Here is a 144,179-nt window from a genome sequence, read left to right as displayed (position 1 = left end):
AATTATCCTTGCCAATATGCTAACTACTGTCTCTGCTGGTCTAGTAGCAGAAGCCATCCAGAGTGATCAGGCAGCAGATGCAGCTTTAATCTCCACACAATTCCTAATCTGGTTATTCACTGTTCTGAACATATTTAAATATAGTAATCAAATTTGTTTTAAATTCCCTGTCTGATAACTTAAATACCTGTGGATTAGTTTCATTTATACGGTTTTCTCTTGGTTTTTAGTCTTTCAGTCCATCTCATATTAATATTGGAAATGTTTTATTGTATATGACACTCTGTATATGAAAAATTTAAATAACTCTAGATGGTTTTATTGTCCTTTATGGAAGAATTAACTTCCTCCTTGCCAAAAGTTAGAGTAAGGGTATATTACAATGTCTCAAAAACAACTTAGATATTTTGAAGTTAATCTTTATCTGTTTCACATTTTTTTTTTAATGATTATTTTTTATTGAAGGGTAGTTGATGCACAGTATTACATTACATTAGTTTCAAGTGTACAACACAGTGGTAGAACATTTATATACATAATTCTAGGTTCCAGCTATCACCCTACCAAGCTGTTACAATATCTTGACTATATTCCTTATGCTATACATTACATCCCGGTTACTTATTTATTTTACCATTGGAAGCCTGTCCTTTTTTTTTTTTTTTTTTGTGAGGGCATCTCTCATATTTATTGATCAAATGGTTGTTAACGACAATAAAATTCTGTATAGGGGAGTCAATGCTCAATGCACAATCATTAATCCACCCCAAGCCTAATTTTCGTCAGTCTCCAATTTTCTGAGGCATAACAAACAAGTTCTTACATGGAGAACAAATTCTTACATAATGAATAAGTTACATGGTGAACAGTACAAGGGCAGTAATCACAGAAACTTTTGGTTTTGCTCATGCATTATGAACTCTAAACAGTCAGTTCAAATATGAATACTCATTTGGTTTTTATACTTGATTTATATGTGGATACCACATTTCTCTCTTTATTATTATTATTTTTAATAAAATGCTGAAGTGGTAGGTAGATACAAGATAAAGGTAGAAAACATAATTTAGTGTTGTAAGAGAGCAAATGTAGATGATCAGGTGTGTGCCTGTAGACTATGTGTTAATCCAAGCTAGACCAGGGCAATAAAACATCCACGTATGCAGAAGATTTCTCTCAGAACAGGGTGGGTGAGGTTCTAAGCCTCACCTCTGTTGATCCCCAATTTCTCACCTGATGGCCCCTATGCGACTGTGCCTGTCTTAGGTTGTTCCTCCCTTGAGGAATCTTACCCGTCTCTGGCTAACCAGTCACATTCCGGGGACATACAGGAAAATGTAAAGTTGGTAACTGAGAGAGAAGACTTATTGTTTGAAAAGGTTAGCTTTTTACTTCTTTGCATATTTATGCCCTGTGGCTTCTATGCCCAGCATTTGTCTTGAGGTATCTTTACCACTTGGAGGAGTTATGATACTCGGTAAATTTGATATGAGGCACGAATTCTATTTAAGGGTTGTAATTAGGAAGGAAGAGGAAAAGCTATAGAAGTAGCAGGCGGAAGAAAACATGGGAAGATTGATTATTTCTTTGACATAAATTCTTGTTGAGTAACTTCAGCGTATATAGTTTTAAAGCTACTACTTAAATTGCGCACACACATTAACATAATAGGAGTATAGTTACATAACCAAATCATATCTGTAATTACCAGCCATCTCCAGTGAAAACAAGAAAACCATTAGGGCACCTTAGGCATTTGTGAAAACTTATCTATGATATGGTGGATATTGTCCAACTGAACTTGAACAGTCTGAGAGAAATCAGACAAATTAAAACAACAAATTCCTGGGGAATGTTCACATGCCATATGTTCTTTTAACAGTAAATAGTCTGTAGTTGTAAGAGTTTGGAGCGCTACAATTTGCACTTCTCCAAATTCTTGGTTGAGTTCCAACAGTATAGATCCAGTCAAATTTGTTGTTTCACTGTATGCACAGGCCAGCTTAGATATCTCCTTCCTCATTCCCATGGCAAGTCCAGGAACTGGTGGGATGAGTGCATCTACTGCTGTAGCAGTGCGTGGATCTTTGTTGGGGATTTTTGATCATCTTCTGGCATGAGTCTTCCAGAGAGTGCAGATGTTGGAAGTTCTTTTTCATATCGTATCTTAGTTCATTTTCGGGGTAGCCCAATTAGGCTTTGATCCTCTGTATAAACACAAACAGACCCTTTGCCTACACTTTTATATGCCCTTTATACCCTTGTGTAGAACTCGTTGGAGGATACCACACAGGAACTGCCCTTTTTTTTTTTTTTGCTTTGTTTTTGGTATCACTAATCTACACTTACATGACGAATATTATGTTTACTAGGCTCTCCCCTATACAAGGTCTCCCCTATAAAACCCTTTACAGTCACTGTCCATCAGCATAGCAAAATGTTGTAGAATCACTACTTGCCTTCTCTGTGTTGTACAGCCCTCCCTTTTCTCCTAACCCCCCATGCATGTTAATCTTAATACCCCCCTGCTTCTCCCCCCCCTTATCCCTCCCTACCCACCCATCCTCCCCAGTCCCTTTCCCTTTGGTACCTGTTAGTCCATTCTTGAGTTCTGTGATTTTGCTGCTGTTTTGTTCCTTCAGTTTTTCCTTTGTTCTTATATTCCACAGATAAGTGAAATCATTTGGTATTTCTCTTTCTCCGCTTGGCTTGTTTCACTGAGCATAATACCCTCCAGCTCCATCCATGTTGCTGCAAATGATTGGATTTGCCCTTTTCTTATGGCTGAGTAGTATTCCATTGTGTATATGTACCACATCTTCTTTATCCATTCATCTATTGATGGACATTTAGGTTGCTTCCAATTCTTGGCTATTGTAAATAGTGCTGCAATAAACATAGGGGTGCATTTGTCTTTCTCAAACTTGATTGCTGCGTTCTTAGGGTAAATTCCTAGGAGTGCAATTCCTGGGTCAAATGGTAAGTCTGTTTTGAGCATTTTGATATACATCCATACTGCTTTCCACAATGGTTGAACTAACTTATATTCCCACCAGCAGTGTAGGAGGGTTCCCCTTTCTCCACAGCCTCGCCAACATTTGTTGTTGTTTGTCTTTTGGATGGCAGCCATCCTTACTGGTGTGAGGTGATACCTCATTGTAGTTTTAATTTGCATTTCTCTGATAATTAGCGATGTGGAGCATCTTTTCATGTGTCTGTTGGCCATCTGTATTTCTTTTTTGGAGAACTGTCTGTTCAGTTCCTCTGCCCATTTTTTAATTGGGTAATTTGTTTTTTGTTTGTTGAGGCGTGTGAGCTCTTTATACATTCTGGACGTCAAGCCTTTATCGGATGTGTCATTTTCAAATATATTCTCCCATACTGTAGGGATCCTTCTTGTTCTATTGATGGTGTCTTTTGCTGTACAGAAGCTTTTCAGCTTTATATAGTCCCACTTTCTCATTTTTGCTGTTGTTTTCCTTGCCCGGGGAGATATGTTCAAGAAGAGGTCACTCATGTTTATGTCTAAGAGGTTTTCGCCTATGTTTTCTTCCAAGAGTTTAATGGTTTCATGGCTTACATTCAGGTCTTTGATCCATTTTGAGTTTACTTTTGTATATGGGGTTAGACAATGGTCCAGTTTCATTCTCCTACATGTAGCTGTCCAGTTTTGCCAGCACCACCTGCTGAAGAGACTGTCATTTTGCCATTGTATGTCCATGGCTCCTTTATCAAATATTAATTCACCATATATGTCTGGGTTAATGTCTGGATTCTCTAGTCTGTTCCATTGTTCTGTGGCTCTGCTCTTGTGCCAGTACCAAATTGTCTTGATTACTATGGCTTTATAGTAGAGCTTGAAGTTGGGGAGTGAGATCCCCCCTACTTTATTCTTCTTTCTCAGGATTGCTTTGGCTATTCGGGGTCTTTGGTGTTTCCATATGAATTCTTGTATTATATGTTCCAGTTCATTGAAGAATGTTGCTGGTAGTTTCATAGGGATTGCATCAAATCTGTATATTGCTTTGGGCAGGATGGCCATTTTAACGATATTAATTCTTCCTAGCCACGAGCATGGGATGAGTTTCCATCTGATAGTGTCCCCTTTAATTTCTCTTAAGAGTGACTTGTAGTTTTCAGAGTATAAGTCCTTCACTTCTTTGGTTTGGTTTATTCCTAGGTATTTTATTTTTTTGGATGCAATTGTGAATGGAGTTGTTTTCCTGATTTCTCTTTCTGTTGGATCGTTGTTAGTATATAGGAAAGCCACAGATTTCTGTGTGTTAATTTTGTATCCTGCAACTTTGCTGTATTCCGATATCAGTTCTAGTAGTTTTGGGGTGGAGTCTTTAGGGTTTTTTATGTACAGTATCATGTCATCTGCAAATAGTGACAGTTTAACTTCTTCTTTACCAATCTGGATTCCTTGTATTCCTTTATTTTGTCTGATTGCCGTGGCTAGGACCTCCAGTACAATGTTAAATAACAGTGGAGAGATTGGGCATCCCTTTCTAGTTCCCGATCTCAGCGGAAATGCTTTCAGCTTCTCGCTGTTCAATATAATGTTGGCTGTGGGTTTATCATAGATGGCCTTTATTATGTTGAGGTACTTGCCCTCTATTCCCATTTTGCTGAGAGTTTTTAACATGAATGGATGTTGAACTTTGTCAAATGCTTTTTCAGCATCTATGGAGATGATCATGTGGTTTTTGTCTTTCTTTTTGTTGATGTGGTGGATGATGTTGATGGACTTTCGAATGTTGTACCATCCTTGCATCCCTGGGATGAATCCCACTTGGTCATGGTGTATGATCCTTTTCATGTATTTTTGAATTTGGTTTGCTAATATTTAGTTGAGTATTTTTGCATCTACGTTCATCAGGGATATTGGTCTGTAGTTTTCTTTTTTGGTGGGGTCTTTGCCTGGTTTAGGTATTAGGGTGATATTAGCTTCATAGAATGAGTTTGGGAGTATCCCCCCCTCCTCTATTTTTTGGAAAACTTTAAGGAGAATGGGTATTATGTCTTCCCTGTATGTCTGATAAAATTCTGAGGTAAATCCATCTGGCCGGGGGTTTTGTTCTTTGGTAGTTTTTTGATTACCGCTTCAATTTTGTTGCTGGTAATTGGTCTGTTTAGATTTTCTGTTTCTTCCTGGGTCAATCTTGGAAGATTATATTTTTCTAGGAAGCTGTCCATTTCTCCTAGGTTTCCCAGCTTGTTAGCATATAGGTTTTCATAGTATTCTCCAATAATTCTTTGCATTTCCGTGGGGTCTGTCGTGATTTTTCCTTTTTCTTTTCTGATACTGTTGATTTGTGTTGACTCTCTTTTCTTCTTAATAAGTCTGGCTAGAGGCTTATCGATTTTGTTTATTTTCTCGAAGAACCAGCTCTTGGTTTCATTGATTTTTGCTATTGTTTTATTCTTCTCAATTTTATTTATTTCTTCTCTGATCTTTATTATGTCCCTCCTTCTGCTAACCTTAGGCCTCATCTGTTCTTCTTTTTCCAACTTCGATAATTGTGATATTAGACCATTCATTTGGGATTGTTCTTCCTTTTTTAAATATGGTTGGATTGCTTTATACTTTCCTCGTAAGACTGCTTTTGCTGTGTCCCCAGAAGTTGGGGCTTAGTGTTGTTGTTGTCATTTGTTCCATATATTGCTGGATCTCCATTTTGATTTGGTCATTGATCCATTGATTATTTAGGAGCGTGTTGTTAAGCCTCCATGTGTTTGTGATCCTCTTTGCTTTCTTTGTACAGTTCATTTCTAGTTTTATGCCTTTGTGGTCTGAAAAGTTTTTTGGTAGGATTTCAATCATTTGGAATTTTCTGAGGTTCTTTTTGTGGCCTAGTATGTGGTCTATTCTGGAGAATGTTCCATGTGCACTTGAGAAGAATGCTTTTGGATGTAGAGTTCTATAAATGTCTATTAGGTCCATCTGCTCTACTGTGTTTTTCAGTGCTTCCGTGTCCTTACTTATTTTCTGCCGAGTGGATCTATCCTTTGGGCTGAGTGGTGTGTTGAAGTCTCCTAGAATGAATGCATTGTAGTCTATATCTCCCTTTAGTTCTGTTAGTATTTGTTTCACATATGCAGGTGCTCCTGTGTTGGGTGCATATATATTTAGAATGGTTATATGCTCTTGTTTGACTGAGCCCTTTATCATTATGTAGTGTCTTTCTTTATCTCTTGTTACTTTCTTTGTTTTGAAGTCTATTTTGTCTGATATTAGTACTGCAACCCCTGCTTTTTTCTCACTGTTGTTTGCTTGAAATATGTTTTTCCATCCCTTGACTTTTAGTCTGTACATGTCTTTGGGTTTGAGGTGAGTTTCTTGTAAGCAGCATATAGATGGGTCTTGCTTTTTTATCCATTCTGTTACTCTGTGTCTTTTGATTGGTGCATTCAACCCATTAACATTTAGGGTGACTATTGAAAGATATGTACTTATTGCCATTGCAGGCTTTAAATTCGTGGTTACCAAAGTTCAAGGTTAGCCTCTTTAGTATCTTACTGCCTAACTTAGCTCGCTTATTGAGCTGTTATATACACTATTTGGAGATTCTTTTCTTCTCTCCCTTCTTGTTCCTCCTCCTCGATTCTTCATATGTTGGGTGTTTTGTTCTGTGCTCTTTCTAGGAGTGCTCCCACCTAGAGCAGTCCCTGTAAGATGTTCTGTAGAGGTGGTTTGTGGAAAGCAAATTCCCTCAGCTTTTGTTTGTCTGGGAATTGTTTAATCCCACCATCATATTTGAATGATAGTCGTGCTGGATACAGTATCCTTGGTTCAAGGCCCTTCTGTTTCATTGTATTAAATATATCATGCCATTCTCTTCTGGCCTGTAGGGTTTCTGTTGAGAAATCCTACGTTAGCCTGATGGGTTTCCCTTTATAGGTGACCTTTTTCTCTCTAGCTGCCTTTAACACTCTTTCCTTGTCCTTGATCTTTGCCATTTTAATTATTATGTGTCTTGGTGTTGCCCTTCTTGGATCCTTTCTGTTGGGGGTTCTGTGTATTTCCGTGGTCTGTTCGATTACTTCCTCCCCCAGTGTGGGGAAGCTTTCAGCAATTATTTCTTCTAAGATACTTTCCATCTCTTTTCCTCTCTCTTCTTCTTCTGGGTCCCCTATAATACTGATATTGTTCCTTTTTGATTGGTCACTCAGTTCTCTTAATATTGTTTCATTCCTGGAGATCCTTTTGTCTCTCTCTATGTCAGCTTCTATGCGTTCCTGTTCTCTGATTTCAATTCCATCAATGGCCTCTTGCATTCTATCCATTCTGCTTATAAACCCTTCCAGAGTTTGTTTCATTTCTGTGATCTCCTTTTTTGCATCTGTGATCTCCTTTCGGACTTCATCCCATTTCTCTAGCGTATTTCTCTGCATCTCTGTCAGCATGTTTATGATTCTTATTTTGAATTCTTTTTCAGGGAGACTGGTTAGGTCTGTGTCCTTCTCTGGTGTTGTCTCTGTGATCTTTGTCTGCCTGTAGCTTTGCCTTTTCATGGTGATAGGAATAGTCTGCAGAACTGGGACGAGTGACGGCTGGAAGGACTTCCTTTCTTGTTAGTTTGTGGCCCTCCTCTCCTGGGAGAACAGCGGCCTCTAGTGGCTTGTGCTGCGCAGCTGCCTGCACACAGGGTTCCTGCTTCCTGCCCGGCTGCTATGGAGTTAATCTCCGCTGTTGCTGTGGGCGTGGCCTGGCTCGGGCAGCTACTCCAAAATGGTGGAGTCGCGTTGGAGCAGGAGCTGCTGGGAGGCTATTTATCTCCGTAAGGGGCCTCCCTGCTCCCTGCAGCCCAGGGGTTAGGGTGCCCAGAGATCCCAGATTCCCTATCTCTGGATTAAGTGACCCGCCCTGCCCCTTTAAGACTTCCAAAAAGCACCTGCCAAAACAAAACAACGCCCACCAAAAAAAAAGAAAAAAAAAATTTTTTTTTATTAAAAAAAAAAAAAAAGGTGGTCGTTCGTTTTTCTTTATTCTCTGGTGCCAGCCTCAGGCCTCTGCTCACCGGTCTTTCTGCCCTGTTTCCCTAGTATTGGGGTCCCTATCCCTTTAAAACTCCCAAAAAGCGCTCGCCAAAAACAAAACAGCAAAAAAGCAAAAAAAAAAAAGGTCGTGCGCTTTTCTTATGCCCTCAGTCGCCCAGCCTCCAGTGCCTGCTCACTGTTCTTGCTGCCCTGTTTTCCTAGTATCGAGCACCCTGCACTCTGGCCTGAATGGCGGGGGCTGGGTGCTCGGCAGCCCTGTGCTCCGTCTCCCTCCCGCTCTGCCTGCTCTTCTCCCGCCGGGAGCTGGGGGGAGGGGCGCTTGGCTCCCTCAGGGCCGGTGCTTGTATCTTACCCCCTTCGCGAGGCACTGGGTTCTCTCAGGTGCGGATGTGGTCTGGATATTTTCCTGTGTCCTCTGGTCTTTATTCTAGGAAGGGTTGTCTTTGTTATATTTTCATAGATATATGTTGTTTTGGGAGGAGATTTCCGTTACTCTACTCACGCCGCCATCTTCTGCCCCTCCTCCTGTTTCACATTTTATTTTAGGGCTTAGCTCTTTAGAAATCTCTCCTGAATGCATGGGGTGTTTATTGCTGTCTTCTTTCTCACCCATCCAGGCATCCAATTTTGTGTCACTTGCAACATAAGACTACTAAGAGGTCTTCGCGTTTTAGTCACTTAGCAATTTCTTTCTGATTGGTTTCTTGGCCTCTTGTCCTTATGCTTTTAGGATTTACCAATGACCAACAGTACTAAAGCACTCAGAATTCTGAGATCACTTCCCTGGGTCATTTTTCTCTAGGATTTCTGTTTCTCACATCCTGGATGCTTTATTACTTCTGAAAACAAATTGTGTCCTACCCCATAACAGTATTTTAAACTCAAAGTTTCTGCTTTCTGCTATGCCTTTAGCCATATCCTGAGATTGAAGGAAAAAATCCCCAACATAAAAGATTATAGGGAATTAGAATGCTTTCCTTTAATCATCATTTTGACACTGCATATCTGTTTCAAGTATATAACTACATAACTGGAGGTTTCATTTAAACAACAAATTCTAGGTCATTAAAATTATTATTATTATTTTTGGAAACAGGAAATAACCATAAGTAAAATCTTTGCAATAGATAACTGTTATATGTAGAATTGTAGTTCCCCCTCAAAAGAAATTGAAGTCCTAACCTTCATTATCTATAAATGTGATCTTATTTGGAAATAAGGTCTTTGAAAATGATCAAATTAAGATCATTTTAGGCCCTAGCCCAATTTGGTATCCTTATGAAAAGGAAATGTAGAGGCAGAGACAGACACAGATAGAGGGAAGATGATACAAAGACACAGGGTGAATGTTATCTACAAACCAGGGAATGCCTTAAACTACCAGAAGTTAAGATAGAAGTGTGGAATAGAGTCTCCCTCACAGCCCTCAGAAGGAGTCAACCCTAGCAAGATCTTGATGTCAGTCTTCTAGACTCCAGAAATGGGTTGTATAATCCACCAAGTTTGAGGTACTTTGTTAAATCAGCCCCAGTAAGCTAATGCAATAAATAGATCAACCACCTGGAAGTTACTATCTCTAACCCTAGAATCCAGGCAGACAACACATCAAGATCTTCCTGGACCCCTTCACTCCAGGATTCAAAGAGAAATTGTTATTTGGTCTTTGCACCAGCCTCTAAGGACAATATTATACTTTGTGATAAAATATGGAAGTTTCAAATATATTTCTAAAAAGTGGAACTAAATACAGGAAGTATTAATGAAGTATAGTCAAGAATGTTTAAATGTTAACAGGATTTGAAGCAGCTGAAATAAACAGAAATAATCAGATTAAATATATAAACATATTTAATTACAGTTACAAGTATTTCAAGTAGACCATCTTTCTTCCCCACCCCCACCTACCCACACACACATAAAAGTAGATAATCTGTATTAGTTTAACTTGTTTCAATGTAAGGGACCTATATTCTGCTATAGGTATGGATAACAGCTCACTGACATTAAGTAAATTTCAAAGTTCATGTAGATTATGTGGGAGATACTAGACTAAAATGCAGTAGTGGATGGCTCAAATAATAATTTCTTTTTAGTTTTCCAGGAAAGTCAGGCTGACCATACTATTTTGTAAGCCATCATATTATCAATTCTGATTGAATTACACTCCCAGTTATGCATATGCAGTTGCTGTGGTCCTTGACATTAATAGTTGAACTCTAAATGCTATAAATATATAATGTGAAACAAATGCCTTTCATTATGTAATTATATTTGAGTATATAATGAATATTTCGTTACCAGGGATTTTAATAACTAATTAAATATATTTCTCCATTAGGAGAAGCTACTATAACCATTCATTAAGGTTGAACATTTGAACAGTTCTAGATGATCAAGAAGATTAAGCCACAGGGAAAAGGAATTAAAGAATTTTCTAGCAAATGAATCAGCAATGTTATGCCCCTGAATTTGGAAAAAGATGAACATTTAAGAAGAATTTAGGGCAGGAAAAATGGCTGATTTGGGAGTGAGATAGAGGATCATACAGCATGAAGCTTAAAGAATTGTGGAGGCCATTACATGTAGATCCATCTAGGCCATGTCTAGTGCTGACTAGATCGACAGATGCATGATGACTCTACATTATGGATAAAAAGGATAGTTCATAATTTACTTAACTAAAGCATATTACTAGATCATTATAAGGTCTTTAACTTTCAATTATTAAGAGGGGCTTATTTTTTATAATTTCGTTCAATTTGTTGGAAGTCAATACAGTGAAAATTTTACTCTGCAGAAATGATATTCTAATTTCGTATTAAATTACATCCCCAGTTTGCATGAGAAATTTTAGATCCTTAGCATTATAAACTCTTTGCGTGTGCATATCTATAATTACTTGATAGTCTCTAAAGTGTGTGTGTATATATGTGTGTGTGTGTGTGTGTCGGTTTCTAGAAGGCAGATTTCCACATCAAATGACACATACAGTTACATTTTTTTAGAAAATTCTTTCAGTTTACATTTCCATTAGAATTTTATAAGTAACCTTGTTCCTAAAACCTCTTTACAATTTGATTTTTAAAGTGTCGACTATGTTTTTTTTTTCTTTCTTGAGACTTTTATCATTCCATTGTTATATTGGGTAATTTTTTGTTTTAACTTTCCCTAAGTGGTTAATTTTTTAGTGTATTTTTAGGTTTACAATAAAATTGAGAGGAAGGTAATGAGATTTCCCATATATCCTCTCAGTCTAACATTTATAACTTCCCCCTTTATCAAGATCCCCTACCACAGTGGTTCATTTGTTACAACTGATGAACCCACATTGGCATGTAATCACCCAGAGTCCATAGTTCACTAGGTCATTACTCTCTAAGACACTGGATTTTTTCCCAGTTTGGTATATTCCACCTTTCCTATCAGCTATATATTCACCTGCAAATAATAGACAATTGATAATTATTAGCTTATTTAAATTGGATCTGAGAAAATTATATTCTAAAAATTTGCTGTTCAGATATGCCTTGCAAATATTACCAACCCAAATTAATTAACTAGACATATTTACAATTACAAAGTAATTCATATCCACATTTATCAGCTGAAATTGAGGAACACTGATATTTCAACAATTCCAATTGGTGTCTTACCTTTTAGAACACAGATCAAACCAAGTTCCATATTTCTAAATGATTAGGTTTTACCCAATTAGTTAGCACTAAAATTACTCTTGGTAAACTACTTCATAATCAATGTAAATATACACATTTAAGCTCATAGAGAATAATTATTTTTTCTACTCTGATCAAATCACTGCTTTCTCAGAAATACTAGATAAATCTTTTTTTATCCTGTACTACATATTTTTTCCTATATTAAATTGATTGAGATAACAGTATCAACAGAATGAGAAATAAAAGATACACATGGAATAGAAAAAGAGTTCTGTAATACATTAATTTATGCCTGTATCATTTTGTATATTTATTGACAGTCCCTTCTCAAATATATACTTCTTGAGTTCCAGGACTGTATATTTTAATCTTTAACTTTGAGCACCTAGGATAATGTTTGGTACATAATAGAAACCTAATAAATATTCATTGAATAAAATAATAAAATAAAAATTAAATGAATGAATGAATGAATATTACATATGACAGAGAAGAAACAAGAGATTATAAGGGGGGCAAGTATATCATGTTATTCTTACAGTATAAATATTAGTTATTGAGTACCTTTTAAGTGCCAAGACCTATAGTTTGCATTTTAATGACTGAGTTTCTTCAAAGTGCTATACTTGTGCTTTGCATTTTAAATAATACATGCATATAATACATGCTTACTTTATATGCATATCACAATGCTATTTAAAATAATTTCCCCATTGCATAGTTGCTAAAATTATCATGTGGATAAGTATTGTTTTTTGTATCTTGTTCAAGGTTAAATAATTACTAAATAATAGAACTATGATACTATGTTCATATTCTAGTCCTGTACAGCCAATTTTCTCTGATTCTCCCAAATGTAATTTAAATTGTTATGCAAGTCCCAACTTTTCCCATTAAGTCTACTTCTTATGGGTCATGGAACAAGATAAGTTATATTGACATTCATGACTCCCAAATCAACCCAGACATAATATGTGATGAATTATTATTTGTGAGTGGATTATGAAGTCAAGTTGGCTTGTTTTAAATGTTTGTTTTTTCCTACCATCTTGTAGGTTAATTCAGGTATTGTGTTTGCTTTCTATTGCTGCTATGGCAAATTGCCACAAACTCAGTGATTTAACACAATAAAAAATATTATCTATCAGTTTTGTTTGGAAGTATGACCTGGGTCTCACAGGGCTGACTCTGAGGCATTGGTAGGGCTACATTGTTTTCTGGAGCCTGTAGGGGAGAATGTGTGTCCTTGTATTTTCCAGCTTTTTAAAGGAACTTTCTTTCTTTGGTTGATACCACCAATCCTTCTTCTTTAAACCCAGTAATGGACAATGAGAGTCTTTTTCACTCCACTGCTTCTCTAGTTTTTAGCAGTTAGAAAAGATACTCATAAGTCTCAGCTGAACATAACTTTCTTTATCTGCCCAGTGACAAAAATTAACATCTTGTGGGCATATTTGGCAGTCTGGAGAAAAGGCACATGACAAGTCTTTATTCTTGGACATGAAGGAGTCAAGTTCATTGCTGGGATTTTGAGGGATTTAAGTTAGTGTTTCCACCTGGTAGGAATATGTTTTAGCATGGGTATGAGATGGGTTTTCTTAGGTTAGAACTTACCATAAAAGGAGAACTAGCCAATCATGGTCAGGTGAACCTAGGAAAAAATCTTACTTAGTGGTGTCCACTGTGAGGAATAATAAGCAATGACTGGCCAGTTCTCTGAAGTAGAGAGGTAGGAAACCATGTCTAACATGGCTGCAGTATCCACTCTCAGCATATTTGTTTACTGCAGCAGAATGGGAAAGCACATATTCCTACATGCATGTGTAATATTCTTTTGGGGCACCTTGAAATATTTGCCTGAAGTTGGGAGGATACTTTTATATGGACTGGAGTTCCTTCTTGGGAAGATGGGGCCTATCCAGGTAATTTAAATTCTGATTTATCATGAAAAGGTTAGGTGCTGAAAAATGTACTTTTTGCCCATAATGCTCAAGGACAAGTTTGGGAGAAATATTCCGTAGGTAGGAAAATAGTGCCATAGAGACCAGGGCCATTGTTGAGTAAGTAGAGAGGGGGAGGTTGGTCCGAAAATTTATTTTCACCTTGTAAATCATGAAATTCACTTGACGCTGCCATGGAGAAAAGGGCACACAGTAACTTATCTGAGTTATAGTAATGACATAACACAGCATCCCTTAGGTACCGCATGCAAGAACAGTGACAAAACTGGCAAAAGTACGCTGACACAGCTGATGATGTCAGCAGAGGTCCATGAACTATATAAACTACAGACAGGGACAAAATACTTATAAATACTTATATGATAAAGCACTAGTATTAAAAAATGCAAAGAGCTCTTAAATACAACATTAAGAAAAAGCTCAAGTAAAAATTGAGCATTTGACATATTTCATTCATTAATATTTAGAACTCAGTATAGATATTTCTTTTCATCATAACACATACCAGGGTCATGTTTAAATCCTCTATAACATTTATCAGTGTTTAATCCATAGTAGATATGGACCAGGGAATTTTAAATCTAAAATATTTGTTGGATTCTTCTTTGAAATGAAAAAAAAAAGTGCCATATTTAGTATGCCTTAGGAATATAGACTCTTGCATTTCTATACCAAGAACTTTGAATTTTCCAACTTCTGAGATGATTACTGCATTTCTTCAAATTTTAGAAAGGGCATTGAAGAATATTTACATGTTGGTAATTATGGTACTGTGAAACAAAGACACACAGATGGGGAAAGATATATTAAATTAGTCTACCCTGTGAAGGAGAAATGAGAAACTCAGTATTTCATGTATTCCTGGCTTTTATTCAATAATAAACATAGTTCCTTTTCAATTTCCTTGAAATATAGTTTTTAAAAACTATGTTATCTATTAAAACTTTTTAAGTTGAAGGATAGTTGACACACAATAATATATTGGTTTCAAGTATACAACACAGTGGTTCAACAGTTACCCATATTATTAAATCCTCATCCCAACTAGTGCAGTTACTATCTGTTAACATAGAAAGGTGTTAGATAACAATTAGCTATACTCTCCATGTTGTACTTATGTGACCAACTTATGTTGTGATTGAGATATTTTTGCCCCTTTATCCCGTCCCTCTCTTCACCCAACTCTCCCTGTCTTCCATGGTAAACACCAGTCAGTTCTCAGTATCTATGAGTCTACTGCTGTTTTGTTCCTTCTGTTTTGCTTTGTTGTTATATTTCACAAGCAAGTGAAATCATGTCTTATTTGTCTTTCTCCAATTGGCTTATTTCACTTTACATGATACCCTCTAGGTCCATCAATGTCACAAATGGCAGGATTTCTTTTAAATAGCTGAATGATATTCCATTGTTTATATGTACCACATCTTTATTTATTCAGCTATTGATGGACACTTTGGTTGCTTCCATATCTTGGCTATACTAAACAATATAGCAGTAAACATAGGGGCGCATATATATTTTCAAATCAGAGATTTTGTTTTCCTTGGGTAAATTCCTGGAAGTGAAGTTACTGGGTCATATGGTATTTCTATTTTAAGTTTTATGAGAAACCTCCATATTGCTTTCCTTAGTGGCTGCACCAATTATTATAATTTTTATTTAATCTACATAATGTTTATGTTAGAAAATGAGATTGATTGATGTGTTAAACACAATTGATTAAGCATACTCATCATAATATAAAATGTATACGTGGTTTTTGTTACAAAAATATCAGTCTATGTCTCTTTCCTTATTTTATTTTCAATAAAATAAGTGAACAGGAGGAGCCAAGATGGCAGCGTGAGTAGGGCAGCAGAAATCTCCTCCCAAAACCATATATATTTTCAAAAATTCAACAAATACAACTATTCCTAAAAGAGAGATCAGAAGATACAGTACAACAGCCAGGCTACATCTACATATGTGAGAACTCAGCACCTCACAAAGAGGGTAAGATACAAGCCACGGCATGGTGGGACCCGAGTGCTCCCCCCACCCCAGCACACAGGTGGGAGGAAAGCAGCCAGAGGGGGGGGAGTGGAAGCACAGGACTGCTAAGTAATCAGCCCTTGTCAACCCCACTGGGAGTGCAGACACACATTGCATGGTGTGCTGGATATTAGGGAAACAGAAAGGTAAAATCTGCAAGCTGTTCCCTGCAGCCAGCTCCCCTGGGACAAAATAAATAAATAAATAAACGATTACTATTTGAAAGTCTTAAAGTGACAGGAGCCACACAGCTGGAAGGAATCATCCTGGCACAATCAGCCCAGCAGGCTGGGAATCCTGAGGAGCTTTCGGCGCACCAGCCCCCTGGGTGGCAATGGAATCCTGAAGCCCCTCATGGCGATAAGCAGCCTGCCATTCATTCCTTAGGCTGGTGCAACCTCGCCACAGCAACGGAACAGCCAGAGAGTGGCCACACCCACAGGAACTTCCCAGAGTCTCCTCCCAGCACACACCACCCAGGCCAGACCCAGAGGCTGCTGCTGGTGAGCGGCTGCCCTGTGCAGGCAGAGGAAACAGGGGAAGGGCAGGAAGGGTCACCATTCTCACAGGAGAGCACACCCGGCATGCCTGCCACTCACCACAGGGCTCTGGCCTACCCCGTGGGCTTCTCCTGGTGTGCAGGAAACTTGACACAGGCAGCGGAGAATGGCAAGGCAACTAGCAAGCAGGAAGGGAATTTGTTCTCCCCACTGATACATGCACAATCTGCTGCAACTACCTCTATTGCCATTAAAAGGCAGAAGAATTTGGTCCAGTCCAGAATTACCCAAACAACCCTTGAGAGAGGGCCTGGGGAGATAGATATAACCAATCATCCTGAAAAATAATTCAAAATAAAGGTCTTAACCATGCTTATGGACCTGCAGAGAAATATGCAAGAGATAAGGGATCAAGTCAGGAGGGAGAATACAGAAATAAAACAATCTCTGAAAGGATTTAAGAGCAGGATGGGTGAGGTGCAGGAGGCCATTAATGGGATAGAAATCAGAGAATAGGAACACAGAGAAGCTGATGCAGAGAGAGATAAAAGGATCTCCAGGAATGAAAGAATATTAAGAGAACTGTGTGATCAATCCAAAAGGAACAATATTCACATTATAGTGGTACCAGAAGAAGAGAGAGAAAAAGGGATAGAAAGTGTCTTTGAAGAAATAATTGCTTAAAACTTCTCCAAACTGGGAGAGGAAATAGTCTCTCAGACCACGGAAGCCCGCACAGATCTCCTAAAACAAGGGACCCAAAGAGGACAACACCAAGACATATAATAATTAAAATGGCAAAGATCAAAGACAGGGGCAGAGTATTAAAGGCAACCAGACAGAGAAAAGAGGTCACTTACAAAGGAAAACCCATCAGGCTATCATCAGACTTCTCAACAGAAAGCTTACAGGCCAGAAGAGAATGGCATGATATAGTTAATTCAATGAAACAGAAGGGCCTTGAACCAAGAATACTGTATCCAGCATGATTATCATTTAAATATGAAGGAGGGATTAAACAACTCCCAGACAAGCAAAAGATGAGGGAATTTGCACCACACAAACCACCTCTACACAATACTATAAAGGGACTGCTCTAGATGGAAGCACACTTAAGGCTAAACAGATGTCACCAAAGAAAATAAAATCACACTAAAGAAGGCAGATCAACCAAATACTAACTAAAGGCAAAAAATAAAATCAACTATTCACTAAAGCAGTCAAAGGAAACACGAAAGAGTACAGAAAAAAACACCTAATATATAATGAATGGAGGAGGAGGAATAAGAAGGGACAGAAATAAAGAATCATCAGACTGTGTTTATAATAGCTCAATAAGTGAGTTAAGTTAGACAGATAGTGAAGAAGCCACCCTTGAAACTTTGGTAACCACAAATCTAAAGCCTGCAATGGCAATAAGTACATATCTTTCAATAATCACCCTAAATGTAAATGGACTGAATGCACCAATCAAAAGACAGAGTAATAGAATGGATAAAAAAGCAAGACCCATCTATATGTGCTCACAAGAGACTCACCTCAAACCCAAAGACATACACAGACTGAAAGTCAAGGGATGTAAAAGATAAAGCTCAGTGAAATAAGCCAGGTGGAGAAGGACAAGTATCAAATGACTTCACTCATCTGTGGAGTATAAGAACAAAGAAAATACTGAAGGTGCAAAACAGCAGCAGAGTCACAGAACCCAAGAATGGACTAACAGTTACCAAAGGGAAAGGGACTGGGAAGGATGGGTGGAAAGGGAGGGATAAGGGGGAGAAAAAAGAAAGGGGGCATTATTTATAATGTGTGAGGGGGCACAGGAGGGCTGTACAACACAGAGAAGACAAGTAGTGATTCTACAGCATCTTATTACGCTGATGGACAGTGACTGTAATGGGCTATGTGGGGGGGACTTGATGATGGGGAGAGTCTAGTAGACATAATGTTCCTCATGTAATTGTAGATTAATGATACCAAAAAGTAAAAAATAAAAAATAACATAAGTAAACATATAGTAACTTCACCATTTTAATTTCAAATTAAGGACAAATTGTGGTATCTTTAATATGGATAGTTAGTTACAATTATTAAATGAGTAAATCAATGAATCATGGACATCAGTAAGCTGGTGTCATTTTTAGGATCTTTTTGGAATTTGATTACAGTCCTAACTAATATAATTTCAGAAATAAGGACATAGTGCCTCTATAGGTCTCAGCTCTGATGAGTGTATTTTTGTAATGAAGAGAATGTGGCATTCAAATAAATAGTAGTTTCCTTCTATTCTTTAATTGCTGGTTCCACTTTCTTGGTTTATAGCACTTTAGTTTATGTTAGGAGAGTCCTCAATTGTATGACCTATTACTGCTTTATTTGTAGCGCCTGAAAACAATTTCCTATTTATAATAAAAAACTATTTACACACTAGAGAGTACTAACTCTCAGGGAAATAAGCCACAGCTAAGGCAATTACCATTTTAAGTAACAAAATGCCTTTTGAGCAATTCCAATTATATTTGGAAGGTAAAATGTCACAGGATTTTAAAAAATTATGTACAACATTACCATTTATACAGTCTCAAAAAACCAATTTCTTAATAAGTTAGTTAATTATTCACATAGATATGATAGTGCTTCCTTTTGCTATTAGGAAACCACGACTTTTTTCCCCTTTAAAAAAATTGAAGTAGAATTGACATACAATATTATATTAATTGCAGGTGTACAGTGTAATGATTCAACATGTATGTATATTACAAACTGGGCACCATTAAGTCTAATTACCTGTCTCCTTAAAGTTATTGCAAATTTTAAATTATATTCCATATGCTGTACATTACATTTCTTGCCTCATTTATTTTATAATTGGAAATTTGTATCTCCTAATTCACACATCTTCACCTATTTCACACATCTCTTCTCCTCTCTCCTTAGGCAACTGCCAGTTTGTGTTTTTTATTTATGAATATGTTTCTGCTTTGTTTTGTTTATGTTTATTTATTTGTTTTTAGATTCCACATATAAGTGATATTACTTATTTGACTTTGTCTTATTTCACTTAGCAAATTACCCTCTAGATCTGTCCATGTTGTCACAAAAGACAAGATTTCATCATTTTATAAGGTGGAGTAATAGTCCATTATGTGTAACGTCTTTGTTTTTAGTATAAAGGTACACACACACACACACACACACACACATTACATATACAGTACATCTTCTTTACCCAATACATCTATCTAGAGACACTTAGGCTGCTTCCATATCTTGGCTGTTGCAAATAATACTGCAATGAACATAGAGGTACATACATTTTTTGAATTAGTATTTTTGTTTTCTTGAAATATACACAGAAGTGAAATTGTTGGATATAAATGTGGTAATTCTGTTCTTTACACTTTTTGAGGAACCTCCATACTTTTTTCCTCCATACTGTTGTCTTAATATATTCGGTAGTTCCTTATTAACTATATAGAAGTACAACAGATTTCTGTATGCTAATTTTAATCCTGCAGCTTTACTGAATTCATTTATTAGTTCTAATAGATTTTTGTGTATTCTTTAGGATTTTCTATATATAGTAACATGTCATCTGCAAATAGTGACAGTTTTAATTTCTCCTTATCAATTTGGATGCATTTTATTTATTTTTCTTATCTAATTGCTGTGCATAGACCTTCTGGTGCTATGTTGAATAAAAGTGGTGAGAGTGGGCACCCTTGTGATGCTCCTGATCTTCTAGAAAAAACTTTCATATTTTTACCATTGAATATGATGTTAGCTGTGGGTTTGGCATATGTATGGAGTTTATTATGTTGAGGTATATTTCCTGCACAACCACTTTGCTGGGAGTTTTAATCATAAATGGATGTTAAATTTTGTCAAATGCTTTTTCTGCATCTATGACATCTATGAGATCACATGATTTTATCCTTCATTCTGTTAATATGGTGTATCACATTGATTGACTTTCAGATAGTGAGGTGTCCTCAGATCCCTGGAATAAATTCCAATTGATAATTTTGTATGATCCTTTTAATGTACAGTTGAATTCAGTTAACTAATTCTGTTAAGGTTTTTTGCACCTTTGTTTATCAGAGATATTGCTCTGTAATTTTTTCTGTAACATCTTTGCTTTTAGTATCATAGTACTGGACTCTTACAATGAATTTGGAAATATTCTTTCCTCTTCACTTTTTGGATTGATTTGAGAAGGATAGGTATTAACTCCTCCTTAAATATTTAGTGGAATTCTCTTGGGAAACCATCTGGTTCTGCTGGACTTCTGTTTGTTGGGAAGTTTTTGATTATTGATTCAATTTCATTACTTGTAACCATTCTGTTCAGATTTTTATTTCTCCCAGCTTCTTCCTTGGAAGACTGTATATTTCTAAGAATTTATCCATTTCACCTTAATGGTCCAATTTGTTGACATATAATTGTTTCTGGTAGTCTCTTACAATCCTTTGTATTTCTGTGTTATCAGTTGTAATTTTACTCTTCCACTGTTAATTTTATTTATTTTGTTAGGGTATTTGCCCTCTATACCCATTTTGTTGAGAATTTTTATCATGAATGGATATTGAATTTTCTTGAATGCTTTTTCAACATCTATGAAAATGATCATGTGGGTTTTTTTTCTTCTTTTTGTTGATGTGGTGGATGATGTTGATGGATTTTTGAATGTTGCCCCATCCTTGCATCCCTGGGATGAATCCCAGTTGATCATGTTGTATGAACCACTTGATGTAATTTGAATTGTTTGCTAATATTTTGTTGAGTATTTTTGCATCTATGTTCATCAGGAATATTGGTGTGTACTTTTCTTTTTTTGTGGTGTCTGCCTGGTTGGGTATTAGAGTGATGCTGGCTTCATAGAATGAGTTTGGAAGTATTTCCTCCTCTTCTATTTTTTGAAAAACCTTAAGGAGAATGGGTATTATGTCTTCTCTATATGTCTAATAAAATTCAGAGGTGAATCCATCTGGCCTGGGGGTTTTGTTCTTGGGTAGTTTTTTAATTACCGCTTCAATTTCATTGCTGGTAATTGGTCTGTTTAGATTTTCTGTTTCTTTCTGGGTCAGTCTTGGAAGGTTGTATTTTTCTAGGAAGCTGTCAATTTCTTCCAGGTTTTCCAGCTTGTTAGCAGATTCTCATAGTATTCTCTAATAATTCTTCATATTTCTGTTGGGTATGTCTTGATTTTTCCTTTCTCATTTCTGATTCTTTTTATGTGTGAAGATTATCTTTTTTTCTTAATAAGTCTATGTAGTGATTCATCTATTTTGTTTATTTCTCAAAGTATCAGCTCTTGACTTCATTAATTTTTTCTATGGTTTAATTCTTCTCAATTTATTTATTTCTTCTCTGATCTTCATGATATCCCTCCTTCTGCTGTCTTTGGGCTTAATTTATTCTGCTTTTTCCAGTTTAAACAATTGAGAATTTAGGCTATTCATTTGGGATTGTTCTTTCCTTTTTAAATAGGCCTGGATTGCTATATACTCTCTTCTTAGAACTGCCTTCTTTGCATCTCAAAAATGTTGGGGCATTGTGCTATTGTTTTTATTTGTCTCCATATATTGCTTGATCTCTGTTTTAATTTGGTCATTGATCCATTGATTATTTAGGGGCATGTTGTAAAGCCTCCATGTGTTTGTGAACTTTTTGTTTTCTTTGTACAATTTATTTCTACTTTTATCCCCTTGTGATCTGAGAAGTTGGTTGGTACAATTTCCATGTTTTGAATTTACTGAGGCTCTTTTTGTAGCCTAGTATGTGGTCTATTTTAAAAAATGTTCTGTGTGCACTTGAAAAGAATGTTTATCCTGCTGCTTTCGGGTGGAGGGTTCTGTAGATATATTAGGTCCATCTGTTCTGATGTGTTGTTCAATGCCTCTGTCTCCTTACTTATTTTCTGTCTGGTTGATCTGTCCTTTAGAGTGAGTGGAGTGTTGCAGTCTCCTAGAATGAATGCATGACATGCTATTTCTCCTTTTAATTCTGTTTGTATTTGTTTCCATATGCAGGTGCTCCTGTATTGGGTACATAGATATTTACAATGGTTATATCTTCTTATTGAATTGCCACCTTTATCATTATGTAATGTTCTTTTTTGTCTGCTGTGACTTTCTTTGTTTTGAAGTCTATTTTTTCTGATACAAGTGCTGCAACCTCATTAGTTGCATGAAATAGCTTTTATCATACCTCCACTTCTAGTCTTTGTATGCCTTTGGGTTTGAAGTGAGTATCTTGTAGGCAGCATATAGTTGGGTCTTTTTTTTATCCATTCAGTGACTCTATGTCTTTTCATTGGTGCATTCAGACCATTTACATTTAGGGTGATTATTGACAAGTATGTACATTTTGCCATTGCAGGCTTTAGATTCGTGGTTACCAAAGGTTCAGGGGTAACTTCTTTACTATCTCAGAGTCTAACTTATCTCACTTCATATGCTATTACAAACAAAATATAAAGGTTCTTTTATTTTTTTCCTCCTTTTCTTCCTACCTCCATTTTTTTAAATATTAGGTATCCTATTCTGTCTATCTCTTTGCTTATCCTTTTATTACCTATGGGGATAGCTTTTAACCTTAGGAGCACTTCCATCTATAGCAGTCCCTCCAAAATATTAGGTATCATGTTCTATCTATCCTTTTGTCTATCCCTTTTTATTACTTCTGGTGATAGCTATTTTACCTTAGGAACATTTCCTTCTATAGCTGTATGTCCAAAATACACTGTAGAGATGGTTTGTGGGAGCTAAATTCTCTCAGCTTTTGCTTATCTGGAAATTAATCCTTCCTTCAAATTTAAATGATAATTTTGCCAGATAAAGTATTCTTTGTAAGAGGCCCTACTGCTTCATTGCATTAAATATATCATGCTACTCCCCTCTGGCCTATAAGGTTTCTGCTGAGAAGTCTTATGCTAGCCTTATGGGCTTTCCTTTGTATGTGATCTTATTTCTCTCTCTGGCTGCTTTTAATAGTCTTTCCTTATCCTTGATCTTTGTCATTTTAATTATTATATGTCTTGGTGTTGTCCTCCTTGGGTCCCTTGTGTTGGGAGATCTGTGCACCTCCATGGCCTGAGAGACTATCTCCTTCCCCACATTGGGGAAGATCTCAGCAATTACTTTCTCAAAGACACTTTCTATCTCTTTTTCTTTCTCTTCTTCTTATAGTACTTCTATAATACAAATATTGTTCTGTTTGAATTCATCACACATTTCTCTCCATGCTCTTTCATGTTTAGAGATCATTTATTTCTCTGGGTATCTCAGATTCTTTGTATTCCTCTTTCCTAATTTCTATTTCATTTATCATCTCCTCTGCAGTATCTAATATGCTTTTACTACCCACCATTGTGTTCTTCAACAATTGGATCTCCATCCTAATTTGTTCCTGATTTCTTAAATAGTTTTCTGTACCTCCATGAGCATGTTAATGATTTTCATTTTGAAATCTCTTTCAGGAAGATTCATGAGGTTGATTTCATTTGAATTTTTCTCCTGTGTATTCATAATTTTGCTTTGAAGCAGGTTTCTTTGACATTTCATAATTTGTGTTTGGTGCCCTCTAGTGCCCAGAAGTTCTACTCTCTGGAGCTGCTCAGCCACTGGAGCAATGTTGGAGGTCGCAGGGGGATCGGTGTTGGTGCTTGGGGGTGGAAAGAGCTGTTTCCTGCTTCCCAGCTGCTATGCCTGTTTTCACAGCCAGAATCAGTGGCCGAACACACAGGTGTAAACCTCTTTGCTTTTTGTTTGTAGCTGCCATAAGTGGGGCTTCCTTCTCTCTGGCCTGATGCCAGGAATGGGTTTCTGGTTTGCGAGCCTGAGACAGGTGCAGGCTAGCCAAGAGGAAGACACAGCAGGTTGCGTATCATGGTGGGGGACCTTGGAGCTTCATAGACAGCTAGGAGGTAGAGCTCCTGAAGATCATTTAAGCACCCAACCTACAGAGCAGAGTGCCCCCAGACAATTTTGTCTACCTGTCCTTTTGGTTGAGCAATAAGCTCTGTTCAATCCTTGCCTCTTTAGCAGCTCTCTCCCTTTTAGAAAGTCTCTCAGACTGCCCACCCAGTTCAGCAGGACACAAATCCCTGTTTTCTACAAGCAGCTGGAATCACCATCTCTCCAGGTATTCCACCTATCTTAGCTTTCCAACTTCACTAAATCACCAGAGCACCATGCAATGTAGGTTCATGCTCCCAGACCAGATCTCCAGGGCTAGGTGTTCAGCAGTTCCAGGCCTCCTCTCCCTCCCCACTCTGTTTCTCTTCCTCCTGCTGGTGACCTGTTATGGGGGAAGGCCTTGGGGCCCACCAGGTCATAGCTTTGGTACATTACCCTGTTCCATGAGGTCTGCTCTTTTCTCCAGGTGTATACAGTCTTGTGCAGTCTTCTTTCCTTTTTCTCTTTTAGGATTAGTTGTATTATATTATATTTTAGTATTATATGTGGTTTTAGGAGGACGTCTCTGTCTCACCTGTCATGCTGCCATCTTTAATCTCTAATCTTTTCATTTAGTTTTTTTGTCATTATTTCAATTCAGCTCTGTTCTTTATTATTGCCCTCCTTCTGCTACCTTTGGCCTTTGTTCTTTTCCTGTATAGGTGTCAGTTTTAAGTTGTTTATTAAAGATTTTTCTTGTTTTTGTGGTAGGCCTATATCGTCAGAAATTTCCTCTTAGAATTGCTTTTGCTGCAATTCATAGATTTTTGGATTGTTGTGTTTCTATTTTCAATTTTCTCAGGGTATTTTTTGATTTTATGTATTGATTTCTGTTGACCTATTGATTGTTCAGTAGCATATTATTTAGTCTCCATGTGTTTGTCCTTTTTTTAGTTTTTATTTTCTTATAAATGATTTCTGTTTCATTCCATTGTGCTTGGAAAGATTTTTGGTATGATTTCAGTATTCTTAAATTTATTGAGACTTCTTTTGTGGCTTAGCATGATGCTGCATATGCACTTTAAAAAAGTGTATATTCTTCTCTTTTGGGTGGAATATTCTGTATGTATCTATGTATTTAGTCCGTCTGCTCTAATGTGTCATTCCAAGCTACTGTTTCCTTATTAATATTCTGTCTGGATGATATATTCATTGATGTATATAGGTGTGTTGAAGTCCCCTATTAATATTGCATTACTGTCAATTTCTCCCTTTCTGTCTGTTAATATCTTCTTTGAATATTTAGGTGTTTCTATATTTGGTGCATACATGTTTACAATCATTATATCTTCTTATTGGATTGATCCCTTATTTAATGCCCTTCTTTGTCTCTTATTATGGTATGTCTTTAAAAGCCTATTTGTCTAAATGTCAAAATTCTGGTTTTTTTAAAAATTTCAATTTGCATGGAATATATTTTTCCATCCTTTCACCATCAACCTCTATGTGTCTTTAGATCTGAAGGTACTCTTGTAGGTAACATACAGGTGGGTATTTTTTCCTCTATATTATTCCTCTATACCCTATATCTTGTGATTGAAGCATTTATTTCATGTACATTTAAAATAATACTTGAAGGATATGTTCTTATTGCCATTTTGTTCATTATTTTCTGGTTGTTTTTGTAGTTTTTCTCAGCTCCTTTCTGCTGTTGCTCTTTTTCCTTATGATTTGATAATTTCCTTAGTGTTATCTTCATTACTTTCTTTTTATTTTTTGTATATCTATTATATACTGATGATCACTTAATTTCAAGCACATTCTAAAATACATTTTTACTAAATCTCTACATTTTGTATTTTTGATGTCATATTTTACATTTTAAAATTGTATATCCTGTAATTATTGTAGATATAATGACTATTTTGGTCCTTTAACCATCATACTAGCTTTGTAAATAATTGATATACTACCTTTATTATGTCTGCTTCACCAGTGAGGTTTTTTCTTTCAATTGTCTTCTAGCTATGGTGTTTTCTTTTCTGCTTTAAAAAGTCCCTTAAATTTTATTTGTAAGGGAAGTTTAGTTGTGATGAACTCCTTTAACTTTAGTTTGTGTGGAAAATGATTAATTTTTTTCTTTAAATTCTGAAAGATAACCTTGTTAGGTAGAATATTCTTAGCTATAGGCTTTTTTCATTTCAGCACTTTGAATATTTGTTCCATTCCCTTCTAGACAGCAAAGCTTCTGAAAATCAGCTGATAGTCTTATGGGCATCCCTTGTATATAACTAGTTACTTTTCTCCTGCTGCTTTTAAGATTATTTATCTTTAATATTTTACATTTAATTCTTATGGGTATTTTTGTGGACCTCTTTGGGTTATTTGGAACTCTCTGTGCTTCCTGGACCTGGATGTCTATTTTCTTGCCACATTAGGGAAATTTTCATCTATTATGTCCCATGATGTTATATTCATATTTACACCATTTGATTAATTCATTCCCAGGATTTGTCAATGTCATCAACTCAATAGGGACTCAAGTAACTGCTCATTGAAGTAACCCATAATAATTCTACTTTTTTTTTTAACACTTGTTCGTAGAATTTTGAAAATTTGGAAAGAGTGAAAGTTTCTATATAAAACATATTTCATGGTAAGTTGCCAAATAAATACAAACATTTAGGAGTATTTAAGATCTGTAATAGGTTGAACTCTCATGAAAATATATTCTGTCCTCTGAAATTTGAGAGGAGAAAATTTACGGGGAGGTAGTCTCAGGAATAGACCAGCAAACACTGGACAGGGGGAGAATTTGAATCACAATTTATTCTCTGGGAAAGTCTGGAGCTAGACAAGACATTCAAAGTTATTTTAATTGATTAAAAGAGGCTGAGTCTTTGGATCCCCACATATCATCCAACCACTGGATGAAGATAATCATTGGATTCCCCATCATTGCAAAGCAACCCTGTATGAGGACACTTCATTCCACAGATAGAAATTCCTGGAGAAGGGTGCTGCCCATCAGCGGCCAACATTCTCACCAATGGGAGAATGAGTACCTCTGTTATTAAAAGGCATCTGAGCAGCACACCCTTAGAGACCCCCACATGTAATGCTCAGAAATTGTAGTTTCTTGTGCTGAGATCAACATGTGTGGAGTTATCTGTTCCAGCACTCTGTTTGGGCTCTTTCATGGAGAGGCTTACCTTACAAGAAGATGAATGGAATAAACTCTCACCTCTTGCTGGATCTTGTCTTAAGGTAATGACTGCTACTTGCTGTCCAAGATTACCCCTCTTCCTTTGTTAGAACCTCTGTTGCTACTGAATGCTTAACAAGAGAGATCATCTGGGTTCTCATCACTGAGTATTCTGTGCCCCAGGATACCATCTGCTCCTCAGGCTATGTGTGTTGTGCCACTTCACCGACTATGAAGATTCATCAGATGAGTAACAAGAAATACACTGCTGAATCTCCCTAAATCTAATATATTCTTCCATGATTCCACTGTGTAACAAATTCTTATTGATAAGGCATTTGTTCCTTCCTACATGCTGTGAATTTTTTCCTTGACTATCAGTCTCTTGGTGAGCAGTCAGTAAACATACCTTAAGGTTTAATAGAAATTCCCTTTACTGAAGTGATTTATTCCTGGGGAACAAAGTTCCTAGAATCAGAAGACTTAACATTTTAGATTTTAGAAGTACATATTCTCCAACTGCATCATCAGGGATTGAGATGAATTAAGTCATTCATACTTGTCCCCTTTGTTTTTCTGACTCATTTGCTCAATCTATTGGGAACAGAGCACCACGCAGTGGTCATCGATTTAGGCCATGAGACTCTTCCTGGAGGAAGACAACCCATCATACAGTGTATTACTTTATGGTGGGACTTCAGATAAACCTTTAAGAAGAATTTTAATTTCTCTGTTAGATCTCTATTAGATTAGCAGCTTTTGAGTAGTATGATATGTGATAAGATTGGGAGACCCAGTTCTGGGCTGATAAGTAGATACTTTGTGATGAAGGAAAGTCCTGATTTGTAACATTTACTAATTTCCATGTCATAAATATTCCCACTGTGGCTAATTTCAGGCTTCTGAAGTGACATCAATTGGCTTTCAATTTTTTTTCTGAACTTTTAAATACTGGCTTTGTAATGAGTGAGCACAGACCAACTTCACATACCATTGAATGGATCTGAAAAACATGTGCTCACTTCGGCACACATTTTCTGTATGGTGTGTCCCTTGGCCATAGTAGTGTGATACTATGGAGAATCTTGTATTGATAAATAAACACTGTAAACCCACAGAGAGTAGTGCTGGCTTAAGTCATAGGTCAGCAAAGGCAAACCTATCCCTGAATAGCTAAATGGCAATATTTTGGAGACAATCACTCTTGCTTCTTTAGATCAGTTGCACTTATCTCTGGCATTCCTGGCATATGATTTTGCTTTCAATTTACTTTCTTGGCCAGGGTAGGGGAAAGGCAGTTTTGCCAGTTTTCCTTGCCCAGCTCTACTACAATACCTCTCTATAGACCTCAAAATTATCTGGGATCTGTCAATTATCAAGATTACTCTTTGTAATCATACATTTTTTTAAAATTTATTTTTACTTTTTTGAAGAACATTATGTTTACTAGGCTCTCCCCTACCCCAAGTCCCCCCCACAAACCCCATTACAGTCACTGTCCATCAGCTTAGTAAGATGTTGTAGAATCACTAGTTGTCTTCTCTGTGTTGCAAAGCCCTCCCCTTTCCCCCACCCCCCACATTATACATGCTAATCATAATCATAATATCCCCTTTCTTCTTCCCCGCCCTTATCCCTCCCTACCCACCCATCCTCCCCAGTCTCTTTCCCTTTGGTAACTGTTAATCCATTCTTGGGTTCTGTGATTCTGCTGCTGTTTTGTACATTCAGTTTTGCTTTTGTTCTTATACTTCACAGATGAGTGAAATCATTTGGTATTTTTCTTTCTCTGCTTGGCTTATTTCACTGAGCATAATACCCTCTAGCTCCAGCCATGTTGTTGCAAATGGTAGGATTTGTTTTCTTCTTATGACTGAATAATATTCCATTGTGTATATGTACCACCTCTTCTCTATCCATTTATCTACTGATGGACACTTAGGTTGCTTCCATTTCTTGGCTATTGTAAATAATGCTGTGATAAACATAGGGGCGCATCTGTCTTTTTCAAACTGGAGTGCTGCATCCTTAGGGTGAATTCCTAGAAGTGGAATTCCTGGGTCAAATGGTAAGTCTATTTTGAGCATTTTGAGGAACCTCCATATTGCTTTCCACAATGGTTGAACTAATTTACATTCCCACCAGCAGTGTAGGAGGGTTCCCCTTTCTCTGCAACCTCCCCAACATTTGTTGTTGTTTGTCTTTTGGATGGTGGCCATCCTTACTGATGTGAGGTGATATCTCATTGTGGTTTTAATTTGCATTTCTCTGATAACTAGCGATGTGGAGCATCTTTTCATGTGTCTGTTGGCCATCTGAATTTCTTCTTTGGAGAACTATCTGTTCAGCTCCTCTGCCCATTTTTTAATTGGATTATTTGCTTTTTGTTTGTTGAGGAGCGTGAGCTCTTTATATATTTTGGATGTCAAGCCTTTATCCGATCTGTCATTTACAAAAATATTCTCCCATACTGTAGGGTACCTTTTTGTTCTATTGGTGGTGTCCTTTGCTGTACAGAAGCTTTTCAGCTTGATATAGTCCCACTTGTTCATTTTTGTTTTTGTTTTCCTTGCCCGGGGAGATATATTCATGAATAAGTCGCTAATGTTCACATCCAAGAGATTTTTGCCTATGTTTTTTCTAAGAGTTTTATGGTTTCATGACTTACATTCAGGTCTTTGATCCATTTTGAATTTACTTTTGTGTATGTGGTTAGACAGTGATCCAGTTTCATTCTCTTACATGTAGCTGTCCAGTTTTGCCAGTACCATCTGTTGAACAGACTGTCATTTCCCCATTGTATGTCCATGGCTCCTTTATCGAATATTAATTGACCATATATGTTTGGGTGTGATCATATATTTTTATGTACATATATATGCATGCATGTGTGCTCAAGTGTGTGTGCATGTGTGATGAATACTGGAATTATTTATAAACTGACAACCATATGTCTAACTTTAGATGTACTGTGATAACATTCCAGGTTCTTTTGTATCAATAATTATTTAGACTCTAACAGTCATTGGAAGGTTTTGTTTCCAAGTGGATTAAATAGCTTAGGGTCCTATCGAGGAAAACTGGAATAATCGTTACAGGATGCATTTGCCTTTGTGCTGCTGGGTCCTTTCTCATGGGGAGAAAGAATCTAACACTGATTCGACTTCAGCACTGGGCAAAGAGTCATGGCATTTTATTAGAATGGCTTCCCCAGCTTCTGATCATTCAATCTTAATTTATTTTGTTTGCATAGATTGAGCATTACACCCTTTGTTGTTAATTTGTCTTACCCCTCAGAATACTGTCTTAATTAATAACTATCTCCAGGGCTCTCTGTGGCTGTACATACCCTCCTGTTGGTCACGTTTTTATACCTTCCCATTAAAATAATGTGTCTACATTTTGGTTCACACTTAAGTATCAGTAGTGACCACTATTATTTCAGGATTTAACATCTCTATTTTCTCAGGGATTCCACTTCTCTAACAATATCTCCAGTAGATAGTTGTGGGCTACAGAGGACAGTCAACACTAAACTTTTAAATAAAGCTTGTTTTAATTGAGTAATAAAACCTCAGGTCAGAACTACATTTTGTGTTTAGAAAATCACTGAATGGGCAATACAAGAGATAATTAGATAAGCTCACCCTTTAGATTAAACTAATGAAAAGCATGCCTGATATATTTAAGAGGCATTATAAAACGATTTTTATATATAATACACATACACACATGCATATGAAAAGATATAGCTATATATTGAAAACCTGCCTGATGTATTTAAAGTACATATAAAATTATAATATATATACATATATGTCTGTGTGTGTGTGTAAGTGTGTATGTGTGTATTTGTGAGTGTGAGAGTATGTGTGTGTGTGTGTATAAGGAAACAGACTTTGTGGGAGCTTGCATGAACTTGGAAAGACCTGATTTTTTGTAACATATGGTGCTTCTAGAATTTTGATAAGGTGACTGATACCACCTTAAATTAATTTGTCTCCTTTTTTAAGATTATACTATAGCAAATGGATAGAAGCATCAAGTTCAACTAAGAACCTGTTGCAAAATCAAGTGAGAAATGACGGTGGATATAACTTGGGCAGTAGAACTGGAGTGAGTGGTTAATGGTCAGCAGTGGATATACTCAAAAGTAGAATTTGCTGATAAACTGAATTTGTGCTGCAAGAGAAAATGACTACTCAAGGAAAACAATGTTGAAAATGCAGTTGCCACTAATAAAATAAGGAAGAATGTGGGGGGAAGTAGGTTTTAAAGAAAGAGCAAAACCTATCTTTTGTTTTTAGACAGTTTAAGTAAGCTATCATTTAGACATCTAATTAGTGACAATGAATAAGCAGATGTTCTTAGACGTATGTAGTTGGGGTAAATGTCCACAACTGAAAACATAATTTTGGATATCATTCATATGTTGATGTTTTTTAAAATGAAAGGCTAGATGAGATTACAAAGTAGTATGTGAATAAAAAAGACCCAAGGAACCAGGGTTTTTCTTTGGGTTGCCATGGCTTTTCTGGGAATTGTAGGAATGGTGTGCTGATCAAAGAAAATTCAACTTATGTTAAATAATTCTGAGGATAATATATTTAACTGTAATTTGCAATTAAACAATAACCATTTCTGTTTTTCTAGTGAACAGAGCAGTAGATATAAAATGACAATAGATGCTTCAAAATCACTAGGTCACCCAGTAGATATTAGAACAGATTCTCCAAAACACAAATCGACACATCTATCTCCAGATGTTCTTCACACTATTATTGTGTTCAGTTGACTCTTATACCTACAGACATGATCTATGTGTGAGGATAATATCCTGAGTGAACCAAGGCCCTGCTTATTCTGGCCATTTAAAATACTAGATATATCTAATGTACTTTTCTCAGAAATATTTTGGGACTTAATAATCAGCAAGAAAAAAAATAGTATAAACACTGTGAGTTTTAAAATAGAAAACCATAATAAAGTAGGTAGATGTGAAAAAATGTATTAATGGTAGTTTTCAAAGATTATTATACACTCACATGAGTAAAAAAGAATGTATATAGGTAATTCTGTATACAAATTATATCTGGTTACCAACTCTTTGTAATTGTTAAAGACACTAAGAAATAGTCATTGAATACTTACTATAGGCTGTTTGATGTTGGTTTTTTGGATCAAAGAAGTCTAAGACATATTTTCTGCCTTTGAAAAACCTACAGTATATCAGAGAAAGCACATATGCAGCTAATAATATCCATATCCGAAATGTAGTGATAAGAAAATTTAAGGGCCTATGTGATTATAAGTAAAATGTTTTATGCACTGGAACCACTAACACAGTGTACATGAAAAAGAAGGATGAAATTTTGCTCCTGCTTATAGGTGTATGAATTTCATTCCTAATACTCTTATGTTTTTTATCAGAGTGTTATTTTAGAGGAATGAATAAAGCCTTGAGCAATCCGTTGAACACATGGGTAATGCTTTAATTGAGGTCCTAGGATCAAGTCAGGGCAAAAGCATTGCAGGAGCGCTGTGGAACACTGATGTGTATACAGACTACCAGCGACAGACTGGCACAGTGGGGTTCATCTGCAGTTTTCCTGCCAGGAGAAATCTCAAAAGGGCTTCAACAAAGTGGTAACCACTGTGTAACCTGGACCTGCATCTTCCCTTTCTGATAGGTTCAAATAAATCTCTGTAATCAGTTCCTCTGAATTGGAAGGGAGCTCACTCTGAGAAAATTGACAAATGTTTGTTTACCTGCTGAGTGGAAAAATTGAAAAATATCAGCCTAAGAACATATTTGTTTTGATCTTGTATTGTGCTTGATGATTATGCAGCAATTGAAAACTGGCTATATGACAAGAAATCAGGAGGCTGTCCCATGTTCTCAGAGGAACTCAGTACTGGTAAAGAGATATTTCTTTGTTGCCAAAAGTTTCCTGCTCACCACAAAGCTGGGTGACTCCAGTATATTTACATACCCTACAGCTGCAGTTTGCTTTACAGCTCAACCCCTGGAAAGAATCTCCACAAATCTCTGTATTTCAGGGATTCAAGTAGGAATTTGCTAAAAGAGGATATTTTTGACTTAATCCATTTAAAATTAGGGTTTAAACACCAAAACTGTTGCTAATAAAGGTGTTTGAGAATATGAAAGGAGATTGTTGGATTACAGCAAGTTTTTTAAGTCATGTGGCTTCAAGTATACTAGAAGCTCCATGTTAACATTTTCTCGTAGTATATGTCATAACAAAGTCAGTTATTTCTGCTTAAATATTTCATAATTCAGTTCGTAGATATATAAATATATTATTCAGTTGATAAAGATATATAGGTAGATTAAAATATTGTTACATAATCAAAAACTGAAAGAGAAGCCTCTTTCAGGATGTTAAAAAAGCAAGACAAATCAACTTTAGAACAGGTTGTACACAAGAGGTTACAAGTCTGAAGTAAGCTGCAGATGGGTGTTCACTGTAGAAGGAAACAATTTGTATATCTTAAGCAATAAAAATAAATATAATCCAAAATAGGCAAAGAAGAATTGAGTCCCTCAAAATGTAATGGAGTGCAATAGGAATGAAGCACAGAAGATAAAAGGAGATGTACTAGGTTCTCCACCACCTAAGAAAAGTGTCCCATTTAGCAGTCATAATAAAGCATGGACACTTAAAAATGTCTCAGAATAAATATTCCACATGGGAAGCGAGGTTTATAGGTTTTTCTCATCAATTTGTCAACAGCATCTAAAATAGTGTGTGATTTATATAGTGCTCACTACTTGTAAGATTGAATGAGTGAAAAAAGTTGGAAATATGAGAATTTTATGGAAGTCCCCTACCAAAAAAATAAATAAAAGGAAAAGAAAAATTTGTAACAATGTAAAAAGCCTCATGGTTTTGAAAGTGAATTAAAAATAAATACCAAATGGAGTTTGAGGAGACATTAGATAAGATACCTAGTATTGGTTTGAGGTGCCCTAAAATCTCTCACTATCCTTTTCCTTGACAGAGACATGGAGTTCACAATTTTTCTGGACCCATATTTGTATGCCATTCCATCTACCTGCCTTGTATTTGACAATGCCTAAATTTTCAAGATTTTATGTTGCTCTTCCATTCAGTTAAGGATGTGTTAGCTTCCTACTTAATTAGGTAAAACCATTATCACTATGTTGATATGACAGAGACTGAAAAAATATAGTTAGCTCTTCCTAGCATGTGTGTGCTTATATAATTTAGCTAGCTAGATAACATAAGCATACAGATATAAAGAGAGATGATAGATAAAGATATAAAGGCAGACTAAAATGTTTACAGACTTTCAAACTTCCAAAACTGAAATGAGGGATACAGCCATCTCCAGCCTTCTAAGAGGTTGTGTATGAAGAGTTTTATTAAAAGATGGTCCTCCAGTATACCCTTAACATATTGTTAAAGTCATATTAAAATCATATGTTTAATCATATTGTTAAAATCATGTGAAAGTCAAGTCAAATTCACAGTTTTTTATAAAAAAGTGGTGTTTCATTCATAGTGATAGTGATGAAAGTTCCAGTTTCTCTTGAGATCATTTTTGCCCCATATAATGAACCTGGGAAAAAAGAGAAGACTCAGAGTTTAAAATGTCAAGTTGTAGATCATATGAACATTAATATGCTTTCCTATAATAGGCCATTGGGAAATTCACACTGGGAAACTTTTTAGGAAATAATTCAGTTACTCTATTTTATAGCCATTGACATCCCATAGAGTGTCATTGGGGTCTATCTGGAATTTTAATTTGTTCTGTAATACAAAGAGAATGGCCTTACTTATTGTTTTAAAAGTATCGTGGCAATAAGTTATGTCTATATTTCCTATATGATAAAATGTATTTTATCATTTCAGATTATAAAAATTCATTAATTGCTCAAGTCTTAGATATTTGAATTTTTTATACCTTATTATATGTAGATCATCTTTGGCAATTCCATAGCTGGAGAACAATATAGATATCATCTACAGCCTTCTTCTTCTCATCAACTTACTTGACTAATGAAGAAGCTGAGTGCCACAGAAGTCAATCTAATTGACAAAGGCCACATGCTGAGGGGGTTATGTGAGGATTATAACACATGCTGTCCAAATTTGGACCTGTGTCTTATCTGTTCTACCGGTGATTTTCAAACTTTTCTGCGGCCACTGAAAAGATAAATTGTTAGGATTAGATTTCTGGAATTTCTGTATACTCTGGCCTGCTTCAACTGTATGTTATATTTTATTGTATTCCATATCTTGTTTAAGGTAAATTTTGCTAATCTTTATCCTGCTAAAATGTTCAGAAACTTATATACTAGAAAACAACTCTTAAGTATAATGAACTTTATTTAATACACATTCCTCCCCTTATGATAAGAAACACCACCACTCCACAAATGAGCATGTATATAAAAGTAAAAAATTTCCCCCAAATAATGGCAGAAATACTCTCTGTTAGCTATCATGGATGCCAGCTGACTATCTGACCCTAAAGCTTTGTCTTTGACCAATAGACTGTGTCAGTAGAGTATATTGTTCAGGGAATATTTTCCATGAAAAGCAAAGGAATAAAGGAATTCCCAGAAGTGGATAAAGCCCAGATGAGTGTGAACCAAAATCATCTCAGTTGAATGTCCACGCAAAGAAGGAGAGAGTAGCTAGTAATCACATGCCAGACATTGCTGAAAAATTAAACAAGAAGGAAGATATGGAACAAATTAGGGCCAAAGTTTGTGGATAAAGTTTAAGGTGTGGTATGTTGAGTGTTTCACTGGAGCTGAGGGTGAGGTAGGAAATACATGAAGAAATATGCCTTCTCATTCTTGATGGCTTGGCTTCTGAGTCCATGTCTGATTAAATCTCTAGACCAGATTCTTACACTGTACATTAGCCCACCAGATATTCATCTAGCCATTTGTCCTCAGTCTGTGGCTAATGATTCACTACAAACTTTACAGAAAGTATAATCTGTTCCTAATGGATCCACTTGTTAGTTTCAAACTAAATAAAGCACAATGTCCTGTCTTCTTTAGAAAATTATTATTCTAATTGATGTGCATCTGTTTGAGAATTCTATAAAATCATTAATTTTCCAATCTGTGCTCAAAGGTTCAGAAATCCTCATGGTCATAGCAAATCAATTTTCAATAATATGTTTTATTTCAATTGTGGTATTTCTAGAACTGCAGAAAGTTCATCAAGTATTTCCCTTAAAATAGCCTTATTTTTCTGACTATGTGTTATCGTAGGGAATTCCTTTTCTAGCCACAACAGAAAAATTGGCACCAGATTCACTTTCTATACACTATCTATTTATAGAAAGTCAAGTATAAAATTGGACAAAATATGTGAGGCTTCTCTTTTTTGTGATGGGCAGAAGTCTTAGCATGAGATGAACTCCAAGGTCACTCCTTGGTAAGCCTGCATTCTCTCCCTGTATGCCTTTTGGAGCTGGAAGCAGGGAGATATATCCCAAATAGGGCAGGGAAGTCATGTAAAAAGAGGGAGGCGCACAAAGTGGTAGGGGATGAGTCCAGACCCTTCATGGATTCTCCATCAGAATACATGACGGGTTCTTGATTGAAGTCTGAACCACAACTGCAAGGTGTGAGACTCTCAAAGGTAGCTGGCATGCTGAAATTTTCTTCAAGGTGTCATCAAGCTGAATCCAAATGCCTGTCTCATTACAAAGGTAGCACAACTGCATAGTTACCCACAGAAAGTCCAGCACACCCACCAGACCAAGTGGTTGACAGAGGTTGAATCAGTGAATTACTGCTACATCCTAAATATTCAAGGATAATGTGATCAGTAGAAAGAATGGAAGGCAAGTGTATAAATAAGGAAAAAGAGCAGGAATAAGCAATATAAATAAATGTTAAACAATTAGAGAAAGAATTTATAAATAGATAACAATGCATTAGAATTATTAAGGTAATATGGTTAGAGTATTGAAATTTGTGAAGTAATGCCTAGAATAAATCTGAATAAATGAATACTCAGAGAAAAGATGGAAATACATAGTAGTCAGAAGTTGTCATAATAAGAAACCTCCAAGCAGCAAAACAAAACCCAGAACACTGATTTTAAAGATATATATATAATTTCTAGATGAGGTAGGCAGAATTCTAAGATGACTCCAAGATTGATTCTATGATCTACATCCTACATAATCCCTCCCTTTGAGTGTGGGTGAGACTGAACCATAACAGGATATGACTGTGTTATAAGGCAAAGGTGAAGAAATTTTGCAAATCTACTTAAGGTCTCTAAACAGTTGACTTCCAGTTCATGACAGGGATCATTTTTTGTGAGCCAGACCTAGCCAAGTGAGTCCTTAAAACACAGAAAGCGGAGAGGCTGGAAGCAGCATCATGCTCTCTTCTGTTGAATTTGATGAAGCAAAACTGTCATATTTGGAGGGAGCCATATGTCAGGGAACAGCAAGTTGCCTCTAGCAGTTGAATAACTCAGTTCTACACCTGAACTGATTTCCACCAGCAATAATTAGCTTGAAAGAAGACACAGAACCTCTGATGAGACTGCAGATTTGGCAGACACATTGATTCCAGCCTGGTGAGATGCTGACCAGAAGACCCAGCCAACCTGCATGTAGCCTACTGATGCACAGAAACTGAGCTAATAAATTTGTCTTATTTTAAGCCAGTAAATTTGTTAGAATTTGCTACACAGCAGTAGAAAACTGGTAATTGCAGAGCAGTATTTTATTAAGACTTAATGCACCTAATTCACCTAAGGGAATCAAATAATGTGATTTACTACATTAACCAATTAAATGCTTTATCCTTATAGATGCCAGCAGTATCTTTTCATATAAATTTAAAAAACATTATAGAGGAAAAATTTCAATAGCTGAGTAATAGAAGTTTAATGATCAGAAAATTCTAGGTTGTATCCTAAGAATAATCTAACCCCAAATTGCCATGCCCAAAGACAACAGAAGTAGACTCTTAACTCATGCAAGTTCTGGTGTGAGTCAGACAGCTCTCTAGAGCAAATGTCCCTCCACATGGTGACTCAAGTATCCTGGCTATTTATTTTGTATATCAGGGCAGATCTGTACCATAGACAAGAATTTATTCTAATCACATGCAAGCAAAGCTCCTATGAGGACAGAGGAAATATCTGAGAAGCTGCACTAATGGAATATTTCCCAGTTTAACATTCTCACCATGCTCTACAGAAAAAGTATTATTTGACCTTGTTTTCAATAAACTGAGACATCTATAGGAATTATATGTCTCAAAGTCCAATTTTGCAGATATTTCAGTTCTGGTCCTCTGCAGAAATACATGCAAAAACTTATCACTCTAGTAAAAGTGTTCTTGCCATAGATAACAGAGAAATAATTTATACCTTGACATGGAAGAACTTCAACAAAGGATTTATAAGAAAGACTCATTGGGAAAATGGCAATAAATAAATAAATAAACAAATAAATAGAAGTCCAAATAAGAATTGTAAGTGCTGTGTTCTGATGTTTGTGTATCCTCAAAATTCATTTGTTGAAAACCAAATGCCAAGTTTATGATTTTAGGAGGGGGGCCTTCAGGAGGTGCTTAAGGCATGAGGGTAGAGCCCTCATAATGGTATAGTGCCCTTAGAAAGGAAGCCCCAGACAAGTCACTTGTCCTTTCCACCTGTCATAATGCAGAATTCATCAGCCTACAACTCAGAAAAGGGCCTTTGCCATATACCTAATCTGCAAGCACCATGATACAGGACTTCCCTGCCTATGGCATTTTGTTACAGAAGCCTGAATGGATTAAAAAAATAAATATAGAAATAAATGTCAATTAAATCATGTTATTTTCACTGACCAGATTAACAAAAAAGACTCTAATGTGGAAATACATACTTTGACACATATATCCTAGAAGTACCTCAATCACAGCAGTTTCCAATATTGAAAAATGGGGACAATATATGTAATACAAACGAACCTTTATTAGAGGTAGCATTAAGAAATTGAAATTGATAATCAATGGAATGATGTGCAGCTTGTGCAGACAAGTGTAAAAAATTTCTCCAAGACAGAGTTTTAAATGACATGAAACAGATCACTAGAGAACAAATAAAATGTAGTTAAAAATAAAAAACACAGAGGCGGAGCCAACATGGCGGCGTGAGTAGGACAGGGGGAATCTCCTCCCAAAAACATATATACTTTTGAAAATACAACAAACACAACTAGTCCTAAAAGAGAGACCAGAAGACGCAGGACAGTGGCCAGACTGCAGCTACACCAGCAAGAACCCAGAGACTGGTGAAAGGGGTAAGATACAAGACCGGGCCCGGCGGGACCCTAGCGTCATCCCCCCAGCTCCCGGCGGGAGAAGAATAGGCAGAGCGGGAGGGAGAAGGAGCCCAGGACTGCTGAACACACAGCCCAAGACACCCCCACCAGAGCACAGACACAGTGCGTGGGCGGAGGGCCCTGGATACTGGGGAAATAGGGCAGCAAGACCTCTGAGCGGGTGTTGAAGCTGATGCCCCTGGGACAAAGAAAAGCGGGGTCTTTTTGAAAGTCGTAAAGGGACAGGGACTTAACAGCTTGACGGAAACAACACAGGTCATAGTCCAGCAGCTGGAAATTACAGGGAAAACCGGGTGCACTAACCCCTTGGGCAACACCTCTCAGAACACTCACGGAGGTAAACAGCCAAACAGCCCCCCCGTTCGATTACCCCTCCCGGCGCTGCGAAAGCAGAGAAGCAGGCTGAGACAAACTCCGCCCACAGAAAGAGAAATTCCTCCATTCCAGCCAGGCAAGACACAAAGACCAAGTCTACACAAAATTACCTAACACAAACCACTAGGGGTCGCAGTTGTCCCAGTAAAGAAAGGCCAGCAGCAAGTGAAAATTTTGGCCATCCCAGATGACACTCAATAGCACCTGTCAACATGAAAAGGCAAAAAAATATGATCCAGACAAGACTAACCCAGACAGCTTCGGCATCTGCTAAATCTTCCCCTGAGAAGGAACCTGGGGAGATAGATTTAGCCAGTCTTCCTGAAAAAGAATTCAAAACAAAAGTCATAACCATGCTGATGGACTTGCAGAGAAATATGCAAGAACTAAGGAAGGAGAATACAGAAATGAAACAAGCTCTGGAAGGACTTCAACACAGAATGGACGAGATGCAAGAGACCATTAATGGACTAGAAAACAGAGAACAGGAACGCAGAGAAGCTGATGCAGAGAGAGATAAAAGGATCTGAAGGAATGAAAGAATTCTAAGAGAGCTGAGTGACCAATCAAAATGGAATAATATATGCATTATAGGAATTCCAGAAGGAAAAGAGACAGAAAAATGATAGAAAGTGTCTTTGAAGAAATAATTGCCAAAAACTTCCCCAAACTAGGGGAAGAAATAGCCTCTCAGACCACAGAGGTACACAGAACTCCCATGACAAGGGATCCAAGGAGGGCAACACCAAGACACATAATAATTAAAATGGCAAAGATCAAAGACAAGGACAAAGTATTAAAGGCAGCCAGAGAGGAAAAAAAGGTTACCTACAAAGGAAAACCCATCAGGCTATCATCAGACTTCTCAACAGAAACCCTACAGGCCAGAAGAGAATGGCATGATATACTTAATGCAATGAAACAGAAGGGTCTCGAACCAAGACTACTGTATCCAGCAAGAATATCATTTAAATATGAAGGAGGGAATAAAAATTCCCAGACAAGCAAAAGTTGAGGGAATATGCCTCCCACAAACCACCTCGACAGGGCATCCTACAGGGACTGCTCTAGATGGGAGCACTCTTAAAAGATCACAGAACAAAATACCCAAAATATGAAGAAAGGAGGAGGAGGAATAAGAAGGGAGAGAAATAAAGAATCATCAGACTGTGTTTATAATAGCTCAACAAGTGAGTTAAGTTAGATAGTAAGATAGTAAAGAAGCTAACCCTAAACCTTTGGTAACCACAAACTTAAAGCCTGCAATGGCAATAAATTCATACCTTTCAATAATCACCCTAAATGTAAATGGACTGAATGCACCAATCAAAAGACACAGAGTAATAGAATGGATAAAAAAGCAAGATCCATCCATAAGCTGCTTACAAGAGACTCACCTCAAACTCAAAGACATGCACAGACTTAACGTTAAGGGATGGAAAAAGACATTTCAGGCAAACAACAGACAGAAGAAAGAAGGTGTTACAATTCTGGTATCAGACAAAACAGACTTCAAAATAAAGAAAGTAACAAAAGACAAAGAAGGACATTACATAATGATAAAGGGCTCAGTCCATCAAGAGGATATAACCATTATAAATATATATGCATACAATACAGGAGAACCAACATACCTGAAACAAATATTAACAGAACTAAAGGAGGAAATAGAATGCAATGCATTCATTTTAGGAGACTTCAACACACCACACACTCCAAAGGACAGATCCACCAGACAGAAAATAAGTAAGGACACAGAGACACTGAACAACACACTAGAACAGATGGACCTAATAGACATTTACAGAACTATACATCCAAAAGCAACAGGATACACATTCTTCTCAAGTGCACATGGAACATTCTCCAGAATAGACCACATACTAGGCCACAAAAAGAGACTCAGGAAATTCCAAAAGATTGAAATCCTACCAATCAACTTTTCAGACCACAAAGGCATTAAACTAGAAATAAACTGCTCAAAGAAAGCAAAAAGTCTCACAAACACATGGAGGCTAAACAACACGCTCCTAAATAATCAATGGATCAATGACCAAATCAAAATTGAAATCCAACAACATATGGAAACAAACGACAACAACAACACAAAGCCCCAACTTCTGTGGGAAACAGCAAAAGCAGTCTTAAGAGGAAAGTATATAGAAATCCAAGCATATTTAAAAAAGGAAAAACAAGCCCAAATGAATGGTCTAATGTCACAATTATCGAAATTGGAAAAAGAAGAACAGATTAGGCGTAAGGTCAGCAGAAGGAGGGACATAATAAAGATCAGAGAAGAAGTAAATAAAATTGAGAAGAATAAAACAATAGCAAAAATCAATGAAACCAAGAGCTGATTCTTTGAGAAAATAAACAAAACAGATAAGCCTCTAGCCAGACTTATTAAGAGGAAAAGAGAGTCAACACAAATCAACAGTATCAGAAATGAGAAAGGAAAAATCACGACGGACCCCACAGAAATACAAAGAATTGTTAGAGAATACTATGAAAACCTATATGCTAACAAGCTGGGAAACCTAGGAGAAATGGACAACTTCCTAGAAAAATACAACCTTCCAAGACTGACCCAAAAAGAAACAGAAAATCTAAACAGACCAATTACCAGCAACGAAATTGAAGCGGTAATCAAAAAAGTACCAAAGAACAAAAATCCCGGGCCAGATGGATTTACCTCGGGATTTTATCAGACATACAGGGAAGACATAATACCCATTCTCCTTAAAGTTTTCCAAAAAAGAGAAGAGGAGGGGATACTCACAAACTCATTTTATGAAGCTAACTTCACCCTAATACCAAAACCAGGCAAACATCCCACCAAAAAAGAAAACTACAGACCAATATCCCTGATGAACGTTGATGCAAAAATACTCAACAAAATTTTAGCAAACCGAATTCAAAAATACAGCAAAAGGTTCGTACACCATGAACAAGTGGGATTCATCCCAAGGATGCAAGGATGGCACAACATTCAAAAGTCCATCAACATCACCCACCACATCAACAAAAAGAAAGACAAAAACCACATGATTATCTCCCTAGATGCTGAAAAAGCATTTGACAAAGTTCAATGTCCATTCATGATAAAAACTCTCAGCATAATGGGAATAGAGGGCAAGTACCTCAATATAATAAAGGCCATCTATGAAAAACCCACAGCCAACATTATATTGAACAGTGAGAAGCTGAAAGCATTTCCGCTGAGATTGGGAACTAGACAGGGATGCCCAATCTCCCCACTGTTATTTAACATAGTACTGGAGTTCCTAGCCACAGCAATCAGACAAAACAAAAAAATACAAGGAATCCAGACTGGTAAAGAAGAAGTTAAACTGTCACTCTTTGCAGATGACATGATACTGTACATAAAAAACCCTAAAGACTCCACCCCAAAACAACTAGAACTGATATCAGAATGCAGCAAAGTTGCAGGATGCAAAATCAACACACAGAAATCTGTGGCTTTCCTATACACTAAAAATGAACCAACAGAAAGAGAAATCAGGAAAACAACTTCATTCATAATTGCCTCAAAAGAAATAAAATACCCAGGAATAAACCTAACCAAAGAAGTGAAAGACTTATACTCTGAAAACTACAAGTCACTCTTAAGAGAAATTAAAGGGGACACTAACAGATGGAAACTCATTCCATGCTCGTGGCTAGGAAGAATTACTATCGTCAAAATGGCCATCCTGGCCAAAGCAATATACAGATTTGATGCAATACCTATCAAATTACCAGCAACTTTCTTCAATAAACTGGAACAAATAATTCAAAAATTCATATGGAAACACCAAAGATCCCGAATAGCCAAAGCAATCCTGAGAAAGAAGAATAAAGTAGGGGGGATCTCACTCCCCAACTTCAAGCTCTACTATAAAGCCATAGTAATCAAGACAATTTGGTACTGGCACAAGAACAGAGCCACAGACCAATGGAACAGACTAGACAATCCAGACATTAACCCAGACATATATGGCCAATTAATATTTGATAAAGGAGCCATGGACATACAATGGCGAAATGACAGTCTCTTCAACAGATGGTGCTAGCAAAACTGGACAGCTACATGTAGGAGAATGAAACTGGACAATTGTCTAACCGCATATACAAAAGTAAACTAAAAATGGATCAAAGACCTGAATGTAAGTCACGAAACCATTAAACTCTTGGATAAAAAATAGGCAAAAACCTCTTAGACATAAACATGAGTAACCTCTTCTTGAACATATCTCCCCGGGCAAGGTAAACAACAGCAAAAATGAACAAGTGGGACTATATTAAGCTGAAAAGCTTCTGTACAGCAAAAGACACCATCAATAGAACAAAAAGGAACCCTACAGTATGGGAGAATATATTTGAAAATGACACATCCGATAAAGGCTTAACGTCCAGAATATATAAAGAGCTCACACACCTCAACAAACAAAAAACAAATATTCCAATTAAAAAATGGGCAGAGGAACTGAATAGATGTTTCTCCAAAAAAGAAATACAAATGGCCAACAGACACATGAAAAGATGCCCCACATCGCTAATTATCAGAGAAATGCAAATTAAAACTACAATGAGGTATTACCTCACACCAGTAAGGATGGCTGCCATCCAAAAGACAAACAACAACAAATGTTGGCGAGGCTTTGGAGAAAGGGGAACCCTCCTACACTGCTGGTGGGAATGTAAGTTAGTTCAACCATTGTGGAAAGCAGTATGGAGGTACCTCAAAATGCTCAAAACAGACCTACCATTTGACCCAGGAATTGCACTCCTAGGAATTTACCCTAAGAATGCAGCAATCAAGTATGAGAAAGACCAATGCACCCCTATGTTTATCGCAGAACCATTTACAATAGCCAAGAATTGGAAGCAACCTAAATGTCCATCGATAGATGAATGAATAAAGAAGAAGTGGTACATATACACAATGGAATACTATTCAGCCATAAGAAAAGGGCAAATCCAACCATTTGCAGCAACATGGATGGAGCTGGAGGGTATTATGCTCAGTGAAAAAAGCCAAGCAGAGAAAGAGAAATACCAAATGATTTCACTCATCTGTGGAGTATAAGAACAAAGGAAAAACTGAAGGAACAAAACAGTAGCAGATTCACAGAACTCAAGAATGGACTAACAGGTACCAAAGGGAAAGGGACTGGGGAGGATGGGTGGGTAGGGAGAGATATGGGGGGGAGAAAAAGGGGGGTATTAAGATAGGATCCATAGGGGGGTGGGAGAAAGGGGAGAGCTGTACAGCACAGAGAAGACAAGTAGTGATTCTACAACATTTTGCTACGCTGATGGACAGTGACTGTAAAGGGGTATGTAGGGGGGACCTGGTATAGGGGAGAGCCTAGTAAACAAAGTATTCATCATGTAAGTATAGATTAATGATTAAAAAAAAAAAAAGCTGTTCCTGTGTAGTGACTTCCAATGAGTTCTACACAATGATATAAAGGGCATATAAAAGTGCAGGCAAAGGGTCTGTTTGTGTTTATACAGAGGATCAAAGCCTAATTTGGCTACCCCAAAAATGAACTAAGATGCGATATGAAAAAGAACTTCCAACATCAACACTCTCTGGAAGACTCATGCCAGAAGATGATCAGCAAAAAAACCCCACAAAGGTCCACGCACTGCCACAGGTATAGATGCACTCATCCCACCAATTCCTGGACTTGCCATGGGAATGATGAAGGAGATATCTAAGCTGGCCTGTGCATACAGTAAAACAACAAATTTGACTGGATTTATACTGTTGGAACTCAACCAAGAATTAGGAGAAGTGCAAATTTTAGCACTCCAAAATCTTACAACCGCAGACTATTTCCTGTTAAAAGAACATATGGGATGTGAACAGTCCCCAGGAATGGGTTGTTTTAATTTATCTGAATTCTCTCAAACTGTTCAGGTTCAGTTGGACAATATCCACCATATCATAGATAAGTTTTCACAAATGCCTAAGGTGCCTAAGTGGTTTTCTTGGTTTCAATGGAGATGGCTGGTAATTACAGGTATGCTTTGGTTACATAACTGTACTCCTATTATGTTAATGTGTGTGCACAATTTAATTAGTAGTTTTAAACCTATCCATGCTGAAGTTACTCTACAAGAAGATACGTCAAAGAAATTATAAATCTTCCCAGGTTTTCTTCCGCCTGCTACTTCTATAGCTTTTCTTCTTCTTACCTAATTACAACCCTTAAATAGAATTCGTGCCACATATCGAATTTACCGAGTATCATAATTCTTCCAAGTGGTAAAGACACCTCAAGACAAATGCTGGGCGTAGAAGCCATAGGGCATAAATATGCAAAGAAATAAAAAGCTAACCTTTTGAAATAATAAGGCTTCTCTCTCACTTACCAACTTAACATTTCCCTGTATGGCCCCAGAAGATGACTGGTTAGCCAGAGACGGGTAAGATTCCTCAAGGGAGGAACAACCTAAGACAGGCACAGTTGCAGGGGGGCCATCAGGTGAGAAAATGGGGATCAACAGAGGTGAGGCTTAGAACCTCCCCCCTCCTGTTCTGAGAGAAATCTTCTGCATACGTGGATGTTTTATTGCCCTTGTCTAGCTTGGATTAACACATAGTCTACAGGCACACACCTGATATCTACATTTGCTCTCTTACAACACTAAACTATGTTTTCTACCTTTATCTTGCATCTACCTACCACTTCAGCATTTTATTAAAAATAATAATAAAGAGAGAAATGTGGTATCCACATATAAATCAAGTATAAAAATCTAATGAAGATTCATATTTGAACTGTTTATAGTTCATAATGCATGAACAAAACCGAAAGCTTCTGTGATGACTGCCCTTGTAATGTTCACCATGTAACTTATTCACTATGTAAGAATTTGTACTCCATGTAAGAACTTGTTCATTATGCCTCAGAAGATTGGAGACTGATGAAAATTAGGCTTGGGGCTGATTAATGATTGTGCATTGAGCATCGACCCCCCTATACAGAATTTTATTGTTTTTAACAACCATTTGATCAATAAATATGAGAGATGCCCTCACACACACAAAAAAAAATATATATATGTATATATATATATACACAAACTTATATATAAACACACTTCCAATTGTAAAATAAATAAGTAACCGGGATGTAATGTATAGCATAAGGAATATAGTCAAAATATTGTAACAACTTGGTATGGTGATATCTGGTACCTAGAATTATCATGTATATAAATGTTGAATCACTGTGTTGTACACCTGAAACTAATGTAATACTGTGTGTCAACTACCCTTCAATAAAAAATAATTATCCAGGGAAAAAAATAAAATAAAATAAAATAAAATAAAAAAATTAAAACACAAACTAAGTACTGGCAAATGAGTGTAAATATTACAGAATTATAAAGAAAAATTAAATGAAAGCCATTGAACTATAGGTGGTACTCTTAACATAGTTAACAAAAATGCACTCATGTTACTTGAGTAATTTACAAAACACAAAAAATCCTGAATTATCTTAAACTTGAAAACATGGTTTTAATCCATACTGGAGATCAAATACTGTCTAGTTAGTAGTAATTTGCCAACAACCAATAAACTCGTACTTGTATCTTGTCATATGGTGTAAATGCCATATGATGTAAATAAAGCAATGCCAGTGTTTCATCTGACAATTGTTATGTTTGGTATTTACTTCTTGTAAGGATTGTGTTTACTTACTAGATATATAAGGTAAATCTAAATAAATATTATATAATGCAAACATATTGCAATTTTAAAAATCTCATTTGTAGTGATGTTCCAATATTTTCTATCTACGTATCTTACTGTACTCTAAATCCTAGTATTGATCAAAAATGCTTGGGGCAGGCCAGCTTCTATACACTGTGGTTCTGTTAAGCATAGGGTTAAGATAGGCAAGTAAATATTACTAATTTATATAGAAGTATATCAAAGGATGAAATAATAATTCAGAGAACACAGTACCCAGTCTTAAGCAGTCAAATAAATGTAACATGAGAGGATGCTAATCACAGTCAAATGTGAGCAATTAGAGAAGTAGAAGTAAATATTACGGACCAAGAAACAAAGCTATGTAGTGTAGGAATCCTGGCGAGAAGCCTGGGACTATTTGAAGAGAGACCCAAACATAGGAAAACCAGGTAAACAGGACACAAATTTAAATGTGGAAATAAATTCCAAAAATGTCAAAGAGCAAGACATAGACAAGGTCCAGTTTTTTCATACCAGCAAAGATAAGAAATTATGTGTTGTCCTTGCAGTAATCAGCAATGGGAAGACAGACTGTGGGCACTGCTCTAGAGCAGATTTGTCCTGGTTTGAAACTGTGCCCCCATTTGTGAGGTTTCTCATGAGTGGATGGTTGCTTCTTGAGGGCTGGCTTGCAGCAAACGTTGCAAACACCAGCTGGAGAGAATAGAAGCAGACTCAGCAGATGAGACTTCCCAGGAATTTTGATCTTTGATAATTGTGTTTCACTACAGAGCCTGGACCTGTAGACTGGTTTCTGAATATATTTAAGCAAAGACTGGGAAATATGGCTATTTCTGTTCTTCTGCAATAAAATACACCACCCCTCACAAACACACACACAATGAGGAGAGTGACAGAAGAAAGTGATTATTCATTAATTACATTTCCTTAGAAGTTTTCCTAGCAAATTCCTGCAGAATGAAAATATTACTCATGTTTAGTAACATAAAATCTTTAAATGGGCAACAGGAATGATTTCTCATGTAAACATTTAAATTATGATGATATATCTAAATTTTATCTGCAAAACATAGAAAATAGTTTTTATTACTTGTAATGTTCTATATAAATAAGGAACTCAATAAACATTTTAAGCAAATAATTGTTTCATCAAAATATAAATACTCAGATTCTGAATTTTTTTTTCTCTTTTGTAAATATCTAAGTCAGAGTCTTACCTAATTCCACAGTCATATCCAATTCTACAAATTTGAGCTATGGAAACAGTAGTGATCCAGTTCAGCAACAAAATGTGTGTTACAATTTTAGCTTTCTCTATAAGAAGCACAGATATTTCATATGTACATATGTATATATATGTATATATACATATATACATATATATATATGTGTGTAAGTAGAAGATACCTTATTTGAGTGGTAAATTCTTATTAAATGCTGAATGTAAAATATTGTTTGTTAAATATAGAGAAAATGAACCTTGATAGGGACTGTTTTCTCTAAAAACTTTAAAAATTTTATCAATTTTGACAATGAAAGATATGAGCAAGATGGAATATAAAATGGTTGTCAACTAAAACACTTCAGATTGCAAGCTATGACTTCAGAACAAGTTCAAATTACTTTCCAAACTCTGTGTTGGCTGTTCCTCTGTGTTGTCTCAGCACTTCAGACTATCTGAACATCTGATAAGAAATAGAAGCAGTGAGCTGCTCTCTCCTGGCTTTTGTGTACAATTTTTTGTCAGAGGAAACAGCTGCCATTATATGTCCAGAAATATTTTTGTGTGTGTAGTCAAAATGAAAAAACAAATAAATAAATGCTCTATTATATGTATATGTTTTTCAGGTTTTATAATCTTTTTATGTATTTATTTTCAATTGAAGTATCATTGATACACAATTTTATATTAGTTTCAAGTATACAACACTTTCAATAACTACCTATAATATAAATCCTCACCCCCAATATTGTAGCTACTATCTGTCAACATAAGAAGATGTTACAGAATCATTGACTATATTCTCTATGCTATATTACCATCCCCGTGACTAACCTGCATTATGATTGAGAATTTTTGTGCCCTTTAACCCCCTCAACCTTCCCACCCACCCACCCTAGGCATTTTTTGTTTATATATTAAAACAGCATTTTTCTCTTAAAAATACTTCTCTAATGTCTATAAAGGATTAAAATTTTATAGATTCAATGCAAATATGCAAATTCAAAATACAAATATTGTAACCACCTGTATTGGGGAGAAAAAGGAAATAACAGGTAAGGCTCAATATTGTGAAGTTCAAATTGGCAGTCAACTCTCTATTATCTGTGTTAATGAACAAGGTAGTGGCCCAGATAATATAGCATGTCATTCTATAGTATTTTTATTAGCCTGGTAATTTATTACCCTATTTGTTCCTGCATAGTTTTAGCCTTAATTATTTAATTCTATGTTGTTCAATTGTGCATTCCTTGAACACACACACCAGACACTGACAAAGAAAAGCCATACGTCTTAAGACCATTTACTAGATGGTAGAAGATACTCTGTCATTAAAATTTTGTCATTTTAATACAGAATACAGATAACCAGCACATGAAAAATGAGACAATGGTATTATCTTATTAATTCACTTGTCCCCAATTAATATATTAGATGACTTTACATAAACTGAGAAAAGTTTAGTCAGTCTTATAAATGCCATTTATGGTTTTTGATGAAGGAGTATCAACTGTGATGCAATATAATTTACACGTGTACACAGAAACATGTATGTAAGCAAAAGTAGTAAGTATCTCATAGTAGTAAGCAAAATGCCCATGTCTCCAAGAAACATAAAGGTACATTACATAAAGAGGGGTGGCAAGAGAATGAACTAGGAAAGTAAACAGGAGCTAAATCAGTAAAAGTCTTATGTGCCATTTAAGATGTTTGAACATTATGATAATAGCCATGTAAGAGTGAAATGTGATTCAGGTATGAATCATCAATGAATGTTCCATCTAGGAAGTCAAAATTTAATGAGTAACATAATGTTAACATTATTCAAAATATCTCCCCTAAGATTATTTATTAACTGCAATTTTAAAAAAAGTAGTAACTATAGAAGAAAGTAACTAGACATATCTTCACCTACATGGTCAAAATTGACTTGACACATAAGACTGATGGAATCATTTGTGTTTACACATGTTGCCTGCAAAGAACACAGTATCACTTACATAATATTTCAGGCAAGACTTAAAAACTTGAACGTAATAATGAAAATACATCAGGAAATCTAAAATTAAGAAAAAAATAATTTGTTAGTATTTTTCAAAAATGTCAATCATATGAAAGATATAAGTTAAGAAAATAACAGTTACACACAATATAAAATTCTAGACATGTACATATACTAGGAAGAACAATTACTTTGAAGGACACTATTGGAGCAAGTAAAATTATGACTGTAGATTATCAAATGCTAATATTAAGTCAAATAAGAATTTTCTGAATTTTAAAATTGTACTATAGTTAAGAAAATATTCTTCTTAAAATGTACACAGTGAGCCACCAGTGGGTAATCATGCATGATGAATGCAATATACTTTAAAAATGTTCATAATAAATATGAATAATATATAAGGAGAGGAGAGAAAGAGGGGCCAAGGAAAAGGAGAGAGAGAGAGAGAATGATAAAAGAAATCTGATAAAGTGTTAATAATTTTTAGAAAAAGACATATGGCACTCTGGGTACAGTGAGAAGGGTGAATTAGAAGAGCTACCTGATTATAGAGCAGTTGGGAAGGGGCAGTAGGTATCTAGGTGAGAGATCATGATGTCCTTTCATAAAGCACTGGGAGTAATAAGGGAAAGAAGCAGAACCAGGAATTTGGTGATTTACTGGCCATGGCAAAGTGGGAAGGGAGTAAAAGAAGGTAGTGAGGCATTTGATATAGTCAGTTGTTTTGATGGTGGTGCCAGTCAATGCAGGAGGGAACTAAGGTCAAGGAACCCAAGAGGAGAAGGACTCAGTTAGGTGGGACATGAAATCCCTGTAGAACTGTTGCAAAAGAATATCCAACAGGTTTTGACCTACATGGATTTGTATCTCAGGGGACAGATATTGGTGGAAATATAGTTTGCCACTTATATTTTACCCTCTGAAATGTCCTTTTGAATCAGAGGAATGGGAGAAACCCCCTAATAAACATTAATGTTTTAGCATTTGTCAAAGGAAAAAATGGAAGGCTGTCATAGAAGACATGTAAAGGAGAAATTCAAGAAGAAAGAAGTGGTCAGGTTTGATATAAATATTGCAGAAGTCAGGTAATCTCAGTGAATTAGTTTGCTAGGACTGCTGTAATAAAGTACCACAAGCTGAGTGACTTAAACAGAAATTTATTATCTCAAAGTTCTGCAGGATAGAAGCCCAAGGCCAAGGTCTTATGAGCAGGCTGGTCCCTTCTGAAGGCCATAAGAGAAGTATTTGTTCTAGCCTTTCTCCTTGGCTTAGAGATGGCCATCTTTTCCTTGCCTTTCCACATCTTCTTCCTGTTACGTGTACCTGTATCCAAATTTCATCGTTTTATAAGGACTCTCTCTAGTCATATTGGACTATGGGACCAAGCTCCTCTAATATGGCCTCATCTTAACTCGCTAAACTGCAATGACTCTACTTACAAATACAATCAGGTTCTCAGGTACATCAACGTAGGAGTTGGGAACAATTCAACACAGCAATTGTGAACAGCACATTCTTTAGATTAACTAAGGAGTGTTTAATTGTAGTCCTGGTTAAGAGGTTGAATGGCAGGTTAAGAGAAGCAGTAGGAAACACCAGATTATTAGGGTTGAGAAAGTGAGATAAGGGAGTGAGGACTGCAGTATAGGTCCTATGCTGGCAAAGTTTGACAGCTATGGAGTGACAAAGATTCTAAGGAAGCTCAGTTTTTAAAGATGGACTACAAAAAAGAGTAAAAAACAAGCTTTAATTCTGAAAAGAGGTATCTGCTAAAGCAAAGGTAGAAATGTAGAATGGTGAAGAAACTAAAAGAGAAAACGAGAACCCATGAGGCCAAGGGATTTATACTAACGCAGGCTCACCAATCCAACAGTTAAGGAGACAGAAATTATGAATCATTTATATCATCATACATCATAAGTATTTCAATGAAATATGTATGTGAAAATATTTTTCAAATAGTAATATGCTGTGCATATGGGCAATATGGCAACATTGATATGTTTTATTATAAACAATTGTTTCTTAATTATCTTTTATTATTCTTACATGTAAATTATCCATTTAAAGAATGAGAGGATTTTTCTGGAGTCTACCTAATAAAGACAGATTTGATATGATATGTTGGATCATGCCTAAATCTGGATATCAATAAAATTTTATTATAGTTTTGCTCTTTTATTGAACAATTCTTTTTACTCATTTCTGAAATTGAGAAGCCAACCCCAGCTTTATTTGGCACATGTACTTTTATGACAAATGAGACTAAAAATGGCTGAATTTCTGCATTTAAAAGTTAAAAGTATCATTAAATGCTACTCTTAAAATTTATGTTTTTTGTTCAGTAATGCAAATAAGATGAACCCTCAAAAATTTTAGCCACAAACTTTTCATAATAAAATACTAGCATAGTCTGTGTTTCTATCACAACATAAAACAATCTCTAGAATATGGGTACTCTGTTCATTTTGGTTCAGTATCAGAAAGAGTTTTTCTAGTCATAGATTTCTAGATATATGCCTCAAGCTGAAATTAAGAAAAATGTTAGTAATTAGATCAATTATGTAATTAAATTCATGTGAGAAAATATACTTTTTTAGAAAGTAAATTTAGCTGTTCAATGCCACTACAACAATAATTGGCATTTTATCTTTTATAAAGACTAATATTTGTTGATAAACTTGGGTCTCCACTTTTAAAATTCTGGCCCTCATATATATCTTGAAACCAAACCAACAACAAAAATAGAACAAAAAATTGTATACTTGTTTCAGATAAATATGACAAATTATTTTTAGATTTGAAAAAGCCATTTAAGTTCTTTGAAGTAAAATGTAAAAACTATTTATTGAAAGAATTATGTGGAGAATAATATTCTGTAACTTTATATATACAAACACCAACTATTATTATTTTTATATTTTAGCTTTGAATTCCTTGCCTTCTTGCTTTCAATCACTGAAACCAAATATTAAAAGCATTGGCCACTTATTACCCCTAAATAAACCTCAGTTATTCCTATTTTCTGAAGAGATTGCTAGTTGCCATCTCTAATATTTTACCAAAAATCATGAAGATAAAAATCTCCATGGATATTCTTATTCTTACCTTCATCTGCATTATCTGGGACTTCATTCTCTCTAATTCCCCATTCACAATTTTCATAATTTTCTGAACTATCCCTTTACTTTGGGGATGGCACATTCAGGATTCATCTATGTGAAAACATGAACCTTCCCTAGCACATCTTGCCCACACTTTCTCACAGTGTGAGATAAATAAAAATAAAACATAAAAATAAAAATAAAAAATAAATAAAACAATTTAAAAAAAAACTCTTATTTTCCTTTTATCCCTTGCAAATGTCTACAGTTGTGGCCTTAAGAATCATTTGTGACTCCTAATCATTACCTCATATCTTCCAGATACTGATTTCCCTCAAAAGTTCTATGTCAGTAAACATATTGTTTACTCCCTTCCTTTTTATCCTTGGGTCATTGTTTCAGAAAACCTGAGTTCTCCTTCTGGCTCTTGGACTACCTAATAGTCCTAGGATATGTCATTTAATAACTGTTGTCTTCAGCTTCCTCGTTAGTAACATGAAGGGACATGGGTCAGCTACCATTCCTAGTGAAAAGCAGTGTAGCATAGTGGGAAAGACTACTGACTTTAGAGCCAAGCTGAAGTGAGTACACATCCCAGTAAGATACAGTATTGGTGCATGAATGTGAAGAATTTACATAATCACTCTCAAGAGAGTATTCTTATATATGGAAAGGAAATAACATCAATTTTTCAATATTTTAATGCTTGAACTTCTTACAGTCATACTATGATACAAATATTAAACCACAATTTTCATAATTTTCTTAGAATCTTAAACTTCCATTCATAGATGAGCATTATCCTACTCACATCTGGGTATAAGGCCTTTATTTTCAACTATTTTCCTAACTGTCCAGGAGGCCTGGTGTGGCAGACACACTAAAGCTCATCTATATTCAGTTCTTTTCCTCTACCGGCACAAGGAAGATTTACATACTGACCTCTTTGGGTATACAGGAGTCATATAATTAGTTTTAACAATAAATTGCAAGTGTAAGCAGTATGCTTCACTTGCAGTTTGAAGAACTGCAGTTGCCCCTTGAACAACATGGGTTTAAACTGCACAGGTTCATTATATATGGATTTTTTTATTGAAGTATCATTGATACACAATCTTGTATTGGTTTCAAGTGTATACGAATTTTTTTCAATAAATATATTAGAAAATTTTTTAGATTTGTGACAATTTGAAAAAAATTTTCTCTAGCTTATAGTATTGTAAGAATACATTATATAATACAAACACAAAATATGGTAATTAACTGTCTATACTATCAGTAAGGCTCCTGGTCAATAGTAGGCTATTAGTACAGTTTTTAGAGAGTCAAAACTGTAATTTGCTGGTATGTGATTCTCCAGCATGTTTATGTGCATGAATGTGTGCCATCCAGGAAAACCTCTACCTGATAATTACCTACAGCATAGTGCAGCCTTTCTAAGTTTGATTTCCAAATGGCCCTGTGGAAGACAATTGCCTGGACAGTCACCCACAATTGCTGTTGCATGTATGAGGAACAAGAGAAGACTGTGGTATTAAGGCACCAAAGTTGAAATTCACAGAAAAGGAAAATAAAGTCTGAAATATTTCTTTTACTCAATTATCATGATACTGCCCATTATCAGATATCAGGTTTGAGAGTATTCCACTGCCAAACTCCCTCTGAATATAAGGTCTTAAAACTAGAGAAACAATTACATTCCAAATAAATACAATAATTTGATCTTAACAGAATAATATAGGCAGAGTTGCATCTTTCTAACTACATTGGGAGGAGGACCAAAAATAAAATATTTTCCATGTGGCAACTTTTCACATTCTTCTGGGAAAACCTGCATGATAGACCATTATATGTAATGATTCTCAACCAAAGACAATTTTCTTCATGAGGAATAAAATCAAATTTATGTCCATGATTACCTAGAGTTTATTCCCATAAATTAAATCCTTTATAGAATTCAAACTAGTCAGGAAGAATTAAGATCATGAGGGAGGAAGAAAGGAAGTAGAAGAAAGTAAATAAACACATAAGATACAATCATCTCCCTTCGAAATATGGGAATTATACAACACAAAAGCAGTGAGCTTGGATGATTATATTGGGGAGCCCTATATGATAGTCGTCTTTTAAATCTCAGGAATTACTAATCTAAAGTACTAATTTAAAGTAGCACACTTTAAAATGTAATATCTTTACCTGATGCCATTACTTCTGTGCAGATTCCCAGCTAATAATATTTCTTCTGTGCAGTTTCTCACTGTATTCAGCTCATACCTATGTTCTCTTATGATAATAATTTTTGCATTCTACAAACATCTAAATGAAACTGCAAGAGTAAATCTATCTCTCTCTCTGAAAATGGTGACATTTTATTGGTAGATGTATTTTCTTCTAAGACATAATGGTAAACATTGTCTCTTTTGAAAGTAAATGTATTTTTATGGTGGCAAATGATTATAAAATGACATTTAACCCATAGATTCAAATATAGTTTACCCCAGTTTTATTATCCAATACTTATCATGATATAGAAGATGAAATTCTCAACAAGGAAACTAATGCTGCCAAGAAGCATGTTGGGAGAATTGTTGAAAAATCTATTATTAACTAAAATACCACTGACATTATGTTGAGCGATGCTGTTGGCATACACGTCCTTTACACGTTAAACAGATATTGAAGAATAAGGAAAATAATGAATTCTTACCCTATTGTAATCCTCCATACAGAATAACTTCAGGAGATTACTCATTAGAAGATAAAGAATTATTCTCCGTGATAAAAGTGCTTCTTTTTGAAGTAGTTCTGTAAGTGAAATACACAGAATAAATTGTACAATATTCAGATTCAAGATGGTGGTATGAGAGGTGAGAAAGAGAATTTCTCCCAAAACCACATATAGTGTGAAAATATAGTTAATACAACTACCCCTAAAACAGCAACAGGAAAGAAGGCTGCACCGGAGTGCATACAGACCTCATGAACAGAGCAGACCTCATGAAACAGGGTAACATATGAAAGCCTTGATCCAGTGGGACCCAAACCCTTCCCCCACCCCAGTTCACCAGCGGGAGGAAGACAAACAGAGTGGGAAGGGGGTGGAAGCCTAGAACTGCTGAACACCAAGCCCTGGAGGTCTGCTTTGGAACACAAACTTATATTGTGTGGTGCCCTGGAGGTTGCTGGGGTTGAGGAGCTGGGACAGGTGGAGTGCTTCAGAGACTGAGATTCTGGTCATTTGTGGAGGACAGTGATCCACATCAGGCCGCTCTGGGACAAAGGGAAGGAAGCTAGATGGCTGCTGAAGTGGGGGGAGGAGAGCACGGAGCTTGCTGTGTAGGAGAAGGAATAGGTGGACAAGGTTGTCTGGGCATGTTCTGCCGAGCAGGTTGGGAACTTTGAAGAGCTTCAGGTGCTCCATTCGCCTGGCTTCCTACTCAGTTCCAAGGCCCCCCACTGTGACACACAGCCTGTTGTGCCTTCCTCCTGGCCTACTGGCACCTGCTCACAAACTGGCAGTCACTGCACTGGCATCAAGCCAGCCAGAGGGAGGTCCCACCAACAATAGCTAAAGACTTAAAGCACAGAGGCTTACACCTGTGTGCTTGGCCCACTGGCTCTGACACTTGAGACAGGCACTTGCAGCCTGGAATCAGGAAACAGCTTTTTCCTCCCCCCAAGGCACCAGTGCCACTCTGCTATGACCCCAAATTCACCCCAGGTTCAGGGCAGCTCCAGAGACTAGAGCTTCTGGGAGCTAGAAAGCACCACATTGAATTATGAAATGTCAAAAGAACCTGGTTCAGACCAAAATATCACAAACCCAAGACAAAGGGTCAAATGAAACTGAATTCACCAATCTTCCTGAAAGAGAGTTTAAAATAAAAATCATAAACATGGTCATGGAGGTACAGAAAAATATTCAAGAACTCAAGAATGAATTTAAGTTGGGGATTCAATCATTAAGAAATTCCATATCTGAAATGAAACATTAAATGGAGGGATTTAAAAGCAGATTAGATGTAGTAGAAAAGATTGTAAATGGAATAGAAATTAGAAAAGAGGAATACAAAGAAGCTGAGGCACAGAGAGGAAAAAAGGTCTCTAAGAATGAAATAATATTGAGAGAACTGTGTGACAAATCCAAATGGAACAATATTTGCTTTACAGGGGGACTGACGAAGAAGAGAGAGAAAAAGGGATACAAAGTGTTATTGAGGAGGTAATTGCTGGAAACTTCCACAATCTGGGGAAGGAGATAGTCTAATACATGAAGGTGCACAGATCTCCCAATACAAGGGATCCAAGGAAGACAACATCGAGACATATAATAATTAAAATGGCAAAGATCAAGTATAAAGACAGACTTTTAAAAGCACCTAGAGAGAGAAAAAGATCACATACAAAGGAAAACCCATAAGGTTGTCATCAGCTTTCTCAACAGAAACTCTACAGGTTAGAAGGGAGTGACATGATATATTTAATGCAATGAAGCAGAAGGGCCTTGAACCAAGAATACTCTACTGGGCAGGGTTATTATTTACATTTGAAGAAGGGATTAAGCAGTTTTCAGATAAGCAAAAGCTGAGAGAATTTACCTCTCACAAACTACCTCCACAGTGCATTTTTCAGGGACTGCTATAAATGGAAGTATTCCTAAGGCCAAATAGATGTCACCAGAGAAAATAAAATCACAGCAAAGTAGAACAATTAATTACTAAGCAGATGCAAAATCAAATCAACTACCCTTAAAGCCAATCAAGGGATAGAAAAAGAGTACAAAATATGATACCTAACATAAAAAGAATGGAGAAGGAAGAAGAAGGAGGTAAAAAAAAGAACCTACAGGTTTTGTTTGTAACAGCATATGAAATGAGTTAAATTAGACTGTTAGATAGTAAGGGCATTACCATTGATCCTTTGGTAAACATGAATCTAAAGCCTGTAATGGCAATAAGTACGTATCTATCGATAATAACCCTAAATGTAAATGGTATGGATGCACCAATCAAAAGACTTAGAGTCACTGAATGGATAAAAAAACAGGACCCATCTTTATGTGGCCCTACAAGGGACTCACTTCAAACTCTACGACATACACAGACTGAAAGTTAAGGGATGGAAAAAGATATTTCATGCAACTAATAAGGATCAAAAAGCAGGAGTTGCAGTACTTGAATTACACAAATTTGACTTCAAAACAAAGAAAGTAACAAGAGACAAAGAAGGACATTACATACTGATAAAGGGGTCAGTCCAACAAGAGAATATAACTATTATAAATATTTATGCACCCAACACAGGACCACCTACATATGTGAAACATATATGAACAGAACTAAAGGGGGAAATAGAAGACCATGCATTCATTTTAGGAGACTTCAACACACTACTTACTTGAAAGGACAGATCAGCTAGACAGAAAATAAGTAAAGAGACAGAGGCACTGAACAACAAATTAGAACAGATGGACCTAAAGGACATCTACAGAACACTCCATCCGAAAGTAACAGGATACACATTCTTCTCAAGTGTAAATGTAACATTTTCAAAATAGACCATAAACTAGGCCAAAAAAAAAAGCCTCAGTAAATTCAAAAAGATTGAAACTATACCAACCAGATTCTCAGATCACAAAGCTATGAAACTAGAAATAAATTACGCAAAGAAAATGAAAGCCACAAACAAATGAAGGTTTAATAACATGCTCCTAAATAGTCAATGGATCAATGACTAAATAGAAACAGAGATCGAGCAACATATGGAGATAAAGGACAACAATAATTCAACACCACAAAAACTGTGGGACACAGAGAAGGCAGTGCTAAGTATATTGCAATACAGGCCTTCCTCAGGAAAGAAGAATAATTCCAAATGAACAGTCTAAACTCACAATTAATGAAACTAGAAAAGGAAGAACAAATGAGGCCCAAAGTCAGTAGAAGGAGGTACATAATAAAGATTAGAGCAGAACTAAATTTTATCAAGAATAAAACAATAGAAAGTATCAATGAAAGCAGGAGCTGGTTCTTTGAGTAAATAAACAGAATAGATAAACCCCTAGTCAGACTTATTAAGAGAAAAGGAGAATTTACACACATAATAGAATCAGAAATGAGAAAGGAGAAAACATTACGGACACCACAGAAATACAAAGAATTATGAGAGAACACTATGAAAAGTTACATGGTAATGAACTGGATAACCCAGAAGAAATGGACAACTTTCTAGAAAAATACAACCTTCCAAGGCTGATGCAGGAAGAAACAGAAAATCTGAATAGACCAATTACCAGCAAAGAAATTGAATTGGTAATAAAAAAACTACCTAAGAACAAAACCACTGGACCAGATGGTTTCACTGCTGAATTTTATAAAATATCAGTGAAGAACTAATACCCATCCTCCTCAAAGGTTTCCAAAAAGTAGAAGAGGAGAGAATACATCCATACTCATTCTATGAGGCTAACATCACTGTAATAGCAAAACCAGACAAAGACTCCACAAAAAAATGAATCTACAGACCAATATCCCTGATGTACATATATGTAAAAATACTCAACAAAATATTAGCAATCTGAATGCAAAAATACATTGAAAAATCACCCCTCATGATCACGTGGGATTCATAATATAGACCATATATGACAAATCCACAGCCAATATTATACTTAACAACGAGAAGCTGAGAGATTTTCCTTTAAGATTGGGAACAAGACAAAGATGCCCACTCTCCACACCTTTATTCAACATAGTTCTGGATGTCCTAGTCACAGCCATCAGACAACACAAATAAATAAAAGGCATCCAGATTGGTAAGGAAGAAGTCAAACTATCCCTGTTTGCAGATGACATGATATTGTATATAAAAAACCCTTAAGAATCTACTCCAAAACTATTCGATCTAATATCTGAATTCAGCAAAGTTCTGGGACACCAAATTAATACAAAAAAATCTGTTGTATTCCTATACACTAATGATGAACTAGCAGAAAGAAAAATCAGGAAAATAATTCCATTCACAATTACATCAAAAAGAATAAAATACCTAGGAATAAACCTAACCAAGTAAGTTAAACACCTATACTCTGAAAACTACAAGACACTCATGAGAGAAATTCAAGAAGATACCAATGAATGCAAACACATCCTGTGCTCATGCATAGGAAGAATTAATATTGTCAAAATGGCCATCCTGCCTAAAGCAATCCACAGATTCAATGCAATCCCTATCAAAATACCAACGGCATTCTTCAATGAACTAGAGCCAATAGTTCTAAAATTCATATGGAACCACAAACTATCCCGAATAGCCAAAGCAATCCTGAGAAGGAAGAATAAAGCAGGGGGAATTAGGCTTCACAACTTCAGGCTCTACTGCAAAGCCACAGTAATCAAGACAATTTAGTACTGGTGCAAGAACAGAACCATAGACCAATGGAATAGACAGATATAAACCCAAGCATATATGGTCCATTACTATATGATAAAGGAGCCATGGAAATACAATGGGGAAATGACAGCCTCTTCCACAAGCGGTGGTGGCAAAACCATACATCTACATATAACCCCATACACAAAAGTAAACTCAAAATGGTTCAAAGACCTGAATGTAAGTCATGAAACCATAAAACTCTTAGGAAAAAACAGCGGCAAAAATCTGAAGATTGGAGACTGTTGAGAATTAGGCTTGGGGTTGATTAATGATTGTGCATTGAGTCCCCTATACAGAATTTTACTGTTGTTAACAACCATTTGATCAATAATATGAGAGATGCCCTCTCAAAAAAACAAAAACAAAAAAACTGTTGAACATAAACATGAGCAACTCTTCATGAAATATCTCCCTGGGCAAGAGAAACAAAAGCAAAAAGAACAAGTGGGGGTATATCAAACTAAAAAGCTTCTGTACAGCAAAGGACACCATCAGCAGAACAAAAGGACATCCTACAGTATGGGAGAATATATTCATAAATGACATATCCAATAAGGGGTTGACATCCAAACTGTATAAAGAGTCCACACACCTCAACAAACAAAAATCAAATAAGTCAATAAAAAAATGGGCAGAAGAGCTGAACAGACAACTGTCCAAAGAAGAAATTGAGATGGCCAACAGGCACATGAAAGATGCTCCACATCCCTTATCATCAGAGAAATGCAGATTAAAACCACAATAAGATATCACCTTACATCAGTTAGGATGGCTATCATCAAAAAGACAAAGAACAACAAATGCTGGCGAGGTTGTGGAGAAAGGGAAACCCACCTACACTGCTGGTTGTAATGTAAACTAGTTCAACCATTGTGGAAAGCAATATGGAGTTTCCTCAAAAATCTAAAAATAGAAATACCATTTGACCCAGGAATTCCACTACTAGGAATTTACCCTAAGAATGCAGGATTCTAGTTTCAAAAAGACATATGCACTCCTATGTTTATTGTAGCACTATTTACAATAGCCAAGTAATGTAAGCAGCCTAAGTGTCCATCAGTAGATTAATGGATAAAGAAGATGTGGTACATATACACAATGGAATATTATTAAGCTATAAGAAGAAAATATATCCTACCATGTGCAGCAACATGGATGAAGCTAGAAGGTATGATGTTCCATGAAATAAGCCAAGCGGAGAAAGACAAATACCAAATGATTTCACTCATCTGTGCAACATATGAACAAAGCCAAAACTGAAGGAACAAAACAGCAGCATATTCACAGAACTCAAGAATGGACTAACCATTGTCAAAGGGAAAGGGACTGGGGTGGAAGGGGTGGGAAGGAGGGAGAAGGGGAATAAGGAGCATTACAATTAGCACACATAACATAGGCAGCGCGGGGAAGGCAGTATAGCACAGAGAAGACAAGTAGTGACTGTATAGCATCTTACTACCCTGATGAACAGTGACTGTAATGAGGTATACTTGATAAAGGGGGGAATCTAGTAACCACAACGTTGCTCATCTAACTGTATATTCATGATACCAAAAAATAAAAAATAAAAAACAAACAAAAAAGAATGCATGGCTCAAATATGAGGACAAATAATAGTAGAACCCTAATTGAGATGATGTGAGAAAATTGGAAATGTTTGGAGAGTTATAGCCAGATATTTTGACGAAACTAATTCAGGATCAAGTCCATTTCACAATGGCCAGTATTAGAATTTAATATCCATAAAACTGTACTGATATATAATTCTTCACTCTCTAAAATCACCTTCATTTTAATTAGGGGTAACCATACTAAGGCTTATTTGTTTGTAAAATCAGTTTAGCTCCAAAACACTTAGCCTGATTATTTACATAAGTGCAGCAAGAAAAGCAATTGATCACAAAGGCTCTTTTAAATGTCCTTTGCTGGAACTTTTCATAAATAATTTCAGATTGAACTCTCAAAGTCCTCTCAAGGTTGGGGAAGCCAAGCCAGGGACTTGCCACCAGGTTTTACCTGAATTTCCTATAGATATGGGTGAATTCATCTCTTTTCGAGGTCCATAAGGTACCCTGAGGTTTCTGTGCCTACCAGGATGTGACCTTCCTTACACGCCTGATGAAGCTCCTGGGAACTCTGTAAACAAGGTAATTCTTCCAAGGGACTTATTGGCTCCATAAAATCAACCTTAGTTGCTTAAAACTGTCTGGTCATACAAGTCTATCCATGTTTCTCTCAAATATGACATTTCCGTCAAAACCTTTATAATAAACTAGTGTTTTCCATTGTGTCTTGTCACAAGGAGAATAGATTCTGCTTGAACTTTGCAAATAAAAATGCTGCCATAAAAAAATTGTACAGTATTCTGAAATACTATATAAGGAGTCATAGATTTTTAAATAAGTTGTTCCAAATATTCACATATAGGTTAACTTGCTGTTGAAACTATTGAGATCTTACATGATTAACATAGAAAGTTAATGAAAAAAAATAATGACAACTGACCAACAACTAAGGAGAAAAATAGCACAGAAAAGAGAGGGTATACATATAAGAGTTTTTTTGTAGTTTTAGTAATTGTAAAATTAATTGTTTTAAATAGGGAATGTGACAAATTATATCACAGCAATGAATGTCTTCTAGAAAACTATGAAAAATAAGTCTCTAAAGGATCTACTAAATGAACCAAAGTTTTTTTAACTTGAGGTAAAATTGGTATATAACATTATATATGTTTCAAGAGTACAACATAATTCAACATCTGTATACGCTACAAAGCGATCACTACCACAAGTCTGTTTACCATCCATCACCATACAACTGATCTCCTTCACTCGTTTTACCCAAACCCCTTCTTCTCTGGTAACCATCAATATATGCACTGTATCAGTGAGTATGTTTTTGTATTATTTTCTTTGTTCATTTGCTTTTAGATTCTATATACTAATGAAATCATATAGTATTTGTCTGTCTGCTTCTGACTTATTTCACTCAGCACAGTACCCTCAAAGAACCAAGAAACAAAACATGTTTTAAGAAAACTTTATGGTTCAGTGTAATAATATCTATCTTCCCAGAAACGGAAACAGAAAGTCATAAAAATGGAATAAAATAGTGATAGAAATGTATTACATTTAATGAAATAAAAATTATTACTAATAATTTAGAAAAAACAAATTTGAGAATATTATGTAAGCTTCTCATGAAACTACTGGAATAAATAAATCTGTGCTAAGGACAAATATATGACTGACCTTATATCATTAAACATGAAAGGGAATAGCCTTTTGTGTCTGAACTGCTAGGTACCCTGAGCAGCACTCCACTGAAAACAAATTTAGAATGCCAGATAAAATCATACAGACATAATTCAGTACGTATAGCTATTTTGCAACAAAGTAAGGCTAATCCTAGATATGGATTTTGAAAAATATTACATATACACATAAGGTAACATCACTAACAATAATCTCAGAATTTTACATAATATTAAAGATGGAAAACAATATAAATATCTGCTAATACAGAATGGAGAAATGAATTAGGAATGGCATAGCATAAAATAATATAAATGAAGAACTAAGTTGAAAAATGATACATACAATGCCATATAAATTTATCTATATTTTGAAATATGCAAAATTGTGTTATATGATATTTAACAATAATATGTAAGTAGAAAGTAACAAATGTATAACCTCAGTGATAGTGAGAGAAGTGGAATATAATTGATAAGGGTGGACAAAAACCTTCAATGTCACATGCAATACTTTATTACCCATACTTTTTATTATTCTTAAATGTTACAATAAAAAGAAATAAATACAATTAGCATTCATGTGAAATAAAAATTTTCAATATATAAAAAATGTAAGTATATGAGGAATTGAAATGAGAAAAGGATAAGCATCTAGGAGAACTCTGTAACAATGGTGAAAAGGAATATATTGTTTGACCTCTTTGATAATCTAAAGATGATTTCCAATCTATTGTCATTTATGTATTTATAATTCTAACATTATGTAAATGCAACATTTGAATAAAACCATTTTTATTCAAGATAAACAGAAACTGAGGGGCTACTAACTTTATAGACTCATAAAAACGGATCTGAAGAATACCCAAAAGATGCTTATTTCTTCAAATATGTAAAAGTATTGAGGCCCAGTTACAGAAATTTTTCTTCCTCAAATTAGGACAAATGTCAGAGTTGAGTTTAACTTTTGGTTTGTTTATCTTCTCTGCTGTGCCATGAACCATAAATTCTCTTGTGCTTTACTTCTGGCAATGCAGTTATCATGAGCTATAACATGAATGTTCTGTTTATGTGTGGTTATGAGAAGATAAAATAAATCATTGTGTTTAAAGGAAGTTCTGATTAAATTATGTAAGCCTAGGAACTTAATAAACTTCTTTCTTTACAGCACAATAATACACTAACTTAAATATTGAAAACTGTTCCTGCACCCTAGAAAATATGATTTCTTTAAAAAAATATGTATAATAAAATGGGAGGTTTCACAATTTATTCTTGATACTATCAATCTTAATGAAAACTGAGTGACAACTTTGCTTCATGAAGATAATATAAGTTATTGATGTGTCATAGAAAAATACCAGGATAGATTGTACTTGATATAGCACTTTAATTTTCTGAGTTTTAAAATGGCTACTTAAATCATTATTATTAATATCATAGGCTCACCCATTATTATCGGTATCAGTAAATATCAATAAATAAATTCACATTATGGTTTCATAAGAAGAGATAAAAAGAGAGAATTATAAAAGAGTAACTGGTACAATCTGTTTCATCTCCATCCCCAGGGTTCTGGAGTTGACCTTAATTGTAGGTAGTTCAAGTAATGTGCCTAATTCTGATGACAAATCAGATGAATCATGATTTCTGCTAAATATTTTTTAAGATGAAGTAATTAAATATTGAACATATTATCAAAGAAATTAATAAGCATGAAAACTGAAACTCAGCCCAGGGTCTCTTAAATCAATCTTCATGACCACTGTTTACTTTATAAATCATATATATCTTCAGCAGGATGAGTCTCACTTACTAGAGGGAAAAAACTGTCAATTGTTAACAATAATTATTATAAAAACTTAATAAGAGGGAGGAGATCTATGTATCCTTTAAGGATTAATTTTAGAATTCTGGCAGTTAAAGTGAACTCAGACTGAAGTCTAGGAAATATTAAAGTGTTCTCATAAATGATATATTATAGTGGCTAAAGATAGCTACTTGTCATAATAATATGAAAACCTAATCAAGGATAATTTTCTGAGACACTGTAATGGTCCTAACAATAAATTTAAGTGACCAAAGCATTTCAAGTTTCACAATTTTAAAACAACAAAACTCCTTCACACTGAAGTCAGACTACCTCCTATAATTTAAGATTAAACCCAACAGAGGCGGAGCCAACATGGCGGCGTGAGTAGGACAGTGGGAATCTCCTCCCAAAAACATATATACTTTTGAAAATACAACAAACACAACTAGCCCTAAAAGAGAGACCAGAAGACGCAGGACAGTGGCCAGACTGCAGCTACACCAGCGAGAACCCAGCGACTGGTGAAAGGGGTAAGATACAAGCCCCGGCCCTGCGGGACGCGAGCGCCCCTCCCCCCAGCTCCCGGCGGGAGAACAATAGGCAGAGCGGGAGGGAGACGGAGCCCAGGACTGCCGAACACCCAGCCCCAGCCATCCGGGCCAGAGCGCAGACACAGTACATGCCCAGGGGGCCCTGGATACTGGGAGAACAGGGGGTAGACCTCAGAGCGGGTGCTGAAGCTGATGCCCCTGTGACAAAGAAAAGCGGGGGCTTTTTTGAAAGTCTTAAAGGGACAGGGACTTAACAGCTTGACGGAAACAACCCAGGTCACAGTACAGCAGCTGGAAATTACAGGGAAAACCGGGTGCACTAACCCCCTGGGCAACAGCTCTGAGACCCCTCACGGAGGCAAACAGTCAAGCAGCCCCCCCATCCATCACCCCACCGGGCGCTGCGAAAGCAGAGAAGCAGCCTGAGACAAATTCCGCCCACAGAAAGGGAAATTTCTCCCTTCCGGCCAGGCAAGACACAAAGACCCACTCTACACGCAATTACCCAACACAAGCCACTAGGGGTCGCAGTTGCCCCAGTAAAGAAAGGCCAGTAGTAAGTGAAAATTTTGGCCCTCCCAGCTGACAGTCAATAGCACCTGTCAACATGAAAAGGCAAAAAAATATGATTCAGACAAGACTAACCCAGACAGCTTCGGCATCTGCTACATCTTCCCCTGAGAAGGAATCTGGGGAGATAGATTTAGCCAGTCTACCTGAAAAAGAATTCAAAACAAAAGTCATAACCATGCTGATGGACTTGCAGAGAAATATGCAAGAACTAAGGAAGGAGAATTCAGAAATAAAACAAGCTCTGGAAGGACTTCAAAACAGAATGGACGAGATGCAAGAGACCATTAATGGACTAGAAAACAGAGAACAGGAACGCAGAGAAGCTGATGCAGAGAGAGATAAAAGGATCTCCAGGAATGAAAGAATTTTAAGAGAGCTGAGTGATCAATATAAAAGAAATAATTTAAGAATCATAGGCATTCCAGAAGAAGTAGAGAGAGAAAAGGGGATAGAAAATGTCTTTGAAGAAATAATTGCTGAAAATTTCCCCAAACTAGGGGAAGAAATGGCCTCTCAGACCACAGAGGTACACAGAACTCCCATGACAAGGGATCCAAGGAGGGCAACACCAAGACACATAATAATTAAAATGGCAAAGATCAAAGACAAGGACAAAGTATTACAAGCAGCCAGAGAGAAAAAAAAGGTTACCTACAAAGGAAAACCCATCAGGCTATCATCAGACTTCTCAACAGAAACCCTACAGGCCAGAAGAGAATGGCATGATATACTTAATGCAATGAAACAGAAGGGCCTCGAACCAAGACTACTGTATCCAGCACGAATATCATTTAAATATGAAGGAGGGATTAAACAATTCCCAGACAAGCAAAAGTTGAGGGAATTTGCCTCCCACAAACCACCTCTACAGGGCATCCTACAGGGACTGCTCTAGATGGGAGCACTCCTAAAAAGAGCACACAACAAAACACCCAACATATGAAGAAGGGAGGAGGAGGAATAAGAAGGGAGAGAAATAAAGAATCATCAGATTGTGTTTATAATAGCTCAACAAGCGAGTTAAGTTAGACAGTAAAACAGTAAAGAAGCTAACCCTAAACCTTTGGTAACCACAAACTTAAAGCCTGCAATGGCAATAAATTCATACCTTTCAATAATCACCCTAAATGTAAATGGACTGAATGCACCAATCAAAAGACACAGAGTAATAGAATGGATAAAAAAGCAAGATCCATCCATATGCTGCTTACAAGAGACTCACCTCAAACCCAAAGACGCGCACAGACTTAAAGTCAAGGGATGGAAAAAGATATTTCAAGCAAACAACAGAGAGAAGAAAGCAGGTGTTGCAATTCTGGTATCAGACAAAACAGACTTCAAAATAAAGAAAGTAACAAAAGACAAAGAAGGACATTACATAATGATAAAGGCTCAGTCCATCAAGAGGATATAACCATTATAAATATATATGCACCCAATACAGGAGCACCAACATACCTGAAACAAATATTAACAGAACTAAAGGAGGAAATAGAATGCAATGCATTCATTCTAGGAGACTTCAACACACCACTCACTCCAAAGGACAGATCCACCAGACAGAAAATAAGTAAGGACACAGAGGCACTGAACAACACACTAGAACAGATGGACCTAATAGACATCTACAGAACTCTACATCCAAAAGCAACAGGATACACGTTCTTCTCAAGTGCACATGGAACATTCTCCAGAATAGACCACATACTAGGACACAAAAAGAGCCTCAGTAAATTCCAAAAGATTGAAATCCTACCAACCAACTTTTCAGACCACAAAGGCATTAAACTAGAAATAAACTGTTCAAAGAAAGCAAAAAGGCTCACAAACACATGGAGGCTAAACAACACGCTCCTAAATAATCAATGGATCAATGACCAAATCAAAATGGAGATCCAGCAATATATGGAAACAAATGACAACAACAACACTAAGCCCCAACTTCTGTGGGACGCAGCAAAAGCAGTCTTAAGAGGAAAGTATATAGCACTCCAAGCATATTTAAAAAAGGAAGAGCAATCCCAAATGAACGGTCTAATGTCACAACTATCAAAATTGGAAAAAGAAGAACAAATGAGGCCTAAGGTCAGCAGAAGGAGGGACATAATAAAGATCAGAGAAGAAATAAATAAAATTGAGAAGAATAAAACAATAGCAAAAATCAATGAAACCAAGAGCTGGTTCTTCGAGAAAATAAACAAAATAGATAAGCCTCTAGCCAGACTTATTAAGAGGAAAAGAGAGTCAACACAAATCAACAGTATCAGAAATGAGAAAGGAAAAATCACAACAGATCCCGCAGAAATACAAAGAATTATTAGAGACTACTATGAAAACCTATATGCTAACAAGCTGGGAAACCTAGGAGAAATGGACAACTTCCTAGAAAAATACAACCTTCCAAGACTGACCCAAAAAGAAACAGAAAATCTAAACAGACCAATTACCAGCAACGAAATTGAAGCGGTAATCAAAAAACTACCAAAGAACAAAACCCCCGGGCCAGATAGATTTACCTCGGAATTTTATCAGACATACAGGGAAGACATAATACCCATTCTCCTTAAAGTTTTCCAAGAAATAGAAGAGGAGGGGATACTCCCAAACTCATTCTATGAAGCTAACATCACCCTAATACCAAAACCAGGCAAAGACACCACCAAAAAAGAAAACTATAGACCAATATCCCTGATGAACGTAGACGCAAAAATACTCAACAAAATTTTAGCAAACCGAATTCAAAAATACATCAAAACCATCGTACACCATGACCAAGTGGGATTCATCCCAGGGATGCAAGGATGGTACAACATTCGAAAGTCCATCAACATCATCCACCACATCAACAAAAAGAAAGACAAAAACCACATGATCATCTCCATAGATGCTGAAAAAGCATTTGACAAAGTTCAACATCCATTCATGATAAAAACTCTCAGCAAAATGGGAATAGAGGGCAAGTACCTCAACATAATAAAGGCCATCTATGAAAAACCCACAGCCAACATTATATTGAATAGCGAGAAGCTGAAAGCATTTCCGCTGAGATCGGGAACTAGACAGGGATGCCCACTCTCCCCACTGTTATTTAACATTGTACTAGAGGTCCTAGCCACGGCAATCAGACAAAACAAAAAAATACAAGGAATCCAGATTGGCAAAGAAGAAGTCAAACTGTCACTATTTGCAGATGACATGATACTGTACATAAAAAACCCTAAAGACTCCACCCCAGAACTACTAGAACTGATATCGGAATACAGCAAAGTTGCAGGATACAAAATCAACACACAGAAATCTGTGGCTTTCCTATATACCAACAATGAACCAACAGAAAGAGAAATCAGGAAAACAACTCCATTCACAATTGCATCAAAAAAAATAAAATACCTAGGAATAAACCTAACCAAAGAAGTGAAAGACTTATATTCTGAAAACTACAAGTCACTCTTAAAAGAAATTAAAGGGGACACTAACAGATGGAAACGCATCCAATGCTCATGGCTAGGAAGAATTAATATCGTCAAAATGGCCATCCTGCCCAAAGCAATATACAGATTTGATGCAATCCCTATGAGACTACCAGCAACATTCTTCAATGAACTGGATCAAATAATTCAAAAATTCATATGGAACCACCAAAGACCCCGAATAGCCAAAGCAATCCTGAGAAAGAAGAATAAAGTAGGGGGGATCTCACTCCCCAACTTCAAGCTCTATTATAAAGCCATAGTAATCCAGACAATTTGGTACTGGCACAAGAGCAGAGCCACAGACCAATGGAACAGACTAGAGAATCCAGACATTAAACCAGACATATATGGTCAATTAATATTTGATAAAGGAGCCATGGACATACAATGGCGAAATGACAGTCTCTTCAACAGATGGTGCTGGCAAAACTGGACAGCTACATGTAGGAGAATGAAACTGGACCATCGTCTAACCCCATATACAAAAGTAAACTCAAAATGGATCAAAGACCTGAATGTAAGTCATGAAACCATTAAACTCTTGGAAGAAAACATAGGCACAAACCTCTTAGACATAAACATGAGTGACCTCTTCTTGAACATATTTCCCCGGGCAAGGAAAACAACAGCAAAAATGAACAAGTGGGACTATATTAAGCTGAAAAGCTTCTGTACAGCAAAAGACACCATCAATAGAACAAAAAGAAACCCTACAGTATGGGAGAATATCTTTGAAAATGACACATCCGATAAAGGCTTGACGTCCAGAATATATAAAGAGCTCACACGCCTCAACAAACAAAAAACAAATAACCCAATTAAAAAATGGGCAAAGGAACTGAACAGACGGTTCTCCAAAAAAGAAATACAGATGGCCAACAGACACATGAAAAGATGCTCCACATCGCTAATTATCAGAGAAATGCAAATTAAAACTACAATGAGGTATCACCTCACACCAGTAAGGATGGCTGCCATCCAAAAGACAAACAACAACAAATGTTGGCGAGGCTGTGGAGAAAGGGGAACCCTCCTACACTGCTGGTGGGAATGTAAACTTGTTCAACCATTGTGGAAAGCAGTATGGAGGTACATCAAAATGCTCAAAACAGACTTACCATTTGACCCAGGAATTGCACTCCTAGGAATTTACCCTAAGAATGCAGCAATCAAGTATGAGAAAGATCAGTGCACCCCTATGTTTATCGCAGCACTATTTACAATAGCCAAGAATTGGAAGCAACCTAAATGTCCATCGATAGATGAATGGATAAAGAAGATGTGGTACATATACACAATGGAATACTACTCAGCCATAAGAAAAGGGCAAATCCAACCATTTGCAGCAACATGGATGGAGCTGGAGGGTATTTTGCTCAGTGAAACAAGCCAAGCAGAGAAAGAGAAATACCAAATGATTTCACTCATCTGTGGAATATAAGAACAAAGGAAAAACTGAAGGAACAAAACAGCAGCAGAATCACAGAACTCAAGAATGGACTAACAGGTACCAAAGGGAAAGGGACTGGGGAGGATGGGTGGGTAGGGAGGGATAAGGGGGGGAGAAGTAGGGGGGTATTAAGATTAGCATCCATAGCGGGGTGGGAGAAAGGGGAGGGCTGTACAACACAGAGAAGACAAGTAGTGATTCTACAACAGGTTGCTACGCTGATGGACAGTGACTGTAAAGGAGTATATAGGGGGGACCTGGTATAGGGGAGAGCCTAGTAAACAAAGTATTCGTAAGTATTCGTCATGTAAGTGTAGATTAATGATTAAAAAAAAAAAATGCAGTTCCTATGTGGTGACCTCTAATGAGTTCTACACAATAATATAAAGGACATATAAAAGTGTAGGCAAAGGGTCTGTTTGTGTTTATACAGAGGATCAAAGCCTAATTTGGCTACCCCGAAAATGAACTAAGAAACGATATGAAAGAGAACTTCCAACATCAGCACTCTCGGGAAGACTCATGCCAGAAGATGATCATCAAAAAACCCCAACAAAGATCCACGCACTGCTACAGCTGTAGATGCACTCATCCCACCAGCTCCTGGACTTGCCATGGGAATGAAGGAGATATCTAAGCTGGCCTGTGCATACAGTAAAACAACAAATTTGACTGGATCTATACTGTTGGAACTCAACCAAGAATTAGGAGAAGTGCAAATTGTAGCGCTCCAAAATCTTACAACTACAGACTATTTACTGTTAAAAGAACATATGGGATGTGAACAGTGCCCAGGAATGGGTTGTTTTAATTTGTCTGATTTTTCTCAAACTATTCAAATTCAGTTAGATAATAACCATCATATCATTGATAAGTTTTCACAAATGCCTAGGGTGCCTAACTGGTTTTCTTGGTTTCACTGGAGATGGCTGGTAATTACAGGCATGCTTTGGTTATGTAACTATACTCCTATTATGTTAATGTGTGTGCGCAATTTAAGTAGTAGCTTAAAATATATACATGCTGAAGTTACTCTACAAGAAGATATGTCAAAGAAATAATCAATCTTCCCATGTTTTCTCCCGCCTGCTACTTCTATAGCTTTTCTTCTTCCTTCCTAATTACAACGAATTCTTAAATAGAATTCGTGCCTCATATCAAATTTACCGAGTATCATAACTCCTCCAAGTGGTAAAGATACCTCAAGACAAATGCTGGGCATAGAAGCCACAGGGCATAAATATGCAAAGAAATAAAAAGCTAACCATTTCAAACAATAAGGCTTCTCTCTCACTTACCAACTTAACATTTCCCTGTGTGGCCCCGGAAGATGACTGGTTAGCCAGAGACGGGTAAGATTCCTCAAGGGAGGAACAACCTAAGACAGGCACAGTCGCTGGGGGGTCATCAGGTGAGAAATTGGGGATCAACAGAGGTGAGGCTTAGAACCTCACCCCCCCTGTTCTGAGAGAAATCTTCTGCATATGTGGATGTTTTATTGCCCTTGTCTAGCTTGGATTAACACATAGTCTACAGGCACACACCTGATCATATACATTTGCTCTCTTACAACACTAAACTATGTTTTCTACCTTTATGTTGTATCTACCTACCACTTCAGCATCTTATTAAAAATAATAAAGAGAGAAATGTGGTATCCACATATAAATCAAGTATAAAAATCAAATGTGTATTCATATTTGAACTGACTGTTTATAGTTCATAATGCATGAGCAAAACCAAAAGTTTCTGTGATGACTGCCCTTGTACTGTTCACCATGTAACTTATTCACTATGTAAGAATTTGTTCTCCATGTAAGAACTTGTTCGTTATGCTTCAGAAGATTGGAGACTGACGAAAATTAGGCTTGGGGTGGATTAATGATTGTGCATTGAGCATTGACTCCCCTATACAGAATTTTATTGTTGTTAACAACCATTTGATCAATAAAAATGAGAGATGCCCTAACAACAACAACCAAGAAAAAGTACACACTTCCAATTGTAAAATAAATAAGCAACCGGGATGTAATGTATAGCATAAGGAATATAGTCAAAATATTGTAACAACTTGGTATGGTGATAGCTGGTACTTAGAATTATCATGTATATAAATGTTGAATCACTGTGTTGTACACCTGAAACTAATGTAATGTAATACTGTGTGTCAACTACCCTTCAATAAAAAAAAAAAAAAAAAAAAAAGATTAAACCCAACAGGGAGCCAACATGGCGGCGTGAGTAGGACAGTGGAAATCTCCTCCCAGAAACATATATATTTTTGAAAATACAACAAATACAACTAATCCTAAAAGAGAGACCAGAAAACACAGGACAACAGCCAGACTACATCCACATGGCGAGAGTCCAGCGCCTGGTGAAAGGGGTAAGATACAAGCCCCAGCCAGGTGGAACATGGACACACCTCCCCCCAGCTCCCGGCAGGAGGGAGAGGGAGCCCAGGACTGCTAAACACAGCACCAGCCACCCGCACCAAAGTGCAGAAACAGTGCATGCGTGGAGGTCTGGACACTAGGGAAACAGGGCAGCAAGACCTCTGAGTGGGTTCCGAAGCTGATGCCCCTGTGACAAAGAAAAGTGAGTGCTTTTTGAAAGTTTTAAAGGGACAGGGATGTAACAGCTGGATGGAAACAACACAGGTCACAGCCCAGTGGCTGGAAATTACAGGGAAAAGTGGGTGCACTAACCCCTTGGGCAACAGCTCTGAGACACCTCATGGAGGTAAACAGCCAAACAGCCCCCTTGTCCATTACCCCTCCAGGTGCTGCGAAAGCAGAGAAGCAGCCTAAGACAGACCACACACACAGAAAGGGAAAGTCCTCCATATCAGTCAGGCAAGACACAAAGACCCAGTCTACACGCAATTACCGAACACAAGCCACTAGGGGTTGCAGTTGTCCCAGTAAAGAAAGGCCAGTCGCAAGTGAAAAGTTTGGCCCTCCCAGCTGACAGTTAATAGCACCTGTTAACATGAAAAGGCAAAAAAATATGATCCAGACAAGACTAACCCAGACAGTTTCGGCATCTGCTACATCTTCCCCTGAGAAGGAATCTGGGGAGATAGATTTAGCCAGTCTTCCTGAAAAAGAATTCAAAACAAAAGTCATAAACATGCTAATGGAATTGCAGAGAAAGATGCAAGAACTAAGGAAGGAGAATACAGAAATAAAACAAGCTCTGGAAGGACTTCAAAACAGAATGGACGAGATGCAAGAGACCGTTAATGGACTAGAAAAGAGAGAACAAGAACACAGAGAAGCTGATGCCCAGAGAGATAAAAGAATCTCCATGAATGAATTTTAAGAGAGCTGAGTGAGCAATCAAAATGGAACAATATCCGCATTATAGGGGTACCAGAAGAAGAAGAGAAAGAAAAAGGGATAGAAAGTGTCTTGGAAGAAATAATAGCTAAAAACTTCCCCAAACTAGAGGAAGAAATGGCCTCTCAGACCACAAAGGTACACAGAACTCCCATGACAAGGGATCCAAGGAGGGCAACACCAAGACACATAATAATTAAAATGGCAAAGATCAAAGACAGGGGCAGAGTCTTAAAGGCAACCAGAGAGAGAAAAGAGGTCACTTACAAAGGAAAACCCATCAGGCTATCATCAGACTTCTGAACAGAAATCCTACAGGCCAGAAGAGAATGGCATGATATACTTAATGCAATGAAACAGAAGGACCACGAACAAAGACTACTGTATCCAGCACGAATATCATTTAAATATGAAGGAGGAATTAAACAATTACCAGACAAGCAAAAGTTGAGGGAATTTGCCTTCCACAAACCACCTCTACAGGGCATCTTACAGGGACTGCTCTAGATGGGAGCACTCCTAAAAAGAGCACAGAACAAAACACCCAACATATGAAGAAGAGAGGAGGAGGAATAAGAAGAGAGAGAAATAAAGAATCATCAGACCGTGTTTATAATAGCTCAACAAGCGAGTTAAGTTAGACAGTAAGATAGTTAAGAAGCTAACCCTGAACCTCTGGTAACCATAAACTTAAAGCCTGCAATGGCAATAACTACATACCTTTCAATAATCACCCTAAAAGTAAATGGACTGAATGCACTAATCAAAAGACACAGAGTAATAGAATGGATAAAAAAGCAAGATTCATCCATATGCTGCTTAAAAGAAACTCACCTCAAAACCAAAGACATGCACAGACTTAAAGTCAAGGGATGGAAAAAGATATTTCAAGCAAACAACAGAGAGAAGAAAGCAGGTGTTGCAATTCTGGTATCAGACAAAACAGACTTCAAAATAAAGAAAGTAACAAAAGACAAAGAAGGACATTACATAATGATAAAGGGCTCAGTCCAACAAGACTATATAACCATTCTAAATATATATGCACCCAATACAGGAGCACCAACATACCTGAAACAAATACTAACAGAACTAAAGGAGGAAATAGAATGCAATGCGTAAATTCTAGGAGAGATCAACACACCACTCACTCCAAAGGACAGATCCACCAGAGAGAAAATAAGTATGGACACAGAGGCACTGAACAACACACTACAGCAGATGGACCTAATAGACATCTACAAAACTCTACATCCAAAAGCAGAAGGATACACATTCTTCTCAAGTGCACATGGAACAATCTCCAGAATAGAGCATATACTAGGCCTCAAAAAGAGCCTCAGCAAATTCCAAAAGATTGAAATCCTACCAATCAACTTTTCAGACCACAAAGGCATAAAACTAGAAATAAACTGTACAAAGAAAGCCAAAAGGCACACAAATACATGGAGGATAAACAACACGCTCCTAAATAATCAATGTATCAATGACCAAATCAAAATGGAGATCCAGCAATATATGGAAACAAATGACAACAACAACACAAAGCCCCAACTACTGTGGGACACAGCAAAAGCAGTCTTAAGAGGAAAGTATATAGCAATCCAAGCATATTTATAAAAGGAAGAACAAGCCCAAATGAACGGTCTAATGTCACAATTATCGAAATTGGAAAAAGAAGAACAAATGAGGCCTAAGGTCAGCAGAAGGAGGGACATAATAAAGATCAGAGAAGAAATAAATAAAACTGAGAAGAATAAAACAATACCAAAAATCAATGAAACCAAGAGCTGGTTCTTCGAGAAAATAAACAAAATAGATAAGCCTCTAGCCAGAATTATGAAGAGGAAAAGAGAGTCAACACAAATCAACAGTATCAGAAACGAGAAAGGAAAAATCACGATGGACACCACAGAAATACAAAGAATTATTAGAGAGTACTATGAAAACCTATAAGCAAACAAGCTGGGAAACGTAGGAGAAATGGACAACCTCCTAGAAGAATACAACCTTCCAAGACTGACCCAGAAAGAAACAGAAAATCTAAACAGACCCATTACCAGCAACGAAATTGAAGTGGTAATCAAAAAACTACCAAAGAACAAAACCCCCAGGCCAGATGGATTCCCCTCGGAATTTTATCAGACATACAGGGAAGACATAATACCCATTCTCCTTAAAGCTTTCCAACAAATAGAAGAGGAGGGGACACTCCCAAACACATTCTATGAAGCTAACATCACCCTAATACAAAAACCAGGCAAAGACCCCAACAAAGAAGGAAACTATAGACCAATATCCCTGATGAACGTAGATGCAAAAATACTCAACAAATTATTAGCAAACCGAATTCAAAAATACATCAAAAGGGTTGTGCACCATGAACAAGTGGGATTCATACCAGGGATGCAAGGATGGTACAACATTCGAAAGTCCATTAACATCATCCACAATATAAACAAAAAGAAAGACAAAAACCACATGATCATCTAAATAGATGCTGAAAAAGCATTTGAGAAAGTTCAACATCCATTCATGATAAAAACTCTCAGCAAAATGGGAACAGAGGGCAAGGACCTCAACATAATAAAGGCTATTTATGAGAAAACCACCGCCAACATTATATTGAACAGCGAGAAGCTGAAAGCATTTCCTCTGAGATCGGGAACTAGACAGGGATGCCCACTCTCCCCACTGTTATTTAACATAGTACTGGAGGTCCTAGCCACAGCAATCAGACAAAACAAAGAAATACAAGAAATCCAGATTGGTAAAGAAGAAGTTAAACTGTCACTATATGCAGATGACATGATTACTGTGCATAAAATACCCTAAAGACTCCACCCCAAAACTAATAGAACTGATATTGGAATACAGCATAGTTACAGGATACAAAATCAACACACAGAAATCTGTGACTTTCCTATACATTAACAATAAACCAACAGAAAGAGAAATCAGGAAAACAACTCCATAAACAATTGTATCAACAACAAAAAATACCTAAGAATAAACCTAACCAAAGAAGTGAAAGACTTATACTCTTAAAACTACAAGTCACTCTTAAGTGAAATTAAAGGGGACACTAACGGATGGAAGCTCATCCCATGCTCATGGCTAGGAAGAATTAACATCATCAAAATGGCCATCCTACCCAAAACAATATACAGATTTGATGCAATCCCTATCAAATTACCAGCAACATTCTTCAATAAACTGAAACAAATAATTCAAAAATTCATATAGAAACACCAAAGACCCCGAATAGCCAAAGCAATCCTGAGAAAGAAGAATAACATAGGGGGAACCTCACTCTCCAACTTCAGGGTCTACTACAAAGCCATACTTATCAAGACAATTTGGTACAGGAACAAGAACAGAGCCCCAGAAAAATGGAACAGACTAGACAATCCAGACATTAACCCAGACATATATGGTCAATTAATATTTGATAAAGGGCCATGGATATATAATGGCGAAATGACAGTCTGTTCAACAGATGGTGCTGGCAAAACTGGACAGCTACATGTAGGAGAATGAAGCTGGACCATTGTCTTGCCCCATATACAAAAGTAAACTCAAAATGGATCAAAGACCTGAATGTAAATCATGAAACCATTAATCTCTTGGAAAAAAACGTAGGCAAAAACCTCTTAGACCTAAACATGAGTGACCTCTTCTTGAGTATATCTCCCCGGGCAAGGAAAACAACAGCAAAAATGAACAAGTGGGACTATATTAAGCTGAAAAGCTTCAGTACAGCAAAAGACACCATCAATAGAACAAAAAGGAACCCTACAGTCTGGGAGAATATCTTTGAAAATGACACATCCGATAAAGGCTAGACGTCCAGAATATATAAAGAGCTCACATTGCTCAACAAACAAAAAACAAATAATCCAATTTAAAAATGGGCAGAGGAATTGAACAGACAGTTCTCCAAAAAAGTAATACAGATGGCGGGGGCGGAGTCAACATGGCGGCGTGAGAAGGACAGTGGGAATCTCCTCCCAAAAACATATATACTTTTGAAAATACAACAAACACAACTAGCCCTAAAAGAGAGACCAGAAGACGCAGGACAGTGGCCAGACTGCAGCTACACCAGCGAGAACCCAGCGACTGGTGAAAGGGGTAAGATACAAGACCCGGCCCGGCGGGACCCGAGCGCCCATCCCCCCAGCTCCCGGCGGGAGAAGAATAGGCAGAGCGGGAGGGAGACGGAGCCCAGGACTGCTGAACATCCAGCCCCAGCCACCCCCACCAGAGCACAGTCACAGTGCGTGGGCGGAGGGCCCTGGATACTGGGGGAACAGGGCAGTAAGACCTCTGAGCGGGTGCCGAAGCTGATGCCCCTGTGACAAAGAAACACGGGGGCTTTGTGAAAGTCTTAAAGGGACAGGGACTTAACAGCTTGATGGAAACAACCCAGGTCACAGTACAGCAGCTGGAAATTACAGGGAAAATTGGGTGCATTAACCCCCTGGGCAACAGCTCTGAGACCCCTCACGGAGGCAGTCAAGCAGCCCCCCCATCCATTACTCCACAGGGCGCTGCAAAAGCAGAGAAGCAGCCTGAGACAAATTCCGCCCACAGAAAGGGAAATTTCTCCCTTCCGGACAGGCAAGACACAAAGACCCACTCTACACGCAATTACCCAACACAAGCCACTAGGGGTCGCAGTTGTCCCAGTAAAGAAAGGCCAGTAGCAAGTGAAAATTTTGACCCACCCAGCTGACAGTCAATAGCACCTGTCAACATGAAAAGGCAAAAAAATATGATCCAGACAAGACTAACCCAGACAGCTTCGGCATCTGCTAAATCTTCCCCTGAGAAGGAACCTGGGGAGATAGATTTAACCACACTTCCTGAAAAGGAATTCAAAACAAAAGTCATATCCATGTTGATGGACTTGCAGAGAAATATGCAAGAACTAAGGAAGGAGAATTCAGAAATAAAACAAGCTCTGGAAGGACTTCAAAACAGAATGGACGAGATGCAAGAGACCATTAATGGACTAGAAAACAGAGAACAGGAACGCAGAGAAGCTGATGCAGAGAGAGAGATAAAAGAATCTCCAGGAATGAAAGAATTTTAAGAGAGCTGAGTGACCAAACGAAAAGGAACAATATAAGAATTATAGGATTGTAGCGCTCCAAAATCTTACAACTACAGACTATTTACTGTTAAAAGAACATATGGGATGTGAACAGTGCCCAGGAATGGGTTGTTTTAATTTGTCTGATTTTTCTCAAACTATTCAAATTCAGTTAGATAATAACCATCATATCATTGATAAGTTTTCACAAATGCCTAGGGTGCCTAACTGGTTTTCTTGGTTTCACTGGAGATGGCTGGTAATTACAGGTATGCTTTGGTTATGTAACTATACTCCTATTATGTTAATGTGTGTGCGCAATTTAAGTAGTAGCTTAAAATATATACATGCTGAAGTTACTCTACAAGAAGATATGTCAAAGAAATAATCAATCTTCCCATGTTTTCTCCCGCCTGCTACTTCTATAGCTTTTCTTCTTCCTTCCTAATTACAACGAATTCTTAAATAGAATTCGTGCCTCATATCAAATTTACCGAGTATCATAACTCCTCCAAGTGGTAAAGATACCTCAAGACAAATGCTGGGCATAGAAACCACAGGGCATAAATATGCAAAGAAATAAAAAGCTAACCATTTCAAACAATAAGGCTTCTCTCTCACTTACCAACTTAACATTTCCCTGTGTGGCCCCGGAAGATGACTGGTTAGCCAGAGACGGGTAAGATTCCTCAAGGGAGGAACAACCTAAGACAGGCACAGTCGCTGGGGGGTCATCAGGTGAGAAATTGGGGATCAACAGAGGTGAGGCTTAGAACCTCACCCCCCCTGTTCTGAGAGAAATCTTCTGCATATGTGGATGTTTTATTGCCCTTGTCTAGCTTGGATTAACACATAGTCTACAGGCACACACCTGATCATATACATTTGCTCTCTTACAACACTAAACTATGTTTTCTACCTTTATGTTGTATCTACCTACCACTTCAGCATTTTATTAAAAATAATAAAGAGAGAAATGTGGTATCCACATATAAATCAAGTATAAAAATCAAACGTGTATTCATATTTGAACTGACTGTTTATAGTTCATAATGCATGAGCAAAACCAAAAGTTTCTGTGATGACTGCCCTTGTACTGTTCACCATGTAACTTATTCACTATGTAAGAATTTGTTCTCCATGTAAGAACTTGTTCGTTATGTTTCAGAAGATTGGAGACTGACGAAAATTAGGCTTGGGGTGGATTAATGATTGTGCATTGAGCATTGACTCCCCTATACAGAATTTTATTGTTGTTAACAACCATTTGATCAATAAATATGAGAGATGCCCTAACAACAACAACCAAGAAAAAGTACACACTTCCAATTGTAAAATAAATAAGCAACAGGGATGTAATGTATAGCATAAGGAATATAGTCAAAATATTGTAACAACTTGGTATGGTGATAGCTGGTACTTAGAATTATCATGTATATAAATGTTGAATCACTGTGTTGTACACCTGAAACTAATGTAATGTAATACTGTGTGTCAACTACCCTTCAATAAAAAATAATTATCAAAAAAAAAAAAAAAAAAAAAAAAAAAAGTACAGAGATACTTAAGAAAAAAAAAAAAAAAAGAATTATAGGTATTCCAGAAGAAATAGAGAAAAGGGAATAGAAAATGTCTTTGAAGAAATAATTGCTGAAAACTTCCCTAAACTAGAGGAAGAAATGGCCTCTCAGACCACAGAGGTACACAGAACTCCCATGACAAGTGATCCAAGGAGGACAACACCAAGACACATAATAATTAAAATGGCAAAGATCAAAGACAAGGACAAAGTATTAAAGGCAGCCAGAGAGAAAAAAAAGGTTACCTACAAAGGAAAACCCATCAGGCTATCATCAGACTTCTCAACAGAAACCCTACAGGCCAGAAGAGAATGGCATGATATACTTAATGCAATGAAACAGAAGGGCCACGAACCAAGAGTACTGTATCCAGCACGAATATCATTTAAATATGAAGGAGGGATTAAACAATTACCAGACAAGCAAAAGTTGAGGGAATTTGCCTCCCACAAACCACCTCTACAGGGCATCCTACAGGGACTTCTCTAGATGGGAGCACTCATAAAAAGATCACAGAACAAAACACACAACATATGAAGAAGGGAGAAGGAGGAATAAGATGGGAGAGAAATAAAGAATCATCAGACCGTGTTTATAATAGCTCAACAAGCGAGTTAAGTTAGAGAGTAAGATAGTAAAGAAGCTAACCCTAAACCTTTGGTAACCACAAACTTAAGGCCTGCAATGGCAATAAATTCATACCTTTCAATAATCACCCAAAATGTAAATGGACTGAATGCACTAATCAAAAGACACAGAGTAATAGAATGGATAAAAAAGCAAGATCCATTCATATGCTGCTTACAGGAGACTCACCTCAAACCCAAAGACGCGCACAGACTTAAAGTCAAGGGATGGAAAAAGATATTTCAAGCAAACAACAGAGAGAAGAAAGCAGGTGTTGCAATTCTGGTATAAGACAACACAGACTTCAAAATAAAGAAAGTAACAAAAGACAAAGAAGGACATTACATAATGATAAAGGGCTCATTCCAACAAGACTATATAACCATTCTAAATATATATGCACCCAATACAGGAGCACCAACATACCTGAAACAAATATTAACAGAACTAAAGGAGGAAATAGAATGCAATGCATTCATTCTAGGAGACTTCAACACACCACTCACTCCAATATCAGATCCACCAGACAGAAAATAGGTAAGGACACAGAGGCACTGAACAACACACCAGAACAGATGGACTTAATAGACATCTATAGAACTCTACATCCAAAAGCAGCAGGATACACGTTCTTCTCAAGTGCACATGGAACATTCTCCAGAATAGACCACATATTAGGACACAAAAAGATCCTCAGTAAATTCCAAAAGATTGAAACCCTAGCAACCAACTTTTCAGACCACAAAAGCATTAAACTAGAAATAAACTGTTGAAAGAAAGCAAAAAGGCTCACAAACACATGGAGGCTAAACAACACGCTCCTAAATAATCAATGGATCAATGACCAAATCAAAATGGAGATCCAGCACTATATGGAAACAAAAGACAACAACAGCACTAAGCCCCAACTTCTGTGGGACACAGCAAAAGCAGTCTGAAGAGGAAAGTATATAGCAATCCAAGCATATTTAAAAAAGGAAGAAGAAGCCCAAATGAACGGTCTAATGTCACAATTATTGAAATTGGAGAAAGAAGAACAAATGAGGCCTAAGGTCAGCAGAAGGAGGGACATAATAAAGATCAGAGAAGAAATGAATAAAATTGAGAAGAATAAAACAATAGCAAAAATCAATGAAACCAAGAGCTGGTTCTTCGAGAAAATAAACAAAATAGATAAGCCTCTAGCCAGACTTATTAAGAGGAAAAGAGAGTCAACACAAATCAACAGTATCAGAAACGAGAAAGGAAAAATCATGACCGACCCCACAGAAATACAAAGAATTATTAGAGAATACTATGAAAACTTATATGCAACAAGCTGGGAAACCTAGGAGAAATGGACAACTTCCTAGAAAAATACAACCTTCCAAGACTGACCCAAAAAGAAACAGAAAATCTAAACAGACCAATTACCAGCAACAAAATTGAAGCGGTAATCAAAAAACTACCAAAGAACAAAACCCCCAGGCCAGATGGATTTACCTCGGAATATTATCAGACATACAGGGAAGACATAATACCCATTCTCCTTAAAGTTTTCCAACAAATAGAAGAGGAGGGGATACTCCCAAACTCATTCTATGAAGCTAACATCACCCTAATACCAAAACCAGGCAAAGACACCACCAAAAAAGAAAACTACCGACCAATATCCCTGATGAACGTAGATGCAAAAATACTCAACAAAATTTTAGCAAACCGATTTCAAAAATACATCAAAACCATCATACACTATGACCAAGTGGGATTCATCCCAGGGATGCAAGGATGGCAGAACATTCGAAAGTCCATCAATATCACCCACCACATCAACAAAAAGAAAGACAAAAACCACATGATCATCTCCATAGATGCTGAAAAATCATTTGACAAAGTTCAACATCCATTCATGATAAAAACTCTCAGCAAAATGGGAATAGAGGGCAAGTACCTCAGCATAATAAAGACCATCTATGAAAAACACACAGCCAACATTATATTGAACAGCGAGAAGCTGAAATCATTTCCTCTGATATCGGGAACTAGACAGGGATGCCCACTATCGACACTTTTATTTAACACAGTACTGGATGTCCTAGCCACGGCAATCAGACAAAACAAAAAAATACAAGGAATCCAGATTGGCAAAGAAGAAGTTAAACTGTCACTATTTGCAGATGACATGATACTGTACATTAAAAACCCTAAAGACTCCATCCCAGAACTACTAGAACTGATATCGGAATACAGCAAAGTTGCAGGATGCAAAATCAACACACAGAAATCTGTGGCTTTCCTATACACCAACAATCAACCAACAGAAAGAGAAATCAGGAAAACAACTCCATTCACAATTGCGTCCAAAAAAATAAAATACCTAGGAATAAACCTAACCAAAGAAGTGAAAGACTTATATTCTGAAAACTACAAGTCACTCTTAAAAGAAATTAAAGGGGACACTAACAGATGGAAACGCATCCCATGCTCATGGCTAGGAAGAATTAATATCGTTAAAATGGCCATCCTGCCCAAAGCAATATACAGATTTGATGCAATCCCTATGAAACTACCAGCAACATTCTTCAATGAACTGGAACAAATAATTCAAAAATTCATATGGAACCACCAAAGACCCCGAATAGCCAAAGCAATCCTGAGAAAGAAGAATAAAGTAGGGGGGATCTCACTCCCCAACTTCAAGCTCTATTATAAAGCCATAGTAATCCAGACAATTTGGTACTTGCACAAGAACAGAGCCACAGACCAATGGAACAGACTAGAGAATCCAGACATTAACCCAGACATATATGGTCAATTAATATTTGATAAAGGAGCCATGGACATACAATGGCGAAATGACAGTCTGTTCAACAGATGGTGCTGGCAAAACTGGACAGCTACATGTAGGAGAATGAAACTGGACCATTGTCTAAACCCATATACAAAAGTAAACTCAAAATGGATCAAAGACCTGAATGTAAGTCACTAAACCATTAAACTCTTGGAAGAAAACATAGGCAAAAACCTCTTAGACATAAACATGAGTGACCTCTTCTTGATCATATCTCCCTGGGCAAGGAAAACAACAGCAAAAATGAACAAGTGGGACTATATTAAGCTGAAAAGCTTCTGTACAGCAAAAGACACCATCAATGGAACAAAAAGGAACCCTACAGTATGGGAGAATATCTTTGAAAATGACACATCCGATAAAGGCTTGACGTCCAGAATATATAAAGAGCTCACACACCTCAACAAACAAAAAACAAATAACCCAATTAAAAAATGGGCAAAGGAACTGAACAGACGGTTCTCCAAAAAAGAAATACAGATGGCCAACAGACACATGAAAAGATGCTCCTCATTGCTAATTATCAGAGAAATGCAAATTAAAACTACATTGAGGTATCACCTCACACCAGTAAGGATTGCTGCCATCCAAAAGACAAACAAAAACAAATGTTGGCGAGGCTGTGGAGAAAGCGGAACCCTCCTACACTGCTGGTGGGAATGTAAATTAGTTCAACCATTGTGGAAAGCAGTATGGAGGTATATCAAAATGCTCAAAACAGAATTACCATTTGAACAAGTAATTCCACTCCTAGGAATTTACCCTAAGAACACAGCAATCAAGTTTGAGAAAGACAGATGCACCCCTATGTTTATCGCAGCACTATTTACAATAGCCAAGAATTGGAAGCAACCTAAATGTCCATCTATAGATGAATGGATAAAGAAGAGGTGGTACATATACACAATGGAATACTACTCAGCCATAAGAAAAGGGCAAATCCTACCATTTGCAGCAACATGGATCGAGCTGGAGGGTGTTATGCTCAGTGAAACAAGCAAAGCAGAGAAAGAGAAATACCAAATGATTTCACTCATCTGTGGAATATAAGAACAAAGGAAAAACTGAAGGAACAAAACAGCAACAGAATCACAGAAGTCAAGAATGGACTAACAGGTACCAAAGGGAAAGAGACTGGGGAGGATGGGTGGGTAGGGAGAGATAAGGGGAGGCAGAAAAAAGATTGGTATTAAGGTTAGCATCCATAGCGGGGTGGGAGAAAGGGGAGGGCTGTACAACACAGAGAAGAGATGTAGTGATTCTACAACAGTTTGCTACGCTGATGGACAGTGACTGTAAAGGAGTATATAGGGGGGACCTGGTATAGGGGAGAGCCTAATAAACAAAGTATTCATCATGTAAGTGTAGATTAATGATTAAAAAAAAAGAAAAAAAAAAGCAGTTCCTGTTTGGTGACCTCCAATGAGTTCTACAAAATGGTATAAAGGGCATATAAAAGTGTAGGCAAAGGGTCTGTTTGTGTTTATACAGAGGATCAAAGCCTAATTTGGCTACCCCGAAAATGAACTAAGATACGATAGGAAAAAGAACTTCCAACATCAGCACTCTCGGGAAGACTCATGACAGAAGATGATCAGCAAAAAAAAAACCCCAACAAAGATCCACGCACTGCCACATGTGTAGATGCACTCATCCAAACAGTTCCTGGACTTGCCATGGGAATGATGAAGGAGATAACTAAGCTGGCCTGTGCATACAGTAAAACAACAAATTGGACTGGATCTGTACTGTTGGAACTCAACCAAGAATTAGGAGAAGTGCAAATTGTAGCACTCCAAAATCTCACAACCACAGACTATTTATTGTTAAAAGAACATATGGGATGTGAACAGTCCCCAGGAATGGGTTGTTCTAATTTCTCTGAATTCTCTCAGACTGTTCAAGTTCAGTTGGACAATATCCACCATATCATAAATAAGTTTTCACAAATGCCTAAGGTGCCTAACTGGTTTTCTTGGTTTCACTGGAGATGCCTGGTAATTACAGGTATGCTTTGGTTAGGTAACTATATTCCTATTATGTTAATGTGTGTGCACAATTTAATTAGTAGTTTAAAACCTATCCATGCTGAAGTTACTCTACAAGAAGATATGTCAAAGAAATAATCAATCTTCCCAGGTTTTCTTCTGCCTGCTTCTTCTATAGCTTTTCTTCTTCCTACCTAATCACAAATTTTAAAAAGAACTAGTGCCACATGTCGAATTTACCGAGTATCATACTTCTTCCAAGTGGTAAAGACACCTCAAGACAAATGCTGGGCATAGAAGCCACAGGGCATAAATATGCAAAGAAGTAGAAAGCTAAACTTTTCAAACAATAAGACTTCTCTCTCACTTACCAACTTAACATTTCCCTGTATGGCCCCGGAAGTTTGGTTAGCCAGAGACGGGTAAGATTCCTCAAGGGAGGAACAACCTAAGACAGGCACAGTCGCAGGGGGCCATCTGGTGAGAAAATGGGGAGCAGCAGAGGTGAGGCTTAGAACCTCCCCCCTCATGTTCTGAGAGAAATCTTCTGCATACATGGATGTTTATTGTCCTCGTCTAGCTCGGATTAACACATAGTCTACAGGCACACACCTGATCATCTACATTTGCTCTTTTACAACACTAAATTCGGTTTTCTACCTTTATCTCGTATCTACCTACCACTTCAGCATTTTATTAAAAACAATAATAATAGAGAAATGTGGTATCCACATATAAATCAAGTTTAAAAATAAAATGAATATTCATATTTGAACTGACTGTTTATAGTTCATAATGCATGTGCAAAACCGAAAGTTTCTGTGATGACTGCCCTTGTAATGTTCACTATGTAACTTATTCATTATGTAAGAATTTGTTCTCCATGTAAGAATTTGTTTGTTATGCCTCAGAAGATTGGAGACTGATGAAAATTAGGCTTGGGGTGGATTAATGATTGTGCATTGAGCATTGACTCCCCTATACAGAATTTTATTGTAGTTAACAACCATTTGATCAATAAATATGAGAGATGCCCTCACAAAAAAAAAAAAAAAAAAAAAAAAGGACAGACTTCCAATGTTAAAATAAATAAGTAACCAGGATGTAATGTATAGCATAAGGAATATAGTCAAGATATTGTAACACCTTGGTAGGGTGATAGCTGGAACCCTAGAATTATGTATATAAATGTTCTATCACTGTGTTGTACACTTGAAACTAATGTAATGTAATACTGTGCGTCAACTACCCTTCAAAAAAAAAAAAAAAGTAATACAGATGGCCTACAGACACATGAAAAGATGCTCCTCATTGCTAATTATCAGAGAAATGCAAATTAAAACTATGTTGAGGTATCACCTCACACCAGTAAGGATTGCTGCCATCCAAAAGACAAACAAAAACAAATGTTGGCGAGGCTGTGGAGAAAGCGGAACCCTCCTACACTGCTGGTGGGAATGTAAATTAGTTCAACCATTGTGGAAAGCAGTATGGAGGTACATCAAAATGCTCAAAACAGAATTACCATTTGAACAAGTAATTCCACTCCTAGGAATTTACCCTAAGAACACAGCAATCAAGTTTGAGAAAGACAGATGCACCCCTATGTTTATCGCAGCACTATTTACAATAGCCAAGAATTGGAAGCAACCTAAATGTCCATCTATAGATGAATGGATAAAGAAGAGGTGGTACATATACACAATGGAATACTACTCAGCCATAAGAAAAGGGCAAATCCTACCATTTGCAGCAACATGGATCGAGCTGGAGAGTATTATGCTCAGTGAAACAAGCCAAGTGGAGAAAAAGAAATACCAAATGATTTCACTCATCTGTGGAGTATAAGAATAAAGGAAAAACTGAAGGAACAAAACAGCAGCAGAATCACAGAAGTCAAAAATGGACTAACAGGTACCAAAGGGAAAGAGACTGGGGAGTATGGGTGGGTAGGGAGGGATAAGGGTGGGGAAGAATAAGGTGGGTATTAAGATTAGCAAGCATGGGGGAAGTGGGAGAAAGGTGAGGGCTGTACAACACAGAGAAGACAAGTAGTGATTCTACAACAGTTTGCTATGCTGATGGACAGTGACTGTAAAGGGGCTTATAGGGAGGACCTGGTATAGGGGAGAGCTTAGTAAACATAATATTCGTCATGTAAGTGTAGATTAATGATAACAACAACAAAAAAAAGCAACTCCTGTGTGGTGACCCCCAACGAGTTCTACAAAATGGTATAAAGGTCATATAAAAGTGTAGGCGTGTAGGCAAAGGGTCTGTTTGTGTTTATACAGAGGATCAAAACCTAATTTGGCTACCCCAAAAATGAACTAAGATACGATATGAAGAAGAACTTCCAACATTAGCACTCTCTGGAAGACTCATACCAGAAGATGATCATCAAAACCCCCAACAAAGATCCACGCACTGCTACAGCTGTAGATGCACTCATCCTACCGGTTTCTGGACTTGCCATGGGAATGAAGAAGGAGATATCTAAGCTGGCCTGTGCATACAGTAAAACAGCAAATTTGACTGGATCTATACTGTTGGAACTCAACCAAGAATTAGGAGAAGTGCAAATTGTAGCGCTCCAAAATCTTACAACTACAGACTATCTACTGTTAATAGAACATATGGGATGTGAACAGTCCCCAGGAATGGGTTGTTTTAATTTGTCTGATTTGTCTCAGACTGTTCAAGTTCAGTTGGACAATATCCACCATATCATAGATAAGTTTTCACAAATGCCTAAGGTGCCTAACTGGTTTTCTTGGTTTCACTGGAGATGGCTGGTAATTATAGGTCTGCTTTGGTTATATAACTGTACTCCTATTATGTTAATGTGTGCGCAATTTAATTAGTAGTTTAAAACCTATCCGTGCTGAAGTTACTCTACAAGAAGATATGTCAAAGAAATAATCAATCTTCCCATGTTTTCTTCCGCCTGCTACTTCTATACCTTTTCTTTTTCCTTCCTAATTACAACCCTTAAATAGAATTCGTGCCTCATATCAAATTTACTGAGTATCATAATTCTACCAAGTGGTAAAGATACCTCAAGACAAATGCTGGTCATAGAAGCCACAGGGCATAAATATGCAAAGAAGTAAAAAGCTGACCTTTTCAAACAATAATGCTTCTCTCTCACTTACCAACTTTACATTTCCCTGTATGGCCCCAGAAGATGACTGGTTAGCCAGAGATGGGTAAGATTCCTCAAGGGAGGAACAACCTAAGACAGGCACAGTCGCAGGGGGGCCATCAGGTGATATATTGGGGATCAACAGAGGTGAGGCTTAGAATCTCACCCCCCCCTGTTCTGAGAGAAATCTTCTGCATCCGTGGATGTTTTATTGCCCTTGTCTAGCTTGGATTAACACATAGTCTACAGGCACACACCTGATATCTACATTTGCTCTCTTACAACACTAAACTATGTTTTCTACCTTCATCTTGTATCTACCTACCACTTCAGCATTTTATTAAAAATAATAATAATAAAGAGAGAAATGTGGTATCCACATATAAATCAAGTATAAAAATCAAATGAATATTCATATTTGAACTGATTGTTTATAATTCATAATGCATGAGCAAAACCTAAAGTTTCTGTGATGACTGCCCTTGTACTGTTCACCATGTAACTTATTCACTATGTAAGAATTTGTTCTCCATGTATGAACTTGTTCGTTATGCTTCAGAAGATTGGAGACTGAAGAAAATTAGGCTTGCGGTGGATTAATGATTGTGCATTGAGCATTGACTCCCCTATACAGAATTTTATTGTTGTTAACAACCATTTGATCAATAAATATGTGAGATGTCCTCTCAAAAAAAAAAAAAAAAGTACATACTTCCAAGTGTAAAATAAATAAGTAACCGGGATATAATGTATAGCATAAGGAATATAGTGAAAATATTGTAACAATTTTTTATGGTGATAGCTTGTAGCTAGAATTATCATGTATATAAATGTTGAATCACTGTGTTGTACACCTGAAACTAGTGTAATACTGTGTGTCAACTACCCTTCAATAAAAAATAATTATCTACGAAAAAAAAAAAAAAGATTAAACCCAACAATTGTGCTGCAGTGAAGTATGTTCTGCAGTTTGCTCTGTTAAGATGACACTATCCAAGTTTTGTGGGAGCATGACAGCAGAATAAATTCGTCATTGCGGGGCACTCTTCTCTAGGGAGTCAGTTACCTCAATCTCATTGCTATCTTGCAGTAAGAACCCTTAAAACGTGGATATTGAGATAAACTCATTCCATTTATTCCATAAAATGGTAGTGCAAGTTGTATTTTAAAAGAGTAGATATTTGAAGTGTTTCAGTAATGAAACAAAAATCTCTAAGCTAGATCATGTTTGCTTTAGAAGTAAAATGCCACATAAAACAGATGAACATATACACATACGCATACTTGTTTTTTCAATGTTTTAAATGCCGTGTATATATAACTTTTTGATATTAGAATGCACTGCAGAGGTACTGGGAGTGTTTGAAGAAGTCAAAGTGTTTGAAAATAGCTTTAAAAATTCTCTGCACATAATAATAGGCTAAGCAGTATACAGATCAAATTCAAGGGAAATAATCTGTAGTTTTTAGAAAGTATGACATAAATCATGCTATGGTATTAAAGACTAATGCTTTTAAAACAAATAAATGGTGACTTGTGACCTGCCTGTTTAATACCATTCATAATTACCTGGATTAAGTTGCACACTTCTCACTAGAGCATACACACCCCATATAAACCCAGTTAGTTATACGCCCTCATTTTCTGTCTTGTATACTCTGCTTCAGCAACACAGATCTTTCATGTCCATAAAAATGTCATTCTGTGTATTGCTTCCAGGGTTTTGAACAGGCTCTTCAACTTGCAAAGAACACTTTCTCATCCCTGTCCCTTGTCATTTTCTCTCCTGATTCTTCAAAGGATATTTAGATCTTTAACTATATTTTATTTTGGTAGGGAAGCTTTTACTACTCCCAGATGTTTCTGTGTCAGTCTCTTTACTATTTCTGTATAGATCTTATTTGAATTTTTTTCTCATTTCTGTCTTTGGAATTTTTATTTCAAGATAATAGTAAAATAATTTTATTTAGTTGCTTTTGCTAAAGTAGCATTTCTCACATAAATTCAGATTTTAAGGTACAAAATATATCTGCTGAAAAGAATGTCTCTGAAGGAGGGATCTCATCGAGTGAACACAGGGACCCACACTCCATGGAGAGTTTAAGTGGCAGTGCTTTCTTTAAAGCATCACAGTGCAATTTTCCTGTTTGTCAACTCTTCCACCAGGGATGTGGCTTGTAGAAAATGTATTTATCACTTTGGGGCAGCAACTTTTAGCTTATGTGAATAGGAAATATCTCTAGGAATGAAAGCACAAGTTCGATGATCCAGATTTCCCATAATAATCATTATTTATCTGTTGCAACAATATGACAGGTGAAAAATTTGTTTGTATAGTTCAAAGTTCTTGTAAGGATGGATAGAGAATATATATACTATTTACTGTTGATTCCCTAAGCCCTAACACACATATTTGGTAAATAGTGGAACTCAGTTGGTATCAATTGATTTAATAAATAAATACATGAACAAACACTAACTTAAAACATAAAGACAGCAGTTATAATACTGTGGGGATAAATTCTAAGATAACTCCAGTGATCTCCACCTCCTGGTATTCTGGTATTCATGTGTTTGTATAATTAATATTATCCTTGAATGTGGGCTGGACCTAGTAACTTATTTCTATCCAATTGGATATGGCAAAGATGATGAGGTGTTGCTTCCACTTTAAAAACTTAAAAATAAAAATAAAGAGATTGTATTTAAAAACTGACATTTGCTGATTGTGTTGAAGTAAGTTGTGATGTTAAAACAAGATGCTCTTGTGAAAAGGAACTGAGATGGCCTCTCTCTTACAGCCAAGATGGAACTTTTACCCTCAGTCAACACCTCTTGAGTAGCTAAATCCTGCCAACACACACATGAGTGAGCTTAGAAGTTGCTTACTCCCAGTCAAGCCTTCAGATACAATCCCAGTCTCAATCCACACCTTGACTGCAGCCTGGTGAAATATCTGAGACAGAAGACCCAGTTAAGCCATGCCTGGATTCATGACCCACAGAAACTGTGAGATAATAAAAGTGTGTAGTTTTAAGCCTACACACTTAGGCTAATACAGACAATCAAGACAGATTTTGATTGTCAGTCGGCAAGAGAGCAAATTGTACTCTAATGCAGAGAATAGTGTGGCAGTGAAGATGCATAAGAGAAGGGAAAATGGGAAAGAATGATATTTTTGTAAGTGTGAAATGATGGGGTAAACTATGCTTCTGATTAGTCATTCCTTTATGTTATCTGACTGTATATCTTGACTTGAATACCAATAACTTTCTGTTTTTATGATACATAAATTCTTGCTTTCTTGAGCTGATTTTAGTGGCTAATTATATATTAAAAACAAACTAACATTGTTTAAGGCAATATGCACATTTTTGTAATTGAAAATGTAGGCAATGTTTAGGAAAAGAAGAGAGAACCTGTGGGTATTTGGGATGGAGGTGTTCTTGAGGGTTCAGATATAACTTTAGAGAAAGTTCAAAAGCAGAAGTTAGAGATAAGAAAAAAGTGATTTTGAACAAATGAAACCCTTTTCAGAGTGATGGGGGAATATTACTTGTTGAGGAGACAAGGAAATGATTCTAATTATTTAACTTACAGGGTAAATAAAATCAGTGTAATGGTAATTTAGTTGATTAAGCATCACTTTCCATTTTAAAGTTCCATGTAGCTCAAATTAGACCTGTATTAGTTACACTCATTTGTATGCATAGGAAGATACTGCAAATTGACTTAGCTTAAAAAAATGAAGAAATAATTCCTATAGGAATTTTATTTATTATTAGACAATTTTATTGAAAGTTGAGGGTTGGAGGTGGGCTCAGGGACCACTATAACCCAAGGCTTGAGTAATCAGGACTGTATTTCAGGCATTTATCTCTGATTTTCTTTTCATGTTAGTGGGAGTCTCTCCAACTGCAGACTTTGATCTTGGGGCAGGGAATGTGGCTACCAACAAGATGATGATTTTATTTTGTACACCTTCTGACACCACCATTGAGAATGATATACTCAAACTCAAATAGAGTCCCTTGAAAGGTACTCATTAACCTAGATTGAGTGAGGTGTACATACTTGGACCAGTAATCAGTCGTATTGTTTGAACACAACATTAATAGTGGCCATGGGGATGTAGGACATGGAGTTCATATAACAAAGTAATTCTGTATTACAAGTAACACTGAATGCATAGGCAAGAAAAGAAAGAAATAATGGTGAATTGGACTTCCTTAAATTTAAACTCTTGTATATTAAATGACACTATCAAGAAACTGAAAAGACAATCTTCAGAATGGGAGAGAATATTTGTAAATAACATATCTGATAAGAATCTAGTATTTAAAATATATAAGAACTCTCTACAGCAAAAAGACAAAGAGCCCAGTTAAAAATTACTAGAATAAACAATTTTTGAAAGACATACAAATGGTCAATAAACATGATATCATTAGAAAACTGCAAATCGAAATCACATATGATACTACTTGACAATGGGATGGCAGTCATTACCATCATCATCATCATTTTTCACACCCATTGCATGGGTGTAAAACATTGGAACCCTGTACTTTGGTGCCGAAATGTAAAACTGTGCAGTCACTAGAAAACATTTTGTTAATACCTGTAAGCTAAAATTAGAATTTCTATATGACTCACTAATTCCACTCCTAGATATACACCCAAATAATTGAAAACAGGTATTTAAAGACTTTTATACAAAGTTTCTCAACAGCAGTAGTCATAGTCATCAAAAGGTTATATCAAGTGAAATGTCCATCAACTGATGAATAAATAAACAATATGGGTATACTCATACAATGAAATGTTTTTCATATAAGGGAGGGGGGCTATGCTACAATGTGAATGAGCCTCAAAAAACATGCTAAGTGAACAAAGCCACAACATGGCACATGTTGTAGGAGTCCATTTATATGAAACTTCCAGAAGAGGTAAATCCATAGAGATATAAAACAGACTAATGGTTTCCAGGGTCTGAAGGGAGGGGAAATGAGTAATGACTGGTTCGTGGGTATAAGGTTTCCTTTGGGGACCACAAAAAGGTCTTGGAACTAGATATAGATGGTTGTTGCACAACATCAGGAATGTACTAAATGCTATGAAATATGTACTATTTGGATAATTTGGTTGAATAATTAAATATTCAGTGACTATTATTAATTGCAATTAATATTAATGATGATGAATATAAATAAATAATTTAGTTAAACATTCAAATGTACTATTTGGATGGATAATTTCCTGCTATATGAATTTTGCCTCAATAAAACTTAAAAAGAAATGTTGTGAAGATTATCACACATTTATGTAATAACAAACATATTCTGGTTTATTCTCTTTAACTCTTTAGATATAATGTAAGTTATCAAGTAAAAAATATGCACATATTTGTGAAATTCATGTATGTATGGTTATGTTGAAATCAATATGTGTGTGTGTGTATATATATATATATATACACACACACATGTATATTTGTGTATGTATACAGTTTATATATAATAGGGTATGGACATTTCATCTTCATCAAAAAATAACATAAAAGGCACGTATTATTCTATCCAATTACATAGTTCTATGGTCACAATCTATACTTCTAATTCTAATTATCTAATGTATATTTGTCTTTTCTTAACCACAAGTTAATGGCAATGGGAAAACAGATAAATGACAAATCTACATGGTTAGTTTGATACAAAATCTACCTGGATTCCAAAGTTGATCACTATTGTGCAGTGGTAATTCATTATTTATTTAAAACTAAGAGAAAAATACACTTTTAAAGCACCAATATCTATCCTACTATGCAATGAGCTATGTTACATTGTGTAATACATTTACTGCAATGTAGTATGATTAAATAGAAATGTGATTTTAAAAATTAAATTAATATTTACACTCTAAGAGAATTTTACATTTTCTATCTATACCTCATGCTCAAAAAAAACAAGAATATTTAAAAGATTCATTCATTTTTCACATTTTTGAAGAAATGATTCTGAAATAGAATAAAATATGAAAACCACTGATATAATGATTCATTAATCCAGGTTTTATTTGACTTATAATATTTTTTTTTAATATTTTTAAATGATAGTAAGTTGGCTATCACTGAGGTAGGGTATTTTCCCCAAATGAGCCACAATTGCTGAGGACAATTACTACAGCTTGTCCTCCAAGCTATTTTGAGGTATATCATTATTATTGAAAAAAACTATCCACTATAACTAAACATATTTAAATTTTTTCATTCATATAAGCTTGTGAACTTGTCTGTATGATACTTATAGTGTCCAACAATCTTACCTTGTATTCAACAAAAGTAGGTTAATAACTTAGTCTAAAGATAAGATGTTCATCTTTTTCTCTTTGAGATATATATGGTATGTGTGTATGTATACACACAAGAGTTATTGAATTGAAACCTAAGAAACTGCATTTTTAAGAATATCCTCATTGAAGAATCTTTTTCCAGGCAAAAAACTTGAAGTGTGTTCAGGCCTGCCCTTAGGCAATCACAAAAGCTTTACCTGGCAGGTTTCACAGGAAAGCTGCCCTCCCCACACCAGACTTGATGCACAGGTAATGCATTACAGTCTCTGAAGGGAGTTCCAGTTAAGAACTCAGATCCCCCTGGTCAGCCATGTTCTTCCTGTATCTCCATTTCTAGCTCAGGCATCTCCATTCCCACCTCCTTCCGGTGAGGCCCCTTTCCTTAGGGTCTTCTGCAAAAATCTTTCCCAGATGTCTCTAGTGAAGTCTTCTAATGAGGGAAAGTGAGGAAAACTTGAAAACAATTTTTCCACTTTTATCTCAGTACTTTTCCACACTCAAAATTTCCCTTTCTCTCTCCTCCTCTTATCCCCAGGGCCATAAAACAAAAAGCTCCTGCCTTTTGTTTGGGCCTTTGTGGGCAATGAGAACCCCTCTCTATGTGGATACATTTGACCCTCTACTAGCGCTGTTCTGTGAGGAAAAATGGAACACTGGGAAAGCTGGTGAGTTCTCTTGCTTATACCATCATAGTAAGTGATTGAAGGCTTAACCGTTACTTTTTGTTTTATTCAACTGTTCTTGACACTTGGTAACTCAACTCTCTTCAGCTGAAGTCATCTCTTAACCCTCACTCTAATAATAATTCTCATTTAGATGTTGGACAGGGTTTTTGATGAGACAGTCCATTATATGATCATGGTCATGATCAAAGAGTATAGTTAGAGCAGACATTCTGTGTTCCCCCCCAGAAGCCTTCAGATCCACTTATCTGTGCCTTGCTTCTGTACGCTGACTTCTGTATGCTTGATTTCTAAAGATTTCAGGTGCAACATTTTCCAGAAATATTCCCCAGATACTTAGAAGATCTGGTAGTTTTAAGATACCCTACTCTTCCAGTGACCCTCTTCCACCTGCGGTCTCATGCAGCCTTTAACTAAGAAGAGAATAGTGTGAGAACATAAAAGCTAGCTCTCTTGCTGACTGGGAGTATCTCAAAGGTGAAAAAGAGTTCTCTATGCGATCAGACTGAGATGGAACATTACAAGAAATACCCTAGTTTGACTTTTTCCCCGTTCCTTGTCCTTTTTTCCCTTGAGCATTACTCTTGGGAACAGAGTCCCTTAATAAATGACTTGCATAGTCATTTCATCTTTTGCTTCTGGAAAAATTAGCGTTACACAAAGATGGAAGATAGTGCATAGAAAAATAGAGGTTTTTTCTCAGCTTTTTAAACCAATAGATCTGAAAAGGCAGAAGAAATAAATTTCTGCAAAAGAAAAGCTTGAGGAGAAAGTAGGAATAATTCCTACTTAACTAATAAGTATAACATTGCTTTACAGGTAGATATTTTTACATCACCCCCCTAAAAAGACATTATCTTCAGAGGTTTTGCATATATATTTTATTAACCTTGTGATCCATATTATTATATTACTTAAACTATTAAATATACAAAAGTCAATAGGTCTTAAAATATTTTGAAAAATTTCATAATTGTGACACAGAAATGAGATAAGGGCATCACAAAACACAAAACTGTAGACCAATCCTAACTGGCAAAGCAAAGAGCCAAAATTTTTAACAAAATATTAGCAGACAGATATATCTCATTATTTTAAAATGTAAGACAGAATAAAACTAGATAATTTTTATTGCAGCAATAAATAATTTAAAATCAGAAAATATATTTTTGTGTTATACCAAATTAACAGAATAAAGGAGAAAATGCTGGGGATATTGATATATGGATTAGATAAAATTATACATTCATTGTAAAGAAAGGCAAGAACATTTTACTTAACTGAAATAGATAAATTCCTTAACTTGAGTATGGCTATATCTGAAATCAATAATAAGACACTACTTAGATGAACAATTAAAAACTTTCCCCAATGTCATTTAAAAAAACAAAAGACAAAAATTACTACGTATCAAAATTATTAGTCAAAACCATCAACAAAATGAAAAGGCAACATACTGAATGGGAGAAAATAATTACAGATTATGTATCTGATAAGGGTAATATCCAAAATATACAAAGAACCCATGTAACTCAATATCATAAAACAATCTGATTAAAAAATGAGGAGAATATCTAAAGAGTTTTCCAAAGAAGACATACAGATGGCCAATAGGTACATGAAAAATGCTCAACATCACTAATTACCGGGGAAATGTAAATCAAAACTACAATGATATGCAATACTTTCAAGCACACATGGAGCATTTTCTAGGATAGACCACATATTAGGCCACAAAATAAGCCTTAGCAAATTCAAGAAGATTGAAATCATAGCAAGTATCTCCTCTGAACACAATGACCTGAAATTAGAAATCAATCAGACAAAAACTGGAAAAATTATGAACACATGAAAATTAAACAAGATTCTGGAACCACCAAAGGATCAAAGAAGAAATTAAAGGGAAAATAAAAAATTTTCTTGAAACAAACAGAAATGGAAAGAAAACATACCAGAACTTGTGGGATACAGCAAAAGCCAGTCTAAAAGAATTAATAGCAATAAATGCCTACATTAAGAAGGAAGAAATATCCCAAGTAAACAGCCTAAGTCTGTCTTAAGCAGATAGAAAAAGAACAAACTAAACCCAAAATTCACAGAAGAAAGGAAATGCAGATTAAGGAAGAAATAAATGAAATAGAAAACAAATGAACAGTAGAAAAGATTAACCAAACTAAAAGTTGATTCTTTAAAAAAGATTAAATTGAAAAACTCTTAGGTAGACTAACCAAGGTAAAAAGAGAAAGGGCCCAAATCAATGAAATTATAAATGAAAAAAGACAAATTACAACAGATACCACAGAAACTCAAAGGATCATAGGAGGCTGCTATGAACAACTATACACCAACAAACTGGTCAACCTAAAAGAAATGGAAAATTCTTAGAAACATGCAACTTACCAAGACTGAATTAGGATGAAATAGAAAATCTGAAAGACCAATTCATAGTAAGCAGAAGAATAAGTAATAAAAAATCTCCCAATGAAGAGAAGCCTAGGAGCAAATAAATGGCTCCATTGGTGAATTTTACCAAACAGTTAATGAAGAATTAAAATTGGTCCTTCTCAAACTCTTCCAAAACATTGAAGAGGAAGGGATGCTCCCAAACTCATTTTAGAGGCCAGCATTATCCTGATACCAAAATCAGAAGACTGTCAGCAGAAAACCACAGACCATTACCTTGATGAATGTAAATGCAAAAATTCTCAATAAATATTATAATCTATATTCAACAGCGCATTAAAATCGTCATTCACCATGATCAAATGTATCCCTGGGATGCAAGATGGTTAAATGTATGCAAGTCAATCAATGTGATACATTACACAACAGAATGAAAGAAAAGGATCATATGATCATCTCAATAGACACAGAAAATGCATTTGACAAGATTCAACATCCATTTATGATAAAAACTCATAACAATTTAGTCATAGAGTGAAACATATCTCAAGATAATAAGGGTTATATATGATAAGCCAACAGCTAATATCATACTCAGTGGTGGAAAGCTAAAAGATTTTCTTCTTCTAACGTTAAGAAGAAGACAAGGGTGCCCACTCTCACTACACCTATTCAACATACTCCTGGAAGCCCTAGGTAGAGCAGTTGGGTAAGAAAAACAAATAAAAGCTATTAAAATTGGAAAGGAAGGAGTAAAATTGTCTTTATTTGCAGACAACATGATTTTATATAGAGAAAATCCTAAATACTTAGCCAAAAAACTGTTAGATGAAATCAATGAATTCAGTAAAGTCACAGAATGAATAATTAATACAAATATAAGTAGTATTCCTATACAGTAACAATTTTTCTGAAAAAGAAATAAAGAAATGTATCCCATTTACAGTAGTTTCAACAATAAAATATGAATAAATTTACTAAGGATTTGAAAGGTCTCTACCCTCTCCACTCTGAAAAACTACAAGATATTGATGAAAGAAATCAAGGAAGACACAAATGAAAAAGCATCTGTGTCCATGGATTGGAAGAATTAATATTGTTAAAAATGTTAATACTACCAAAAGGCAGCTATAGATTCAATATAATCCCTATCAAAATTCCAGTAGCATTTTTACAAAAATAGAAAAAAAGAACTTCTAAAATGTATATGGCCACACAAAAACCCTGAATATCCAAAGAAATCCTTATAAAGAAAATCAAAGCAGGAGGCATCATACTTCCTGATAACAAGCTATACTATAAATCTACAATCATCAAAACTGTATGGAATTGTCATAAAAACAGACAAATAGATCAATGATGCAGAATAGAGGACCCAGATGTAATCCAATCATAGACTTTCAACTAATATTTAACAAGGGAGCCAGTATACTCAATGGAGAAAACACATTCATTTTAACAGTGGTGGGATAATTGGATATTCATATTTAAAATAATGAAACTGGGCCCATATTTTATACCACTTCAAAAAATTAACTTGAAATTGATTAAAGATTTAAATGCAAGACCTGAAAATATGAAACTTCTACAAGAAAACAGGAATAAAGCTCCTTGAAATGGTTTTTGGTAATAATTTTTTGGATATGACACCTACAACACAAGCAATTAATGAGAATGTTTGATACCTTTATGTGAATGATGGTTACATGAGTGTATACACATGTCAGAATTCATTGAGCTGCATTCTAAGATTTGTACATTTTTAAAAATGGAAGAAAAATCCTTAAAAATGCAAACAAGTGGGACTACATTAAACTAAAAAGCTTCTGTACAGGAAAATCATCAATAAAGTGAAAAGACACCCTATAGAATGTGAAAAAAATATTTTCAAACCACGTATCTGATGAGGTTAATATTCAAAATATGTTAAAAACTCATGCAAGTGAATAGCAAAAAACAAATAACACAATTAAAAAATAGACAAAGGACTTGAATACATATTTCTCCAAGGAGGGTAACTGAAAGGCCAACAGGTACATGAAAAGATGCTCAACTCCATAATCATTAGGGAAATGTAAATGAAAATGTCCTATTTCACGAGGATATATTACTTCACACCGGCTAGAATGACCATCATCAAAAAGACTAAAGAGATAACAAGTGCTGGTGTAGATGTGGAGAAAAGGGAACCCTTGTGTAGTGTTGCTGGATTGTAACTTGGTGCACTCACTATGGAAAACAATATGGCATTTCCTCAAAAAATTAAAGGTAGACATACTGTATGACCTTGGAACTCCACTTCTGAGAATATATCCCAAGGAAATGAAAACACTATTTGAAAATATATATGCACTCTCATGTTCATTGCAACATTATTTATAATAGCCAAGGTATGGAAAAAACATGTGTCCGTCAGTGGATGCATGGAGAAAGAAATTGTGGCACACAGTTCCAGACACAATGTAACACAAGAGGTTGAGCAATGGGAATATACCAAAAAAATAAGGAAAAAATGTGATATGCCTCTGGATAATTTGAAAAGTAAACTACAATTATTTGCAAATAGTCTCTACCCAGAAAACCCCAGAGAGCTGGCTAAAACAATCATTAGAACTAATGGGAGTGATTAATATACGAAAGGTCAACTAAGAAATAGGTAAAAAAAAGAGATAATCATTTGAAAGGTCATAACAAGATCTATACATATTAGTCACAAACATTAAATGTTAATACATAATAAGAAATGTGGAGAAACAATATAACAAAAAGTCAATTCTCTAAACTTACAGAGAAATTTGCATTTTGGACAGAATTTTTTAAATGTTATTTTTACATTTTCCTTTAGGTTAATTTTTAAAAGGATCATCAAGTTCTAAACTTAAAATTTCCTGAGATTTTGGTTGTAAGAGGTTCATTGCAACAAGAATTTTACTTAAAAGAGAATTGATGCGTTATTATATTGAGCTATTCATTAAAATGCCATGGATATTTTGTTAATTCTTCAAGTCAAATTTCATCTATTTTATTTCTTTCCATAATTATTATTTGGTCTATAGTAAACTTTTATGAAACATGTAGCACCAACCAGGAATGGAAAATTTGACCAGTAGGTGGAATAGAAAGTCCTAAAATAGAAGTTTGTTCTTCAAAATTCATTGCAAAACTATACTGAGCACACGACAAGTACTTTTCTACCTCCACATATAAGGAGCTTATTATTTGTATATGTAAAGCTTAAAGAATCATTTCATAACACTGCTCAAAGGATGTACATTGTATATATATTTTGTAGCAATTAACTGTTCATTATATCTAAAATATGCATAATCCTCTACAATACAGAATTTGCCAAAAATTATCCCCAAATGATTGAAACCATACAAAAATCATAGTGAAAAAAGTGTAAGAGAATATTTTTACAAAGTGAAGATCAGGAATAAAACTCCAAATGAGCTAGGAACCGAAAACTTAAAACAGCATCGTCATTCCATTAATTAGTATGGCAAGTGTATGCTTATGTATCACTTTCTTTTATTCTCAGTTTTTCTTTTTTTTAGTACTGAAATTACCCACAGTTATTGGCAATTAAATCAAAGAATATAGAGGTACTTGAAAATGAATTTATTGCTAATAAACTTTAAACGTTTATTATTTTTAATTTATTGATGACTTTTAAGTTCATCAATTATCTTCTTAGATGATTTATTTTTAGCTTATATTTTCATTGCTGCTCATGTGTCAACAGATACTAAGCAAAAAAAATGTGTGTGAATCTACTGGTTATATAATCTTGAAGTTACAATTTTTCTCATCTCATTATTTTTCTCCTAAAAACAAAATATGAAGCATCGTGTTCATAACAGTCCTTAGAAATAACTATCATTTTGTATTTGTTCATTTTTTCTTAGGCATAAAACAGGAAGGGAATATTATAATTATATTGTCCTCAGAATAGTCTCCACTTGAGAAATAAAATGATTAAACATTTCTAAAATGAAAACAATAAAAACAAAAAATTGATGTTCATTGTTGAGAATATTTAGTTTGACTTGTAAAAGACTGAAGAACATTCATATACTTAATAAGTAACACTTATGTGGAGTACACATAGGAATCAGCAGTATTATAGGAATTTTCATGATTATGAATTTTCAGCAAAATTTTTTATCTTCTAGATAGTAAATAACCAAATTAATTTTAAAAGTCTGAGAAAAGGAATGGAGTGTGTGTAAAATGGCTTATGAATTGGTTTTGTACATTAAATGCCAGCCAATCTCTTTGCACTGTTCATTTCAACGGCATTGAATGGTTTCTTTCATATCACAAGTAATAGAAGTTGGCATTGCTAGGGAAGAAAATGGGGCCCCTGATGATAGAGTCTGCTACACAATAAAAGTTATAGTCTGATTCTTTTCATTGTTTTTCTAGGCAGCAATTGATACAAGTGACTGACATCTCAAATCTAAACTTCTAGAAAAATTGGACATAAAATTTTTGGAATGAAAAAGATAAATGGATGTAAGCCACAGTTATTTAGAAAGGAAAATAAATTACTATAAACAAGATATTATTTAGAAAAAAACCACATTATATATATCATAGTTCTGTAATTTTTTATTGCTTATTTTGAAACTTTATAAAGTGTGTTTAATATACAGAAATAAGTACTATAATTACTTTTTTTATTGTTTTTAACTGAATACAAATGACAGTGTCTCTGTTAGCAAGTTATTTAAAATGGATCTTTCTTTTTTAGATTTTCAGTTTTTTCCTCTTAACAATTAAATATTTCAGGGAATTAAATAATTGTTATTCTCTATGTTTCTCTTGTGCATAGATGTAGAATGAGTCACATTTTCCTTTCCAGTTAACATGGGAAAATTTTATGACATTGTAGGCTTTTTATTTTGCCACCAACAATTACCTATTAGTAAAAAGGTACTCTGTGTTCCTGAACCATAATTGAATTGGAGAGTAGGAAGATGGTAGAAAGAGAAGATTTTCTAATTAGTAAATCTATTAATTTCAACATCTAGAACAAACTGTTGTTTAACCTCCTATACATATAAATTAAATTTTGTTACATGAAATGTGACTATGAAAGATATATATATATATATATATATATATATGTATGTATAACTGTATATGCATAAATTGCAATTGAAACACAGTATAATTTTTTTCAAAAATTCCTTTTATGAGTAATAGAAGCCCAAAGTAAGCCAATGATTTACAGACAAAATTATCTTTTTTAAATTTACATTAATCAACATATGTTAATGATATATTTGATCATTGGTAAAGTTTAACAACTGAATATCTGAGGAAGAAATATCCTATTTGTAGTGATTGCTGATTTTGTAGTATAACTACTCCCACCATGGACATTTCAGGCTACCAACATGACATCACTGAATGTGCAGTTAGGAAGAGACGCTCATAATGGAGGTACATGAAGCTGCAAGCCAGCTCTAGCACACCACTGTCACTAGTGATTATTTTATTGTGATCAAATAATAGCAGTCAATGTAATTATAGGTATTATGTGCAAAAAGTTACTAAATAATACAAAACAACCAAAACAAATAAGAATAAATCCCTGATGATCTAATCATAAACTTAATGCATAATAAATCAGAAACACAGTACCATTGTTAGTTAATTCCGAAGTTCATTCAGAAAAACAAGTTGTCACCTATTGTCATGACTCCCAGTGTATGTATAGAAGACTGGAGCTCTTCTTACAATTCTATGTAAAGTTGGGTATAACAATTAAAGAGACCACTGGTGAAAGTAAGATACCTCATCAATATTGACTGAAGGATATTTAGAAGAACAAATATGTCAGCAGAGTTTGAAAACATTGAAGAAGCTGTAAAACTGTTCTCACAAATGGTCAATACTTTTAATAGAAACTTCATGGAAGAGATTGTTTAAGCTCTTGAAGGTAGAAATAATGACTGTTAGGTGTTTTCAAGACCTGATCCCTTCCTTCCTGTCCAGATGCCTCCCCTACCAGATTCCTGTCTGTTTCTTCCTCATTCTACTCTGCTATGAACTCCTTTGGTTTTTCCTACAGCGTGATGAGTTCCCTCCCATTCGAGGACCTTGAGGCTACTTGCAGTGATCTCCTAGGACCATCCTTTCATCACCACTGAGACACTATACACCACCTCTTTACACCCATGCTATTACTGATGTACTTCAAACCATTTCCCTTCTGAGAAATTGCGTTAGCTAGCTTTGGTCAGGTATTTATTTTCTGTCTTCCTCAGTACATTCTAAGTTCAGTGAGGACAAATAAATTAGTTTTCTGTTGCTGTGTAAGAACTTAGACACAGTGACTTAAAAAAAATACATATAATCAAAGCAGTGAGTGTCCTGTCATATTGACAGGTCCCGCACACAACTCAAGGGTAGTGCAGTTTAAAGGACATGTACAATATGGAGAAGGTCTCTCAGAATTCTTCCAACCAGAACAGAGATGTTGTATGCACTGTCATATACCATAGTCTAAAAAAATACAAGATACATGTAAATAGTCCAGAATAGATTTGCTACTTTAGAGTGAATTTTCTTCATTTGGTTTATTGTTTATATAAGAATTTGAAAATAGTTAAAATATTGAAGTCTTTTTAATTGTATGTAATATAGGTAGTCATTATCCATACTGAGGTTGATTTAAAATCAGCCTCCTTGCTCTATATTAGAATTAGTTGCTGGTCTACAAAGGTGACCAAAGAATCACTCTGTCATTTTTTAATCACTATAAAATTTTGTGGTTGGTGACTTGAAACATGCTTCATTTCTGTAATCTGTAATCTTGTAACCATAGGGGATGGAAGATGTCATGTACAAATTACTAATGCCTGTTTTCTATAGTATATAAATTCACCTTTTCTATTTGTACTTCAAAGATGTCAGAAAATCTATGGTTTTTCTTTCTAAAGTGTGTCAACAACTCCTGAGACACAATTTACCCAGAAATGAAACAGCTTCTATATGCAGTAAAGTCTCAAGTTCAAAGTTAACAAATAAATATACACAAATGGGAAAATCATCAGAGAAAAGTATCACTTAACCACTCACATAAACCAAAGAAATTTAATAATTGTCATGTGGAAAAAAATTTATACACACACACACACATTTTTTTTTTTAATTTTACTTGCCAAGTAATCTTCTATCCTCTTTTAAACAGGCCCTGCAAGTTAAGGATTGATAGTTTGGGGTAAAAGATACTGCTGGGTATTTCTGAGGATGTGAATCACCTTTAAGCCTATGGTTTGAGCTGAATATGCGGCCACTGACCCTGGGACTGAACCATAACTCAAATTTTCCTGAGGCGCAACCACTACTTCCAGTGACAAATGTTACAGATTCTACAAACTATCTCACACAATGTTTTTTGGATTGCTTGTTGTGTTCACTTGTGAGCTGAAAGAACCATTTTTCTTCTGATCCTTAAAAGGACAATACTGCATTGGTCTTTCCACTTCTAATCCTATCAGTGCCATTTTTCCTCTTCTGACTAAATGGTTTTGGGAGTCTCCATTGGTCATTATAACCACTGGTTTATAAAAGCTTGAATGCAATTCAGAACTTCTATATTCTCCTGTAACCTTCACTGTAGTACATTGTCAAAAATAAAAAACAAATTAGTTCAGGATAAAGCTGTTTTAACCTTGTTATTACTTAATTTTATATAGCTATTTAAAAATAAATGTGATACATGGATAGCTCTATATAGAAAAATTTAAATGTCAAGGATTTTCAAAACATTTATATATAATTAATTATATGTAAATATTATTTTATTAAGAGGCAAAATACTTCATTGTTCAAGAGGGTGAACTACTGACTGTGGCTCCTGGATCCATCCTCCTCACAATAACATAAAATGCATACTAATGTAGATCCCTCATTTAATATCTTATGTATCAAATACTATTCTAAGTACTTTTGAAAATTATACCAGCTAACTCCTTTTGATATAGTTATTACCATTAATGCTATTTTGCAGAAGGAAAAACAGACTACTGTATGACTTTGAACTTACATAATCTTGCAGAATATAAGTTTCTCCTTTTGCCTACTAAATAAGTGCTTTTAAAAACTTTGTTTATTTTTAAATTCATTGGAAAGAAGTTCTAACGAATTACAGTATACTCAGTGTTGTTTTGATCAGGGTTTGTATCTAAACCAATTAAATGATTGTTTAATCAATTAAAAATATATATGCAATTATTTTTCAAGGACTGCAAAGGTTCCAAGATTTTCAACCTACCTACCTGAAAGGTAACCGGTTATGTTTCCAAAATTTCATGAATGATAGTAGAATACCTGAGACCCTTCAGTCAGAGACAAAAGATGTTTAATATAATAAATAATTGTCATAGACAGCATATATACATCTTTGCATCAGTTTCCTGAAACCCAGGTCTCAATGTGAAGAGGATGAGTTGATACTTGAACATACATCAAGCTGAATTACTAGACAGAAATCCTTAGGTAAAACATCACCAATATCTTAAACTGGGAAGTATGAATTATATATATGAATGTATGTATATATTATAATGTGTGCATATATTATATACATAATTGCATAAATGAATATGCATGTATACATATATATTGTGTGTATATATATATATGAATGCAAACTGGAAAATATATATATTTATACACACATGCACACACACACACACAGCCATGAACTTCCTAAGAATGGAGAACCTAAACCCTTGGGAAGGAAGCTAAACTGAAGACACCCAGGGATTATAAAGCATAATTCATTTATGTAAATATAATGACTATTTACCATGTCACCATTAAGAGGACCAACAAGAGTTCCTCAGATATCCAATGACTAGCACCAGTGCTAATCCACTACTTCCCTTAGGTTTAATGGGGCAAGATAAACAGAGTAGATTACATCACAGGCCTATAGTTTTCTTCCCTCACTGTTCCAATATCCTTGCTTTTGACTTGGCAGCTCATGTTACTAAAAAAGTAGAGACTATCTTTGAGCCCTTGATTCTTTGTTTGGCCATGTGACCTACTTTGACAACTTGTTAGGTGTGATGAATGCAGACTTGACAAAGCCTCTGGGTCTTTGCACTTCCATACTCATTCTTCTGCCTTCACTATCAGAGCATTCATAAGCCAGCCTACTGGAGGATGAGTCACAGAGCAGCACTGAATCCCCCCGCCCAGTCATTCCTGCATGGCCACCCTAGATAATCTTACTATGCCTTTTCATCAAAGTCTGAACATGGAATGATGTCCGAGAGGCAAGTGCAACAAGAATAATAAAGAACATGGGAATTGAGGGAATCTGAAAAGGCAAACAAGGTTTTTGCCCTAATAAAGATTCTTAGTTAATAAACACTTGCATACTGATATTCAATGTTTTCTCCAATATTACCAGTATTGAAAAATGCTAAATCATATCTTAAGGCACTCAACTGTTTCTGCTTCAGTCTTTCAAAATGGCATGACATTAATTAGTCAATTCAAGCTCTTCTCCTAAAGAAAGTACAAAATAGGGAAACTGATTTTCAACTTTGTCACATCAATCAGCTTATTCTGCCATCTGTTTATTCTGAGTGATAGCATTTTTCATCTGAGACCAACACATTTGAATCAATAATACCTAGTTTTTAACTCCAAAGAAAAATATAATTAAATATATTTATAATTCAGATGAAACTCAAACTGCTTTTCAACCATGATTTTGTCAACTAAGTTTCTTCAAATGAACCCAAATGTTTCTACATATAGATATCTAGATATCCAAATCTATACATGTATACCTATATTTGAAACTCAGCTGACTCTTCTTACATAAATTAACTGTTCTGGGGAGTACCTAATGTGAGTATATTGATTATCTGTTATTTTATAAGTTTTCTACTATAAGAAATAAGGTAAACAATGTCTCATTCTCAGTTGTATATGTGCTTGAAGTCTGTGCCACTTTCTTCTACCCTTTTTTCAATATTGTGCAGAAGGTAACATGCAAAATCAGTCTCTTCATTCTGACCTTTTTATGACAAAAGAAAGAGTGTAGTCCAGTTAGAAATATAATAAAATTACAATGTAGTAAATAACATCACTTCAGCATTCATGTTCTCTGAGTGTAGAATACAAACTGCTAAACTTTATATCTAATCTGAACACCTACCTGGGGTGAAACAATATTTCAGATAAACCCTTCTGATTTGGCTTATGTCTCTAATTGGATCCCTTCTGCTCCTCTTCCCCTTCAGACCCAAACAAATGCTGTATTTCATCACTATTTTAAGGTCTTTTATATTGGACTCTACTTTTATTTCACTACAGTATGAAAGATAACTCTTTCCCAGGTCATTCTCAAGGGTTCTAATCATAATTTTAATGACCAAAATACATATAGATCAGTCATTATTGGTGCTACTGTCACAAGTTATTGTTAAATTTATTTTAACATTAGTTTAAAATATCCAAAACACAGAGAAATTCCAGAGGTAAGTACATTTTTTAAAAAACTGAGTCAGCCATAAGAAGTAAATTATCTTATAGCTTGAGAAAAGCCAAATAGTCTTCATTATTTTCCTTCTGTAGTGTAATTTATACATCTAAATATAAATTGTCTGTGTCTTTCAAACTATTTAGGGTCATAAGCACTAGAAAATAGGCATTTGCCTTTTACATGATCCGATCATTATGAATATGTTGGACAATGCCATGTAAAAGTTAAAGTTGAAAAATAGGTAGATCACTTTTTAAAAATTTATTTTGGTATTATTAATGTATAATTACTTGAACAACATTATGGTTTTGAGACTCCCTCCATTATAGAGTCCCCACCACATACCCCATTACAGTCATTGTCCATCAGCTTAATAAGATGCTATAGAATCATTTCGTGTCTTCTCTGTGATATACTACCTTTCCCGTGTCCCTCCCCCTGCTACATTATGTGTGCTAATCATAATTCCCCCTTTTCCCCCTTAGCCCTCCCTTCCCACCCATTCTACCCAGTCCCTTTCCCTTTGGTAATTGTTAGTCCATTATTGGGTTCTGTGAGACTGCTGCTGTTTTGTCCTGTTTTTTTCTTTGTTCTTGTACTCCACAGATGAGTGAAATCATTTGATACTTGTCTTTCTCTGCCTGGCTTATTTCACTGACCACAATACCCTCTAGCTCCATCCATGTCATTGCAAATGGTAGGATTTGTTTTCTTCTTATGACTGAATAATACTCCATTGTGTATATGTACCACATCTTCTTTATCCATTCATCTACTGATGGACACTTACATTGCTTCCATTTCTTGGCTATTGTAAATAGTGCTGAGATAAACATAGGGGTGCATATGTCTTCTTCAAACTGGGCTCCTGCATTCTTAGGGTAAATTCCTAGAAGTGGAATTCCTGGGTCAAATGGTATTTCTATTTTGAGCTTTGTGAGGAACCTCCATACTGCTTTCCACAATGTTTGAACTAATTTACATTCCCACCAGCAATGTAGGAGGGTTCCCCTTTCTCCACATCCACACCAACATTTGTTGTTGTTTGTCTTTTGGTGTGAGGTGATATCTCATTGTGGTTTTAATTTGCATTTCTCTGATGACTAGCTATGTGGAGCATCTTTCCATGTGCCTGATGGCCATCTGAATTTCTTCTTTGGAAAAGTGTCTGCTCAGCTCCTCTGCCCATTTTTTAATTGGATCATTTTCTTTTTGTTTGTTGAGGTGTGTGAGCTCTTTATATAATTTGGATGTCAAACCCTTATCAGATATGTCATTTATGAATATATTCTCCCATACTGTAGGATGTCTTTTTGTTCTACTGATGGTGTCCTTTGCTGTACAGAAGGTTTTTAGTTTGATATAATCCCACTTGCTCATTTTTGCTTTTGTTTCCCTTACCTGGGAAGATATGTTCATGAAAAAGTTTCTCATGTTTATGTCCATGAGATTTTTGCCTATGTTTTTTGCAAAGAGTTTTATGATTTCACGACTTACTTTCAGGTCTTTGATTCATTTCAAATTTACTTTTGTGTATGGAGTTAGAGAATGATCCAGTTTCATTTTCTTACAAGTAGCTGTCCAGTTTTTAGGCAGATCTTTTATTTATTTACTTTTTTAACAAAGATCAATTCTTTATTTTGATGTAGGCATTTTACAATAATTATTATTTAGCTTCGATATTGCTTATCTTCCCCTATGTTGTTCTTCATTTGTTTTTGTTTTTTTTATTTATCTTTTTTTTATATCGTTAATGTACAATTACTTGAACAACACTATGGTTACTATACTCCCCCTATTATCAAGTCCCCCCACATACCCCGTTACAGTCACTGTCCATCAGCATAGTAAGATGCTATAGAATCATTACTTGTCTTCTCTGTATATACTGCCTTTCCCATGTCTCCCCCCATACATTATGTGTGCTAATGATAACTAGGCAGAGAATTTTTGAGATGGAAATATGATGTTGTTATACAAGTTCATTGTAGTTATATATTTTTGAATAAAAATGTGTCTTTCAAATATGTTAATTAAATCTCAAAAGTTCCTGTTATTAAGCACAGTTTTTGGAAGTTTAAAACTTCAGTTCAAATACTTGTAGATTTATGTAATGTGCAAGGAATTATTCAGTGTTTCTAGCACTAAAGAAAAAAGACCTGTAGAGTATAAAACAGAAGTAGAAATAAAGGGAAAAAATCTACATAAAATTAAGTAATGGTAGTTTTTCTATTGTCACAAGTAGAAAAAATTTTTTAATAAGCAAGCATCAAATGGAATATGACTGCATGACTGAGATAATACAAACAGATTGCCAGGCATCTGAAATATCAAAATAGTTCAATATTCTGATTTATATTTAGATCTTAATTTTCTTTGTGTTTGATTAACAAATATCTGTCCCCTCTGGCATTATACTCAAATATGTATTTTCTACCAATACAGAGATCTGCATTAAAATTACCTTAAAGCAAGGCATTTCACGAAATCTCTTTAGAATCCCGAGTCAATTTTATGAAATAGAATTTTTCTTAGCAGCTGTCATTTTTGAAGTAACTAATGGAAAGCAAAAAGGAAAAGATAAGCTGTTTGGCACATAGAATGTGCTGAACATGGAATGTGACTACTTGTATATCACAAATTTGAGAGAAAATTCATTTAGATATGGTGCAAAGAGAAATGAAGATAGAAAAGCTAAAGAATACCAAGTCACAACTGTTACTTTAAAAAATACAACTTGTCATTTTGAATAATTGAGCAACAGAATTTAAAGAATACCATGAAAATCCCAGGTTTCGAGGCATGAGGCAAGAACTTTCACAGGAAAGATGGGGACTTTTTCTTTCTTCACTTTTGATCCAGAGCATTTTCAGAGGGGCAGCTTCAAACATGAGAACTACTGTACAAGGAGCTTTGGAAATTGTAAAGATTTTCTTTTACCTTGGTTTGCAATACAGTAATTGCAAAGGAGGAAAATATTTTCTTTACCGATACAAAGGAATCTAGCAGTGAGAAATGGCATAATACACAAATGACAACCTTTATTCAGAAACACTTTCACTGTTTTGGGCCTAGATTGTAAAACTGCACCTCTGTGGAAATAACTAAAAGGTTGACACTCTGTGACATCCCTTTCATGATTACCACTATTTTGGTTCCAAGGACATAACACTCCACTTGAAGTGTTTTTCTCAAGGTTCTAATTAGTGGGACTATAGCATGGCTTACATTTCCCATGCTATATGCATTAAACTTATATTTATTTATATAAGCATTAAATTTATATTTACATAACTTATACTTACACAGGTAAAGCTTATCTGAATCATGGGTTCCATACAACCTTTCCTTAAAACTGCTGCTTACTTAGCAATGATACTTTCCAGTTTTCCATTATGAATCAGCATTTTCTCATGAGGAGTGGCTCATTATCTTTTTGCTACATAAAGTCAGCTTAATAGAAGGTCAGCTATTTGGAAGATCACTGTAACACCAGACAAGAGTGTTGGAGAGAAGAGAAGACTAATTGGACTAAAGGAAGATAATGCAAAAATGCCTTCACCTGATTGCCTCTATAAGTTTGTCTCTCTACCACATCAGGGGTTATTTAATTTTCTGGGTACTTGACATCTTTCTGTTATGTATTGGTAGAAATACATATTTGAGTATGAATGCCAGAGTGGGGAGAGATCTGTTAATCAAACACAAAATATAGCAAGATTTCCAAACCAGTATAAAGCAATCTGTAGTAACTTGTGAAACTACATAAAATAATGAAATTAAAAAAAATTAGAGATAAAAGAGACAATAATGTAAAAAAGAAAAGATATCCTTCAGTTAAAATAAAAAAATTTGTCAACACACAGTAAATTTACCCATTAAGATAGAAATGGTCAATTTAAAAAAATCTGGATATATGGTATTTTCAAAGTATGCATAATGTAAGGATTCTAGGCTGAAAACAAAACAAAAAAATATTAAATTTAACCAAAGACAAGGCTAAGAAACTCTAAACATGATAAAGAGATAATATTTTTATAAATTAAAAAATAAATGTGATATTACTAGAAAAGTTATAAATAGATAAAAATCTAGTTATTGGAAATGAAAAAAAATGCACTACAAATAAGTTTTGATGCTATGTATTAATGCAATAATTCATACACATATGCACTGCTACATAAAAATATAAGTAAGTCTCTAAGAAATTAAATAGTTAAATCAACAAATATTTATACATCAACAAAATCATATATATATATTTACGAACTAAACACAATTTTAACAGATTTCCCAAAGTTTCTCTTCTCTTTCATATAATCACTTTTTCTTTCAGTAAGTGTATCTGTCTTCCAAGGCTGCCATGAAAAAAATGCCAGAGATTGGGTGGCCCAAACAACAGGAATTTATTATCTCAAAGTTGAGATAATGGAGGCTGGAAGTCTGAGAACAGGCTGTCAGCAGGTTTGGTTTCTCTTGAGGCTCCTCCCCTTGGAGTGCTGCTTCTCCCGGTCTTCACAAATGGCCTTTCCTTCCTGCACCGTCCTCTCCATTGCCTCTTCCTCTTCTCTCAACGACACCAGTCATATTGTATTAGGGCCCCACCCTTATGATCTCACTTAACGTTTATTACCTCTTTAAAGTCTCTTTTTCCAAATGCAGTCACATTGGGGATTAGGGCTTCAGCATGAATTTCAAGGGGACACAATTTAGTATATAACTGTATATATGTGGAGTTGACAGTTCACATATTTATTTTGATTTTAAACATACACTTTAATATTCAGGAAATGGGAGATGGTTATTAAGATACTTACAATAAAGTATCTGATTATGATTATTGCTTAAAATTCTATTTTTATGATATTATAAATAACTGTAGCATTTGGTAGAATACTCCATTTCTACTTTTTATTATTTCAAGATGTGGTGTGAGCATTTTAACCCTTTTTAACATAATAGTTACCTGCTATAAAATTCAAAATCATTAATTTTATGTCTATTTATATGATGTCTTATATTATAGTCCCCTCTCTTATAGCATCCCTGGCCACTGTGCACCTGTTTTTTAACTATGAGGAAATCCTAGTACCATTTTTATTGAAAACTTCCTTCCATTTGAGTCTCATGAACTGTGAAAAATAGTTTTGAAACAAGGAAGAAGATAAATGTTTTTCATTTCTACCCTACAGAAAATGGTTTGTTCTCTGGGAACTGATAAGTCTAAAAAATTTCCCTGACATAGAATTCTCTTTTCTTTTAATAACAATAGGCATTTAAGTGTATTGGTGAATTCCTTCAGACTCCATGTGATATATCAGAACAAATCTTATAAAAAATGTAATGCTTTAGACAGTATTAAATATCAGTCCATTTAGATATCACTATATCTAGGACAGACTTTTAAAATGAAAACAATATTCAAAAATTATTTATGAATAACTGAATATTTAATACTGATTTTATCAATAATTAGTCTCAATACTTATTATGTATATCTCTTTGCTCTTTAATTTTAGATTATGAGAATGTGATAATTACTTCTGTGGAAAAATAAGGCCTTTAAAGTTTTGTTGTTGAATTTGTTGTCTTATATTTGGTTTGCTTAGTACAGAAATAATGTGAAAGTCAAGAAGTTCCACTAAACATGTATATAAGAGGAAAAAGACTGTTGTTCTTGTACAATTTGCATCAGTTAACTCCACTGGTATGATCAACCTCATCAGGTAATTATTTATTATTTTTAATTCACATATTATCACCTTTATTATTTTACTGCAATATGTTTAAATATAACTAATTCATAAAGCAAAATTTTGATTATACATACATATCTTTAATCATCAACTTGTGAATTTTTAATGTTGTCATTAAAAATTCATTGCTATCATCATCTCTAAATTTGACTACTATGAAATCTCCTGAATGAGATACACATGTGTATTTCAGTATTCCATATTGCAGCCAGAATATATTTTCAAATGTCTGATTATGTTGCTTTTCTGCATAAAACATATTTTTCATTATTCTCAAAAACAAAGCCAAATAACCCTTGTTCTACCTACCTTTCATCAGGTATCCCCTCTCCCTCTCTAAACCTCTGTTTAATCATCCTATTCAATTACTCCTATGAAACTCAGTGCCTTTGCATGTGCTGATCACTCACGGAACATACATATGCACTTTGCCATCCATTTCCTGATCATTTCATTTCAAATATAATCTGTACATATTATGTATTAAAATATAATATCAATTATTTAGAAAAGCTCCCTTAATATACTCAAATTTCCAGGAAACTCATAGTTCTCTCCTCCTTAATAATATTTCATAGTAACATATAAGATAAGTGACTAATGTCCCATGTCTTCTTCTAATTTTTCAATTCCATTAATCTAGAGAACATGTCTTTTTGTTCAAATAATATACGACATCTATAAAAATAATTGAAATAATAGATATTGGATGAGTATTTTTTCAAAAAAATGAATTAAAAGCAAAAGAGAGAGGGAAGGTGGGAGAAAGATGGAGAAAGCATTTCAGGAGTGGTAAAATAAGATTCTTTTGAAAAGGTATCTGCACTTCTATTTTCAGTGTAGCATTATTCACAGTAACCAAGATAACCCCAAATGCCCATCAACTGAAAATGGATAAAGAAAATGTGGCATATACAAACAATGTAATATTAATAAGCCTTAAAAAAGGAAATCTTACCATTTATGACAACATAATGGTCTTGGAGGACATTATGCTAAATGAAATACATCAGTCACAGAAGGACAAATGCTGCATGATTTCCCTTACATGAGGCATCTAAAAGAGCCTTATGTATAGAAGACAAAACAGAATGGTAGTTACAAGGGGATGAAGGGAGGGGAGAAGGAGTTGTTGTTTAATGGGTGCAAAGTTATGGTCATACAAGTGACTAATTTCCAGAGATCTGCTGTATAACATAGGACCTGTAGTTAACAATAAGGTATTGAATTCTTAAAAAGTGGTTAAAAGAGTAGATTTAATGTTGGGTTCTTGTCAAAGAATGACAATGAAACAAAACATAAAGGGACTATAGATAGATATTCACCAAGCTCACCAAATTGTATACATTAGTTATGTGCAGTGTGGATTTTTTTTTGTGTGTATTCCAATTAACTTCAATAAAGTTGAGGAAGGAAAAAGAATCATCTTAGGATGAGTCCTTTAACCATTTTCATTCTTCACTATCCTGCATCATTGAGATACCTGACTTTCAAATAATTGTTCTGGGTGTTTTCCTGACTTCCAAACAATTCTATCAGGGAATGTCTTCAGTGTTTGATGTCAAGGACAGGCTGTGACCATGAAATATTTTGGGCCTTCTACCTGTACTTTAATTAGAATATATAGCCTTTATTTATATAACATATTAGAAATATGTTAAACAATTGTATAAAAACGGGTTTAAGAATGTTTTAAAATATGCAGTGAAGGGTATAGCATACTTTATTATGACATGAAGAATTTAGCTTTCAGTAAAAAAGAGGCAATTTTTTCAGAGTCCAAACATGAAATTCATATAATAGTATCTGTGATTTATGGCTCAGGGTAATTTTGCTTATTTTTGTTTATATTTTGATCTTTTTCAATATTAGCCTCTTTACACTTTGTTATACAGAATCCTCATCTGCATATATTTCTCTAGACCTGCAAATTAAGACCCCAGTGTGTGTTTCCTGATAGCACTTCTAATCTCCTAACTGTCCCCCTGGTGTCTCTGGGAATAAAACAAATTTAGAAATATCAATTCAGAAGTCCAGTTTTCTTTACATAACAAGTATGCCAAAGGATACTGACTGGGGAGTTTGTCAGAGGTCACACTGGAAGAACCACATTTGCTCTTTGAAGTAGCACTTAACAATTATGATGAAATAGTCTAAATCTATCCATTTAGTCAGTACCATTGTGGCTATCATCCCTCGCCAAATAGAATACTACCTATGGACAGTCTCAGATCTAATACTCTGAGGAGATTTTTTGACTAAGCATATCATCTGTTGCTATATCATCTGTTGCTTCATTTCCTTACTGGAATGGGAAAAACAAGCTACACAACATCATTTATATAGGAAATTCTTAGAAGTAAATGAGGTCTGTTGGTTTCAGACAATAAATTGTGTTAATCTAAAACAAAATATGTTTTTAAATGGAGATGACACAAAGAAAAATTAAGATGATTAATTCAAAGCAAAGAAACTCCAGAACAAATCTAATGGCTGATTAAACTACTGGCTGAATATAATAAGAACCTTTTTGATAATCATTAACTAATAGAAGCCACAAGTTCCGTATCAGTTCAGAGAAAAATAAATGATGATGTGGAAAGCTAAAGATACTTCTTTTACTTGGTTTATCCCAGTACCAGATGCTTTGTGCATACCCGCTTATATAGATACTTACAAAATGACAAGAGCCATCACTAGTAATTAGAATGTAGAGACTTTATTTGATCTATTCATTTATGCAGATTTAAGAGTTCAATCATGCTAGACTTTTGATGCACTGAAATTTTGGAATAACTTTCAAATCAAGTACCAGGAAACAAATATGACATTAAAGTTTTCTGGAAACTGGAATTTGACACTAAGCCTAACAATTTTCCTACTCCAATTCTAAATTTATACTTGGCCATTATTCCCAAGTATATACCTAATATTTGTACTCTCCATGACTTCAAAATAGAAGACTTCATGTGATTCATCAATTTCCATAATAGCTAATATTCTATTGTTTTATCTGACTACACTATATTTAAACTGAAACAATAGGAGTTACATTATAAATGATTTAAATAATAGCAATTTTTCTTATTTTGAACATTTTTTTTCTTTCTTCTTCTAGTTAGAGGTGGTTTTTAACTTCTGTTCCCCAAATTGTAAGTTTCAATGCAATTGTAGATGTTTCAATTAAAATAAACAACAGCAATACAAAAACAAAAAAAAAACCCAGACTATACCTAATGTTTATTTTATATATATTCTCAATAACAAAGTGTATGCAAAATAAAATATTATTGACCTATAAATGGAAAACAAAAACAAAAACAAACACACTATATTCAACATAGCTGCACTAGATATTTATATCCTCCATATATGGATTTGTTAAAAGGAAACAATCAAAACTTGCTTGTACTTCAAGCACATCATGATTTCCTTCATATGGTCATAGGGAAAAACACACTCTTAATTTGGTGTGAGGGTTCCCAAACAAAAACTGATTAAATGGAAAACAGTTTTCCAATAGAAAATTTCGAATAGAAAAAATTCCAATAGAAAAATTTCTATGCTAATGAAACCACTTAGATAAAGCCACTTATCACAGACTGAGGTGGGCACTACCTATTTACTTGTAATATGGACTGTGTGGATGTCTGGTGTTGGGTTTGAGAGACTTTTGTTTGATACTGAAAAATAACCCAGAGGAGAAAAACCTGCAGTATTACTTATTAAATCATGAGCATCCTAGTGACATACAAAAGCCCACCACCTTGCTTAAGCAAATGTTGCATTTATTTCTGTAGCTCTTGTTCTGGGGCAGAATTAGTGGATCATTCAGCAATAACACTCTATAGAGATATTCAACTGGCCTTAGTTACTTGTATCTCAGTTATTTTATTTTGAGATACTTTTTTATAATCCAGTTATACTTCACTTTGAGTTTATGCTCCTAAATACATAAAGAAGGTATTCAAAAGCAGAATAATTTTCAGAAAAAAATGTATATTCTTTTTCTGTAATTTGGTCGACTGAGATATTCTGAAAATTATCTCTGTTACGAAGCATTACAGAGTTGCTGCTGTTAAATAATAATGACCATCATTTTAAATGTGTGTCTTTGCTGGAAATAGAAAAAGGATATTCAAAGCCAAAATATGAAACAGGCAAAATCAAGCAAGTTAATTATCTCTGAATTTAACAGATGCTCTGTGAAGCTAAGAGCATTTATTTTAAAGCAGTCTTGAGAAGAAAAGGCGCAGCCTAGGATAAACACCTGGTGAGGAGTAAAAGCTAAAAACTCCACTTGTACTCTGATGAAAAAGATTTATATACTGGTTGAGTAAAAAAATTAGGAAATAAAATTTACTTCTTAAGATGTTGGTAAGGAAATAAATGTTTGACCTCATCTGTCAGCAAGGTATTGGGAAAAAGGTCTCTCCAAAAGAATTCAAAATTACAGTCATCTCACCAGGGAGTGTTCGAGGTGTTGGTGAAATCATTGTATGCTTCTCAAATAAAAAAATGCATATTTTACCTTATATACTAAATAAATTTAATTTCTAACGTAAAACTTTCCTGCAAATGTATTCATAGTCCACATGCTTTCACTTTTTAATCCTACCCAACATTTGAAACAGCAAAATTATACAAACCCATCTAGAGAAATGGAAAAAAGAAAATACTTCCTCTCCCATTTTGGACACCTTAACATCAAAACCTAATGAGAACCATTAAAGAAAATAAAGTTGCACTCTAATATCTCTTATGAATGTAAGGGCAAACATTCTGAACAAAAGTATTGGAAAACCAAATCCTACATCAAATAAAAACCAACAAACACAGCAAGTAAAATATATTGAATGGGATTTATGTAGGACTACAATGGTAGATTAATGTTCAACCAATGTAATCAACATTATTAGAACAAAAAATGAGAGAAAATAATATGATAATCTTGATAGATGTAGAAAAAGTACTAGAAAAAATTCAATGTCAATCCATGAAAATATATTTTGTCAAGCAAGAAAAGAGAAGGGAAGTTCTTTATTGATAAAGGCTATTTACAAAAAATACATAAAACACCATATATTAAGGGAAAATATTGAATCCTTATCCTTTGATATCACGGATGAAATGAAAATGATCACAGTGCCAACTCTGTCCAACTTCTATCCATTGTTGTACTGGAATTGCAGACTGTTGCAGCACAGCAAGAAAAAGAAGGTTCTTATAAGTTCAGGGATAAGAAACTAAATATTAGAAGTTTGATGGAAGAAATAAACTTTGATCTTTCATAAATGATTAAATTTCCTGCACAGAATGCCAGAGATTTTCTACAAAACAATAATAAATAAGTTAACTCATACTGTTTATAAAAGTAGGAAAAACTTCAATTATAGTTTTTTATCTATGAGTAAAATTAGAAAATATAATTTAAAACAAACACTTCAAATAAGAGTATCAACAAAAATAAGGGTACTGAGATATGAATATAGTAATGATATGGAATTCATCCATGGAAACTTTTAATTGTCATTAAAGAGTATTAGAAAATACCTAATTATAAAGGGATAAATAAAATACTAATGGTTTGTAAGGCCCATTACTAAAAAGATATCAATTTGCTATGAATTGATCAACTGAAGACAATTTAAAAATCCTTAAAAGAAATTTACTTTTAATGGAAATTGACAAGGGTATCCTCAAAGTTAGAGAAAAAGTTAAGTGCCAAATGTAGCCAAAATACTCCTGAGGAAGAGTAATCAGGGTGATCTGATCTCTAGTTATCTATTTATCATAATATCTATAACTAAAACATTGCTATCTGTATAATCCTAGGAAATATAACTATGATAAATATAAGAACCCAGAAATCATATTCCATAGATTATCTAAGAAGTAGGGTGTGTATCTGGTTTCTTAACACTGCTATAATAAATTAACACCCAACCTGGCAGTAACAAGGTGGTGGTTGGAGACACAGAGAAATTACACATTATTTATAAGTGAGGAACAATTTTCGTGACAGTGGATTTTAGATAAAAGAGAGGTAAGAGGAAGTGATAAACAGTTTCTGAGAAGGAAAAACTGACTAACTGAATGTTTCTAAATCCAGTGAAAATATTCTTCAGATATGAAGGAACAATCAAAATGTTTTCAAATGTGCAAAAACTAAGGTGTGTGGCCAGATGACGTGCTATTAAATGACTAAAAAGGGGGCCTTATGATTAGCACATATGAGTGTGTGTGGGGGTACGGAGAGGGCTGTGCAACACAGAGAAGACAAGTAGTGATTTTACAGCATCTTACTATGCTGATGGACAGTGACTATGAAGGGGTATGTTGGGGGGACTTGGTGAATGGGAGAACCTAGTAATCATAATGTTCTTCATGTAATTGTAGATTAATGATACCAAAATAAAAAAAAATATTTTGTAAACAGGAAATAAATTATATAAGAAAGAAATTTGGAATATCAGGAAAGAAAAAGAGAAAAAGTAAAGTAAATACAGTAGACCAGTTTTTTGTCTTAAATTTTCTTAATTATTTTTGTTGGTGGAAGCAGAAGTTATAACAAGAATGCACAATGTCTCGTATGAGTCTCAAGTATGTTGAGGAAATATTTAAGGTGTTATAAAATGGGGAGAGTAAAGAAAGAGAAAATGAAGTAAGCTTTGTATACTTTATACAAATTGTTAAAATGTCAACAATATTAAACTATAAATTAGTTTGCATAATATTTAGAGCAGCCACTAAATAGGCTATACAAAGAGATATAGCAAACAAAAATAAATATAAAACCACCACCAACAACAAAAACTGCAATGGCAAATCAAAGTAAAATTCTAAAGAAAAGACATAAAATAATAGAACAGAAAATGAAACAAAACTTGTAGACGTAACCCCTTAAAATGCATCACTACATTTAATAAAAATAGTCTAAATACACTAATTAAAGTCAGATGGTAGTTTGGATAAAATAACATGATCCAAGTATATGCTGCCCATAAGAAATTTACCTCAAGGTAATCATAGTAGAGGGTGAAAGGGAAAGAATGGAAAAAGACATACACAACAAATACTAACCACAAAGAGAGTGAAAAGGAATATATTAGTATTGGTTTGGGTAGGCTTTAAAGAAATGAAAGTTATCAGGAACAGAAATAACCTTACATAATGAGGGGAAAAAGTCAATCCAGAAAGAATAGAACTAAAACACAGACTTGCAAAATATGTAATAAAAAAATGGATCAGACCGAAAGTTAAAACCATCAAATCCAAAATTAAATTTGAAGACTTTTATATCCCTGTATCAACAATTGATGAGAAAATTAGACCCAAAATTATCAAGGGTATAAGACTCACAAACAATATCACTCAACATGAACTAATTGACATATGTGGAACTCTCCATTAAACAGGAAAAGAATACACATTCTTTATATTCCTTTCATTTATCCATGGAACAAATGTCACCATACACACACACACACACACACACACACACACACACACTATACCTAGGGACATAATACACACTTTAAGAAATGTTAAATAATGGAGATCAGAGAGAATGTTTTCACTCACCACAATGAAATCAAAGTAACAATGAATAATAAAAGAAAAAAGAAAATCTTTACATGCTTGAATACTAAACACTATTATTTCTAAATGAGTCATTGGTCAAACAAGATAGTCTTAAGGGAAGTTCATAAAAAATAAATTGAATGAAAATATAGCATGAATGAATGGAATAAACAATGATGAAAGAACATAAGTTAATGAAAAAGAAAACAACAGTAAATAATAGCTGGTTCATTGAAAGGATCAATAAAAATGTTAAACCTCTAAAAAAGAGAAAAGACACAAATTACTAAAATCAACAATAAAGTAGTAAGTATCGTTACAGACCTAACCTCCTTCAAAAGTTCAATACAAAAATAATATGGACAACTCCATACACAAAATTTGAAACCTTAGATGAAAGGGATCAAATAAAAATTCTTTTTTCTTGTGGAAAACTATGTAAACAGAAAGAAAATACAAGCTGAAGACTGGGAGCAACCACATATCTGACAGTGGACTCATGTTTGCAATACATACAAAGTACATTAAGTATTCTCAAATACAACAAATTCAATTATAAAAATGACAAAAGATACTTATGGACATTTCATTGAAAAAGGATGTTCAAAAACAGCAGAAGAATCACAGAACAAGACTGGACTAACAGGTACCAAAGGGAAAGGGACTGGGGAGGATGGGTGGGTAGGGAGGGATAAGGTGGGGGAAGAAGAAAGGGGTTATTACAATTAGCATGCATAAAGGGGGGTGGGAGAAAGGGGAGGGCTGTGCAACACAGAGAAGACAAGTAGTGATTCTACAACATTTTGCTATGCTGATGGACAGTGACTGTAAGGGGGTTTGTGGGACCTGGTAAAGGGGAGAGCCTAGTAAATATAATGTTCTACATGTAACTGTAGATTAATGATAACAAAAAAAAAAAGAAAAAAAGAAAGAAAAGGGGGATTACTCCCTGATAGGATAAAACTAACTGCAAATCACCGATTAATGCATGCTTTAAATATCCTTAATTTTGATCAATTAAAGGGTGTCAGATGATCAGCTATAGAAGTATATTTTTCTGATAATACTCCTTTCTCTTAAAAAAAAAAAGCAGTTCCTGTGTGGTGATCTCCAATAAGTTCTTCACAATGGTATAAAGGGCATATCAAAGTGTGGGCAAAGGGTTTGTTTGTGTTTATACAGAGGATCAAAGCCTAATTTGGCTACCCAGAAAACAAATTAAGATACAATATGAAGAAGAACTTCCAACATCAACATTCTCTGGAAGAGTCATTCCAGAAGATGATCATCAAAACACTTCAACAAAGATCCTGTTGCTGTTGCAGTTGTAGCTGCATTCATCCCACTGGTTCCTGGACTTGCCATTGGAATGAAGAAGGAGATATCTAAGCTGGCCTGTGCATACAGTAAAAGAACAAATTTGACTGGATCTATACTGTCGGAACTCAACAAGAATTAGGAGAAGTGCAAGTTATAGTGCTCCAAAATCTTGCGACTATAGACTATCTACTGTTAAAATAACATATGGGAAGTGAACAGTTCCCAGGAATGTGTTGTTTTAATTTGTCTGATTTTTCTCAAAATATTCAAATTCAGTTAGACAATATCTATCATATCATTGATAAGTTTTCACAAATGCCTAGGGTACCTAACTGGTTTTCTTGGTTTCACTGGATATGCCTGGTAATTGTAGGTCTGCTTTGGTTATGTAGCTGTATTCCTATTATGTTAATGTGTGCAAGCAATTTAATTAGTAATTAAAAACCTATACATGCTTATATTACACTACAAGAAGATATGTCAAAGAAATAATCAATCTTCTCATGTTTTCTTCCATCTACTTCTATAGCTTCTCTTCTTCCTTCATAATTACAACCCCTAAGTAGAATTCATGCCTCATATCGAAATTACCGAGTATCATAATTCTTCCAAGTGGTAAAGATACCTCAAGACAAATGCTGGGCATAGAAGCCACAGGGCATAAATCTACAAAAAAGTAAAAAGCTAACCTTTTCAAACAATATTGCCTCTCTCACTTACCAACTTTACATTTCCCTGTTTGGCTCCAGAAGATGACTAGTTAGCCAAAGACAGGTAAGATTCCTCAAGGGAGGAACAACCTAAGACACGCACAGTCACAGGGGGGCCATCAGGTGAGAAATTGGGGATCAACAGAGGTGAGATTAGAACCTCACCCCCCCCCATGTTTTGAGAGAAATCTTCTGCATCTGTGGATATTTTGTTGCCCTTGTCTAGCTTGGATTAATACTTAGTCTATAGGCACACACCTGATCATCTACATTTGCCCTCTTACAGCACTAAACTATGTTTTCTACCTTTATCTTGTATCTACCTACTACTTCAGCATTTTATTAAAAATAATAATAATAATAATAATAATAGGGAGAAATGTGGGATTCACATATAAATCAAGTATAAAAATCAAACAAATAATCATAATTGACCTGATTGTTTATAGTTAATGATGCGTGATCAAAACCGAAAGTTTCTGTGATGACTGCCTTTGCACTGTTCACCATGTAAGAACTTATTCACTACGTAAGAACTTGTTCACCATGTAAAAACTTGTTTGTTATGCTTCAGAAGATTGGATTTTGTTGAGAATTAGGCTTGGGGTTGATTAATGATTGTGCATTGAGTTCCCTATACAGAATTTTATTGTTGTTAATAACCATATGATCAATAAATATGAGAGATGTCCTCTAAAAATAAATAAATAAATAAATAATGAATTCAGCAATAAATTTTCCTTGAAAAAAAAAGGATGTTTATACAGCAAATAAGAAGATAAAAGATGCACAGTATCACTAACCATGAGGAAAATGCAAAATAAGACTATAAAGAGATTACTGTACATGTGTTAGAACAACTAAAACATTTTAAAAGAAAATAACAGAGATAATACCAAATATTGAGGATACAGAGAAACAATCTTTCATACACTGCTGGTGCAGATATAAAATGGATTGGTCACTTATAATTGTCTGGAAGTTTCTTAAATATAAACATACGTTGATCATATGATCTAGCTATTGCACTCCTAGACATTTAAGCCAGATAAATAAAAATGTAATCTTAAGCAAAAAATCTCTACACAAATGTTTATAGCAGCCTTATTTATAATAATCTAAACATGGACACAACCAAAATTTTCCTAAATAGATGAATAGTTAAACCAAAGGTAGTACATCCATAAAAAAGAACACAACTCAGCTGAGAGAGATTCAAGATGGCGGCATGAGGGGTGAGACAGAGAATTCCTCCCAAAACCACATATAGTGTGAAAATATAGTTAATACAACTAGCCCTAAAACAGCAACAGGAAAGAAGGCTGCATACAGACCTCACAAACAGAGAAGACCTCACAAAACAGGGTAACGTGCGAAAGCCTTGATCTGGCGGGACCCGAGCCCTCCCCCTCCCCCAGCTCACTGGCAGGAGGAAGAGGAATGGAGCAGGGAGTGGTTGGAAGCCTGGAACTGCTGAATACCCAGCCCTGGAGTTCTGCTTTGGAACACAAACCTATATTGTGTGGTGCTCTGGAGGGTGCTGGGACTGGGGAGAAGGGACTGGCTGTGTGCTTAAAAGACTGAGATTCCAGCCATTTGTGGAAGACAGGGAGGGATCCACATCCAACCACTATGGGACAAAGGAAAGGCAGGTGGTCTGAGAGGCTTCCTAGTAGTGAGAGGGCTGCTGGGGGGGTGGAGTTTGCATGGAGCTTGCTATGCAGAAGGGATAGGTGGACAAGGTTGTCTGGGAGAATTGCCCAGCAGGTTAGGAACTTTAAGGAGCTTCAGGTGCCCCATCCCGATGGCTGCCTACTCAGCTCTGAGGCCCTCTACTGTGACATGTAGCCTGCTGCACCTTCCTCCTCGCCTGTGGGCACCTGCTCCCAAACTTGGAGTCACTGAGCTGGCATCAGGACAGGCGGAGGGAAACCCCACCTACAATATCTTGAGTTGCCAAGCACAGAGGCTTACATGGGTGTGCTCGGCCCACTGGCTCTGATACTTGAGACAGTCACTGCAGTTGGGAATCAGAAAACAGCTCTTTCCTCTCCCAGGCACCAGCACCACTCCCCTACAATATCCAACCTCACTCTAGGGTCTGAGCAGCTCCAGAAACTGGAGCTTCTGGGCACTAGAGGGAACAACATAGAATTATGAAACATCAAAGAAACCTGATTCAGACAAAATCTCACAAACCCCAGAAAAAGGGCCAAATGAAACTGAACTCACCAATCTTCCTGAAAGGGAGTTTAAAATAAAAATCATAAACATGCTCATGGTGGTACAGAAAAATATTCAAGAACACATGGACGAATTTAAGATGGAGATTCAATCATTAAGTAATTCTGTATCTGAAATGAAACATACAATGGAGGGATTTAAAAGCAGATTAGATGGAATAGAAGAGGCAGTAAATGGAATACATAATAATAAGAAGAATACAAAGAAGCTGAGGCACAGAGAGATAAAAGAATCTCTAAAAATGAAAGAATATTGAGAGAACTGTGTGACCAATCCAAACGGAATGATATCTGCTTTATAGAGGAACTAGAAGCAGAAGAAGAGAGAGAAAGGGATAGAAAGTATTATTGAGGAGGTAATTGCTGAACACTTCCCCAGTCTGGGGAAGGAGATAGTCTCTCAAACCATGGAGATGCACAGATCTCTCAACAAAAGGGACTCAAGGAAGAAAATATCAGGATGCATAATAATTAAAATGGCAAAGGTCAAGGATAAAGACAGACTTTTAAAAGCAACCAGAGAGAGAAAAAAGATCACATACAAAGGAAAACATATCAGGCTATCATCAGATTTTTCAAGAGAAACCTTACAATCCAGAAGGGAGTGGCATGATATATTTAATGCAATGAAGCAGAAGGACCTTGAACCAAGAATACTCTACCCAGCAAGGTTATCATTTAAATTTGAAGGAGGGATTAAACAATTTTCAGATAAGCAAAAGCTGAGAGAATATACCTCCCACAAACCACCTTTACACTGCATTTTGGAGGAACTGCTATAGAAGGAAGTATTCCTAAGGCTAAATAGATGTCACCAGCAGAAATAAAACCACAGCAAAGCAGAAGAATGAATTACTAAGCAAATGCAAAATCAAATCAACTATTCCCAAGGTCAATCAAGGGATAGACAAAGAGTACAGAATATGATACCTAATATATAAAGAATGGAGGAGGAAGAAAAAGGAAAAAATAAACCTTTAGGTTGTGTTTGTAATAGCATATGAAGTGAATTAAATTAGTCTGTTAGATTGTAAGGGAATTACCCTTGAACCTTTGGTAAACATGAATCTAAAGACTGCAGTGGCAATAAGTACACACCTATCCATAATCACACTAAAGGTAAATGTGCTGAATGCACCAAACAAAAGATATAGTGTTACTGAATGGATAAAAAGCAAGACCTGTCTATATGTGGCCTACAAGAGATTCATTTCAAACCCAAAGATATACACAGACTGAAAGTAAAGGGAGGGAAAAAGATATTTCACACAACAAATACAGAAAAAAAAGCAGGAGTTGCAGTACTTGTATCAGACAAATTTGATGTCCAAACAAAGAAAGTAACAAGAGACAAAGAAGGACATTACATACTGATAAAAGCGTCAGTCCAACAAGAGGATATAACTATTATAAATATCTATGCACCCAACACAAGATCACCTGCATATGTGAAACAAATACTAACAGAATTAAAGGGGATAATGGAATGCAATGCATTCATTTTAGGAGACTTCAACACACCACTCACTCCAGAGGACAGATCAACCACACAGAAAATAAGTAAAGAGATAGAGGCACTGAAGAACATATTAGAACAGATGTACCTAACAGACATCTACAGGCCACTTCATCCAAAAGCAACAGGATATACATTCTTCTCAAGTGCACATGGAACATTTTCAAGAATAGACCATATACTAGGCCACAAAAAGAGCCTCAGGAAATTCAAAAAGATTGAAATTGTACCAACCAGCTTCTCAGCTCACAAAGTCATGATACTAGAAATAAATTACACAAAGAAAAATGAAAAAGCTCATAAATATATGGAGGCTTAATAACATGTTCCAAAATAGTCAATTAATCAATGACTAAATAAAAACAGAGACTAAGCAATATATGAAGACAAATGAGAACAATAATTCAACACCACAAAATCTGTGGGATGCAGCAAAAGGCCATGCAAAGAGGGAAATATATTGCAATACAGGCCTACCTCAGGAGAGAAGAACTATCCCAAATGAACAGTCTAAACTCACAATTAATGAAACTAGAAAAGGAAGAACAAATGAGGCCCAAAGTCAGTAGAATGAGGGACATAATAAAGATTAAAGCAGCAATAAGTAAAATTGAGAAGAATAAAAAAGCAGAAAGAATTAATGAAAGCAGGAGCTGGTTCTTAGAGAAAATAAACAAAAAGATAAATACTGAGCCAGACTTATCAAGAAAAAAAGAGAGTCCACACACATAAACAGAATCAGAAATGAGAAAGGAAAAATCACTACAGATACCACAGAAATAAAAAGAATTATGAGACAATATTATGAAAAATTATATGGTAACAAATAGGATAACTTAGAAGAAATGGACAAATTTCTAGAAACATACAACCTTCCAAGGCTGACCCAGGAAGAAACAGAAAAGGTGAATAGACCAATTACCAGCAAGGAAATTGAATTAGTAATCAAAAAACAACCTAAAAACAAAACCCTCATACCAGGTGGTTTCACTGCTGAATTTTGTCAAACATTTAACGAAGACCTAATACTCATCCTCCTAAAAATTTTACAAGAAGTAGAAGAGGAGGGAATACTCCCAAACTCATTCAATGAGGCCAATATCATTCTAATACCAAAACTAGTCAAAGACACCACAAAAAAATAAAATTACAGACAATATCCCTGATGAACATAGATGCAAAAATACTCAACAAAATATTAGCAACCAGAATTGAAAATACATCAAAAAGATTGTCCATTATGATCAAGTGGGATTCATCCCAGGGATGCAACGATGGTACAACATTCAAAAATCCATCAACATCATCCACCACATCAACAAAAAGAAATACAAAAACTGCATGATTATCTCCAGAGATGCTTAAAAAGCATTTGACAAAATGGATATAGAGGGCAAGTACCTCAACATAATAAAGGCCACATATGGCAAAACCACAGCCAACATTATACTTAACAGTGAGAAGCTATAAACTTTTCCTTTAAGATCGGGAAGAAGACAAGGATGCCTACTCTCCCCACTTTTATTCAACATAGTTCTGGAGGTCCAAGCCACGGGAACCAGACAACACAAATAAATAAAGGAAATCCATTCTGGTAAAGAAGAAGTAAAACTGTCCTTGTTTACAGATGACATGATATTGTATATAAAACACCCTAAAGAATCCACTCCAAAACTACTAGATCTAATATCTGAATTCAGCAAAGTTGCAGGATACAAAATTAATACACAGAAATCTGTTGCATTCCTATACACTAACAGTGAACTAGCAGAGAGAGAAATCAGGAAAACAATTCCATTCACTATTCATTCCATCAAAAAGAATAAAATACCTAGGAATAAACCTAAACAAGGAAGGGAAGGACCTATGCTCTGAAAACTACAAGACACTCATGAGAGTAATTAAAGAAATTACCAATAAATGGAAACACAGTCCATGCTCATGGGCAGGAAGAATTAATATTGGCAAAATGGCCGTCATGCCCAAAGCAATCTACAGATATAATGCAAACTCTATCAAAATACCAACAGCATTCTTCAATGAACTAGAGAAAATAGTTATAAAATTCATATGGAACCACAAAAGACTCTGAATAGCTAAAGCAATCCTGAGAAGGAAGAATAAAGTGGGGGGAATTATGCTCCCTGACTTCAAGCTCTACTACAAAGCCACAGTAATCAAGACAATTTGGTACTAGCACAAGAACTGACCTGTAGACCAATGGGACAGACTAGAGAGCCCTGATATAAACCCAAGCATATATGGTCAATTAATATACGATAAAGGAGCCATGTACGTACATAAAATGAGAGCCTCTTCAACAGCTGGTGTCCATTGCTGGACAGGTACATGTAAGAGAACGAAACTGGATTATTGTCTATCCCCATACACAAAAGTAAACTCAAAATGGATCGAAGACCTGAATGTAAGTCATGAAACCATAAAACTTTTAGAAAAAACAAAGGCAAAAATCTCTTGGACATAAGCGTGAGCAAATTCTCCATGAACATATCTCTCCAGGCCAGGGAAACAGCAAAAATGAACAAGTGGGACTATATCAAACTAAAGAGCTTCTGCACAGCAAAGGACACCATTATTAGAACAAAAAGGCATCCTACAGTATGGGAGAATATATTCATAAATGACATATCCAATAAGGGTTTGACATCCAAAATATATAAAGAGCTCACGCACCTCAACAAACTAAAGGTAAATAAGCAAGTTAAAAAATGAGCAGAGGAGCTGAACAGACTCTTCTCCAAAGAAGAACTTCAGATGGCCAACGAGCACATGAAATGATACTCCACATCCCTAATTATAAGATAAATGTAAATTAAAAACACAATGAGATATCACCTCACATCAGTTAGGATGGCCAACATCCAAAAGACAAACAACAAATGTTGGCGAGAATGTGGAGAAAGAGGAACCCTCCTACAATGCTGGTAGGAATGTAAAATATTCAACCATTGTGGAAAGCAATATGGAGGTTCCTCAGAAAACTCAAAATAGAAATATCATTTGACCCTGGAATTCCACTCCTAGGAATTTACCCTAAGAATATAAGAGCCCAGTTTGAAAAAGACATATGCACCCCTATGTTTATCACAGTACTATCTACAAAAGCCAGGAAATTGAAACAACTTAAGTGTCCATCAGTAGATGTATAAGTAAAGAAATGTGGTACTTATACACAATGGAATACTATTCAGCCATAAGAAAAAAACAAATCCTACCATTTGCAACAACATGGATGGAGTCAGAGGGTATTATGCTCAGTGAAATAAGCCAGGTGGAGAAAGACAAGTATCAAATGATTTCACTGATCTTTGGAATATAAGAACAAATAAAAACTGAAGAAACAAAACAGCAGCAGACTCATATAACCCAAGGATGGACTAACAGTTATTAAGGGAAAGGGATTGGAGAAGATGGGTTGAAAGGGATGGATAAGTGGGAAAAAGGGACATCACGATTAGCATGTATAATGTTGGGTAGGGGGACATGGGGAAAGCAGTATAACACAGAGAAGACAAGTAGCGATTCTATAGCATCTTACTGTGATGATGTACAGTGACTGTAATGGGCATGTGGTGGGGACTTGGTAGTAGGGGAAGTCTAGCAACCATAATGTTGTTAATTTAATTGTGCATTAATGATAGCAAAAAAAAAGTATACAACTCAGCCATAAATAGAAAAGACACATGTTACAATTTGAATGAACTCAAAGGCAATATGCTTACTGAAAAAAAGCAATCTGTAAAACCTGCAGACTGTAGGAAACCATTTATGACATAACATTAAAGTGACAAAATTATAGAAATGGAAAGCAGATTAGTAATTGTTAAGCATTAGGGGCAATGGGAAAGTGGTGTGTGTTTCTGTAAGATAGATTGAATGGTCTTTGTGATGCTTTGTGATGATCAGGTAGTTACATAGCTTTATTATGTTGGTGTTTATATAAATTATATCATGTAGAACTATGTACATACATTGTAGCAATGACAATTTCCTGGCTTTGATGTTGTACTATAATTATGTAAGATATAATTATTGAGGGAAACCAAGTGAATGGTACAGGGATCTCTGTACAATTTCCACAACTTCCTTTGGATTTGTAATTTCAAAATAAAAATGTTTTAAAGCATATAACAATAATAACATAACAATAAGACAGGTAAAACAATATAGCATTTGGCTTAGGATTCATACAATTGCATTATAATATAAGGAAAATAAAAATATCCTTGAAAATAAAATTCAAAGCATCTAAATCAGCAGAGAATATCTGAGAATGAAAAGAAGGAGAATAGTATGACTTAAAACCATGCTAAAAGTAATGTACTTTTAAACAGATTGTTCATTACTGTTTTAATATTTTTACATATTTCTTTTCTATGTATATATTTTTGTTTGTCTTCCCAAATTCATCATGGCTAACATTGTATATAATAATATGTAATACACTGTTGACACAATGTATAGAATTATAATTTGGGTAATTAATTTCATGATTTAATATCTAGGACCACTATTGGAACAAAGGCCCAGTAAAATATAAGGTGAATGAGAATTAACGAATTAAAAATTTCCTTGGATGGTAGTGGGAGGGCTGTTGGTATGGTAGTTGCATGCTAACATGGTTCTCTGGCCATCTAAAGTAGCTGAAAGGCAGCAACTGCATTCCAGATTGAGAAGTCTTGACTGGATGAACTGATGCAATTTAAGTAAGAGTGGGAATCTTTCTACAGGAAACAAGAATGGCAAGACAGAACCAGAGAGAGTCACTGTATCCTTTTCTCCTTTATGTCCTAATGTGCATTGCTTTTTTTTTTTTTTTTTTTTGAAGGGTAGTTGACAACAGTATTGTATTACATTAGTTTCAGGTGTACAACACAGTGATTCAACATTTATATACATGATAAATCTAGGTACCAGGTATCACCATACCAAGTTGTTACAATATTTTGACTATATTCTTTACGCTATACATTACATCCCGGTTACTTATTTATTTTCCAATTGTTATATATATATATATATATATATATATATATATATATATATATATATATATATATATATATTGTGAGGGCATCTCTCATATTTATTGATCAAATAGTTGTTGACCACAATAAATTTCTGTATAGGGGGGTCAATACTCAATGTACAATCATTAATCCACCCCAAGCCTAATTTTCGTCAGTCTCCAATCTTCTGATGCATAACGAACAAATTCTTACATGAAGTACAAATTCTTACATAGTGAATAAGTTACATGGTGAACAGTGCAAGGGCAGTCATCACAGAAACTTTCGGTTTTGTTCATGCATTATGAACTATACACAGTCAGTTCAAGTATGACTATTCATTTGATTTTTAAACTTGATTTATATGTGAATACCACATTTCTCTATTATTATTATTTTTAATAAAATGCTGAAGTGGTAGGTAGATACGAGATAAAGGTAGAAAACAGAGTTTAGTGTTGTAAGAGAGCAAATGTAGATGATCAGGTGTGTGCCTGTAGACTATGTGTTAATCCGAGCTAGACGAGGGCAATAAACATCCATGTATGCAGAAGATTTCTCTCAAAACATGAGGGGGGAGGTTCTAAGCCTCACCTCTGCTGCTCCCCATTTTCTCACCAGAAGGCCCCCTGCGACTGTGCCGGTCTTAGGTTGTTCCTCCCTTGAGGAATCTTACCCGTCTCTGGCTAACCAGTCATCTTCCGGGGCCATACAGGGAAATGTTAAGTTGGTAAGTGAGAGAGAAGCCTTATTGTTTGAAAAGGTTAGCTTTTTACTTCTTTGCATATTTATGCCCTGTGGCTTCTATGCCCAGCATTTGTCTTGAGGTGTCTTTACCACTTGGAAGAATTATGATACTCGGTAAATTCGACATGTGGCACGAGTTCTATTTAAAGGTTGTGATTAGGTAGGAAGAAGCTATAGAAGTAGCAGGCAGAAGAAAACCTGGGAAGATTGATTATTTCTTTGACATATCTTCTTGTAGAGTAACTTCAGCATGGATAGGTTTTAAACTACTAATTAAATTGTGCACACACATTAACATAATAGAAATATAGTTACCTAACCAAAGCATACCTGTAATTACCAGCCATCTCCAGTGAAACCAAGAAAACCAGTTAGGCACCTTAGGCATTTGTGAAAACTTATCTATGATATGGTGGATATTGTCCGACTGAACTTAAACAGTCTGAGAGAATTCAGATAAACTAGAACAACCCATTCCTGGGGACTGTTCATATCCCGTATGTTCTTTTAATGATAAATAGTCTGTGGTTGTAAGGTTTTGGAGTGCTACAATTTGCACTTCTCCTAATTCTTGGTTGAGTTCCAACAGTATAGATCCAGGCAATTTTTGTTTTACTGTATGCACAGGCCAGCTTAGATATCTCCTTCCTCATTCCCATGGCAAGTCCAAGAACTGGTGGGATGAGTGCATCTACACCTGTGACAGTGCGTGGATCTTTGTTGGAGGTTTTTTTTTTTTTTTGCTGATCATCTTCTGTCATGAGTCTTCCCGAGAGTGCTGATGTTGGAAGTTCTTTTTCATATCGTATCTTAGTTCATTTTCGGGGTAGCCAAATTAGGCTTTGATCCTCTGTATAAACACAAACAGACCCTTTGCCTACACTTTTATATGCCCTTTATATCATTGTGTAGAATTCATTAGAGGTCACCACATAGGAACTGCATTTTTTTTTTAAATCATTAATCTACACTTACATGACGAATACTTTGTTTACTAGGCTCTCCCCTATACCAGGTCCCCCCTATATAATCCTTTACAGTCACTGTCCATCAGCGTAGCAAACTGTTGTAGAATCACTACTTGTCTTCTCTGTGTTGTACAGCCCTCCCCTTTTTCCACCCCCCCATGCATGCTAATCTTAATACCCCTCTTTTTCTGCCTCCCCTTATCCCTCCCTACCCACCCATCCTCCCCAGTCCCTTTACCTTTGGTACCTGTTAGTCCATTCTTGAGTTCTGTGATTCTGTTGCTGTTTTGTTCCTTCAGTTTTTCCTTTGTTCTTTTATTCCACAGATGAGTGAAATCATTTGGTATTTCTCTTTCTCTGCTTGGCTTGTTTCACTGAGCATAATACCCTCCAGCACCATCCATGTTGCAGCAAATGGTTGGATTTGCCCTTTTCTTATGGCTGAGTAGTATTCTATTGTGTATATATACCACCTCTTCTTTATCCATTCATCTATCGATGGACATTTAGGTTGCTTCCAATTCTTGGCTATAGTAAATAGTGCTGTGATAAACATAGGTTTACATTGGTCTTTCTCATACTTGATTGCTGCATTCTTAGGGTAAATTCCTAGGAGTGCAATTCCTGGGTCAAATGGTATGTCTGTTTTGAGCATTTTGATGTACCTCCATACTGCTTTCCACAATGGTTGAACAAGTTTACATTCCCACCAGCAGTGTAGGAGGGTTCCCCTTTCTCCACAGCCTCGCCAACATTTGTTGTTGTTTGTCTTTTGGATGGCAGCCATCCTTACTGGTGTTAGGTGATACCTCATTGTAGTTTTAATTTGCATTTCTCTGATAATTAGCGATGTGGAGTATCTTTTCATGTGTCTGTTGGCCATCTGTATTTCTTTTTTGGAGAACCGTCTGTTCAGTTCCTTTGCCCATTTATCAATTGGGTTATTTGTTTTTTGTTTGTTGAGGCGTGTGAGCTCTTTATATATTCTGGACGTTAAGCCTTTATCGGAAGTGTCAGTTTCAAAGATATTCTCCCATACTGTAGGGTTCCTTTTTGTTCTATTGATGGTGTCTTTTGCTGTACAGAAGCTTTTCAGCTTAATATAGTCCCACTTGTTCATTTTTGCTGTTGTTTTCCTTGCCCGGGGAGATATGTTCAAGAAGAGGTCACTCATGTTTATGTCTAAGAGGTTTGTGCCTATGTTTTCTTCCAAGAGTTTAATGGTTTCATGACTTACATTCAGGTCTTTGATCCATTTTGAGTTTACTTTTGTATATGGGGTTAGACAATGGTCCAGTTTCATTCTCCTACATGTAGCTGTCCAGTTTTGCCAGCACCATCTGTTGAAGAGACTGTCATTTCGCCATTGTATGTCCATGGCTCCTTTATCAAATATTAATTGACCATATATGTCTGGGTTAATGTCTGGATTGTCTAGTCTGTTCCATTGGTCTGTGGCTCTGTTCTTGTGCCAGTACCAAATTGTCTTGATTACTATGGCTTTATAATAGAGCTTGAAGTTGGGGAGTGAGATCCCCCCCTACTTTATTCTTCTTTCTCAGGATTGCTTTGGCTATTCGGGGTCTTTGGTGGTTCCATATGAATTTTTGAATTATTTGTTCCAGTTCATTGAAGAATGTTGCTGGTAGTTTCATAGGGATTGCATCAAATCTGTATATTGCTTTGGGCAGGATGGCCATTTTGACGATATTAATTCTTCCTAGCCACGATCATGGGATGCGTTTCCATCTGTTAGTGTCCCCTTTAATTTCTTTTAAGTGTGACTTGTAGTTTTCAGAATATAAGTCTTTCACTTCTTTGGTTAGGTTTATACCTAGGTATTTTATTTTTTTTGATGCAATTGTGAATGGAGTTGTTTTCCTGATTTCTCTTTCTGTTGGTTCATTGTTGGTATATAGGAAAACCACAGATTTCTGTGTGTTGATTTTGTATCCTGCAGCTTTGCTGTATTCCGATATCAGTTCTAGTAGTTCTGGGGTGGAGTCTTTAGGGTTTTTTATGTACAGTATCATGTCATCTGCAAATAGTGACAGTTTGACTTCTTCTTTGCCAATCTGGATTCCTTGTATTTTTTTGTTTTGTCTGATTGCCATGGCTAGGACCTCCAGTACTATGTTAAATAACAGTGGGGAGAGTGGGCATCCCTGTCTAGTTCCCGATCTCAGCGGAAATGCTTTCAGCTTCTCGCTATTCAATATAATGTTGGCTGTGGGTTTTTCATAGATGGCCTTTATTATGTTGAGGTACTTGCCCTCTATTCCCATTATGCTGAGAGTTTTTATCATGAATGGATGTTGAACTTTGTCAAATGCTTTTTCAGTATCTATGGAGATGATCATGTGGTTTTTGTCTTTCTTTTTGTTGATGTGGTGGATGATATTGATGGTCTTCGAATGTTGTGCTATCCTTGCATCCCTGGGATGAATACCACTTGGTCATGGTGTACGATGGTTTTGATGTATTTTTTAATTCGGTTTGCTAAAATTTTGTTGAGTATTTTTGCATCTAAGTTCATCAGGGTTATTGGTCTGTAGTTTTTTTTATGGTGGTGTCTTTGCCTGGTTTTGGTATTACGGTGATGTTAGCTTCATAGAATGAGTTTGGGAGTATCCCCTCCTCTTCTATTTCTTGGAAAACTTTAAGGAGAATGGGTATTATATCTTCCCTGTATGTCTGATAAAATTCCGAGGTAAATCCATCTGGCCCGGGGGTTTTGTTCTTTTTTAGTTTTTTGATTACCGCTTCAATTTTGTTGCTGGTAATTTGTCTGTTTAGATTTTCTGTTTCTTTTTGGGTCAGTCTTGGAAGGTTGTATTTTTCTAGGAAGTTGTCCATTTCTCCTAGGTTTCCCAGCTTGTTAGCATATAGGTTTTCATAGTAGTCTCTAATAATTCTTTGTATTTCTGCGGGGTCCGTAGTGATTTTTCCTTTCTCATTTCTAATGCTGTTATTTTGTTTTGACTCTCTTTTCTTCTTAATAAGTCTGGCTAGAGGCTTATCTATTTTGTTTATTTTCTCGAAGAACCAGCTCTTGGTTTCATTGATTTTTGCTATTGTTTTATTCTTCTCAATTTTATTTATTTCTTCTCTGATCTTTATTATGTCCCTCCTTCTGCTGACCTTAGGCCTCATTTGTTCTTCTTTTTCCCATTTCGATAATTGTGACATTAGACCGTTCATTTGGGATTGCTCTTCCTTTTTTAAATATGCTTGGATTGCTATATACTTTCCTCTTCAGACTGCTTTTGCTGTGTCCCACAGAAGTTGGGGCTTAGTGTTTTTGTTGTCATTTGTTTCCATATATTTCTGGATCTCCATTTTGATTTGGTCATTGATCCATTGATTATTTAGGAGCGTGTTGTTTAGCCTCCATGTGTTTGTGAGCCTTTTTGCTTTCTTTGAACAGTTTATTTCTAGTTTAATGCCTTTGTGGTCTGAAAAGTTGATTGGTATGGTTTCAATCTTTTGGAATTTACTGAGGATCTTTTTGTGTCCTAGTATGTGGTCTATTCTGGAGAATGTTCCATGTGCACTTGAGAAGAATGTGTATCCTGTTGCTTTTGGATGTAGAGTTCTGTAGATGTCTATTAGGTCTATCTGTTCTAGTGTGTTGTTCAGTGCCTCTGTGTCCTTACTTATTTTCTGTCTGGTGGATCTGTCCTTTGGAGTGAGTGGTGTGTTGAAGTCTCCTAGAATGAATGCATTGCATTCTATTTCCTCCTTTAGTTCTATTAATATTTGTTTCAGGTATGTTGGTGCTCCTGTATTGGGTGCATATATATTTATAATGGTTATATCCTCTTGATGGACTGAGCCCTTTATCATTATGTTATGTCCTTCTTTGTCTTTCGTTACTTTCTTTATTTTGAAGTCTGTTTTGTCTGATACCAGAATTGCAACACCTGCTTTCTTCTCTCTGTTGTTTGCTTGAAATATCTTTTTCCATCCCTTGACTTTCAGTCTGTGCGCATCTTTGGGTTTGAGGTGAGTCTCTTGTAAGCAGCATATGGATGGATCTTGCTTTTTTATCCATTCTATTACTCTGTGTCTTTTGTTTGGTGCATTCTGTCCATTTACATTTAGGGTGATTATTGAAAGGTATGAATTTATTGCCATTGCAGGCTTTAAGTTTGTGGTTACCAAAGGTTTAGGGTGAGCTTCTTTACTATCTTACTGTCTAACTTAACTCGCTTGTTGAGCTATTATAAACACAGTCTGATGATTCTTTATTTCTCTCCCTTCTTTTTCCTCCTCCTCCCTTCTTCATATGTTGGGTGTTTTGTTATGTGCTCTTTTTAGGAGTGCTCCTATCTAGAGCAGTCCCTGTAGGATGCCCTGTAGAGGTGGTTTGTGGGAGGCAAATTCTCTCAACTTTTGCTTGTCTGGGAATTGTTTTATCCCTCCTTCATATTTAAATGATATTCGTGCTGGATACAGTAGTCTTCGTTCGAGGCCCTTCTGTTTTATTGCATTAAATATATCATGCCATTCTCTTCTGGCCTGTAGGGTTTCTGTTGAGAATTCTGATGATAGCCTGATGGGTTTTCCTTTGTAGGTAACCTTTTTATTCTCTCTGGCTGCCTGTAATACTTTGTCTTTGTCTTTGATCTTTGCCATTTTAATTATTATGTGTCTTGGTGTTGCCCTCCTTGGATCCCTTGTCATGGGAGTTCTGTGTACCTCTGTGGTCTGAGAGGCCATTTCTTCCCCTAGTTTGGGGAAATTTTCTGCAATTATTTCTTCAAAGACATTTTCTCTCCTCTTTTCTCTCTCTACTTCTTCTGGGATACCTATGATTCTTATATTATTCCTTTTCAATTGATCACTCAGCTCTCTTAAAATTCTTTCATTCCTGGAGATCCTTTTATCTCTCTCTGCTTCAGCTTCTCTGCGTTCCTGTTCTCTGTTTTCTAGTCCATTAATGGTCTCTTGCATCTCGTCCATTCTGTTTTGAAGTCCTTCCAGAGCTTGTTTTATTTCTGAATTCTCCTTCCTTAGTTCTTGCATATTTCTCTGCAAGTCCATCAGCATGGTTATGACTTTTGTTTTGAATTCTTTTTCAGGAAGACTGGCTAAATCTATCTCCCCAGATTCCTTCTCAGAGGAAAATGTAGCAGATGCTGAAGCTGTCTGGGTTAGTCTTGTCTGGATCATATTTTTTTGCCTTTTCATGTTGATAGGTGCTATTGACTGTCAGCTGCGAGGGCCAAAATTTTCTCTTGCTACAGGCCTTTCTTTACTGGGACAACTGCGACCCCTAGTGGCTTGTGTTGGGTAATTGCGTGTAGAGTGGGTCTTTGTGTCTTGCCTGGACGGAAGGGAGAAATTTCCCTTTCTGTGGGCGGAATTTGTCTCAGGCTGCTTCTCTGCTTTCGCAGCGCCCGGTGGGGTAATGGATGGGGGGGCTGCTTGACTGTTTGCCTCCGTGAGGGGTCTCAGAGCTGTTGCCCAGGGGGTTAGTGCGCCCGGTTTTCCCTGTAATTTCCAGCTGCTGTACTGTGACCTGGGTTGTTTCCGTCAAGCTGTTAAGTCCCTGTCCCTTTAAGACTTTCAAAAAGCCCCTGCTTTTCTTTGTCACAGGGGCATCAGCTTCGGCACCCGCTCAGAGGTCTTACTCCCTGTTCCCCCAGTATCCAGGGCCCCCTAGGCACGTACTGTGTCTGCGCTCTGGTCTGGATGGCTGGGGCTGGGTGTTCGGCAGTCCTGGGCTCCGTCTCCCTCCCGCTCTGCCTATTCTTCTCCCGCCGGGAGCTGGCGGGAGGGGCGCTCGGGTCCCGCCGGGCCGGGGCTTGTATCTTACCCCTTTCACCAGGCGCTGGGTTCTCGCTGGTGTAGCTGCAGTCTGGCCACTGTCCTGCGTCTTCTGGTCTCTCTTTTAGGGCTAGTTGTGTTTGTTGTATTTTCAAAAGTATATGTTTTTGGGAGGAGATTCCCACTGTCCTACTCACGCCGCCATGTTGGCTCCACCCCCTGCATTGCTTTTTGATTAGTGAAACTGTAAATCAAAAGAACAGTAACTTTAACCATGCCTTCATCATCATTTTTGCCAGTTATTAATTTGGAACAAACATCATCTGGCTCGGCTATCTACATGGTAAGATTTAGCCAAATTGTCTGGATTGAAAGTCCTGAGCTATATTTTTATTTTGCATTTCTTATTGAGGTGAAATTGACATAAAATAAACCACTTTGAAATGAACAATTCGGTGCCATTTAGTACATTCACAGTGTCATACTACCTTCATCTGTATCTAGTTCCCAAACATCTTTGTCACTCCAAAAGGAATCCCCACATCTATTAAGCAGTTACTTTCCAATACATTCTCCCCTACACAGCTTCTAGAAAACACCAATCTGCATTCTGTTTCTGTGTATTTACCTAATTCTGGATATTTCTGATACATGGAGTGATAGAGAATGTGACTTTCTGTCTTTGGCTTATTTTGCTTAACGTAATGCTCTTGATGTGTTCACTCACGTCATGGCATGTGTCAAGACTTAATTTCTTTTTATGACTGAATAGTATTCCATTTTATGTATATAACACTTTTTTTTTTTCTCATTTACCTGTTAATGGACATTTGGCCTGATTCCATCTTTTGGTTGTTGTGAACAGTGTGATTAGCGACATTTGAGTATATATGTGTTTTTATGTTTTCAGCTTTTGGAGTATATATTTAAGAGTAGAATTGCTTGGTCATCTGGTAATTCTATGTTTAACTTTTGAGGAATTATGAAACTATTTTCCACAGTGGTTAGAACATTTTATATTTCCACTAGCTATGAATTAGGGCTGCAATTTCTTCACATCCTCTTCAACACTTACAGCTTTCTGTTTGATTGTTGATTTGTTTATAGCTCTCCTAGTTGTGGTACCTCATTTTTGTTCTGATTTGCACTTCCTTAATGAATCTAAGGTTGAGCACTTTTTCATGTGTGCTTCTTTGCCATTTGTATAACTTCTTTGGAGAAATAGCTGAGAAGCTATTCATGTCCATTGCTGCACCCCCTTTTTTTAATTGAGCTGTTTTTCTTTGTGTTGTTGAGTTGTAAAAGTTCTTAGTCTATGGATACAGATACTTA

Source organism: Manis pentadactyla, chromosome 1, assembly GCF_030020395.1.
Source record: "Manis pentadactyla isolate mManPen7 chromosome 1, mManPen7.hap1, whole genome shotgun sequence".
In the NCBI taxonomy this organism is placed as follows: Eukaryota; Metazoa; Chordata; class Mammalia; order Pholidota; family Manidae; genus Manis; species Manis pentadactyla.
The sequence above is the reverse complement of the archived record's forward strand: the minus strand, read 5'-3'. Positions refer to the sequence as shown.